The sequence below is a fragment of the Coturnix japonica genome, chromosome 4, assembly GCF_001577835.2.
Source record: "Coturnix japonica isolate 7356 chromosome 4, Coturnix japonica 2.1, whole genome shotgun sequence".
Lineage (NCBI taxonomy): Eukaryota > Metazoa > Chordata > Aves > Galliformes > Phasianidae > Coturnix > Coturnix japonica.
This window is the reverse complement of record NC_029519.1, coordinates 78,960,812-79,104,990: the sequence shown is the minus strand read 5'-3', so window position 1 is coordinate 79,104,990 and position 144,179 is coordinate 78,960,812. Positions and strand designations below refer to the sequence as shown.

The window sequence follows — 144,179 nt, the reverse complement described above, 5'->3', positions numbered from 1 at the left end:
AAGGGGCAAGATTTATTTATTGTGTAAACAAGGCTGATAAGATCAAAATCTTCATATAGTTGTTGCTTTATTTACTCTTTATATGAAGTTTCAAAACTATTAACCATCGCTGTTCCATCTTTGAGAAGTGAATTCATCTCCATGTAAACATAATTGCTCTGTTTTGTAAAAGTATAGTGTGTACCCAAACTACTGCTTCCAATCAAAGAGAAACTATCTAAGGTCAGTCTGTCTTGTTTGGCCAGCCAGTGTATCAATCAGCACACGCTTCGTGCTTTCTGACTGACATGTAGATGGACTGAAACCAGTTATAGAGTTAGCAGCTCCCTGAGGAGCAGCCTCAATCCATTACAAGGTAGATGAAGCATTGTCTTGCTTAAGCTGTTGTCTTGCTTAAGCTGAGTATTGCAATATGGAAAAGGTTATGGGAAGAGATGATAAGGGAGAGCAGTAGGAGATAGGACACAAATCCACAGGAAAGCAGGCTGCCTTGGTTGAGATGCTCATGAGTTATTATAATTCTTGTCTAAAAGATGTCTCTACAGTGCTTTATCTCCATAACAATATTGTTCAAGACAGTATCTGCTGTGCTCAGAGGGAAACTCTCATTTGCGTACAGGAAACAAATGGCGTCAATCAAATAACGGTTATGACTCTTTCTGTATAATACTACAATAATATGGTTCTGATTTACGATTACTCTGACTACATTGGTAATTAGGAACTCAAATGAATTTGAAGCCTTATTATTGTAAACAATATAGGAATACATTCATAGTTGATTTACAAAATAATATTATGCTGTTTCGTAGTCTAAAATGGAGCTCTGTAATAAAGCTGAGATTAAATGCTTACTGACACTAGCACGTATTAGTTCTTGTTTGATACTAGGTGAAATTCTATCAGTATCAAAAATCAAGCAATATTAAGGTGCTTGCATTTACTAAAAATGACTTTGGCAAAATCATTTGCAGTTCCAGGACAGAAAAGCAGGGTTGATGCTCCAGCCTGCATTTTCAAGAACGTTGGCTGTTGACATTGAAAGGCCGAGTAGCCTGGGACTGTTCTTCTTGCTGAAAAGAGGACTGGGAGGGGAACTGATAAATGTTTATAAATATTTTAAGGGAGTTGGGAGGCAAATGGATGAGGCCAGGCCCTTCTTGGTGTCGAGTAGCTACAGGACAAGGAACAATGACCTAAAACTTGGACACTTCTGTACTTCTGTACTAATGTGCAGAACTCCTTTACGGTCAGGGTGACAGCTCTGGAAGAGGTTGCCCGGAGATGTTGTGGAGTCTCCTTTGGAGATATTCAAGACCCAGCTGGATGCTGACCTGTGTGACCTGTTGTAGTATACCTGCTTTGGCAGGGGCTCTGGCTCAATGATCTTGAAATCTCTTACAACTCTGTGACCCAAGAGCTTAGCCATTCACTTGGGGCCCAGTTAGTCACGGGCTAATGCTTCCTCTGTTTGTGGTGGTAATGTTGCTTTTCCAGATATTTTTACATTAAAAATACCAGTGTTTCCAATTTACATTTTCAATCAATTGAACACTTAGATTTCCAACATTAACGTACATTTAATAAACAACAAAGTGAACTTTCAGCTGACATTTGTGACTGTGTACCAAAGCAGAAACACTTAAAACGTGCTTACACAGAACTCTTCATGCATACAACTGCCTCACATACTTCTACTTACCATTTTCCTTCTCAGCTGCCACTTAGAGAGCTTCTGCTGAAAAGATACAAAATATTTTGCCTTCTAGCATCAGTAAATATATATACACTATTTTTATTGAGTGCTAGGTAACAAAGAAATGAGGAGTTCCAATAGGCACAGACATCAGACTGTGACAGAGATGCCTTATTTTACATTGTTTGATAGCTTTATGTTTATTTTGTTCTAGGACATGTTTGCTCTACAAAATCACAGCCCAACACTAAGCACGATGTTGCATCACTGGGTTACATACAAGGAATTAAGTCTTTTGTTAAGCCATAATGATGAGTTGAAGTCTCTTCTTCACACTGTTGTTGAGTTAAAAATTGAAGGACAAGCCTTTATGGAAGTCTATGTGAAGAAACTTGCATTTTCTATAATTCCTTTATATTTATCACCCTGTCTAGAGATGAATCAGGTGACAGCACATCTGATCTTGAAATTGGATGGAAAAATGGAAGGAGACAAGTGGCATGGAAGCTGTCAGTACAAAGGACTAATTTCCCCTCATTTTCAGAGTGGGTATTTTACTGCTTTGAGCTTTAATAAGGTGTCTTGAAGCTAAGCCCATAGCTGGGCTGAGTCTATGAAGTCACAAATGTAGACCAATGGCTGTGTTTGATGGATGGAGTTGAAGACCAGTGAATGAATGAGAGTGAGATTCAAAGTACACACAGAAGATTTTCCAGAGAACTGCAGTGAAAATATAGCTTTACTCTAACATGGATGGAAAAGCCAACAGGTGAAATAACAAGGGATGAATGTCTCCTTTCTTACAGAGTGAATCACAGAATCACAGAATTGTAGGGGTTGGAAGGGACCTCTAGAGATCATCGAGTCCAACCCCCCTGCCAAAGCAGGCTCCCTACACCATGTCACACAGGTAGGCGTCCAGGCGGGTCTTAAATATCTCCAGAGAAGGAGACTCCACCACCTCCCTGGGCAGCCTGTTCCAGTGCTCTGTCACCCTCACTGTAAAGAATTTCTTCCGCACATTCGTGCAGAAGTAGCTGGGAGAAACAATGGACTGGGAAGTCAGCACAGAGTTAATAAAAGTGTAGCAGTAAATTTCATAGTAACTAATGTAGTTTCGTAGCTACACACATCTCTTATATCAAGTCTCATTTCAGTGATACTCTGAAGCTATGCAGAATTAATTACTATACTGTTTGGGCTAGAAAGATAGTAAAAATGTTGATTAAGCAGCTGAAAGCGAAAGGGACATATAGAATTTGTACTGGTACTAAGGTGTTGGTTTCTTTTTTTGGTTAGTTGTGGTTGCTTTTGTTGTTGTTTGGTTTTTGGAACATTATTAACAAATGGTGGAAACTTTGAGTTTTTAACAACAGCACCTCTAAAATTGCTTCCTTATGAGGGATGCTAGAAGCAAGATTGAGATGCAATGCACTTACTGGTACTTGTTTAAATATGACCAAAAAAGACAACTAAGGTGTTTATATCACAGTCTTTTCAAACTCTTTTTTGTTTTTGTTTTGCTATTTTTCTATTTTTATTTTATTTTATTTTTAAGTTCATGATTTACCTCTAATTCATAGAAATGCAGCCATTAATATTGGAAGGGATAATTGATGGAAACCTTAAAACTCACTGGGCGACACATCCCAGTGTTCAATTACCTACACAACAAAAAAGGGCTTTTTTTTTTTTTTTTTTTTTTTTTCTAATGGCTTAATGGACTCTCCTGTTTTTCAAATAGGACCCACTGTCTCATCTCCATTCACTGATGACCACTGAAAAGCATATGCATCTCTTCACTTCATCACCCCCATGAAGTGATTACAGGTTTTGGTAAGTTCCCTCTAACCTTTCTCCTGGCTGAAAAACTGCAACTCTGTCTCTTCTTGTATGATAGGTGCACTAATTCCAGAGTCATCCTTGTGATCCTTTGTTGAACTCACTCCTGTATGTTAATGTGTCTCACTAGTGCTAAGTAAAGGGGAAGCATCATATATCTGACCACTGGTTTCTCCTGTCTTTGCTTCCTTCAGGGAAGGAAGATGTCAGAATAATGTTTTAAAATCAGAAATAATTTTAGAGGACAAGAAAAAAAATATATTTTAATGAAATCTTCTATAAAGATTGTTTCCTTTTCACATCGGTAAATATATATAGCTGCATTGAGAATCTGATTTACTTTGGACTATGTTAATTTGGGGTTGTCACTTACTCCTTGCCAAATAAAGATGGATGTATGTTGGGAACATTGTAGAGTACTCAATAACAAATGTCCTTTAATGAAGAGGAACCTTGGATTCTTTGAGTTGTGTGTATTCTTACCTTAATACTAGTAATTAGAAGATTAAGGAACTGAACTCGAGGTTTCACACCTTGAAAACAAAAATATGAATTTAATATATTTATTTTTTATAATAAAAATGTGAAGTTGTTAATATAGATGAAAGGACGGAGAAAGAAAAGCAAAATTATGCCTTGACAATGTAAGAGCCTGAAATTAAATTTAATGAAAGGGCAATCAGACAATAGCCTTCCTCTGCATGTCATTTTGTGTCAGTAATTATATAGTTCCTTTCTCAGAATGAGTTTATGATAGTTATGGGGAGCTAGCCATTTGATACACTCTAGTACTTTTACCATTGGACAGATGAGAAAGGAGTCATGCAGGAAATACAGTGGCCTACATTCTGTGAAAAATTTGCTATTTTATTTATTTTATTTCACCTTTGCTGAATGTTTATCCAGTTTCTGAGCTGCAAGTCACCTTTTGTTTCAAGAAAAAAGGAAATTGTCTATTTCCAGGAAGACAAAAACATATCATTGTCAAGAATAAGAGGGAAAAGAAACTCCTTTATCTCTATTAAAATAGATATACTTCCTATGATTAACTGATCTTTGAACTTTTCTGTTTGTTTATTTTTTAACACAGTCTATTTTCAAATTGAAATGTGGGCTTATTTAAAATTTATTGAAATATGAGTGCTTATTTTTTTCAGTGAATGGGAAGAGTAAACAGGGTCTAGTCCTTAGAAAAAGCTCTCTCCCAAGAGAGAAAATGACCTTATGCTTTCCTGATGAATTGTAATACTTAAGGTATATGTCTGTTCTGCCAAGTTCTTTAGTTTGGTCTCTTAATCTGTTTTTGTTTGTTTCTTTTTGTTTTGTTTTTTTACTGAATATTGATTTCAGTTCACTGCTTTACTTGGAAGTACTGTACCAAAAAATTATCGCTCAACAGTCTCCAAGCATGAGATGCTTAGTAGAAGTCCCTTGTCTTATTAGAGGCTTATATTCTTAGAGCAGGTTTTCTTTTTCTCCTAATACATAGGCTAGTGCTATGGACAGTTGTATCTGCAAATACTTTCTTAACTCTTTAGATAAACATCAGCATTGACAGTTTAAACTCAGATGATAATTTCTTTATCCTCGCATTTTGCTTCATGTGTTTTATTCAAGTTTTCATTAAGATGATTTTTATTAGGATAGTTTTGGAAAAGATTTCAATGCAGTTCTTGTTTGAAATTCACTGGGAATTTATTTATTTATTTGTCAGAATAAAGGGAGGGCAGAGGACACTGAAAAATTAATTAGGTAGATTCAGTTAAGTAATCAGGCAAACTGATGAGTGATTAAACAAGAAATGTCTAAGGAAGGTTTTTAATCATAACAAGTTATTTCTTTAGTCCTAGGTAAATGAAATTAATTTTAACTTATTTTGTGTCATATTTCTCTCTGATGTCATGTTTCAGATTTGTGTTAGAGTGACTCTATGATGACAAGTCCTAGACTGGGGCTCTACTCAACATCTCTAAATCAAATGATGAGAGATGAGAACTTCAAGTGTCTGTGAGGAAAAAAATCCATTCACTGGAGAATGAAGGTGTTTGATGTGGATTTTGCTGCATAAATCTAATTGTGATCTTCAAAACCTGTGACTAATAGGCTATGTCTACATGGCAGAATGCGGTACTACAGAGATGTCTGAACTATCTGTGAATGAATTAATTCCAGGACTGCTGTTCAGCTCTTTTCTTTGTCTATTGTAGAGTAGTCTTAAATATTTTTCATCAGTCTACACAACTTTGCTTTGTGCCATGTCTGTGAGTACCTAGCACCGTTTTTATGTATACCCACTGCCAATCTTTCTGAGTATGGCAAATGATCTTTATGCTTTAGCACCCATGAGCCTGCTTTAGGGTCTGACCTTGCCCCTCTGAGTGGGGGAAATTCAAATCTAACACTCTTCTAGGAATGTTTTCACTGGGTTTTCTATATGACAATTTGATGCAAAGATACTTCTCTCTAGCTCTCAAGTGATTTTGGCAATTCTGTATTTTGGCTGTGCAAGCATGAAGGCTGGGATCTGTGAGCTGCAACCTTTCCATTGCTGAACTGTCAAGATTGAACAAAACAGAACTGAAGGGACATCATTTGGAGACAGAATTTCTGAGAACATTGCCCCCATTGTAGGTTTCTCTGTCTACCACATGGGCATCTGAATCACAGAGACAGACAAGATTAGACATATTAATTGTCATATCAGGCTCTCTGCTCAACCTGGAACCTAATAAAAATGCTGTAGAGAAGTAGTTTATTATTAGATGACAGTGGGAGTGTGACAACACATACTATTATTACTCTGAGTATGTAGTCTGTCTGCATTTATGGATGTGCATGCAGCCTTTACATTACCCTTATTTCCACTTAGAAAATTTTGTCAAAGCAGATTTGAGGATTTCCAGCATTGCTTGAAGTATTTGGAAGTCTGCACAGAGCACGTGTTGCAAAGACCAGACAGAGCTGAAATGAGGAACTTAAGTGCACTTGTTTGTCATGCTAAATTAGTCCAATAAGGAAAAGAATCTGTGCACACATGAAAGAAGGATGGACATACATACTAAACAGATCTGCACACCTGCTGTGTATGATGTCTTTGGCAGGAATTTCTTGTCTAGAAATCCTAGGAGTTTTGTGTAAACAAACAAGCAAAAAAGTCAAATGCAACTGATACCTGTGAAGGACCTTAGAAGACGCTAAGTCAGAGTAAATGTAGTCAGGCTGGCCTATAAGCTTCTTCTTGTGTCAGAGACTGAACTCTGTTAACAATTGCAACTGCTCAGTACCAAGTCTCCATGACAGTGGTACCGCCTTAAAAACCTTTTGGAATAGCTTATTAAGAAGCAAAAATACTAATTTATGGGGAACAAATAAAATGCACTTAAAAGTTCTTGAAAATTGATGTAGTATAAATAAATAAATGTTAAAAAAAACCTAAAAAATGGAACACCTAAGGGTTGATTCAGAATTCATGCAGAATTCTGAATTGATTTGATCAAAGAAATAACAGTTACTCTTCCTTCTCACAAACCTCCTCCTCCATAGAATGAATGCAAAGAATGAAGAGGAAAATCCTCTTCTCTAATTTGAACTTGATAAAGCCTTGACAGAGCCATCTGTTTCATTCTTTGTGGGAGATAATATACATGCTAGTAATTCTGAGTTCATTTATCATTAAAAAGCAAATGATCTGAACTCTACATCATATACTACAATATGCAAAAGAATTCTACATGTATTGTCCTTCCTGCCATTTGTAACTGTTTCTGTCTTTTTGGAATTACACTAATCAGCATTTTTTTCCTTCTTTTGCCACTTATTTTATAATTTCTTTGTCATGTTAAAGTTCATTTTCTTTTGCTTATTTGATTTTGTGTTGTTTTGGTATTTTTTACATTTGTTTATTTGTTTATATATATATGTTCTTCCGTTTTCATAATAAACTTCAAATGCTTCTAAACTGTTGCTTTTAGCGTGGCTGTCTCTATTAAAACCAGACAAATGTCACCAGGTTGAAATATATCTATTGTATGATTTGGGATTTTATATGATTACATGAATTCTCATTTGATAGGAAATAATTCTAGTTTCAATATTTCATATTTATTAGTACTACAGGCAAAACTGAATGTCTGTGTTGTAAAACAGGGTAAACATCAGGATGTAATCTTTCCCAGCATCAGGTAAATATTTGTCATTTTAGATTATATATATATATATAGATTATATATAAAGGTCTTTTGTAATTAATTCTCAAATCACTTAGTCTTTACTCTTTGAGTAAAGTAGTTGGATTTGTTTTGTGGTTGAGTAGTTGTGGGTTTTGTTTTGTTTCTTTTTCACCAGCTTTTTGACTTTGCATGGACATTACAGGAAGGAACTGAAGCAAATGATTTCTTTCAGCACAGTCCCTATGTTTATTGCACTAGAAAACAAACAAACAAAACGCTGACAAAGTGCAATAGAACATACTTGCACATTTCATGGCTTTTGTTCTCCATTCAGGTAACAGCATTTGTGTTAGATCTTTTTGAAATCCGCAAGCAGTATAAACAAAGTTCATTATCTGAAATCTTTATTACTTCAGCTTCCTCTTTTACATGCCCTTGGCAGCTGCCATTTTGCCCTTTCTATTTACTTGAGAGGCTCTTGGAAGATATTCTTCCTAGCTCAATGCTCTAAACATATCAACCATTTTTCCCAGATGTCAGTGAGTTTTACATAACTAATACAATTCCAGTCTAACTCAGTTTCTTATTTCTCCTGTTTTAGTTCTTACACACTGGCACTTTGCAAACAGAAATCCAAATGAGCTGAGAAAGTATGCTCTGGACTTTTCACTCAGCTCCAAATCACCTCCAGGCTATTCCATGTATATTGGATTCGTGTTCATACCAGTTCATTTTTCATCAACTAATTCTTACTAAGTGAATATAATGTTCTAAAAGTTTTTTTATTTTATTTTATTTTATTTTATTTTTATTTTTATTTTATTTTTTTAAAGAAGTTCAGATAGTTTGTGTTTGATCGTGTTCCATATTCTCTGTATTTTGGATTGCTCATAAATCTAGGCTGGTTGGTTGTCAGCATTTCACTCCAGTACTTCTTGTAGGCTTTATGGGATGCAACTGGGTTCATCACATTTCCAATCCAGCTGAATGTAGCCTCTCTCATAGACCTTAACTGTTTACTGTCCTCAGCTAAATGACACTCATAATGTAGGGGGGAAATAGATTTCTTGAAACTGAAAAGATTTTGTTGGTTTTTAGTTAATCAAATTAATCATAGGCTTGATTTTGATTTCTTGGTGGACTGAGGCTGCCTTTGCTGTAATAGTAGCAGATGCTTTCCCTTTACTTCTGCTCTTTGGAGGGAGAAGGTGAGAGGGGAATAACAGCATTATGTTGTGCCTATCTCTAACAATACTCAGAGAATGGGAAAATGTTGAATGAAAATGCCTTACTGCCTCCAGTTATGAGAACAGGGTGTTCATTGACGCACAAACCTAACTCTTCTTCATGCTGCCCAGTTGTATATAGGGTTGCATATGCTGCATCCAAGAAAAGATAGTTGATTATTTTCAACACCTGCTGCTTTTGAGGATCTGTTCATGAAGAGATTTTGTAAATTTGATATCTGTATTATATAGATCAAGTAGAGATTTCCTGGGCCTTTGTTCCAAGCTCCCTTCTTTCACAGGTAAGGATAAAGTCAACAAGCTCTGGTCTGACAGAAGTGAAGTAGCAGAATTAATAGAGGGGTGTTATGACTACCCAGGTAATCATAACTGCTGTTTAACTATTTTCATGCTGTTTTATATATTTTCATTTCTAAACTACTTAGTACGTAAAATGATGTCAAGATTGTGTTTGAAGAAACCTAAAACACACATAACAGATAAATTGCATCTGTGTAAGAGTAGCAGGAGGAAATATTCTCAGTACCTGTGCACAAACCTTTGTCCTGCACCCACTGTGCATAAGGTGTACAGAGGCAGTCTGGCTTTCATACCCAACAAATAGCCCAAACAAATTGAGTTCTTCCCAAATAGTTTTTCTATCATTAGTATTGAAGTTGCAGAGTGATCACCATCACTTTGAAGAGTTAAGACTGTAGTCTATTAGACATTTGATATACAGACCATAATTGTCTTTACTGAATTTTCAGGTTATTGTTAATTAATGTTATTCTGTTTTTAAAAATGGTCTGTTTCCTTCCCCCCATTGGTTGCCTTAAAATTTAAAACTACTTTTGTTTCTTGGTGTTTAGTTTTCAAAAACAGAGTGATAGTTATCTCATCTCCACTAGCCCTCATTCAACCATGCTGTACTTAATTAGTTCTTTTAATCTTTGCTAATAATACTTCTCTTGAGTAAATGCTAGTAAGGCATTTATAAAATGCACTTGCAGTTCAATTCATCAGAGCTATGCCCTAGAAAAGCCCAAGTCAGAGTTGCCTTAGTGTTCTCCTTGCCAATTTTCAAATGGGCAGGACTGCCTTCAGGTAATAGAAGAGTATAATTTAAGCTGGAATCATCGTTTTCCTTCAGTTTAGATGCCTTCCCTGCCTTGTTCCATATCTGGAACCATAGGCAAAGGGTCTGAATAACAGTAAGGTCACCTTTATTGTTCAGATAAATTGGTATATGCGAGCAGATTTTCTGTCATACTATGACACAAAGAACATCAAATTATTTTGAAATTTGAATTTTCTTCTAAATCTCACAATATACGCAGATATTGCTAATTTAGTTCTTTTTTTTTGTTTGAGATCAAGATATAAACAGCCTCAGTGACTCAGTGTAAGACCACTAAAGACAAACAATACAATGACAAGAGGCAATAGGCGTGCACAGCTTGTATTCCTGAAATATTCACTTTTCCTTCTTTCTGAAGTATTGTTTTAGCAGATAGCCTTCCAGTGGTGCACACATCTTAAAGTCAAAAGGGACTATCATATGGTGGATCTTCTCACTCTCCTGCAAATATACTTTTGCAAAGAGATTCAATTGTGCCTTAACAATACCTCTGATCTACTTTTCACATCTGCTCACAAAGCTGCTCAGTGATACTTGCTGCTTGGGAAACTTCCAATTCTACTATATGTTAAATTTTCCAGATTCTGTATCCCATGTTCCTCACTATGTTTTCTTCATTTTTTTTTTTTTTATGCTTGTTTGTTTGTTCTATCTTTGCTGTAGGCACACACTAACCAGTTCTCTTCTTTGCATTAATCAAAGCTCTTACAGAATCTGTGTCATTTTTGTTTCCTTCCTTAATTCTAGCTTGCCTTTATTTCATTTTCTTTCTCAAAATTCACCAGTGGAATTAAAGTTGCCATTCAAGTCTTGTGGAAAAAAAAAATATAAATCAGTTCTACTAATGCTTCCTCTGCTGAACTTCCTTGAATTTCATTAATCTTTTTTTGTCACAGTCCTGTACAGAGTATTGTATCGTGGAGTGCACATTGAGATGATTATTACTTATGATAACCCTTAATTTCTATGCTGATTCACTATTTTCTAAGCCAATGTTTTCATGCTTTCAAGAATTAACTGAATATTTGATTCCCAAGTGTCTTATTTTGTATCATCTTTTACTAATACTCATTCTGCTGAATTACAAGTGACTAATCAAGTTATATTCCTCGTTACCTCTTTTCTTATAAATCTGAATTTCAGTTGAAGCTCCATCAGCAGAGATTTTTCTAACATTTACATTTCACATAGAAAATACGCAAGCAGTGTAAAAGCAGATAATGGGAAGACACTCTTCAAACTGGTCACTGGGACCTCAGCAACACTCCCGTAGTGATGTTAATGCTAATTGATTTTAAGTAGGTTAAAATCTTTTAAACTTAGTGTCCCGTGGTTGGAAGAAATCTGTGTTGGCATGCCTATCTTTGTTAATAGAATTGCAATTGTGTCAAAAACCAGCAGTCCTAGCAGTTGTTCTGACACATTCTACCACTTTCCAGAGACAGTGGTGGCTTTCGTGGACTCTGTTGCCTTTCATTCTGACAGTATGCAATCAACTGTTTCTCAGACCAGTCACACTAAAAGCTGGTTTCTGTTTCTGTATGTGAAAATAATAAAAAGGAAAATAGTATTGCAGAGCTACTGAGATCTGTTTGCTAAAAAGATTTTTAAGGTGCTTTTTTCCTTCAGCATAGTAATCCATGTTTTTCTTTGTTATTGTGTTTTAATATTTAAATATAAAACTTGTGTGTTGGATTCCTTGAACTTGCTTGCCCTCAGGGAGCTACCCAATCTGTGTTTCTTCTAGCCTGCTGCCGAGTGGAATATAAGACTGTAAAGTCTCTGTGCAAATTTTGCCTTGTTCATTATTCATTATTCTTGCCACAGCTGACAGTGACAAATGTCATTACCTTAATGACCATCGTTATCCATTGTCATAATTACAGGAGATCATTTAATGAAGCTGTATATAATGTTGCTTAATATATCAAATTAAGAAAAGATGTCATGAGTGGGTATACAACATCACCCAGATTCATTTTGCAAATGAATCAATAAATTAAACAATTCCTCCTTATTAGTATGACAATGTGGTCTTGCCAAAGACTCACAAGGGCAATGACAAAGGGGACCAGATGGTATTTTTCCCTTATTCCTTCCCAATTCAATGATGATGTGGGAAGCTGGATTCCTTTGCCATTTTCTGGGGCTTAACCAAGAATATTTTGTGATTGCTGTAATTATGCCTAGCTTGTGTATGGCTGCACCTCTTTGAATAGCCCATTAGGCATGTCAGCATCAAGTAGCTGCAGCTAAATGTTGCTATCACTAACAAATATATCCTTAATCTAAGTGATAAGCATCTGCATTGCTCCAACAGATGGCCATGAGTTCTGTACCATGGATTACTGTGGGTGGTCTGGCATATGTTACAGAGGGCTGAAGCAATTTCACTACCAAATTTTTGCAGTAGCCATGCTGTATGACATGCCAATGCTCTGTAATAGGAATGGCAACAGTTCTGTACAACCAGGGAAAACAATTGAGGCATGGTGTCAGTTCCTTCCACTTCAACCAGTGGATCCACTGCTGAGGAAGCTATTCCATCTTTGATGGGTAGATGTATTTTTTAAGAAGGATCAGCATGAGTGATGCTCAGTTACCTATTATGAAGTGAATGTTGCAAAGCAAATCTGACAGGTTGGAATGTGGACACTGGAACAAGGTTCTGAGAGCTTCTTTGGCTCTAAGTGACTTCAAAATGATACAATACTTATAGTTACATTTGATGCTCTGAAGGTTTTGATATGGGTCAGAAACTTATGTTCATCTTCTACTGAAGTAGATGTGCCTCTCCCTACTGTAGTGGTCTCTTCAGAGACCTGTGTTCATAGAGGTATTTTATAATGTAGCAGGAGTTGATCTATATTTATGTAGTTGTAAGCTAACAGAGAAGCAAATGGCAACTTGATGTTTATTTATGTGGCTAACTAGTCCATTTAATCTACTTGTCTCTGGTATGTAGTAATGAGAAAACAGGTGCCAGTGAATACAGAGTTAAATCCTTCATTTCCTAGTGGTAGAACAGTAGTTGTAATTTTGTAATATGCCCATAAGCTATTAAAAAAAATAGTAGGAATTCCTTACACGTTCAACTAGTGATATTTAATCCATTAACTCTGCTGCGTTTTACAGTCTTGTGAGGATATCTCCTTGTGTAAAAATGTTTGATTTGGCACGACAGATAAATTTTACTTATTGTTGTGGTGGCTTTGGCAAATTGATGCTGTCCATATGCATAGGAAACTCTTACTGCTGTGGACTGATTACATAAAATCTCTGCCTTTTTCTGTAGGACAATAATTTGTGTGGGTGTTATTGGTCTAGCTGGTGTTTGAGATCCTGTAGTCTGTCTGTGCTGGCTCAGCAAAGAATATGTGCTAATGGATGGAGTCTGGATTTTGGTTTGATAGTAATATCAGGAAGAACAGAGCATATGGTAAGTGGGTGCAGAGGAAGAGAGAATTTTACAGAAAAGAAACAGGGGAAAAAGCAGGAAGAAATCAAGAGGGAAGAAATAAAAAAGGTCCATGCAGGCTGGGTTAACAAGTGAGGAAAAGTATCTGGCGGCTCTGTGGGAAGGAGGCTTAGTCGCAGATGGTTCTGGCTTTGGAGCACACTTAAGGAGCTTTAGAGTCACATCTAAGGTCTACACTTTGAGTGGTTAAAGGCAAGTCACATTCCTTTCTTGAAGGGCTTGAGGTTCAGCCAACAATGAATATGATATTCAGATATCATTCGCATAGAAACATCAGGAGAGGAATGTATCGTAGGGGAGCAATTTGGAATGCGATACATTCTACTGTACTCTTGTTGGAGGAATCCCTTACCTCAAAACTCAAATAACGATTACAACGAAGTATTGTAAGAAACCCATGCAGATGTGCTTATGTTAACTGCTTGGAAGTGTTTTGTCTAAATATTGTCAAGTACTGACACTGTTTAGCATGACATTTTGTGAATCCAATGAAATCAGGCTACCAGCTAGCTGGCTACCTTGTAATTATATTTCCTGATAGAAGAAAGTATACCTGCAGCTCTACAGGTCTGATTTAAGACTGAGCCTTAGTTCTGACAATGAGAAGTACATGAGAGTCTAAAGTACTCAAAATCATGCCCTTCAGGACACTTTTTCCCTTTCTCCCTCCTCCTTTCCTTTTTTTATTTCCTGAAGACACAAAGTCTATAAAAAATACTAGGGGCTAGTTAACCCCACTGATTGGGTTTGATAAACTGTAACAAGGTACATGGTCCTCAAGGTATTTATTTATTATTTTGCCTTAATAATAGGAACAGCTACCTGAGAACACTTTCAACCTCGAGGACAGAATACATTATTGTACTCATGAGATCCATCCATCACAACAGAGAACAAATTCCCTCATAAGTATTAAAGGTGAGATACAGGGAAAAAATACTAGAAACAAACAAACAAACAAAAAAAAAAGAAACAGAAAGATTAAAGGCCATTCTGCCTTCCCCTTGTTACTTTTAGAGCTCTATTAAGGAACAATTGCATGTTGTGTTGAAGGACATGGTTTATTGGGAACTATTGGTAAAGGTGAATGGTTGGACTGGATGATCTTTTAGGTCTTTTCCAACCTTGGTGATTCCATGATGAGCTCACTATAACTTAACTATAACAGAAAGCTGCATACTGGGTAAGCTGTGTCCAGCCACTTTGCACATCTCATTGATTCCTGGCCTGTACTAAAGTCTGATATAGTATTTGCATTTCTGGCAGCAAATAAGAAGGTATGAATTTCATTTGGAAATATATATATATATCTGCATATATGAAATAAAAGCAACACCCCCAAAATATTTACTTTTCAAGATACCTATCCTCTCTTCCTTCTATTACTTGAAGAGCAGCCATATAATTTATTTAGCCTTAGCTTTATTTTTGTTTATGCATTGTTTGTACCTCAGATATCAAAAGAAAGCCGTAAGCATTAGATCAATTCTATTTAAGGAAGAATTCCACTGCTACTCTCCATAATTCTTCCTTACTGGGTTTCAGTTTTCAGTGCCTCATAGCTAATGCAAACTTTTCAGTTAAATTCTGCTCCATTACACTGAGACAGTACAAGCTAACTTAACTCAAATCAGTAGAGATATTGAGAATTATCTCACTTAAATTCCATTTCAGTAAACTTAATCATTTCATTTACTTATTTTGTTCTAGAGATTCTTTGATATTAAAGAAAATACCATCCCATGACTTCGAACATTAAGTCAGTCTCTGCTCTAAAATGAGACTTAAAATCAATTCGATCTACAAGTGCAGATCAGCAGCAAATCTGGGCTGTAAAGTGGTTCTGAATAATTGGTTTTCAGTAAAAATCTCATGGTTACCTGAATATACATTCACTAATTATTTCTATGAATGTACAATGACTAATCTGAATGTAATACCTCCTATTTTATTATGTTGGGCCACAAAATCAGAGGTGGATATTGGTGGTATGACTGTAGAGGTAGAACCTTTTTCACCAATATTCTATTATATTCTGTTGCTCTGTGACGGAAGGCAGCAGAGGAGCAGCCTGACTGAATGGTGCCTGACATGGAAGTGTATATGAAGCAAAGGTGTGTCACCTCTATGTAAAAAAACATGGCACCCACTGACATTCATCAACACTTGCTGAACACTGATAGAGACCAAACAGTGGATATGAAAACAGTGAAGTTGTGGGTGGTGCATTTCAGTAGTTACATGAAAGACAATTCACGTTCTGAATGGCAATGTAGTTTTTTTATTAGTGTGGCATGCAGGCTCTTGTTCATCGCTGGTGAAAATGCATAGCTAATAGTGGTAACTGTGTTGAAAAAGTGTTTTGGAGCTGAGAGTTTGCTCAAATACTGTTATTGTACTCTTTATATCTTCTGTAGTTTCCATGGAAATAAATAGGAGACGCTATTTTAAGGACCATTACATATATTGAAAAATGTTAAGTTAGATGATATTTGTGAGGATGGGAAATGCAGCTACCTAGTTCTGAGAACTACATCACTAAATTAATTGTTTAGAACAGAGAAAGGCACAACAACACAGTTACCACCATTAGCTACGCATTTTTGCTGGCAACAAACAAAAGTCTGCATGCCACGCTTGTAAAAATCTACATAGGCATTCAGAACATGGCTTGTCTTTCATGTCATTGTCCCTACTGTTGAAGAAGAAAAATCAATTAATGCGAAACATATATTTTTGTCATTTAATGGGCAACCAAAACATGTTTCCTTATAAATTTCAATGTGACTGTGAGTAGTTACTATTACATGCAATTTAAGATGTTTTTTTTTTCAGAACCGAAGGGAAGGTTTTGCATGTGTGAATTTCTTTTCCTCACTCTATTGCTGAACTGGCTTTTAATTTCAGTGTATCACTGTTAAAAGTGGGAACTCATGATAATTTACCTCTCAGTAGCACTGTAAGACTTCATAAATATTCTTTAAGAGTTTTGAGATCCTTGGATGAAGTGTGTGATATAGTGAAAATAAGCAAACAAAAATTTATGGGGTTCTTTGGTGATTTTTTTTTTCTATTATTATTATTATTATTATTATTATTATTGTTTATTTATTTTTTACTAATGGTTATCTTTGCTAATCTGGTATTATTGCCGATCTGCGCTGTTGAACCCACGGACACTCTGTTCTAACCTTTCCAAGACAATGCAGACCAGATATAGGAATAATATTTTTATGTTTTATGCAGAATTCCTCAACAGCTAAGGAAAAGAGTGAACAATATGAGCAAATGGGATCTAAGTGAAAATACTTTTATGTCCTATGAATAACTCTGGACTAGAGGAATAGTTCAACTGGCAGGTTTTGTAAGTTGGATGTTCTGCATATTGAAGTAGTTCAGAACTTAGATGAGTATAATAGTAGTACACAATGCCTCTGGGACACAGAAAAAATGGAAATTCAATTGCTTGCTGGGTAAGGAAAAAGAATATCTGTACCATACCCCATAGCACAAGCTGTAAATTGCATTTCATTGTCTCTGCTCTCATCTCCATCACTTCATATAGCATGCTTAGGGGTCACTCAATACCAGTGCACTTCTGCCTGAAGTGAGGTAGGACAAAGGAAAGTCGGCTCCCTTATTTGTGCTCACTACACAAACACTACTTTTACCATTGTCTAATCTGTGTAGGCTTCATGGTTTTGGTTTTTGTTTGTTTCTTTTTTTGTTTTGTTTCGGTTTTTTTTTTCATTACTTGTGTATTTAGATGTCTAAGCATTAAGTTTATAGAATCATAGAATCATAGAATCACAGACTATCCTAATTTGGGAGGGACCCATAAGGAACACTGAATCTAATACGTGGCTTAGAGAAGACCATTCAAAAATCAGACCACTTTCCCAAACAATGTTTTTCATGCTGAATCAGTGGTCTTCTGGACATGGTATTGCTGCTTCAAGAAAGACAGGTTCTCCACATCTTTCCTGGTACCATCATTAAAGATGTGGGAAAGACTTAATTAATTAACACAGATTATAGGAAAAAATTGCCTACTGAACTGTAATATTTCCTTTGGTTCTAAGGTATGTTCCAAATATGATATATACATCTGCTCATGTTATTGTAATTATATGTAATTTTTAACACAAGACTCATTATCTCCATTTGTCTGTTCAGGTATTTTCAGCTTGTGAGTGTCAAGAAGCTACCTATGAATTTACTGCTGATGTTTGCATCTTGGTATCTTGGTAGAGCACCCTGCAATTGTGTGGATGCTGCTATGAAGATTTTGCCTGTCATTTTTTATTCTTTTTTTTTTTTTTTTTTCTTCACCTACTTGAATAATTTATCTTGATGCCAAATTGGTGAGATAATTTATCTTGAACCCCAGAGAAATTTATTCTTGAGTGCTGAGTGTGATCTTTGAACACTCTGAATGACAGACCTGAGAAATACAGCTAGATTGCAACTGTCACTAAAAATGAAATTGTGAATAAGAGGTTGCTCTTGCCACTTAAAAGCAAGATACAAGTCCAGTGATATTTGTGTTTGAAGAGTGACAGTGAACTGATAATTAGAAAGCTGGTTTCCTCTCAAAGGAGACACTTTATAATGATACTTATAACCTGATATTCTCTTTCTGTGAGTTCTGATTTTTAAGAGTGATAAGCTGCATTAGATGAAATATATTTTGGAGGATACAATGTTCATTATGACCCTAGTCCTATAAAATACTCTTCAGTTTCCTTCCATATGGTTATTTAGTTCTTTCTCAAAGGATAGAACATTAATAATAATAATAATAGTAAGTTGGTGATACTTCAGACAATTCAATTGTGTGGTATAGAAAGTCTTAAAATTTGTCTTAACACTGAATCCCAAAAATTAAGATTAAAGGAAGTGATGTATTACCGTATACTTGTATTTTACCGGGGGCCTTGTGATTACTTTCTTTTAATGACTAGCAATAAAACTAGTTTTATACATGGCTTTGCTGATAAGGTAATCTGATATTTTTAAGTTTTGTGGTATCTGTACATGATATAGGAATTGGCTTGGAGATCTCCTTGAACAGTTATGTAAAGAATAGCATAATCAGTCCTATAAGACATAACACAGATGAACATGCATGATGCTGGAGGGATCTTAGAACTAGCAACTGAAACATCTTAATATCCAGTAGCTCAAAGGGAGAAGCTGGAAAAGTCAGTGTCCTTCCCAACATAGATGAAAATCAGGTTTGCATCCACCTGAGGAGCCTGAATATCCACGTGTCTATGCGTCCCAGAGTCTGAGGGAATTGGCTGATGTAGTCATCAAGTTACTCCCAGTGATATTAGAAAAGTCGTGGCAGTCATGAAATTGCTGAATTCAAAAGATTCAGAAAAAGAAAGACTACAGTTGTTCTAGGAAATCTTTGTAACTAAAATAATAAATAAATACTCAAATGTTTTATCTAACTTGACAAATAACAGTTATATGTTGTACTATTGTTCCATATAAAGTTGTCCACATGGAGAGCAGATTTCTGAAAGTGCACTTTAGTCTTAATAAATAAATAAATGTGTATTTAACAACTTTGTATGTTAACAAATAGGACAACTAGTCAGTACAAAAACTCAATCATTTATCATTTTTGAACTGGAAATTAATGACTTCCTAAAAGGCATTCTACATCAGGTACAATTTTACACTTTTATGTAGCGATAGCTTGGAGAAATTTTCTAGAAAAATATTCAAATCATTGAGTTAATGAAGTAGCTAAATTGTGATAATTTAAAGCGTGAGAAATGGTGTTTTTTATTATCAAATTGTTAGATAATCCATTATGCCGGGTTTGATAAATGGCAGACATAAGCAAAGATACTGTATTTTGCAGACTATGTAAGACTCAATTCTTGCAGAGGTGTATACTTTCCTTGTTCTTCTGAGAATGTGTTTGTTTGTTTGTTTTTTATTATTTGTGTAAAGAAAATGTCTGCCTTCTAGAAATAATTTGAATTTGCTTAGGAAGGTAATTTAAATGAAAGCATAATGATGTAGTGCTTCAGATTAAAATTGAGGAACAATGGTAAGCAATTTCTTATCCACTTATCAGTCCTGGAACTGAAGGTATAGTCTATAATTATGCATATTTATGTTTTTGAAATAATTTTGTGCTAAAAGCAATAGAGGAGGAGATACAGTATAGCATGATGATTTTGCTATTTGCATATGCATAAACGTTGACTATCAATTAGCAGTTATATTTTTGTTAATTTACTCGTTCAAATTATTGTTTCCTATAGTCATTTTGTACCTTCTTTTATTTATTTTTTTTTTTTAAGACTGGCACTGAGTTTACATGTATTAGAGTATTATTCTTACCATCGTATTATGTACTTTAGTATAGGAAAGAATGCAAGGAGAAAAGAAGTAATGAACTTTGATCGTCCATTTTATTTCACTTCCCCATAGAATAAATCATATGTAGTGAAGCCTCATACTTGATAGATAATTAAAACTGGAATTAAGAAGTATGAGGTGCCACCTTGGAGGAAAAAAGGGATAGCTGGAAAAATAAAAATTCATTATTGTACTCCACAAGGAAAAGAGTGGGGGAGGGGGAGGAAGTCTGTCAGCATCCTTTTCTGTCGGGAGACTTATAAGAAAGCTACCTACTGATAGTGGGACAGATAGAATCCACTTTCCCTGTTGTAGTTTTTAAATGCAACATGCACATATAAATACTATATGTTTAATTTTTTTTCTCCTAAATTTACTTCAGTCTTAAGCTCTAACCCACCACCCATTCTGGATGTTTGAAATTGGAATTGAAATCTTTGAAACTATTCATCTGTTATGCTTCACCCTATTTACTGTTAAGCTTCAGTTTTCAACATTATTTTCCCAAGCATCTGGAGTTGGCATGACCAGCCTCTCAAATCCCTCATGTCATATATACTATTTTCCATTTTGTGTCTTAAAGAGAAATATTGAGTGAATGGCCATGAAGTTCTTTCCAATACTGGCAGCTGAGAATAAAACTGTTTGTTTGTTTGTTGTTTGTTTGTTTTTTTCATTTTTTTTTTTTTTGTTGTTGTTGTTGAAACCTGTAGTCATATACTGTTTGTTTTTAAGTCTCTCACTGAACAGGATACATCTAAGCTTTATCAGGAGCTACAGATTAGATGTTCATTCTTGTGTCCACAGGCGGGAGAGTCTGTGGTTGACAGAGGAAACACACATGGTAGCTTTTGCTTCTCTGTAGCCAAGCCTGGAGATTAAGTTTCTCTTCCACATGGATGAATATCTGAAACCTACACAGGTGTATACCTTAAGAGTAGCATGAAGAGAGAAACTGCTGCTCACTCAGACTTTTCTCTGTGGGGTGGGATAACTTCAACAAAGAGGAATGGGAAAGTCCTCCAACCCCTGTACAAGCTGCTCACTGAACTTTTAAATAAAATATTTCCCTTTCCTCCTGTCCCCTCCTCCTCTTTTTATTTTATATATTTTTTACTTCTATTTTTAAATATGTTTTACATTTTACTTAAAGAAAAGGCACTTCTGCTGCTGTCGTATTGAAAGAAAGTCTACCTTTACCTATAGTAAAAAGTTTGTGTTGTTGATGCTCAGTTATTAAAGTAATAATAATAATTTAAAAAAACAAACAAACAAACAAAAAAAAAAACCCACCAACTTCTGTTTGAAAGTTCGACTTCTGTAGAGGGTATAAATTTAGAAGACAGACCATATCCAGTAGTGGACCTAAAGTATCACAGTCCTAGTTACCTGCCTGCTAGTTTGAAACAGAAAAGCTTACATCATAATGAAGTGTACTTTGTATTCAGTTGGACTGTTTAAATAGACCAGAGTACAGCTTTTTGGAAACTGGGGAAAATGAAAAACAAATCAAGAAATATGAGCAGTTGATAGGATAGTCAAAAACACAAATGTAAACGTTGATAAAGGTGAAGCTGAAAGTGCCTCTATTTCAACAGAGAACTTCATTCCACAGACGCAAGTAAGAGTGTATTACAAATTGATAATTAAAGAGGAAAAAGCAGGAAGGAAGAGGAAGCAGATTCTGATCTAATAACATCAAGAAATAACACAAGGACCCACAGTCTCCTGTGGTGATGCCTAACACTTCAAGTGTCTCTGTTATAGTTCTGCTAATTTGCAGTGGTGGCTAAATAAATGTGATGTATCCTGTAGTCTTTGATAATCAAGTCTTTGTATCCTGTAGTCTTTGATAATCAAGGTGATGTGCCACATTATCCTGTGCATCAGATTCTCACAGTAAACTGGAACAGGTATTTACTGACGCTGAGAATGCCTTGCTTGCTTTTCACTGTGAGCTCCATGGTAAATATATTTAAAGTGTTCTCTCAATTTACAGCCTAAATGCATTCCTTACATGGGCAATGGAGATGATTCCCCTTAAAATTAGGTGTTTTAATAATGAGTATGATAGTACATATATCTTTGTCTGCATTTGAGTTATATCAAGACACAAAAACATCCAGCATTTTATGTTAACTTGGGACTTATTTTGGGTAGTCCCTGAAGTTGTTTTTAGTATCAGAATTTGATTGCAAGTAGCGCAGGTTTAATTGTAGAAGTTGCAAACGTGAAAGTGGTGTTGGTTCATGGAACACAATTGTTCCCACTGGTCTCTCCTCACTTTAAACCATTTTATTTTAAGCTGAAAATATGTCTCCTCGGTCTTCAGATGGTCTCAAGGGGGGTCTGGCAGCTGGAGTAAGTAGAAATTAATCCTGGTGATAACATAGTGATCAAGACATTCTGAAATGGTTGCATATTTACTTATTTCTCTAAAGCATTCTCTATGTACTTTATAACCAGAATAAATGTGCTGGTGTTTGAAATCTGGGAGCCTGATACTGGAAATTATTTTTGCAAATTGTACTTATCCAATGGCAATAACCCATTTCAGCATCTGCTGCTACCTTGCTGAACCTTATGGATTTAGCCATTAGTAGGAACTTAATAAGCCTAGTGCGTTCATTGGTTTCTTTCCAAATCATTGTATCCTATGAAGAATTCTTTTGAGAATCAAAGCTGCAGTGTGTCATAATGCATTTAGAAAAATGACAAATGCAAACACATTGAAATATGTATGAAGGAAAGGAAAAATATACCTCCTGGGTTGAAAACTTACTAAACTGTGAAAAAAATCTAAAATCAAATGAAGACCTACACAGAATATGATATAAAATATCTCTATAAGAACAGATGGACTAGATGATGGTTATAAAATATCTACAGAAATGGGCTAGATTCTTCAATACACTCCAGCTGTTTTACTATGATGGTAAAAAGCAGCAATAACAGTTAAATTGTGTTTATGGCAGATTTGCATTGTTTGACTGACTCAAAGCATCTGAAGCAGAGTAATCTTCGTAGTAGTTTGTGTCCTTGCAAATAGTAGCTCGCTTCTTGCATTGTATTGTCCATCATAAAAGTTGCATAGTTTTGCTCTTTCATAAATTATGTTCAAGAACAGAGAACAAAGGCAAAATCTCACTTATTTCTTATTTTGCACTTGAACAGATTGCCCAAGAAGGTTGTGGATGCCCCATCCCTGGATGCATTCAAGGCCAGGCTGGATGGGGTTCTGGGTAACCTGGTCTGGTGGTTGGCAACTCTACCTATGGCAGGGGTTGAAACTAGATGATGTTAGAGGTCTTTTTCAACCCAGGCAATTAGAATCATAGAATTGCACAGATCAATCTATGATTCTATAATTTCTCAGGCTAATAGTTGCACCCCTCATATAAACTGAGAGTACTTAACAGTGCTTTCAGGTCTGTCTGTGGTAACAATTTATAAGAAGAGAATGGTGTTGTCCTCATAAACAAAGCATGTCATTAATTACATTTTTTCTGATTTTCAGTGTCCCAAAAATTCATAGTTGCTCTTCATTTAAGAAGCTGGATTTGTCTTCTTTTGTATAAATAAACATTTTCTAGATTACTGAACTTATGCTTCTGGCAGTTTATATATATATATATATATTTACTTGAAGGATACTGATGTGTTGTAACTGTCTAAGATTTATGGCATTTAACAGAAATAAGTTGAATGTTCCAGGAAACAGGTACAATGCAAAGCACTCTGTACAATGTGTTAAACTCCAATGAACCTGAATTCATTCTTTCTAGCTTTTAAGCTGAAATAGTCAAATGAATATGAAATCACCTGAAATTAAAGCCTTTCTGAATATCCCTTTTCAACACTGTAATTTTTGGAGGTCATAGGCTCTAGCAAAGGAAATTGAATTCTATAAATCGTTATAAAAGAGAAAGAAAGAAAGGAATTTTAATGAAACTGTACTTCTAACAAGTGGTGATTAGTATCAGATCACAGTTGGTTTTACCAATCAGACCTTGGAGACATCAGGGAAGTAAGATTTTGACAAAGAAAGGCACAGTTGCCTTGATAACGTGATAGATTTAATTTAATTAAAATTAGACATTCTCATCTTAACAATGAGAATTAATTTCAGGTTGCAATGAGTCATGATGAGATATGGTACTTTACATAACTAAGTAACCGAAGGCTGACCTGCAACTCTGTGTGTTGTGCAAAAAGGAGTTTGGTGCTGACCTTTATTTTGTGAAGGAATTTATAGGAAATTGAAACTTTGAAAACATGCATAAAGTATTTCCTTGCTCTATCAGATTGTTTGGTGAGGGTCAATTTTAACATTGCTCAGACAGCTGCCCGTTCTTAGTGCGCAGATGGAAATCTGCTCCTCCCTTCCCTTTTCCTTTTGCTAAATGTATAAGGTTACCACATTTTGCAGAAATGCCTGTGAGATTATAAAATGATTGCTTACTTCCCACTCTCTTCTGTCCCTTGACATATATTAAGGAATATCCATGTTCATGAAATTTAAGCCTGTAGACTCATGAAACTGATTGCCTGGACTATGCTTAAAATTTTATGCTTTAGTATCAGCTCAGTCATTGATTGAATATGTGTTGTTTCTTGGTAGATCTTTGTGTGATTCCAGGGTATCACATGAGCTTGTGTGCCCACAAGTCCCTAAAATATTGAAATTTACCATAGGATAATTTAAGCTATATTTTTATGAAGCGGAGATTAATTTTATTAAATGCTTTAATAAAATAGAAAAGAAGAGCCCAAATGTCTCACACTTCCATGCTTTCTCAGTAATGCTTACTCCACATCTCAGCATCACTTACATCTGTATTCATACCCCAGTGCAAATTGTGCTCCCTGATCTCAGTGCAATGGAACTTTGACCTGAATGCACATTTCTGTGCTTAGTCCTCTTGTAGTATTAGTCCCAAAGATGCTGATTTCAGTATTAACATGTCAGGGAAAGGAATAATTAATGAATTCTGTGTGAATCATTATTACAGGTTTTCCCAACTGATGTAAAATATATTGTGATTCTTTGTCACAAATCACTAGAAATTTGATATGTGTTCAGGTATTTTTAATTCATAGTGACAAGTGGCCATTGTGAAGAGAACAATACATTACTTTCCTGAACACCTTTTTATCTAGATAATAGTACTTAGGTTAGAAATATAAATACTTTAATTTGTGATATAGATTGTTCATTGTCTGAAAGCATTGACTTTTGAAGAGAAGGTTCAAATCAAATTGGAAAGTAAAATGCCTGTTAGCTCAATGCTAATAGTGTGAAGTGGTTACTGTAACAATTGGTACAGGTGTGAATAAAGATATATGAGAAAGCAAACAGTGCTTTCACAGTTTTAAAAAGCGTTTTTGTGATTTAGGGGACAAAATATGTTGCTCTGGAGTTACCAAATATTTTAAGTAGCTTTGATTATTCGAACATACAAGTTTGGATTTTGGGTCTCTTGGGCCACAATGTGGGCAAGCAAATAAAAGAGAACTCATCAATTTAAAAGGCAGAATAAGTGCCATGGAAGAGCTTTTGACTAGATCATCAATAGGCATCTAATTACTGCCACTTTGCAACACCAGAGGCCCTGGGTTCGAATCCCCTGTGGTGCAAGTGGTAGAAGTGCCGCTCTGCTACACAGAGGCTCGAATCCCGGGGGGTTGGACTCGATGATCTCTAAGGTCCCTTCCAACCCGCACAAAACTATGAAACTATGAAACTATGAATCAAAGTACCAGAGACAAACATTTGTTGTTGTTTGTTTTTTTACCTACTATCAGACTTTTTTTTCTTGCCTGGCCAGAGTCAAAAAAAAGAGAAATACTAAATAGAATTACATCATAATGTCATAATGAATATTACAGACAAGATTGATGAATATCCTTTTGCAGGTATGTCAGAAATACATTTTATAGAAGCTTTTAATTAACCAAATGATAAATTTATAATTTACAGACAGAATCACACATCCTCTCATCTTGAATTGCTATGACTAAGATTGCAAATATTATGATGCTGTTTGTTGCAATTATACAATCAAAGACCACATCTAAGATCTGGAAGATTTTTACCAATGGCTTAATTTAATGCATGGACAAATGTATACAAAATGTTGAATGTTGTCCCAGATATTTAATTATTTTTTTCATATAACCTGGTGCTTTCTGATTTTGATGTGTATAAGTTCTTAAAACACAAAACCAATGCAGGGAAAAAAAAATAAAAAAATAAAAAAATTCACCCAGTTCATCTACATAATAAAAGCGTATTTGAAAAAAAAAGAAAAAATGGTGAAAAAATGGGCACGAAAATAAGTAGACTGAGGTATCAGTTATTGACTTTGGATATGTTGTGTTCCAGTCAACAATAAAGTAAAAACAAACTGCAAGGGAAACTTCCATTGACTTGTACATGTTAAAAATTTTTGAGAGCTAGCAGCTGAAGAACCTTGTTACAGTGCTGCTTTTCTCAAGGACATCATAGGTACTGCCTCAGTACATTTTGTCATTAAACTCCAATTCAGAACCAGTGTAGATGGCTTCTTCCCTAACTAATCATCCTGGGCAACATTCTTGACAATGCTTCTGATAAAAAGCATGTTTTTGTAAAACTGTTTCACCGCATTCAATGTAATGCAAATAATAAGATGAATATAACTCTGTCTCTTACTATTTATTGCTTCTGCCGTAATTCCCCTCCTTCAAAAGTGAAACTGATTATCAGTATTTTGTCTATGCCTCTTGGAACTTTATGATGAGAATGGCTGTGTGCGTACACATTTTACATACATACAGATAATTATCCACTGTGCTTATATAGTTGAACAAGCTGGACAATTAGGCTAACAGCCAGAACATACTGCCTCCACTTTTTGAGACTTTTCCTCTTGTGATTTTAATTTAACTCTTGGCTGGTCTGTTCTGATTGCTTATGCTACGTTTCATACTCTAAAACAGGAACTGTATAGCTGGCATTCCTTTACTCTTTCTACGTCTTGCCTATATGAAATGTGATGTGTTATTTATGTTGTAGTGGAGCTCCAGTCTCTCTTTCTAGTACAGCAAGGTAAAAGACAAATGTTGTTTGTTTGGCTTTGTAAATATAATATAAAACAATGAATTAGGTATACTTTCAAACCACTGCATTGTAGTTACAACTATTCTCTCACCTTTATTTCTGCTTTCAAATGCGTAAGAAGATTTACCTCAGGAACTAGAGGGATGAATAATATTGAGAATGGACTAATAGATAGAGCTTCAAATTAGGAATAGCACTAAGCATATTAATTTTTTTCTTTCATATGAACACATTAGTAAAGAGTCAATTATTAACTCTATTTGATTTATTCCAGCATTTTGAAATGTATTAGAGGTCAGTGTATTTAAGGATGTTTTTTTAAATTATTATTTCTTGTGGTAATTAGGTTCTCAGAGGGTAAGTAGATTATAACAGATCCCAGCTCCTGGGCCCATGCAATCATATGTCAGTAGGATTTATTATAACATGTACACTCAGAGAATAAGAATTACATGTAATTTCACCCTTTTAATTAATGAGATTATGTATGGTTCAGTAAGTATTTTCAGTGTGATTTGATAGTGAATTCTTACTGGGAAATCCAGTCCTTTGTTTTATCAGTGTGGTTTCTTAATTTCTGATCTCTCTCTCTCTCTCTCTCTATATATATTATTATTTTTTAATGCCATCCTAATTTACAGTCATATTCAGGTAAAAATATGCAAATTTATCTCTGGGTTCACCCACATTGTGTCATTTATGAGAATATTAAGCTTTGCAGGTCCAGAGAAAGCTCATAGAGCAGTTAAATGAATAAAGAGTTTGTAATATCTGAGTCTTAATTAAAGTTAAGGAGGTGAATGAAAAGCCATAAAAGGGAGAAGGATGAGAGGCTTCCTAGAACAGGAGCTCAAAATGTAAGTAATCTGGATGTACATCATCCTTAAAGGATTTTTAATCTGATTTCATCAAGGTTCTATTACGAAGAAAGATAATTTATTAACTGACTTGCTATTTATTTCAGAACTGAACCAATTATGCTTACTTACTGGAGTATTTGGAGGTGGATTGGTCTTCCTTAAATTAACCAAGGGCAAACCAATAGAGTTGCAGGATTTATTTCATTTGCTGTCAGAAAGTTATATGACTGTTGTAGGCACAAGAAGGGATCAGACTGCTTCTCAGTCTCATTTGAGCATCAAGCGAGGAACATGCAAGAACAGAGAAAAATTAGGGTTTAACTTACTTTTCTGTAAGTTGGGAAGAAATGTAATTTTTCCTTTTCAACATGACTGAAATGAATGTTGTTCTTACTGATGTCAAAAGTGCCCAAAGAGCTGTTTTCTACCATAGGCGCAAATTATTTTTTGAGAATGCCTCTCTGACTGCAAGTAGTAAATCTTATCCTTTTTATTTTGAGAAACAAAGGACTTGTAAAAGATTTCTGGGTTCCCACATAAGCAGCTTATTGGAGCTTAGGATACAGAGACAAGTTAAAAGCTTCTGATATTTATATTTAGTTACAGTGAGAGGTTTTCCTGATAATTTTTCCAGCTAAAAGTACTCTTTCAAAAATGTACTCTGTGTATTCTTGTGGAGGCATGTAGATTTTCACTATAAGAGTAAGAACTAGATATGTTTTCTCTTCGTTTTTTGTTCTAACACTTACATGGTCAGTGTCTAAAAATCTTAGTGTTCCAAGGAACAGCAGTATTAGAAGTTTTCAAAATTTTCTACCTAATAACTGATGACTCTAAATGTATAAAAGAGAAGTGGATTTTCCTCTTTTATTTTGTCTATGATTGGGAAAATAAATATCATGACATTAAATGAGATCTTCCTTTGGAATTTCAGGTTATACATTTGAAGTTTAAGTTTAGCCAAACTGGACTTAAATTTAACTCTAACTTAAATTTCAGTAACAGAATTACATGAAATTTAGGAATCTCAGAAGTCCACCTTCCTTATGAGATTAAACTGGAAAGACCTTACAGCTGCTTGAGGTAACGTACTTTTTTTGTGGCAATAATTCACTGGAGGAAAAAAAGTATGTATTGACACTGACAAAATAGGCAGATTTATTATATTGTTTGAGCTGTGCTACAAGTTCAGTGCTAGATTTTCATCTAGTGCCTGTCTAGTATCAACTTCAGAGAAGAAAAAAAAAAAAATCTTAAATTGCAGCAGGTAAGGATTTCAGGATAAAAATAGTATCTTGTAAGAATACGAAATATCCCTTTGAGTTTTATAATGTGTTGCAAAGGGAAATTTGGTCATGTAAGTAGGATCAAATAAGGGTGAATTTGGTTGACAGTGTTGCAAATAATTTAGATAATTATTTATTGCTGGAGAAGCTAATGTCAAGATTGTTGGTGAATTAAGTGGTTTCTTGTGTTGTTAGCAGCTTATGTCACAGAGTTTTCATCTCAAGTGCTAATATGATGTTGGTGTCCTTATTATTGATACTTATTATTTATTGAGACTGTCAGTGTAAATGGTGCATAACAAGTATAAGTCAAGGCAGAATTTCCCTGGTAAGCCTTGGATGAACTCATTAAGCAAAAACTACCTGAGTGAGAAACTGGAAAGAAAAAATGAAAAGACTGGGGAGGCATAGTCTGCTTGTTCAGATTTCAACTACCATATATGTGGACAGGTGAAGTTATACCTGTGTGTGAACTGAGGCTCAAATCACAGGTAAGGAATCATAAAATCATAGAATGGCCTGGTTTGAAAAGGATCGTAATGATCATCTAGTTTCAATCCTACTGCTTTGTGCAGGGTCACCAACCACAGTCACAAATGAGAAAGAAAAATGAAGGAGTAGAGAACTCATGGAAGTCATGCTTCTTCACTAAGTTCTGAATTGACTGATGTGTTCCAACATGATTTCCTTGTTAGTTATAAATAAAATGAAGTACTGCTTCAATTTATAGGAATGGTCTGAAAGAAGAAAGAGAGATAGCCATAATTCATCAAAATATCAATGGTGATATAGCTTTTACTGCATTGTTTTCTAGAGATGATGCTACGAGTGAACTCTTGGAATCATCTGCTTAGAGTATTTGAGTAATCATCAGAGACTATCAGAATCCATAAAGACATAGTATCCCCTATATAATTTTGAATTGATTTGTATGCAGATATTGTTTTGAAGTCTATGAAATGAACTATGAAATAATATCAGAATGATGGTGACTGTCTGAAATAGACTTAGTAGAAATTAAATAAAAAGGAGTTTCTGAATTTACATGACCACATGATGTACATACAATTCCCAAATAATTTAGCTTACTGTATTATTTTATATCCTATGTACAGCAGTAAGAAGACCATCAGAACCACTATAAAGATGTGTTTTTATTCATTATTTGGGGGGAAAAGAAAGCTACCATTGAGAATAGTACTACTAAATGCATACTGATTTGAACAACTAGAGAATTAGTCTGTACTTCGTCCATAAAACTGGGTAGATGCTGCCAGAATTCATAGTATTTAAGAAAAAAAGCAGATTTTATTTATTTATTTATTTTTTAAGGAAGGCCCATCCACAGCATATTTGAGGGTGAATTTGAGGGTTTTTTCTAAAGGAGGCCCCAGGGAAGCCAGCAAAGGATTTTAAATAATTCACATGGCAAAATGCAACTAGAGAGCTTAAAGTCAATAAAGCCTCTAGCTCTTCATAGTATTTTTTTGACTGAAGTCTCAGTATATTAATTCAAAGCCTTCAGAGGCATTGACTCCATATTCTCAGTCTGCTTGGGTTCAAATATGAGATACCATATGGGACTTAGCCCCAGGAGGGAGAACACAATAAGCCCACAGTCAGAAAGCTTAAATAAGGAGTGGGATTGGTTTCTTTAGCCTAAATAACACTTTTTCTATCTAGTATTTCATGAGTCTACATTTCTGATGTGAATAACTTTGAGTAGAAAAAGTGTGATAGAGTAGAAGTCTGCGTGGGTTGGAAGATAAATTTAGGTCTGTAATGGGGGACAGTTTGAGTTATATGCCTGTTGTATCAGTTAGTCAATACATATTTTTTAGCTACTAAAAATGCAGGAGTTTCAAAATGTTTTCCTATGGCTGTTGTGGTTTTTTAAAAGAAAAAATTCCGCAAGCAATGCAAAAAGCTTTAAGCAGAGCTCATGACTCTCTTTCTGCAGACTATACTCAAAGGAAATGAATTCCAGTGCTGATCAGATACTCATTTTGTATAAAATAATTCAGGAGATGTGAAAAAATGCATAGGTCAGATTTTTTTTAATTTTTATTTTATTTTATTTTATTTTATTTTGTTAAAATTGAATATTAATTTTATTCATTTAAGCATTTTTTTCAAATTCACTAAGAAAAATGCAGCATTCTGATTTATTTGAAAGATAATCAGGTTCCAGATCTTCTGATTATCCTCATCTTTAAAATCTGGATAAATTCTAAGCACTGGATCTTTGAACCAAGCTACAGGTATTTTATTTTACCCCTTCTAATGGCAATGCTTTGGTTCCCACCAAATTTCAGGAGGAAAAAGGAAACTTTAAGATAGTGAGAAGAGTTTGGGTGAGAAAATGTGTGATTGCAGTGTGCTGATTTAAACCCAAGACACTTGCGATCACAGAAAGTGCCCCAGATAGTCTTTCAGGTGTCTAACTACCCACCATCCACTTCATAATCACTTCCAGTATATTTCCCTTTCAATAAGAGGAGAATGTCATACACTTTCAATGCGGTTTCAGTGTTCTAGTGTCTGCTATGCTCATTTCTGCCGATATGGGAGAGTAGGGGAGATCAAGTTTGAGAATGAGTTATGTAACTCCTTTTTATTTTATTTTATTTTTTTTAGTTTTGGGAGGTTGTTAGAAGCAAAAGAATTATGAATACCAGAAGGCTCCCAATGCTGTTCTTTGTCCTTAAACTTCAAGGCCAGGTTGGATGTGGCTCTGGGCAGCCTGGCCTGGTTGTTGGCGACCCTGCACATAGCAGGGGGGTTGAAATCAGGTGGTCATTGTGGTCCTTTTCAACCCAGGCCATTCCATGATTCTGTGTTTCAGTGTAAACGTAATATATTGGTGGATAAGATCCTCCACTAAAATACCAACAGAGGGTATGAAAGCTGAGAGGTAGCACCTTCAGAAGTTTTCACTGGAACCAAAAGACTCCTTTGTTTGTTGCATTTGGAAAGCTATGTCCATCCATCCACCCACTTATCCATCACTTCAGACCTCCTGGTGTCAGCAGATGCTGAAGTGAGTCACATTCTGTTTCCAACTCCAAAGGTATAGTTATGTTAATGAAGTAATTCAGGGAGGTCTTTAATGGTTGAAGCAGACAAATCAACATAGCTCAAACCAGAATGGACAGCATTTCTGTAACTTGCAACTGTGATAGAAGAAAGAAAGCTAAGAGGAGCATAGAAGGCTCGGGTGTAAAGCTGGGAGGATATTAAATCAGTTTATTCCCTTTTGGGATCAGTGAGACTGTAGGAGTGGTAGAAAACTGAGTCTGACTTTGGTTCCATCTATGCTGGACTCAGTAACAGAGCATCTGGCATTTTGCCTTAGAGTATGTAAAGCTTGAATGTTCTGACTAGAAAGTTGAAAGATAATATCCAGGGTGTTCATGAATTTCCCAGAAAACCTTCTATCCTGTAGTGCAGGGAGAAAAGGAAGCACATGATAATGAAATGAAGGTGTTTTTTTTTTGTTGTTGTTGTTTTGTTTTTTGTTTTTTGTTTTGTTTAATGGCAGATAGTTTTGACTGAATAATATTGGGTCAAGTATAGAGCAAGTAGTTTTCAAGAATGTGCTGGTGTTCATCTAAAACTTTTTGTAATCGAGAACTTTAAACAAGAAAGAGATGGTTAAAAATGAACCAGTGAACTCGGCATGAAATCTGAGCTAGAAATCCTATACCCTAAACATAAGCAAACCTCAACTTGCCTGCTGAAAACAATACATATGAGCCGTTTCAAACATTTTACTAAGATCGGTGGTTCTGAAGAATCAGAATAAAAATGGACTGGACTCAATACTAGATGTCTATAAACAAGGACTTTTGAGAATTACAGTAAAAAGTCAAAAATTAAAGTTAAATATTAACTTGTTTCATATAGTGAAATTGCATGAAGTTCTTATGTTATAATGAAATAATAATGAAATTCAGGTTTTTGTTTATTTGTTTTTGTGAAGAATAAGGGACTTTCTTGAAGAGCAAGAGCCTAAAGAGAGTCTAAGAATCACTTTGGCAGCCATTTCAATTTTCATTCACTGAATTTTAGATGCCAGACCGCAAGAAATCTATTGCTGTTTATTTATTTCTTTGTTGTTTCTTTGCTTATGATACCTTGTGAATCATAAGATTATTATGTTTGGAAAAGACCTCTATGATTATCAAGGCCAGTCATCCACCTACCACCAATAATGCCCATAAAACACTTCTCTAAGCATGACATCCACCATTTCCTTAAACACCTCCAGTGGCTCAAGCACTTCCCTGGGCAACCTGTTCCAGGGTGTGCAATTAATTACTCGGCCAATATTTAAAACAAAAGTTGTGCACTGAATCTCTCAATTTTTCTCAGAATTGAAAAGTTTTCAAGAGGAAAGTCATTTTGAAATGAGTCCAACTGTATGTCCCCCACCATGCTGCTCTGTTGTGCTCTGTAGTATTATATTATTTGTGAGAGTAGGGTAGGACTGGATTGCAACATTTTATAGCTGAAGCTAAGCCACTCTGAATTACCTTCCTGTGCTATTCTTTATGCAAAATGGGGCTAATGGAGGAACAGCAATTTGGCTGCCTGCTTTAACAGCCTATATGATACTTGTTGAAATAATGACTAGTCAAATTGCATGAATTGTGCTTTTCTTTCTACAGACAGGTGACTGTATTATTCCTAAAATAACAGCCTACATACTCATTTGAATGAAGAAGAATGAAAAAAAAGAAGAAAGAAAAGGAAGGCTCGTGTGTCATGAAAGGAGAAATAATTCTAACTGTCAGAAAAATCAAAGAGAAGATACCAACCATAGATAAATCCTGGGCATGTCTAAGAGCATTCTGGCTGGCAGGTGAGTTTGACTCATATCTACTGACTAATGAAAATGGTATTTATACTCCATCAGTCTCTTCAGGTGTTCTGGTAGTCTTATTCCAATTATTCTACGGTTATAATAAATTTGGTGGAATCCTATTATATTCCATCTTTTTAGCTGAGAGATGTAGAATGGAATAGATGTTGCTGACTGTTGAGCTACCAACTGCATCTCTGTTATCATTATAAATGTTTTTATTCTCTCTTTCTATGCCTTTCTATCAAGACTGATACCTTCAAAAGAATATGACAGGTATTCAGCTTGCAAAGCTGTGGGTGTGAAATGAGATCATTTATGCTTTTAAATATTTGTCTTTTTAGGATAGCTAAATGGGTATCCCACTGGGAATGTTATTAATAAGATTTCCTAAAAAGCCTAGTACTTCCAAAGGTGTTTTATAGCTATAATCTGCCAGCACTATTTTTAATTGCTTCTAGTGTATGATATGTTAGATCCTCTTATGCTGAAGTTCTTCCAGTAAAACCACATCAAACACACAGATGTGGCTATTCTTCCAGCCTATGCATATGCTATAGCATCTAATAACGCCATGTGGTTCTCTCTCGTGCAGACACACATTTGAATTGCCTTTACTGATTGTGAGTGCTCCAAATTTAAATATGGGTAAGTAATTCTCATTCAACTATACCCAGAATAATATGCCCCAGATTCTTGTCTCATTTAAAAATCTCTGCTTTCCTTGTGTATTTCAGTAATGGTGATCTGCCCTGCAGAGTAAGCAAGAAGTATCAATACAAAAGCAGAACCAGTAAAAACCACTGGAACTTTGGTTTCAAGTCAGCATCGGGCACTGGTGCTGTCAGGTCTGTGAACACAGAAACTATAACACATTAGAAATTATTAAAGAAGCAAACTTAAAAAGTCATAGACATTTGCTGAAGTCTCTGAAGGAAATTGTAGAGTGGAAAGCTTTGATATGGTGTACAATTTCATGAGATTTTTCCGAAATCCTGAGCTCAATACATTGTGTAACTCATTTATTTGACAGTACAATTCTGTAGGAAATAATGGGGTTGATACAAGCAGACCTGGAGGTACAGAGCAATCACTTTCTTCTTCTTCCTGTCTGTCGAAATGACCACTGTCAACTTGTGAGAAATGTCTTGTTTAGCATTTGGGCATTGTGTAGACAAGGGTACTGACTTATCTATCTCCTTTTTCAAGCATTCAGAACAGTGCTAATTAGCCTGGCTATATAAAGGCAACAGTCTCCAAATGGTAAACAGTTACAGCTCGATTTATTCCCTGTGCTAAGATAGATCTCTTCATTCTCTTTGTAGTGTGTTCATGTGCATATGTATGCAGTTTTTGCTTCCAGATAATTGTCCTAGTGGTAGAAGTGTTTGGTTTGATAATTACCACAGTTTATTTCTACCCCCTAGTATACTAGCATACACAGCTCTGTTTGGACTGCCCAAACATGGCAGTGTGGGTGTATGTCCACCTTACAACATATATTACCATCTTTGTATTATTCCACTTACAGGGCTGAAACATACCCCTGCAAGAACAGGCTGAGGGAGCAGGGTCTGTTGAGTCTGGAGAAGAGAAGGCTCCAGAGAGACCTTTCAGTATCTATAGGGAAGTTATAAGGTAAAAGAGAATAAACTCTTTAGCAGGGTCTGTTGTGATAGGACAAGAGGAAATGGTTACAAACTAACAGGAGTAATGCAGTTTGGATATAAAGAAGATGTTTTTTTTCTAAATTAAGGGTAGTAGTGTTTTTTACAATAGAGGTGGTGCGACACTAGCACAGGTTGCCCGTAGATGTGTTGGGTGCCCCCTTCCTGGAGACATTCGAGGACAAATTGGTCAGAGCTCTCAGCATCTGATCAAGCTGTGGGTGTTCTTTTTACTTCAGAGGTGCTGGAAGTGACTCTTAAAGGCCGTCTAGTCCAACTCAAACAATTCTATGGTTCTGTGAAGAACAGAGCAAACTAATAGTGTCAAATGCATAAAAATAGGACACAAACGTTAAGAACAAGAAGAATCTGTTTTCCTATAACCTTTGTCTCCTTCTGGAGTTATTTTCTCTTTCCTCTGGTAATAAGGGCTCCAGGTCAGATAACTGAGTTGTTAGTTCAGAGAGCTGACCATGGCTTCTGTTTTGACTTTTCTTTTTACTTGAAAGCAAGATGAAAAACTCAGTCCTAACCTCTCCACTGAATTCCACATTGCCAAGCAGTAGAGAGTGCAATGCTTCTCTCTAGGAATGCAGAAAAATGAAGGTAGTGGTAGTACAACACCAGTGTGGCAGCCCTGGTGAGACTAGCTGAAAGCCATCCCAGATTGTACCTCGTTTCCATACTGTATCATGGAATAAGAAAGTCATAAAAGGGCCAAGGTTAGAAAAGACCTCTAAGATCATCTGGTACAACTATTAACCCTACACCAGCATGCCCACTAAACTACATGGATGCCCAAAAGCCAAAATTTCTTCTGAGTATCAGTATCCTTTGGGGATGCTCAGAGTTGGCAGTCATGTAGTGAGTAGTCAAAGTAGTTAGACATGTACTATAACAGGTGTGAGACTTTATTGTAAGGACTTCAGTTTATAAGATTATTTTGATAGAGATTTGGTAGTCAGTATTTGGTAACCTGCAATCCTTTAATAATTAATAACTAACATGTTTAATACAGTTGCATGTGTATATGAGTGTCGGATGTAACGTTCCTTCATCTTTTCCTCCTGCCTTGTAGTTTTATTGACCAAACTCAACATTTTGGTTTAAACCTTATTTATTCTATTTCTCAGTACAAATTAAACAATACAGGTTTTTTTGTTTTTTTAATATTTTCATTCAGTGTATGCAAGCTGAATGAAATACTAATTCCAGCTTCTGGCACCATCCTGTGCTTGTAGAGGCCTTTTCTTCACTTATCTAACACTGCAGCTTAATTAGTTTCCAGCTCACTGCACATCTCTGCCTCACATGCACATGTACAGGCTCCAACACAGAAGCAGTACTTCTCTTTCTGCTCAGGATGCAGGCTGAACACAAGAAATCAAAACCAGCAACAAGGCTGAGCCTGTTGGAACCAGTGGGTGCAGGACTGATGGGTATATTGATTTTTCTAAAGCTTCCAGGGAAATAGCAACAAACGTTTCATCATTGACTGTATTACGTGCTCTTCTTAAGACACTTCTGAATGCTGTAGCCAAGATATGCTCTTTGCTCAGCATGGTGCTCTATACTGTGTATTTGTTATTAATATTCAGTATCTTACCTGGATTCTGAAGAATAATGCCTGATTCTGCTGGAAATACAATGAAAAGGTGGTAAAACTTATTTTCTTCACCATTTTTACTTGAAATGAATTGCTATATTACATTATTTTATTTATAGTCTTTATGTAGTTAGCCTCAGAATTTATGTGACATACATTCTATTCTCCATTTTAGTATTAAAAAAACAAAAACCTAAGTCTTCAAAGTTACACAATGCTTTAACTCCACTGAGAATTAACAGGACTAAATGGGCTGTAAGATACAGGATTAAACAATATGTTCAAGGTCAAAATTGTAGCCTTTAGCTATAAACTACAGCTAACAAGTCCCATTCTGAATGTTGTGCCTTGTTAGTGTTTTAAAGCTGCATTTCTATGGAACTGATAATTTCTGAAAAGTTATACATTAAAATTATTCATAACATTAAAATGTGAAATTTCTCACCGATGTTGGGTCCCCACAAACACAAGTGAAATTACTGTTGAAATGCTTTTAATGTTAGAAGTAAGGAATCGTGGTAATCAGTGCTATGGGAAGAGCGCTTTGTTCCTTTGCAGTACTATCATTTTTGCCTAGATCCCTGTAGTGGCTACCTCTCTCATTTTTTCTCCTGTGTGTAATTGCTTTTCGAGTACACACAGCTTGGCACTTCCCCTTCTTTTGCTCGTTTTATCTTATAGTTATTTCTCCTGTGGCTCTAACTGTGACTAATTCCATAGTGAGATTTCTGTATTATTCTGCAGGCCCTGGGTGCTAGTCTATCATACCTTCAGACATGCAGTGCCAAGGCTGAGATTCACAGGCTGCTATGCAGTCCTTCTTTGAGCATTCTAGACGCTACAGGTGTCCCTTTCCACTTGAACTTTGTCCTTTGTTTGAAGACTGTGAGCTTTTTGTGTTTTTTTTTCTTTGCTATTCCAGTAAATCATATTTTGAGCATTTTGGTTCTGTTCAGTATTATTCCATTATGATGCTGTCTTCCAGACTGGCTTTCATCTTGGGAGTTATATTAGTCATAGCTTTGCTGGCACCATGTCTCCCAGCCCAGACAGCTTGATGGCTGGGGTTGGTGTAGGGAGCAAAGCAGTTCTTCCTGAGGCTGAGCGTGAGCCAAGCACCTCTATTCTCTTAGGAAAGGTACAACCCACATCATTTATAAATCTACAGTGAAAGCAACAGTATTGTTCGAAAGTCAGGGCTGAAAAGCTTTTGTCAATACCCTTCCTTGTCTGTTTTGCATGGTTTTGATTCCTTTTCCTGCTCTACCTCAAAATAGTGCTGAAGTTGCTTGTATTATGCTGAAGCTGCTTGTATTATGTTCTTCTCCTTACATGCTGACAAAATATCAGTCTTGCTTTATTTGTTTTGTTATCTGTGGTTGTAACCCTGATTGTTAATTGACAGATGAGCTGGATTGATCAGATGCTGCTGGACAAGAAGGTTTTTCTTATCTATGTGTGTAATTTCAGTTTTCTGCTTTTAAGTTTGTCTTCATGAATATATAGCCATAAACCTCCAACTTTCTGTTATTGAGGTGGGTGGGTCTGCATTTGTAACCATTTTTAATGAGATCATTTGAATTGAACATGGATGATCTGAAAACAATAAGAAGCTTTGGGTACTGGCCTATATCTGCAATAAATACATGCAAAGGCAGAAACAAAGAAAAGGGAACCAAGTTTTCTTGTTTATGTTCAGTTTTCTTCGTGCTGGAGGGTACTCATTTTCTGCTGATGTATGCAGAGGTGAAGGTGGCCCAAAAAATGTAACAAATGAATCAGCTTTTCCCTCTAAATGAGTAGTTTGGGGCAGTGTATAGGGGGAAGAAAACTGGAAGTTGGTAACACAGAAATTTGGAGACTCTGACCTTCCAGTTTTGTATTGCTTGGTCATTCAGGGATGGTCACAAGATGCCTTATTTAGAAAAAAGATTGTCAAAGGATGTGCGGATTAAAGGATAATAGTTGTTTCTGCCAAGTACTTGGTCAGGAAATGTTAACAATTAGAAATGAATGCTTTACTTTTACATTTATTACTTTCCAAAATTATTATGAAAAGGCTGCAATAATTGTTATTAATCAATCCATTAAAAGTAATGGGGTATGATACCTATTACCTGAATAATGAATGTTAGTATCAGAGAGTCCATTTTTATGACTTTTATGTATTGAAATCCACATCCTCACTCAGCTGGTCTAGGCTGGAAGTGAAATCCTCTGCCAGGTGATGCATATGTATATTTTTGTAGCAATTGTAAATCCCCAGCAAAGTTTGTCACAGAGAGTAGGTGCCTTTATTTATGGCAAAGTGAAAACAAGGAAACTTTCGTGATATGCTTCCTTAAAGGTTAAGGTGTCTGTGTGTAAACACAGAGAAACAGGAAGAGAGGTGGCCAAGGTATTGCATTAGAGCTCAAGGGCACCCAAATCCTTTCTCTGTGCTGTGAGTCGTTCTGAAGAGTTGTTATATTTTTGAGTGTAAGTTTTCATCTGTTGGCATGTGTTTCCATTCCCTTTAAATGTTTTCAGAGCAATAATGCTAGGAAGTCAGTCGTGGTTGATGCAACTTGTGATGCAAGCTTACTGAGCATTCTTAATTATTTTTTTTATTTAAGGAGTATTTCTACTTTCAAAAGTGCTATTAAACAGGTGTCTAGACTTCTACCAAGTGATATTCAAGTGACAGGTTTCATAATTGTGAGATTATGATCTCTTATGTGCCAAATGAAGTCTGTAAGAATTGCATGTGGCTCATAAACTCTTTTAGGGTAACAGTATAATGTGCCTTGTAGCTTCAGTAGGTATAATTTCACAGAAAGATACCTTAGATTGCTAAGTGTATGTTGTACATACATAGGTATTGGTCCTGTAAAGAACTAAGAGACCTTGTTTGTTTTCTTTGAGCAAATTGTTTAGAAAACTTTACAGAAACCTATTTTATCTTCACTTCATTCTCAACCAGAACTCACTAATGAGCTACAAGCATCAATTTCATTGATGTGCAATTAGAAGTTACTATGAAATATAGGGTTCTGTGTGTAGAAAAAGAGATTTGCTCATTGTCCAAGTGGAAGAGAGCTGTTAATGTTTCTAAAAGATCTGCTTGAGTGTAATTGCTAGCACCTATATACTTCTAAAGGGCTATTATAATTTCCATGGCAGAAAGCACAGTCAATACCTTGAAGATGGAGTACTGAAACTGCCTCCTAAATAAATTAAGTATCAATAACGTTTGGTGGGAGGAAGGAGAGTTTTAATCTAAATGGAGCCCCGGGGAGATTTAGGAAAAGGATCAAACAGAAAAACTGACACACTTTTGAAAAGAAACCTCTTTCCTGTTATAGCAACCTGAGCACAGAATGGGCAAGACAACAATTCACTGCCCATAGGAAGATAGCAAACATCAACAGTATGTCAGGTCACCACAAGGAAGTAAAGAGAGAACCTCAGGATTTGACCTCTGTATTTAGATGATGTTTTCTTGGTTGTCCTGATCTCCTCCTGCCTCTTCCACACCATATCTCCCCTGTAACCCTTTGTTTCTGTGTTATTGGTTTGATTCTGGAAATAAATGTTAATTGCCTTTATCAAAAATGGCTTCAGATGTGTTGTTCAAAAGGAGATGTGCACGATCGGAAAAGGAATGGGTCTGCTTTCTTACAAAGGGATACCAGCCCCTCTCTAGCTGCTACTTGGTGTTAAAACACCTAATGCATGCCAGCTACAAAGACACCATTTGTATTAGAGTTGAAGGTGTCCATTGTCCATGACAAGCATTTTATATATATATATATATATATTTCTTGCCTTGGCAATGCAGTAGAGGGCATAGATTGTAACACTGCATGGGAAAACTGAGAATGTAAATATATGTGCCAGCACCTCTCTGCAGAATGAAAAGCCTTGAAATGAAAGACCCTTTTTTTCACCTTTCTCATGAGTAGGAATAGTGCTGAGGTGAATGTAAACACAACAGGGAGAAAGAAGTAACTAAAGCAAAACCTTCATGTATTTTGCTGTCTATACTTTGAACTGTGAATACTGAAACCTACCTGCTGTTCCATGAGTTGGACTGACCAAAATCCTCAAGTAAATACGATGTAATTTTAATTTTTTGAATAAATTTTACCAGCAGTTGAACTGCACTTGATAAGATACGAATTTTAATGAATTGGTATCATGCTTTCCTACTTCCTTAAATTTGATGTATTAAATCGAGTTTTAATTACTTGATTTTGTTTTAATAAATGAGTTTTATTATTTTAATATTTATTATTTTAGTACATGAAAATCAGAGGCTGAAAGTGGTCAGAACCACTTTCTTTACAAGGTTGGTGTCAAATAACTTAATCTTTGCCTATTTCTGTGTATCTAATCTGAGAAAGTAGTATCTTGATCTTTTAGGTTTTTTTTCTATCTGGGGGAAAATAAAATAATAAAAAAAACACACACACACAAAATCCAAAACATTTGGAAACAGTTTTGTTCATAATTAACATGATTTAAAATGAACTGGCTACCAATGGGAACTGTGCTGTGAGCAGATTTATTTTTAACGTTAATTTCATTGATAAACCAATAATTTTTAAAAAAAAATTAATACATTTAAATACAAATTTTAGTAGACCATTTGAAAATTTTTCTTAATTTAACTAAAAAAGAGTAATTTGTAATCAGACATATGATAACATGTGATATGAGACAAACATACAAAGAGAGAAATGTTTTCTTTTATTGTTCAGAATTAGAATCATAGAATCACCAAGTTTGGAAAAGACCTAAAAGATTATCCAGTCCAACTATTAATTAAACTTCTGAGAGTCAACAAGAAGTTGATTTTTTTTGACTAAAACACCTCAGATTTCATGCTAGTTCAAACTTACATTTTCTCATGTCCAGAAAGTTCTACCTAACTTTATCAGATATTTCTCCCACTTTTTAATCTCATCCTCTCTTCTTCATAGCAGATTAAGCATCTGATGCAAAACAGATTTTATTACAAAGAACACACCAGAATCCAAACTATTGTTCTGTACCATATACTGAGCCTGAGAGTATATTGTCGGTGCTCATGTAAATAACCCAGTGATGAAATAAATTACTACAGATATTGTAGACTGATATTTGTTTCTAAGATTTTTACATCTCCTTGTGGAAGAATAAGTCACAAAGATGCATTCCAATCCATGTTATAATGACAAGTCATAGACCCTCTTGTTTTCTCACCACTTGCAATGTTATGTCTTTTTATACGTTTGAGTTTAGGATGCTCCTAAAATAAGAACTTCCTAGTGTAAGGTAGGGGAATGTCCTATTTGAAATGTGAGTTAGGAAGCATTATCTTGTGAATCTTCGAAGTTACATGAAAAATGATAGCAGTAAAAACTGATTAATTTTGAATTGAGGTCAGATACAATTAAACTTCTAATGACACATCTGTGTTTACCCTTAGAAGTGCCCTATGAGAAATAAGGTAAGCTAGGAGTTATCACTTCATTAAAATTAAGCCATTGTAATGATTATAACCAATGTAGCTTTGAAATCAAAGGCAGTTAATAAAAAGAAGTACTACAAATGAATGGGGTCAATTATGAATGGTAATAAAAAATAAATGTTTTTCTTTCTGTGCTCATAAGGAAAGAGGCGAGGATATGTACTGACTGTAATGTTTGAGAAGCAGGAAGGAAAGATACTTAAGATATTTTTTTATTATTATTGTTAGATATTGACTAATAAAAGTAAACATCTTTCTAATTCTTTATTCTGCTTCTGATTCAGAGATATTACATTAAAAAAAAATGGAGAGAGAGAGGAAAATAAGAGATCTTGCAAAACACCAATCTAAAATTTACAACCCTCAAGGTGAATCCTAATGTCAGATCCCACCAACCCTGAGATCTGGCGGAAATAATTCATTGCAGATAGAATTTACTTATAGTAGTTTTAACATATGGAAATCAATTATATATGAGACTCTTCAAGCATCACTGTGAAGAGTTTTGGTTTGGTTTTGGTTTTGGTTTTGTTTTTTGAAATGTTTGTGCATTCTCATCTTTAATAATTTTAGAGTTCTCTGTCTTTAGTAACTTCAAAAATGCCAGCATAGAAAGGGAACTCCATAAGAACTTATTGCTCCACTTTTTCAACTGCCCAGGCAAAATCATAGCAATTGCTTGACTGATTTTGTTCCTTAATTCTGCTAGTCATAGCCACATCTCTTTCTTTACAATTAACAATGGAAAATGAGTTCTCCTGATGTGAAAACCTGTCCAGTTTGCTTTAATGACTAGTTTAGACTTTCAGTAGTCTGCGTCCTAGCCAAAACCAGAAATAAAATTTCATTGTAGATCTCGCCCTGCAAATCCATACTGTATCATTAGTCTCATTTGCTTGACTAAGGACTAATTTTGTAAGAAGTCTCAGTTGCCGTGAATAAAGATTTGCAGTTTCAGGTTCATTGTCATTAAACTGATGCTGAAGTGGTATTGATTTCCTTCACAAATCTACTTCTGTTTGCAACTAATGAGAGCTCTGATTAGTTGGTTTATTTCTTACATCCCTGTTCAGTTGCTAGCCTCCTACTGATATAGGGGTATGAATACATCATGTAAGTACTATTTTGAACCTTATGATGTTAATTTGAGATAGTCCATTTCATTTTACACACTCTCATATTGTGGTGCTGCTGAGCTTGTAGTAACTTAATGAAATGGGAGTTTTAATCTTTGTACTTGTGAAACTTCTATGGAAATATCAGCTCTGTTAATGCACTGCACTACAGTATTCAAATATTAATATGATATTGAAAAAAAAAATAATCCAAGTTATGCTTCTGTCCCACTCAGCAATTTACAAAACAAGCTGGTTTGATTATACTTTGACAAATCACATTTCTTTCACTGTAATCATTAGCATGGAAAAAAGCAGGAACAGCGCTATTGGAATCCAGGAACAATTAATTATTTTGTGTTATATTGCTTCCTTTGCTCAAGTATTTGCAGAATTTTAAGAAATCTGAAGTTCTTTCTTTCTCTTTAATTAAAGTGACATATTTTTTTTTTATTCCAAGTAGAACTATTAGGCGATTAGGCGTGTTTTTGTGGTATTTTTTTTTTTCTCTGTCAAGTTGATAAACAGTTTTTCTGCACCGACCCAACAAAATTACAGCAGTAAGAATTGTTTTGATTCATCCCCACCCACTGAACAAAAGCAATCCAAATTATTTTCTCTTACTAATAAGAATGTCTAAACAAAGTCATCTTTTTAAAATTCAAAACAAGGAAAAAAAAATAAACTGCATCTTCAATTCAGAAATCTTCAGTAGTTGCCTAAGCATATTAGAGAAAACTGAAGGATGAAGAGAATTTGGTCTGTTACTCAGAGCCAGTCTGAACTGGCAATCACAGTTTATGTTCATGTTTCTATCACAACCTGTCCCATGACCTTGGACAACTTATTCCTTTCTATATTTCATCTTCCTGATCAGCTTTATAAGCTGAAATCTGCTGCATAGCAAGAACTCAAAGGAACCTACTAGGACTTAAGGTGGCATTGCATTGACTTGAAATTGGTTTCTCCAGGGTTATTGTCAGTAGAAACAAGGCTCAGCAATCCATCCAGCCCAAAATCAGGTTTAGTTTCACCATCTTTATTAGTAGATTGTCTTAAAAGTTATAACATGTTCCCTAAGAAATGAATTAGCCTATATTCTATACCTCCTGAAGAAGTAGATGCTATTTATGAGTATCGGGCTTTATTATTATAATTATTGTAGAAAGTGTGATATTTAGCAACATGCTCAGAGTCTACAACTAGGATTTCCAGGCATTTTTGATTGCCCCAAATATTAACAGTGATAACAGCAGAACATTATAAAGAACACAGGTTTTTATGTCCAGAGTCCATCCACATTATCGTTTGTTTCTTTATCCTGTCCTTACACCTTGGCACTCAGTCAGATGCAGAATCAACACTACTAGAAAGCAACTAGAATTAAGTGCTGAATTGACTCAAGTCCAGGTGAAATGGAGCCAAACTTCTTCAGTTTTAAGCACAATGGAGGGCAGTCTGGAAGGCTGCTTTTAGGTAATTCTCTGTGGCCTTAGACTGAATCTTCTTGGATTCAATAATCCAAAAAAAAAAAAAAAAATCATTGTAAATTATTGTTTTCCCACAATCTCTCCTGAGCTTGGATACTATTTGGGGATTGGAAGAATCCATAGCAGAAGAAGAGATCTTACTCCTTACCAATGTGCCATATCTCCATCTGCTGTAAGCAGAGGGAAGGAAACTTTGCTGTCCAAGTTACAGTATCCAAAGAGAATCAGGACACCAAATTGCAAAATATACTGGGTCCAGATGGGAAATTAATTTCTACCAGGCATGAGATTACCAGAAAGGTGTATATGGTTTTGGCATCTACGTTCAAATAAAGGCAGTCTTCACTTCTGCAATACTGGTAAATAATTTCATAAGCGAACTGAGTTATCTGCCCTGTCTGCAGTAATCAGAAATAATTTCTGCAGTGTTTTCACTCTGTTTCTCAGACTGTAGTTTCATTCCCATTACTAAGTGAAAGGGGAATTTTAATATTCAGACTTGATTGTCTGCACTACAGTGTTAACAGCTCACGGTTCTCTGTGTTGGACCACTGCGGCTAGGTGTTTCTGGGAGTGCTCTGTTACAGGTTGGGATTGCTCTAAGAGTAAAACAGTTTTGCAGCATGTGTTACCAAGGTGTGGCTCTATCACTTCCCTTCATTTCTCTGTCATTGCAAATTTCATGTTCTCCCACAAATAACACAGATGGTTGGCTTGCTCCGATCCTTCAGAGTACAATGATAGCTTCTCCTTGCTCTTGTCCAGATCAGCTATACAGGCACTACAGGATAAGGAAGTACAACTTAAGTATTCTGTATACAGAACAATAGTGGACCTATGAGAAGAAAAAGACCTCTGCGGCATATCAAGAACATTGTTCTGTTGCTCACAAAGAAAGATGTCCTACTGTTAAAGTACGAAGACAATGCAAATCTATGGGGAAAACAGCATTTTGCAGCAACATTTGACAAATCTAACTTGATGCTCTAAATATTCAAGGCAAATCTGTGACTTCAGAAAAGCATTTAGATATTTGCAGTACTCCAGTGACCTGATTACTTCTTTAACGATCATGCATACCTAGCCCAATATCTTGGTGAATTGTGTTGTTTCTCATCCAGTATTTTAGATTGTACACCTATGTGGTCAAGTTTACTATTCCGCATCTCTGCATTAAAATGTATTAATGAAACAAATGCAGAAAAGAATATTTGCAAAAAAAAAAAAAAAGAAAAAGAAATTCAATTTTAAAGTAAGTGAAGCTTCTCACAAATTCCTACTGAATTAATCTAATATTTCCATCTTGGGAGCAGGATGGAGATGAAGAAATCAAAGTGTTATGCTATCATTTTTGATATTAGAAGTTTTGAAACATAACACTTGTGTCAGGAATTTTACCCAGATTTACTGAAGAGTCTATATAGACATGGAAGATTCCACTGATGGGAACAAAATTCTGGATTCAATATGATGATTTGTTCTTACCAACCAACCAACAAACAAACCCTGTAAATATAGTGTTGTGGAGTATTTTTATTTTTTTTTTCTCTTCTTCATGTTTCTTCCAGTTTCTGCTGGAATATCAGCATGTGTACATGCTTCCAGAGGTCAGTTCAATGAAAGCCGCATTCTTGCCTAACCCAAGGTTATTCAGCTTTAGTTTTGTACTCCAATCTATTTGTGTGATCGAGCTTTGCTTTTGAGATCTCATATCTGCTTGACTTGTGATTTTTTTTTTGTTTTGTTTTGTTTTGTAGTGATTTACTGTTGTTGTTGGGTTTGTTTGGATTATTTTTTTTTAATTGTTTTGATTGGATTTATTTTTGAGAAAAGACCTTGGATAAGAATTTTACTGCGCATTTTCCAATCTGTTCCTCCTTTAAGTAACTATTCCATTGTGTACAACACTTCTCCATTTATCTGCTTTTAAAAAAAATGTTTCATGAGAAAAAAAAAAAAAAAGTCTTCCCTTTAATTTCATAGGTAGCTGTATAACAGTTAAAAATGTAAGGTACAAGGAACAAGTAGAAAAAGGAATTGAATTTCTGATTTCTATTCCCAGTCTTAAAAATATGGTAATGAATGTTGATAAAGTAAGGGATTTTTGTGGATTAGATATTTGTTTGGTTTTGGTTCGTTGTTTTGCATTGTGGTTTTTTTTTTGTTGTTGTTGTTGTTTTTTGTTTGTTTGTTTGTTTTTGTTTCTTTGTTTGTTTTTTTTTTAAAAAGGGAATAATTCCTTATAGGCCATAAATAACTTTTTCTTCCATTTAAAATTATCTAAACAAAGGTTTGTTCTGAACTTTCCTCTTTTTATATACATAATTAATAAACTAGATATATGCATGCACAGAAGTAAAACATTACTTCAGTAAATGTTTATTATAGCCGTTGCTAATCTGAACTAAAAATGAATTCTAGAAACTCATGGGTATGGGACCAATAATTATGCATGAGGTAGAGCACACTGTATTGTATGCAAGCTTTCAGAAGCTGTTTTTCTCTGGAAGTTACACTCCTATCACTGAGCAGTCACATAAATGGCAATCTGTATTTGGCAGATATTAAAAAAGTAATGGAAGTAGAAAGGAAAGAGAATTAAGTGAACGATGACACTTTAATTGAGTAATTGTCAATCCAGGAACCTCTTTAACAGGACTTGCTATTAACAAATGGTACTGCTGGCCTTGTCCAATGAAAATACATTTTATCTGCTGGAAGTAAGCATCTAGGCAGAAGTTCAATAACAAGCTATTTTCTTGGCACTGCAGTATGGTTAATTAACACCATTACAGGATGTGCCTTTCCAAAGATGTTTGGATCTGGTGTAATACACATAGTGGTAGTCTGTTACCTCTGGAAGCCCACAGGGGTGCATTTAAATAAACAACAACAACCAAACCAGAGGACTGGATAACTAAAATAATTTGAGAGACAGTTCTTTTGTAACTTTCCAACTAAACTTTTGTGGGTCACTATGAAAGTAATGCCTTCTATTTACTTCCATGGAACAACAAGACACAAAAAGCAAAATAACACTATATGATAGAGCAAATTCTCAGCTACAGAACGTTGTTTTTCAACATATTCACAACCTTTGCACAGAGAAGCTGATTGAGATGCTCTTTTGTGGTGTGACAGCAGTGCATGGCTGTCCAGAATGTGACTTTTCTTTCACGTTGTTGTTGCTAATTCTGAAATTTGCTGTACTAGTATCCTGTGTTTGGTCTCCAGAAATGTTCACCAAGTGCTGATGAATGTCAGTAGGTGCATTTATTTATCTATTTATTTATTTATTTTCTGTTTGGAGGATTTCAGTGGCACGCATTTGCTTCAAATGTACCTCTGTGCCAGATGCAATTTTGTCATACTGCCCACATCATTTCCATCACATTTTCCTACATTCCCCCTTGATAGGGGCAGACGATACGCAAGGGAAGAAACAAAAAACAACCATAGAATTAAAGGGTAGAACATATACAGAGATTCCCTTTCAAAGATAATGTTTTAAAATGAACGTTTTTCTTTCCTACAGATTTACTTGTAGCAAAGATAAGTACATAAAATAAAACATGCACAGTTTCCTTAAACCTGTACCACTTTTCCAGTCAGAAGAAAATGGATTTAACTATCATAAAGCATAATGGTGAACAAAGGAAAGAAAATCTACTTTGTTTAAATGGTATTTCTCAGTTTATTCTCATAAACTTACTATTTAACATTAGGAGAAAGTTGCCTTTCCTCTTATCATGACACATGGCACCTGATTCACATGGGAAAAGCATGACAGGTTATTCAGTTCGTTGTCAGTGGGCTTATGCTGATTTGGTATTCAAATTTCTTTTGAACCAAGTGATACCTTTCCATTAGTATTTAAGGGATTTCTCTCAAAGCACCAACAATGAAACTGAGAAATAACTTCAGCAAAGTAAATTTAGATTACAAAACTCCCAAAGTTATCTCCTACAGCATGTTTTCTTTCCTTCAGTTCCTACCCTGTCACCTGCATTTATCTCTACATTTGCAGTTGGAGGAAAAAACTGTTTGTTTTTTTTTTTGTTTTTTTTTACTACAAAGTCTTATGTAATAGTCTTATGTAATAGTAAACAGCCATACAAATGGTAAGTAACATTATTCAAACAAACAAACAAAGCAAAACTCATAGAAATCTAAGCAGGTAGTGGCATTTTAAAATTTTTTTATTTTCCTCTTATTTTCCTTCTTTTATTCTACTTTTGGATCATGGTCAAAATTGTGTAAGCAAGAGCAGAGAGCCCATTCTTTCCTTGTCTCAGCATGTATTTCACTATTTAGTGGAACATATGATGTGTTGTGGTTTGTCATTCAAGAGCCTGTTTCAGGAGTAGACTGTAAGGCTAGAGCTGTAATTTGTACTCACACACAGGGTTGTGTTTGCAATTCAAATGGCAGCAAATAGAAAATCCAGCTTTACTAAGTTTATTTAACTATGTGTATAAGAAAAGGAAAAAAAGAAAACAAATAAGAGAGAGAAAAACTGAGCGAGTGCTGACTCTTTAAATTGTACATGGATGTAGAGCAGTGGAAGTCAATCTTGCTGAGACTGCTTGCACAGTGATGAAGCAGTAAAGATTCAAGATCTGCTGAGAGGAACTTGTCAGCTGCATGTTGTCTAAAGTACTCCATCATCTCAGAGAAAATGGAAGAGATCCAATTAAGAGTGGTGGAGGCTGTGTTGAGTTTTCTTTAATAACTTTATAGTAGAAGGAAGCAACATATGGAGTTGGAGTATACTGCCAAAGAAGAAATATTCCAATGTCTGCAAGATCTTAGAAAATCTACTGAAATATACCCTTCAGGAACTCATTTTGTGGGTTAAAGCACACGAGCCAGCACAGAATTTAGCCTGGGGATAGATAAGATTAACTGATCACCTGGGGTTCAGTCCAGCCTTATTTTTTTTCTGGTGACAAGTCTTCAAGTCGTTGGTGATTAGCTGTTGAGATGCCATTCAAGGAAATAAATGCACCATTGCCTCCACCATTGGGTGGCTTTGTCAAGTTTTTTCATGCTTCTAGGTGAAAGGGAAATAACATGCCTTGTTTTACTCCATTATAGTGATGAGGCAGTGACTCAGAAGCTTAGAAAGATGCTTTCCTGGGCAGATGGCCTCCAGCTTTAGGGGAGAGTTCAGAGATTTGCTTAAAAAGCATTATCGGGATGCAGGCTTTACTGCCAGAATATAGGACTCACTTGAAACTGAAACAATAATGTCGATCATCTTCTTTCCCTGAGGCTGGAGTGCCTGAGATCAGGTGGAGATATATTACAAGGAGGCAAGGAAGGAGAGGCATATAGTAAGGTTTAATTGTATTATCATCAAATATTTGTATTAAGCATTGGCGTTGTGCCCTTCGACTCCCACATAATAGAACCTGGGCTCCAATGATGCCTATTCCAGGTGTACAGGGAGGGACAAGCCATGCAGTCTCTGACTCAGATTTTCTTTCTCTAAGGTAGGGATGAAATTATTTTTCTTAAGCATCATTTTGCGAGAACATTAGCCTTTTAATGTGTTATTAAAAAAATAATAAATAGCCTACCAGTAAGCTAAAGCTGCACACATTTATTATGTCTAAAAAGACTTGATGGATGAAACTAAAGAAAAACCTAAAAAAAGAAAAGAATGTTATTAATGGGGCTTCTCAAAGTATATTTATCTGGCAATATAGGTATGCCAATAAAGTTTAATTAAAATAGGAGGCACTCATGATCAGATTCAATGGTGTGTATACTAATCTCATGCACTTGCATGAGAACCTAAAAAGCATATGACTTAAGAATGACAACTGAAAGCAGAGTATTTTTAGCTAGAATCAATAGAACTTTCTTCCACTCAATTAATTTCTGCATAATATGATGAAGTAGTTGCTTTTCTTCCCATCATCTCAGTAGCAGGAATGAAACTTGATAACATTTTTTGGCATAAAAATGTATGTATGTATTTGAGAATATTTCAGGGAAGAAAATGTACCTATGAAAGATATGGGAAAGTGTTAGTCATTCTTTTAAGTTTTCTTTCCAGTTTTCCTTTTACGAGATATACTACTTATATGTGTGTGTGTATATATATATATATATATATATATATATATATATATATATATATATACCTTTCTTTATACATGTGTATGTACGTGATACTGAAGGACATGGTTAGTGGTCATGATGGTAATGAGCTGATGGTTGGCCTTGGTGGTCTTAGTGGTCTTTTCCAACCTTCATTATCCTATGATTTAAATGTATGTGTAGACAGACACACTCATACTTCTTTTCTGTAAAGGAGAAGAAAAGCACATGACAAAGAATAATGGCAGACTTTTATAACAGTCAGTATCATGACATATTCTGGACCTTTGCACAACAATAAGACCACAATTGCTGTTTAAATGTTACTGAATGTTAATTATATGATGATATATAGGTTAAATAATTTTGTGTTATGCAGACCACTTAAAATTTGCATGTTATTAGGTGGAATGAAATATACCTTACCAAGCACAGATCTGCCTGTAGAGCAGAAGCTGTTTGTAACCATATGCATTCCATTTTTAGATACTCTATTAGATAACTTAACAAAAGTTCTAGAAACATAAAGAGGAGGATGATATCCTTCTTTCTTTGAAGACAATGATAGCTTAAACTAACAACTTAGTTTATAGCATTACTCATAGACACTTGGATGTCCTCACACAGTTTTAAGGATGAAGGAATATCTCTACTATCTTTTAATGTACAAGGTCTTGGTCAGCTGCAGGTATCTATTTTAGCAAGGAAATGCTCAGACTCTAAGGAAAGCAAAGGAAGATGCAGAATAAAGATGTAGATTTAATAGACTATGAAGTGACAGTCCTAGTCTACAGGTACCGTGGGCAAAAGTAACTTTACTTATGCCTAACTTGTTTTAGAATATGGCTTGTAGAGTTACAAGCACATGTATGTTTAGGTGAAGTCTATCTGTACATTGTGTTGTTGGTGATAATGAGTTTCTATGAGTCACTATGAGTTTCACCAGTGGTCTATGTCAGCAGGTTTAAAATAAAGACACCCCACCTCCACATGTATCTGAATGGTGTAAGATGAAAAAAAAAATACTTTCCATGATCTAGGTATTGATACAACAAAGCACTTAGGAACCTGATATGTAGTAAATGCAAATAATCTATTATGTAAACTGGTTTGTTTGCATTAAATTAATGGTTTTAATTAACATAAAGATGTGGTTTTAATTAACATAAAACATGGTTTTGTTTTACTTTATAGACATCTTCATGTCCATCATCCTAAATCCCCAAGGACCATAAAGCAAAACATAAGCAGAAAAACAAAATGAATAAAATACATCTTGGCTTCATTTGTGTCAAAATCTCAGTAAAATGAGGAATATAATCAGTTTAGGTACCGTTTTCCTTTTATTTATAAAAGTTAGAGTTTCAATATGTTGTAATTATCATTGTAGTGGATGGTAAGTGTGGAAAAGCAGAGAAGGCTCTGTCCCACCTTGACAGACAGATTAACATCTAGTTCTAAATTAGACACACTTTAGAACATTTCTAGAAGTAATTCCCCAAGTCAATGTTTTTATAGCTTCACTCCATCAATATTTTTTAACAAGTGCATTTTCATTTAATTTCATGCTTCTTAGTGGATAATTCTTTGCAGCTGGATGAAAGGAACTGAAAATTTCATGTATAATGAAGTGTAAGGCCAGCCAGTTTATCTTCTGTATTAATGGTATATGGAACTGTGTCTTCCTTGGAACTGAGCAGAATTCTTGAACCAGATTAAACTGTGGAAAAACAGCAACATTCTAGGTGGGAAAATAGAGAGGTAATATCAGAAAGCTTCCAAAACAATGCCGATATTTTTATCACTGCAATCCATCTGAGACTTTCACAATTTATTTGTTAAATCAGAAAAACAAACAAACTAAAATCCTTCCATATTGGAATTGCTCTTTTTCTAAGTCTCTTAAGGACCTTACAAATCTTGTTACAAAGTTGATGGAATGGCCTTAGTTTGCTGCATTGTAATCTGCTCAGAGGTTTACATTATGTGGTTTATTGCTTCTTGCTGCATTCCTGTGAATCAATGTCCAGCAAACAAAAATACATTGCATCTTAATAAATTCTCTCTGAAGAAAGTTAATAGCACATTGAGGTTTCTACTGATACACAATACAAAGCGTTTTGTGATAGGGTCACAATTGCAGCCTCTCTGAGAAAGGTGGTTTTGTTTTTGTTGTTCAAAAGAAAGAAATTTACAAAAATCACTTTTGCGGTTTTATTAACAAACCCACTCTTGTGGTAGGTAGGGATGGTGGCAGACCATATTTTATAGTAGGTTGAATGGATAAATTATAGATGCATAAATAATGGATATTGCCATCATACATATTGATTTTAATCTCGCATAGCTTAACCCAAAGTAGTCTATTAAATCTGTGGATCTCTTTGTTTATATGTTGATTGTTTTGTGTGTTTTATTAATTATTGCAAGTAAAGTGATTGCTTTGTTTTGGTACCCAACTTAAAAATATTTTCTTCCTTTTAATATGTTAACTGGTTCATTACATAAAATGTTATTTCATAAGCATAGAAAAATTCAATCAGTTTTTCAGAGAATAATATAATGACATGATCACAAAAGCCTGTTGTGTTACAAGTGCAGTAAACACAATGATATCCAAATGCTGTTTACAAGAAGTTTATGAAGTATTACAGCATGGCCCTTGTTTTACAGGTCATTACACATACGAAAAAGAAGGGAAATGATCCCAGATAACAAGAAAGAATGATAGCCTACAGAATTCTGGGAATGTCTTTATTGTTATAGTTCCTCTACTTCTCTTGGAACCCTTTGTCCCATGTGCAGTGGAGAGAGCATGCTATGCAATACACCAAACAGTAAGATAAGTTCAGTTATGTCAAGACGTGTAACTTGCCCAGATTGGGTTTAAAGGGAGAGCAATATGGGTGAATTTAATTAAAACAGTTTTCCAGTTTTTAAGACAAGTATTGCTGTGTTGTATTATTTTGGAAAACATCTTTTTTTTTTAGTCTACTATCATACTATCAGATGTAGTGTTGATCTGGGAATAATAAAACATTCCTCTGAGTGTCAGCTCCTGTGATAGACAACACAAAACTCCTAATGAATTATCTTCATGTATCATCAAACAGAAAGGAGGATAAGTCTTTCATTCATTCGCATGCACATCGGGAAGTCTGCTTAACAGAATGCTTTCACTTCCTTGTGTTATGTTTATGTTCAGTGAATGACAGAATATAACCATTTGCGCTCCTGATTTAGGGGATTTCAGCTCTACCACGAAAGGCTATAATAATCTTTTTCACCACAAGGAATCAACTCCACCACAACAAAAGTCCTTACTGGCTTATTATGGTCAGGCAAATACTGAAACTTCTACACCTTTTATCAGAAGTTTATTAGATACATAAATTTATATATACATATGTAGTAAGAAATGTTCAGTGTTCAAACTGTTCAGTGACCTAAATTGACCTATGGGATTTGCAGAAATGTATGACAGCTTGAAGGGTCGCTTCCATCTTCATTACTTTGTTTTGTTTAATAAGTAGTATCAGAATTATCTGACTGAGAAGTGCAGACCTAATACTGACATTTATCAGTCTGTCTTTAATCAAAGCATGACTTAGTACTTAGGAAAGGCCTAGTGAGCCACCTCAGATCTCAGCTGGGATGCACATAGGGGATTTCAAGACATTTTTAGAGGATCTCAAATATGCCTTGAAAAGACAAATGCATCTGATCCTCTGTCAACATCTGTTCATAGCTGTTAAATCTTTTTAAATTTGTTTCACATATCATTCACTGATCTTTTCTGGACAAAAAATGAATAATAATTCTTTGTGCTGTAAAACTCATTTTACATCTCTATCAGCTATGTTTTTGCCATGGATTCACCTGGGGTCCTATGCTTGCTTACCAGAGCAGTATATCAAATCCTGATATGTGAAGCAGAATGATAGAACTGAAGGCTTTCAGAACCAGGAATTTGCTATGGTTTTTCTTTATTCATGGCCCAAGGAGTGGGAGCATGAAAACAGAGAAAAGGATGACAAATGAGTTGTTGAAGTTTATACTTCTGTATCACAAAATTTCAGCAGATCTACACAGTGAATTGTAGGTGAATTTTTCAAAGGGGAAAGATGTTTTTTTCTTCTTCTTCTTCTACTTCTTCTTCTTTAATGTTTATAATGAAGGTTTTTAAGCAATAATATAAAGAATTTGACTATAGAACAATTGTCTTATTTTTTTCCTAGCACTGTTTATACTCCCTACCTATATGATGTGACATTTAAAACAAGTTAAATCTCCTGTTTTGAAAAAAAAAATACACACATTTCTTTATTAACCACTAAGGACACAAAATAGCTTTGTGATGCTACCAATTTATGCTATTTTATATCTCTTGGCCCAAAATTTAAATATGCAGAACATACTTCCTACGCTTGGAAGTCAGTAGACACCTGTGTTTCCTAAATTAAATGTGCCTGTATGCCTATAGATGTGAATGTCAGTCTCTCTGTAAGAGCATTGGTCTTCATAGGAAATTCTTTCCAGAGCTAGCAAAGAATGATTGTTTCTGTCTCATCTATAGGACTTAATTTAATAGATATTCTCAAAATCATTTACCAGATAGAACACTTATAAAATCAAAGCTTTCAAGAAAACTGTCCTAAAGTATCTGAAAATTAAATTATTTAACTGGAAAATGCAATATAAGTCTGGCAAGAACCATTATCTATTTGGTTGCCAAGTGCTCTCAACACTAAGACATAGATTGCTTTTCCAGAGATGTTCTCTGTTGTCCTTCCTGAGGTGATTTCAGTCATATTGGTTACAGGGTGGGTAAGAGAATGGTTATTATGATCTATCATAGAACCATACAATCATTAAGGTTGGAAAAATCCTCTAAGATCATCTAATTCAACCATCAACCCACCCCCACCATGCTCATTAACCACATCCCTCAGTGCCATGTCTCCACAGTTCTTGAATACCTCCAATGCATTACCACTCTTTTGACAAGTGTTTGTTGTTGGTTTATTTTCCCCTAATATCCGACCTGAATCTTCCCTGGCATTGAGGACACTCCCTCTCATTACCTGAGAGAAAGACTGGTTCTCACCTCACTCCAATGTCCTTTCAGGGAGCTGCAGAGAGCAATAAGGTCTCCCCTGAGCCTCCTCCAGACTGAACAATCCCAGCTCCCTCAGCTGCTCCCTGTAAGACTTCTGCTCCAGACTCTTCACAGCTCTGTCGCATCTCTGAACATGCTTCAATGCCTCAATGTCTTTCTTACTGTGAGGAGCTTCAAACTGAAACACAGTACTTGAGATGCAGCCTCTCCAGTGCTGAATTCAGAGGGACCATTGCCTCCCTGGTCCTGTTGTCTGCACTGTTGCTGATAGAAGCCAGGATGCCATTGGCCTTCTTGGCTACTTGAGCACACTGCTGCCTCATGATCAAGATTGTAAGCTAACAGCCCCCAATCTATAGTAGTACACCTTGTAGTTGTATATGGGGTTGTTGCCAAAGTACAGGACACAACACTTGGCCTTGCCAAATCTCATACAATTGGACCCAGACTATCAGTTCAGCCCAGTCTAGATTGCTCTGTTGATCCCTTCTATACTCAAGATCAACACTTTCTCCTATCTTGGTATTGTATGTACACTTTCTGAGGGTGTATTCAATCTTCTACTTATTGATCCATTTAATCTATGATCATCTGTTTCTCATATCTAATTGTTACTTTTAACTAAAATAATTACATTCATCTCCAATTCATAAATGTTTCCCAGTGTTAATGATAGAATCCTTTCAAAGTGCTAAAAGAAGTATATTTTCTTATCTTTATTTCACAGAATGGGAAAAGAAAGTTTTGCAGTGAGACAAGTATTCTCATCTTTCACTGCTTTCAAGGGGAATGGCTGCAGTCTTGAGTTTGAAGAGTCAAAGTTGAAAAAGATCCCTGGGCTGGATTTTTTTTCAAGAATTTATAGCCTTCCATTTATGAAGCACTTTTGAACATTTACTACCAATTGTTGGTAATACAGCACTTTTAGAATGGCTTATTTAAGGAATTTGCTTGTAGGAATGTGGCCAGCTATTAATAAGGAGAAAAGTGAAGATAGGTCTCTCAGTTCCTTCCTGTACTCTTATTTGAATAGCATTTTTTTAAAATTTTATTTATCTATCTATCTATCTATCTATCTATCTATCTATCTATCTATCTATTTATTTTCCCACCAGATTAAAACATTTGCTTGACCCTAGAAACATACCCACGGAGAGGTGATCAAAGAAGAAGTGTAAGAATAACACACTGTTTGCTCATTTGCTTTAATTCCTCACCTGCATGCTGATTTCTAAACAACGTAAAAGCATTTCTTGACAATAAATCTATAATATAAATAAACAACATAAAAGATACAGAGAAAAGATCTGTTCATCACGATGCTGAAGAGTTTCCACTGGGGACTCTTCCATTTCTAAAATTGAAAAGTAAGGAGAGAAACCACTATTGATGTATGTTGCATTAATTGATATAATGTTCTTAGTCATTTTGCAGATATGAATTTTACTAGTCCAAGGAGACACTGGAAGCTCAAATTATTTCTGTAATACTTAAACATAACACTTATTGTATATATATATATATATATATATATATATATATATATATATATAATGCTATTCAAATGAAGATTTCATATTGTCAGAGCTTTAAGTCTCACTATTCTTCTTTATTATCAACAGGTGAAGCAAATACTTCTGAACCCTTCCTTAAATTGCTTGTGTGTGTGAGCTGATTAAATAGTTTTCCATTATGTTTGCATTTCTGACCCTCTTCATGATTTTTCCCATCTGGAATTGCATTGTCCCAGATGATGGTTTATTTTTCAATGTTTATAATATATGATAATAATGCCAAGAAGCCCTGCTGGGGTAAGGTCCCTCTGAGAACATGATTTGTATGCAATGCCATGTTCCCTGCTTTGCTGAGTATTTTCACAAGATGCCAAGATCACTCATTTGGAGACCTCTCTCAATGTGTACCTTAATTGACATTTAATGGATCCTAATAAAAAATCAAAGTCTAGGAAGATTTAGTTTGCAGGGATTTGTTTAGTTTACTCCCTTTGAAGTACCTTGAGATTTTTGCATGCTACCATGCTTCCTTTAAAACTGAGCTTGCACCTTGGTAGCAACAGTCTGTTCTCCGACAATGCAGGAATTCTTCATGTGGAAAAAGTACTGGAGTGTTACTGCATATTTTCCAGTTGTATCTGAATCTCTGTTTCACTGAATATTAGATTGTCTCAAAAATATAGATTTATTGTTTTCTTCACCTCTTTCTGTTTAGAAAATTATTGATTTTTACTACTAGTTAAATGCTCCTTGTTATCCTTATGTTGCTTTTGTGTGATTTTTGTGGGTTTTTTTTTGTTTGTTTTTTTGTTTGTTTTTCCCATAGCCTATTTCCCTTTTGTTTCCCAGAGGAAAATGCTGAAGTAAATGTAAAGCTGAAAAAAATACATATATCAAGCAACACTCCTCACCATTGTCTGAAACTGAAACATAATAATGCAAAGTAGAATGGTGAGAAGAATACATGTAGGAGGAAAGGATGAATGTTTTCAGTGTTGTTCAGTAACACAGAATATTACTCAATAGTAGGGTTGGGAAAGATCTTTTCCTTTCCCATGAGAAAATAAAAAATAAAAAATAAAAATAATAAAAATGTAAAAAAAAAAATAAAAAAGGTTGGAGATAATAATAATAATAATGGTCTAAGTAACTAAGGAAATAAGAAAAAAAATGCATAGTATCTCTCCTGGAATCAGAATAATTTGAATTGTAAGGAACCAGTAAAGGCAGTGTGATCCCACTCCCCTGCAACCAACAGGAACACCTGCAGCTTCATCAGTGCTCAGAGCCCCATCCAACCTGACCTTGAATGTCTCCAGGGATGAGGCATTCACCACCTCTCTGGGCAATCTCCCTTACCATAAAAAGCTTCTTCCTTATATCCAACCTAAATCTCCCATCTTTTAGTTTGATACAATTTCCCCCTTCAATTTCCTATCACAACAGACTGCTATAGTCTATGTCACCCTCTTTCTTATAGCTCCCCTTTAGATACTAAAAGTCAACTATATAAAGGGTGTAGGGGAGTTAAAATAACTGAAATACATTATGTCTTGGAATTTAAGTTTAGAAGTTCATGTCTGCAGAGAGGTCAGATGGAGCCATGATTCATTCCAAATATTTCTTCCGAGGTTACTGCAAGTGGTTTGCTTTTTCAGCCTGAATTCATTATGTCCTTAAACTTGTTCTTATCCATGGCTTTTTTTTTTTTTTTTTTTTTTTTTTTTTTTTTGCTATGCTATTTTGCTATTCAAGAATGATAATTGTCTTGATCTGCATTTGGATCAGTTGATTGAACACTCATTGTTGTTTCCAGTCATAATGGTAGCATTATTCACTACTTTTTTTTCATTGTAGCTCATTATTTGTTTTTCATTCAGAGCCTCTTGTGCTTTATTTAAAACCATTTCACATATTTCTCGTAGCTTCTTTTCTGTTGTCCTGTTAATTGTGATAAAAATGATAATTTATTTAAAATCTCAGCTTTTAAATTTCTTCACATGCGTATCCTGACAGAGACCAAATTAAATGCTGTCCACATTTAGAAAATTATTCCATGCAGTATCTATGTTAAACTGGCATTCTGTATGTGTGTGTATGGGGGGGAAGGAGGGGGGCGGAGTTGGAAGGGGAGAGGGGGAAGAAGGGGAACTGCAAAGAAACCTACATTTATATCAAATGATCTTCTAAGCAAAATTTGCAGTGAGATACTGTTACACTAATCTGTGTGGGAGAGTTCAGAAAATAACCCCCACAAAACCTGTTCCTATTTTTAGTAAAAAGCATTTCTGCCCTCCCTTATGCTGACCTCTGTGGAGAGCAGTGAAATTATTTTGATAGACACTATTTAGAAATATCTCACGTTTTGATAAAAATATTTATAATCTCTGTTGTTCTTTACATATTATACATTTCACTGTATTGTTTAAATAAGAGTTACTAAGTGTTTTAGTGTTTCTTCACCCACATTCATACACACTTTATAGACATATATGTTTTATACCAAAAGAATGAAATTTCATCCCAAGCTAAGATGTCTGATGTAAGACATCTCTAGGCAACTTGCCATTGTGATCTGGTGTATTTTTACTCTTGGAGATGTTAACCACTGCCTGCTCATTCCAATAATTCCTCTCTGAAAAGTAAGCCATGTATGTAAGTGCTTAACCTAAATAGAATTATAGATTTTTTGTGCCCCCCTCACTATAACTACTGGGGATTTATAAACAGGTTTCTATCCAGCCTACCATACCTGAACATAAGTGATAAACAAGGAGCCTCAATATTCTAACCTATCTCTACAGTCATCAAACACACTGTCAGCAAACCAGTCACTTCATAAGTGATCTGAATTATGCTAGATGGCATTTCTCCAACACCCAATATCTACAAATAGCCTGGGATGACTAATGTTTTAACACAGTCCATACACTTAGGGATGGAGGAGAGTTCAGGATCATGTGGTCCTAGAATCATAGAACTGAGTCTAACTCCACTGCAATGAGCAGGGGCACCTACAGCTCCATCAGGTTCTCAGTGCCCCATCCAGCCTGACCAGGAGTGTCTCCAGGGATTGGGCACCCAGCACCTCCCTGGGCAAATCTGCTTCACCACCCTTACTTTAAAAAGAAAGGTATTTTCTTATATCAAATTAAAACTCATGCTGATTTCATATGACACAGTCCTGGAGCATGGAATCAATTTGCAGAGCTGATCAAAGTAATTTATTCTGATTTAGACCAAATCTCAAAGCAAAATAATCACAGTCAGGTGATGCTGTGCTGGATAAACTTGACAATCTTTTGGTCTAGCTGTTATTAACATCAGTAATTTGTCATTAAACAAATTCTAAATGTAAAAATCACTGCTGAGACTACAAGTTACTCTACCTGTTCTTTCATTTAGCGAGACTGCAAAGCAAGAGGGAAGATAAATGATCATCAGCAGCTTATATATCTGAGATACAGGGCCTTGTATAAAAATCATGGTGAATGTACATTTGATTGATTAGAGCATGCTGTTTGTATTGTATTTGGAAATGAAAATGTAGGAAGGAGGGAATTTCAATAGCAATCTGGAAGTGGCTGTCATCAGGATTAATGCTTAATGATCATTCATGTCTGCATTATCTCACACTAAGTTTTCTTTAGTGGAATTTTAATAATGTAGATGTTATTGTGCATTACAGTGATAAGATCCTGCTTATGTTTAGCTGAGCTGGTTAATTTACAGCACCTAATTTAAAAGGCACCTATTGTATAAGGAATCTGTCCTGTTGGATTGATAGCCCAGCTTTTAGGATTTTATTTCCACAGGAATCTGATCTTCATCTTTTCTCCTCATCTATGCCCTTGCTCTCCAGATTCCAATTAATCAAGTGTGAATGAAATTTCCTTCATTTGTAGGCACAAACTTCTTCACCACACAATTTATGAGGTCACCTGTAAAGCAAATGCATTATTTTGGCTAAAAGCTATCTCCACAATACTTTGTAATATATTACATATTCACGCAGGAACAGATATAATCTCTATCAGATGTAATCACGACTTAGAAAAAAGGTTTTTCTGCTGCAAATATTTGAAGTATTGCTGACAAGTTTTACCATCTGCTGTGGTCTTTATGTATAGAACTCATATATTCTTTTAATACTTCACACACATCTCACCAATGAAAATGAACCACTGGGGCTGATTGTTGCAGCTATTTAACAATTCTTATCTGATCAGTGTGAGAATTTAATCTGCAAACAGGCTTACTACTTTCCAGACTTTAATGCATCTTCAAACAATTTCAATCAGCTTTTATATAATTTCATAATTACATTTAATTTTTCTGAGGTGCTGACCACTATCTCTTTTGTCAAGCTCTGGTAACTTCTTTAAAGGTTTTGTGCTACTCTGACCTTCCTGTAGTTTTTAGCACTCCTGTATGTAGGGAAATTTCAAATAATCTATTAGAAAATGTGACTGACAACTTAAAACCAACTTTTCAAGCTTCTGTTCCTTCAGCCAACTATCACCTCTTCATCAGCCAAAGCAAGAGGTGTAAAAAACATCTAGCAGTAAGGGAGTTCATATGCTCAAAGCTTTTTTCATACTCACTTTCTACAGATATTCAGACAATAAAGTTTTATTGGCACAAATGTTTGCTGCAAATGAAACTTAAAGTCTCATTCAAGCATCTGCAGAAGGTGAGATTTAAATCAGCACAGGAAGGCATCTGGTGGGATGACTTTCTGTGTTCATCCATTCAAAGTACAGGAAGAGAGGAAACATGGCATATTTTCTAATTTATAGTGATAAGCAACACATGTCGAATCTCAAATACTCACTTTTGGTCCCCAGGGTAAAATACTGGGAGAAGACAATGGTGAAATAAATTCATACAGCATCCAATCTAATACTCATTAAAGTAAATGAAAAGACAGTCTGAAATTAGACAGGGTCCGTAGTCCCAGTGTAGTCCCTACTCAAGCATATGAGAAATCTCATTGTCTTTAAGGAGGCTAAGCATGTGTTCAAAGTTATGCACATCTTTAAATGCCAAGTTGCTTTGGAGCCATAATAAATTCAGTTAAGGAGATTGTAACTTGTCCTCTGGGCTGAAGGGAAGCTAAATTTGCTTAATACATTTTAGATGTTTTACAAAACATACACTTCAGCTTAACAGCTTTTCAAATAAAGTTTTCTGTAAAGTTTGCACTGGCAGAATGTTAAGCGGCTCATCCTTTGAAGTGGAAGAGTACTGGATGTCATCAGATAGTTTATCAAAGTTCTTTGGTGTTGCTTCTGGTTTCTTTCTTTGTTGTTTTTCAGCATTTTTATTGTTGTTTTCTTTTTGTTTGCTTCTTTGTTAGTTTTGAAAATGACTGTTCTTTATTATTCAAACATGCTTTTGTGAAAAGATGAAAATGATATACCTTTTTCTCCTTCTCCTTACAGACTAAAGCACTTCTTGTACAAAAAATCTATCTGAACAAATAGACCAGCCTTGTATTATGCAACTCCAAGCACTTCTTTGAAGATAAAGACCTTTAAGGTCCTGTCCAACCCAAACCATTCTAAGATTCCTTGATTCTCTATATGTGAAAAACAATAGATTCAAAACCAATGGGAAATGGATCTTTCTAGGCATGATCAGATAGTGACTATAACATAAGGAATGCAGAGGAACAATGAACTATCTTAATATTGCAGTTTTAAGATTTAGTCTGACTAATATTTATTACACTAATATTTATTTACATGAAAGATACCAATTACTAGGTAATTCATCAAATAATCACTTTTATTCTAGAGAATGTGGAATGTGCATTGTTTTAATATTTCATTTCATGTTGTTATTGAATTTGTCACGGAATGAAAGAAATTCACTTCCAAATTACATATTAAAACAGAATTTATTGATACTTCTTTACGTTCAATATTATTTCCCCTTTTGCATGTTAAAAAAATAAAAATAATAATCTTTAAAAAAAAAATTAAAATGAAATTTTGAATCTCAGCTCTGCTTTAACATATTTTCCACATAACTTTACTATCTGGGTGTGCACATCCAAGGATTATATAACAAATTTCATACCTGCATAGAGTGCTGGAATCAATGGCTTTACACTGTTGTAAATATCCAGAGATGAGCCTCTGGGCTCTGATCCTGCTTGTTTTCTTCTCTTGGGAAATAAGAAAGGAAGACACAGACAAGTAAAACATCAAGAAGAAGATCAAATGTGAGACAACATAAATGGCCTGAAATTGATTCTTTTTACTTTGGTGACATTTCATTAACTTCAGTGAAGTTTTGGAGGTTTTCTTTTTTATAGAAAGGCAAGTGGGAAGAGAATAGAGAGTAAGGAAAGAAAGACTTTTATTGCAGACTACAATATCTTGATTTGCTGAACTGTGATTTTATATAGGCAAGAGCAGTACTCTTCTTGCAGCTCTCCAAAATAACCTTGTCCCTGTTTTCTGTTCACGTGTGACACTGCCGGTCATTTGTACCAAGAATTCCTGAGGAAGATCTTAGCTGTGCAGTAGTCCAGAAAAAAAGACTTGTGAACCAAACTGTTAATCACAACTCCGGCTATTTCTAAATTAAATCTCTCTTCTGTTTTCTTTCTAGTCACAGTAACACGCTGTCGCTACTCAGAAATTCTCCAGGAAGTTTGTTCACCCAAAGAACTCAAATATATTGTGTTTTCAATCTACAAACATCCATTTAAGTTACTTCAGCCAGAACAAAATGAAGAGGTGCACAGCCACAGAGAGATGGAGCTTCTTTATTAAGAAACATACATCAGTCTCAATTTGGTCCCTGTTTCAAATAATCTTTAGTATAGGAAAAACATGAAAATTGGGGTAGGAATCAGCTTGCAGATTCAGATAGTTCTAAATGAGAGAGCTGGCTTAAGTCACTCGCTGAAAGCCATCCTTCTGAAGTCAATTGAGAATACGTAGTAGATCTGAGGTATATCCAGAAGTTTGGAAGTTGTGGCACATGGTCTGTGAAGTACTGATCCACTGAACTGGCGGTTACAATCTGCCTGGGATGTCCTAGGCTGTCTCAAATGAACTTAGATGCTTTTTGGAAAATGAATAGTAACCTAAGATCCCACGGTAGCTGTTGGAGATCATACTGATAAAAAACTGTTCAGCAGACACCCTCACCAAATAGCTCTTATGGCTGTGTTAAGTTCACAGCTAGGGCAGATCTAATCAGAACAGTAATCACTTGCATGTGCAGAGGTAAATTAATGTCTCCCCGTGTGAGTATAGGTCATCCTTTTACTGGACAAACTAGTGTCTTGGCAGCCCAGAGAACAAAATCCACTGTAGCACATTTAGAATTGTTCTGTGATTGTAAAACGGCTGATAACAAACATGAATAAATCACCCTGTCTTGAAAACAAACCAATAAAATACCCAGTAACCCAGGCTTTGTAATGTGTACTGCATTTAAAAGTCTGATATCAATACTTATGTGCAGCTAGTGCTGCTGTTCTTTAAACTCTGTCAATTTAATTTTCTCTTGAAAATAAATTAAAAGAACTCCTTCATGGCACCTATTCACTTGGAATTGGTCTGAAAACAAATTTTATGGCGAACCTAAATCCATGAAAATATGTAGTCCTTTTAGAAACATTGATGTAGCTGCTGGTGCAAACAGCAGTGCCCCTAAGGTAAGCCTGTATTATTTTGTGATTGATGCATGCAGTGAAGTGGTTGAGCACAAAGCTGACTGATGCTCTCTGTGACTTGCATATTTGTAGGACATTTGTGCATTCTGATGTCTGGAGGTGTAAACAACAAAACTCTGGAACAAAAATCCATCTGTATCAGGCCTGAAATTTGGATTGCAATAATGCAATGGTAGAAAAATATTCCATGCAACTAAATTTAATTCAGAAGAAGCTGGTGTCATGATTCCACCTGCTGTCTCTTGCTGATGATGCAGTTTTCTGTCCTGAGTTTCTAAGGTTGCAATTGTAAAGCAAATGGACTTATCTGTAACTATGAATCTCAAGGGTAACTTCAAGCTTTATGCATCCAAGGATCTTGATTTGCTTTGTTAGAAGAATGGTGTGTGGAAAGGACCAAATTCTTCTGCCTTTATAAACAAGAAAATTTTAAGTTAACAATGGTTGTGGTATCATCTAGAGACCTACATAAATGCTTAGCTCCCTGTGCTACTCTTCTGTCAGCATAAAGAGGAACTCCTGAAGCTCTTCCTGTTTAAATTAACTCCCAAAGACTAAGATGAAAGTGAGACAGAGATGTTCACATCAAAACATCTAATTTACATGTAGGTTGCTCTGAAAGTAATGCCTCCTGCTTATTTTATTTTTTAATGGAAAATACAGAAGATACGACGAGTACAATAGCATTATTTGATGGAGCAAATTCGCAGCCACAACACACTGTTTTTCAGCATAGTCACCACTATTAACTATGCATTTATGCCAGGTATGAAGAAGTGCATACATGCCGTGCTCATCAAAATCTGCAATAACAGAGGTGAACGCTGTTGCTGTTGCTGAAAAGCACCACCCACTATCTCACTGTGCCAACATCCATTGTTTGGTCTCCAGAGACGTTTGTCAACTGTTGATGAATGACATCAGGTACCATTTTTTAACTCATGGAGGATTTTAGTAACACACTTTTACTTCATATGCACTTCCATGTCAGACATCGTTCTGTCAGTCTGCCCCTCTGCTGCCATCTGTCACACAACAACAACATGTAATAGAACATTGTAATGGCAGGTTCAACATCTACTGCCTCTGATTTCATGGGCCAACAGAATAAAATAGGAGGCATTACTTTTAGAGCAGCCCTTGTAAAGTGCTGGGGATAGAACTGAAAGTCCTCCTGAAAGAATTTAGAGATTACCTGAGAAAATGTGTTACACCAATTGCAGGTAGAATTTCATTTTACTTCTTTGTATGTGACAGCACAGCACAATAAAGCACTAGAGATCATGGATCAGTGAAAAATAGTCATGCAGAATGTAAGACTACATACTGGAAATATATGATTTCCAGTATGGAAATATATATAAATATATATTTATATATATATATAGAAAATATATATATAAATATAAGGATTTATAAGTTACAGCAGTCAAGAAAATGAAGCTTTTTGTGCAATGGCGTGACTGTAATGTAAATGTAAAGAAGGAAGTAGTTAGTTGAAGATGGAAGTTAATAACAGCTTTGCATGTGGCATCTGTGAGCCCAGTAATGGAATACTGTGTGTTCAGTGATTTCAGTAGGATATTAAAAATCAGAAAAATGCATAGACAAGAGCCACAAATAAAGACATTCAAAGACTAGATAAATGCCATAGAATGATAAATGTATTAAGCTTAATCTGTTTCTTTTTTTGCAAGGAGACTGAGACATGACTTCATTGAAGCACATATATAGTCTTGCTGAAGGAAATGCCCTGTATTAAAGGACCTTTAATCAGGGATAATGGCTGGAATTTAGAAATAGATGAAAATGAGTAACTAATCTTTTACTTGGAAAATAATGGCCACATACAACGAAAGCAGTGATAGCTTCTCCTAATATCCTCAGAATTAGAAAAGTTTTTGGATTAAAAGTGACTGCTGTCAGTCAAAGGATAATTCAGTGACATTAAGTGGTCTGTGGAATATAGGAATCTGATAGGGTGATCTAATACCTCAAAAGTTGTAAAGTTACAGAAAATGTTTAGTTAGACTCTTTTGGATATTACAAAGTAGAAAAAAAACATGAAGTCTGATAAATGTAGCATTTTTTACTGAGAAATATGTAAGATGCCAGGTTGAACAGCAGAAAATACTGGTAGTAAAATCTTGTAGTAAGTAGTCAACGGATATGTTGGGTGATGCAACCTGATCTGGTAGGAGGACTCCCAGCCCAGGGCAGGGCAATGGGGTCTTTGGTCTTTAAGATCCCAAAGTCAAAATAAAGATATATAGAAAGTACTGTTGACTACTCATAAACATCTTCTGGCTAAGATGACTGACCTTATCTATTTATTTCTTCTCTTGCTTTTCACGTATCAATTCTATCAGCTTTAATTTTTCTTTCAAGAACTAAGGCGTGCACAAGAAACCAGAATAGATCATCCAGTGAGACAGAGATGATATTTATATAGCTTTGCATCATGCGTCTGTAATAAAACCAGAAAGTTTTTATATACAAGTTTATCAGTCTGTTAGTACATGCCATGATTTAACCTGGAAGGACCGCACAGTCATTTATTCACTCTTTCCTGTCCACAGTGAGATGGTGGAGAGAATCATGGAAAAGAAAGGTTGAGATAAGGACAATTTAATAGTTCTCTAATTCTAAATCAGCCAAAAACAAGATGGTATATATCAGAAAAAAAGAATAATTTCTAAAGTCACTAAGATAAAAAATAAAATACATGAAAAATATTTTGAATATTACTCATGAAACATTTAATAGGGAATTGCAAAATACATTAGGAAACTGAAACCTTGAGTTCCATTAGATCACTTGTTTACAATGCTCCCAACTCAACTTATGGATAAAATAGATACTGGATAAGTTCAATTAGGCTCCAATGTTTTTATAAGTTTATATCTGTAAACACTGAAATCTTCTCAGACTCATTTATAACATTAATCATAATTAGGGATAGGCAAGCATGAAATTTTACAGCCTACTCATTCTGTCTCAGTGTATTCAGATTTGCATCCAGATAAATTTTTGGTTAATTTATCTTGATTTCTATAGCTTCTAATTACTTGTTTGTGAATTCCAAAAGATAACATAGTGAGAGATATTAAGGCAGTCAAAGACAAATACTATCTACGCAAATATTTGGGAAGAGCTCCATAATATTTTATGCTTTCAATTAGCTTTTGAGGTCATTTTCTGTATCAGTAGGAGTCTTGGTTGAGAAATCATCCACTACAGTTATGCCTTCTTGCTTTCACTTGTACACCCTAAATGAGAGTGTTCTCTTTATAAGAATTTATCCAGTGATTCTTGTATTATTTCCTGTAAAAGCTATTATTCAACTAATTAATATCACTTAAAAATTCTTCTGATCTGAAGGGACTGGTTATGATTTTTTATAAACTCCTGAAATGGTTAATTAACCTTCTTAAAACGTGCAACTAATTTTTTAAGGAAACATATCTGTCTTTGGGCCACAGAACTATTTGTCTTTTTTTGTTTTTTCGATTGCTTGTTCAGTGGTTTCTATTGTTAATGTAGACATTTAACTTTCATCCTGTTGGTTTATGTCCATAAAACATACTGAGGTCATTCAGTGTAACCCTGTAAGGTATTTCTGTGTATATCATAACCCCGAATATGACGGGTATGGGTTGGTTATATTTAGGCCAACTTTCTTTGCATAGAGGCTTCTACAGTACTGATGTTCATTATGGTAACTGGCATAATAATGAACTCTTATAAAGAAAAATTTCCTGTAAAATCTCTGACTTCATAAACTTTCCTACAAAGTTGATGGAATTTCTCATGAATCATAAAGAGAAAAATAGAAAAGAGCTCAACTACTCAGATTTAGCCATTCCTTTCTTTTACATTTGAGAGTACAGTTGTACAAAGTAGATATTGCCTTAACTACAGCACTATATTTCTATATTTCAGTGCTCCCAATTTTTATATATATATATATATATATATATATATATATATATATATATATATTCCCAATTTTTATATATATCCCTCACCTTTAAATCTCAAAACCACCTCTGAGCTCAAAATCTACCTTTGGTCAATAAACTATCTGTGTTATTACATTTTGAGTACATTTTGGGTACAGACAGCTAACGTTTTACTTTCTCAACATAACAACATAACATAATATTTGGAAAACAAGTTCTTAGTTATTAATCAAGCTGTTCAAAGTTAGAGGAACCTGAAGATTTATCTGAATTACACATTCTAGTTTCAATGAAATATTTGGTTTCATGTGTGATGGGAGAAGAACATTTCCTTCTGTCCTTCCTGAAGTCAATGTGATAGGTTTGGCATTTATTCCAGGGTAGGTGAATGAACATGAATAATTATGATTTTGAACCTGCAAATGTTACATATGTCTGTCAGTATCTAAAAATGCATTCTTAATTTCCAATTTTCTCTTCTTATTGGGAAATGTACTCTGCAGTCTAAGATGCCTTAGTTCTAGCTTTTAATAATGCTTCTACTTGCAGAATGGAATGCAGTTATCATGAGTCACTGCATGTATTTCAGGCTGACAAAGGTACAAGAGACCATAATTCTCCTCTGTAGACCTTTTCTGTCAATTTCTTCTTTCTGATTATTTTGACTCAAACAATATTTAATAATGAATGTAATATCTGTTTACAACAGATATGTATTTTCTTCAGTTCCTTACTGCAAGATATTTTTAATTCTAGGATTAAAAATAATGTTGGTGATTGTGTAAATATAGAATTAATTTGCATTTTAAATGGTTTCTTTTTCCTGCAAAAACAGAAAGGAATAAAACAGACAAATAAATTTGAGCAGTACCTAATAATTACATTAACAAATATTTACAAACTAAAGCATTATGTCATACCTCACTGAAAGATTATTGTTCTTTTCATAATTCAAATAAAACTAAAGAAGCCATTTGCTTTAAACTTTGTAAAATAAGTAATGCTTATATGAATTTTGGTTCTGGGCTTTTGTTGCACAATTTAATGCATGTATTTACTGTAACATTATGGAATCACTTTTATTTAGAGTAGACAAGACTATTAAGGAATTTGGGCTTTGTTAATTTTCTGTTTATAATAATTAGAAATTATCTGAAGGAAGAAATGAGGACAAGGAGAAAAACATACTTTAATCTCAGTTTAAACTGTTAGTCAGTTCCTTTGCTCACAGCAAATATGTTGGAGCTAGGGAGAAGATTTTGGTGTTATATGTATTTCTTCAGCTGTTTTATGATTTGGTCAATAGAGTAATCAGTTGCACAGAGCTGTAGTCCAGGTCTAAGGAAAGGAATGCTTTTTAGGTCTTGTGTACAAAATTGTGTTCTCAATCAATGACTGAAATGTATGCTCAGATTAACAAAGTTAACCCTAAATTAGTTTAAATTACATTTAAAGAGACAACTGTGCCCGAAAGATAGAGGAAGCTATCTCACCCTGTAGATGATAGCAGCTTAATTTGAAATGCAAAATCAAAATCAATCCCAAGATACTTGTGAAAATCTATTTACTATTAGAAACAATTTCGTATTATTCTATAAATTTCAAAATTATGTTTATTAAGGGATGAATTTGTTGGTTTTTAATGCCTGAAGTCAAGTGTGGGACAACCAGGGGAGGTTCAGCTTTGGTATAAGGAAAAACAGTGGCAATGCATTGGCACAGGCTGCCCATGAAAATAGTGGAGTTACTGTCCATGGAGGTGTTCCAAAACCATAGGGATGTGACACTGAGGGACATTGTCAGTGGGCGTGGTGGGGGTGGGTACGCATTGAGCTTTTTCAACCTTCATGATTCTATTATTCTATTTATTTCCCAATACAGTATTTCAGTCAGTGAAATTTGAAAATAGAAACATATTCTAAAAAGATTAGGTGTTCTTTTTCAGGAAATTTTGTAGAATGTATTTATTTGTAGATTTTAGCAATAAATTTTCATGTTGTCATGTAATACAATAACAGGAACAATTTTGTAAATTTAGTAAAAAAATTACCTAGAGTTTCAAACTGTAAAAATACAGGTATCTTCATTACTTTACTTCACTTTTGTTTTTTACAGACAGGGGGTTATTTTAGTGGTAGGATTTTGTTGCTGTTTTCTTGATTAAGGCATTTTTGTGTTACTGTGGTGAAATAAAAGCTGAGGCACATCATTATCATCCTTTGAAATATTTTACACAAACCAAAATAATGTCAGGGTTGTGTTTTTCTGACATTTATCATAAGCACACTGAGAAGTTCTTCAGAGATCCTTCTAAGGTTATATGTTGTTGTTATTATTGATACCATTAGAATTATTTATTATCATTGCCTTTTCTTATTTCTGTGTCCCCGCACAAAGGATTAGCATTCCCAAGGATTTAAAAATCTTTACAGTAAGAAGAAAATAACCATCACCACTTACCTAAAACCTGAAAGTGATGTTAGAAAAAATATGTAGATCCTTTCAGATTGATGTTTGATAGATCAAAATCAACAAGAGAAACACTGAATGCAAGTACAAAACTGGCTGCATACTTTGCTCTTACTAGGACCTCACTAGTTCAGATCTAATGCCCAGTGGTGGAGTAAAGCTTACATTTCTGTAGTCTTTGCATCCTCTTCACAGCCACCTAACTTCTTCAGAACTGTCGATCTAGTAGTTTTGACCAAAATTTATCTCACTTAGAAGAAACACATATACTCACATTTAATTCATTATCCTACATTTCAGCTTTGAGCTTTTAGATGGCTTCATTGTAGTTAGATTACTTATTTTCCTTTCTAATATCTTGCTTTCCTAGCTATTCACCCACTGCCAGTTTCATCTCTTTATAGTGCCATAGGTGAGCTGTTTTCCTCCACAGCGTTCTTAAGAAAATTATTTTGCAAAAAGCTCCTTGCAAGGCAGAATTATACAGACAACAAAGAAGTCAGAAGCACTTACAGGAAGAAGATATTACACTAGATATCTTTATTCTGACACTTAAATGGAGTGTGACATTCTTAAAATGTTAGTAGAGCATGGGACGTCAAGAAAATAGTAAAATATTTGTGCTCTATTAACACAAGAAAGAGGTGTAGATGCATAAAGGAAGATTCAAAGACAAACAGGGTGGCTTAGGAAAAAAATCTAGTAAGGCAGTGATCCTATCATGTCAAAAAATAGCATTGTACTTTATGAAAGATGAAAGCTTCTGTCTATTGTATGAAAGAGATAAAATAGAAAAGCAGTAAGTACTGCGTAATCTGAACTCTTTGTTCAAGCCACACTCTGTTTATTCTTATGGCAACAGTCCAAGGACAAAAACCAGTATATATTTAAAGACTTCTTTCATAATTACTGAAAAAAAAAAATAAATAAATCTATACTGAGTGGGTGTAGTAAATAAAACATTTTTATTCAAATAAATAGAATATGTTAAATAAGGTCACATCCTATTGCAAAGAATAAAGACATCAGTCTAATCCTGCTCAACCCTGAGATCAGCAGACTCAGTTTTATCCCACTCCAAGAAAACTTAACTGAAATATTTAAAGAGAAAACAGTTCAAGATTGTGATACTCTGAACTGCTTCTTCTGGTTCAATAACATTTCAGCATGACAGCTAAGAAACAAAGCAAAGTATAACAAAACATCCTTCCCAAATCAAGTGGTTCTACATCTGATTCAAATATGTGTTTGGTTTTTTTTTTCATATTTAGAGAATACTGAAAATTTCTCTGTAATGCATGAAAATCTTACCAGATACATAACAAAAGGCAATAACAGAATGTATTGTCTGTTGTGATACTCAAACAGGACACAGCAGTTTTTAATGTTATCTTACCCTGCAAATGACCTTGTCCACAGAAAAGTCTATTACAGGTAGGTTTAAATGTTCCTTTTCTTTTGTGTTTTCTAGCATCTCAGTGCATAAGTACAGAAAACATGAGAAATAATAAATCTTGAAATAAATATTTTATTTGTTTCATATTAATTTCCTTCTGTGCATAACTCACAGACTGCAAATGAGAATGCTGCATACTGAGATTATTCAGATGTGTCACAGGAAGATGAACAGAGGGTCTTCTGAGCAAGACATTTTCACCAATCAACTCTTCTTTGAGAAAAAAAAAAATCCAATTTTGCAAAGTGCTTCTACTGCAATATTTACACCCCTTAACAGTAATTACTGCAGATGACATTTATTGTATTTACTAATGTCTGTACTTCCTAAACTTGTCCTAAAAGCTGGTTACTCTTCTGGATACAAAAAAAAAAAATAGCTGTTCTTAACTTGTGTATCATTATCATCAACATGAATTCTGAGTTGCTATTTACATTGTCACTTCTTGGTATACCTACACAGAACTGCCTCCTTTAGCCCTGCTTCCATTGCTCTATGAACTATGGAGAATAATGGTGACACAAAATGCAGATAAGCAGAAAAATAATAAGCAGAATATACAGGGAAAAAAATGAATGCAGGTGATAAGTTACAGGATATTGTATTGACAGACTTGTAGCAGGCACTCCACACCTGTCTATTTTCTTTTTCCTTCCCAGCAGGTTTGATTCCTGCAACATGCTCCTATCAATTTGTAAGTGTACTAATGTGTTTCCATTAGAAAAAAGACTGAATCCAAAGTGTCAAGTGAGAAAAAAATTCACAGTGTGCATAAATCTAATGTTCCAGTGGTTAATTATGTTTGCCATTAAACGTGTTTCCCTTATTTCTCTTCTGAACATGTCTACCTTCAGCTTCCAGCCATAACACCTCATTACGGTTTTGTCTGCTAGATCAAAGTGGTCTCTTCTCTCAGGAATCTTCTTTTCGTGTTAATAATACCAATCATCCATAATTCTATAAGTTGAATTCGGGTGTTATTGAAGTTGACTTGACTTTTGCAAAACTTTTTTGACTCTCAAACTAAATTAACATAAAATTGAAATACCTGATGTATTTCGTATTACTTTATTTTATTCTTTTCTTTGGTAATCTGAAGGACTACTGAAAAGTTTATGGGGGTGTGAGTGCCCTCATCAGGACAGTTACTATTCTAATATGTTTTTCAAAATCTGGGAGACCCTGGAGGTTGTTTTTGTTGTTGTTGCTTCCATTGCCAATGATCTTGTCATGGAATAATGTATAAATTATCCTTTTTCAGCCTGAAGTGGTATTACACTCTGAGTAAGGGACACACTTTGGAAAATAAATAAACAAATATATAAATAAAAGGCAAAAAAAGCTGATTCCCAAGACTCTGTATTTAACAGGATATGGAATATATCTTAAACTTAAATCACATTATATCTAAGTAGTGACATTTAGACAGTCGGGATAATTTTAATTTTAAGGTACTGCTTTAAAGCAGCCTCACACTGACCTACTTTTTTATGATTCCATTTCTTTAACACAAACTTGATAACACATTCTTGCCCTTGCAGAATTGCTGTACTGACAGAGGAAATTTAACTCCATGCGTGATTAATGACTAAGGTAGGGCTCTATCAAACATGCAACATGCACGGGGGTGCTTGATGCATATCACAGCCCCAGACTGATTGTTCTTTGGAGGAATGGAAAGCAGACGGTGACAAAATTATGATTGGGTGCATCCTGCAGCATCAATAAAATGGCACATGACAACAAATGGGACTCTTGACCTCATCTCTTACAGTGGTCCATATCATTTGTATAAACAAGTTATTTAGGTGTTTGGACAGTTTTCTTTCCTGCACTTTGTAGTTGATTAATACGGCCTTTTACACAACAGCCATCAGAGAACAATTGAAAAGGGAGAGAAACAAAGCATAGCCTTGGAGATGAAGCAATTCACTTTGATTCTACACAGAGGGTTTTTTTAACAGATCTTCAGTTCCAAATTGGGCAAATGACATATTTATTAATGGTTCGTATGAACAATGTCTTGCACGTGAGTTTGCCTTTATGTACTGTGTACTATTTAGAAATACCCACAAATGCTATCTCCATTTTTTTAATGCAGACTTGTTATGGTATCAACATGCTAATATTCAAGAAGACATGTTAATTGTCTAAATACAGATAAGTGTTCACTTAGTAGGCATACAATACATAGCTTATATTATTCAGTTCTTTTTCTATTTCCTGCATCTCATTTTGGGATTTGAAAACAAAGGAGAGAACAATTTAGTTTACGTAGCTTCTTTGAAACATAAAGCTATGAATATTCACTGAAAAACAAATAAATAAAAAAAAAAGATAATTAGGATTTGCTATAAATGCAGTATTTTACTGAAGTGTTGATTTAAATAAATGTGGGGTGTTTTTTTTGTTTGTTTGTTTGTTTTTGTTTTGTTTTTGTTTTTTAGTAGGATTTTTTCTCTATTTCGTTAAATTACTACAAATGAGTTTTCCAAGGTCATTCCAGGTATCCCAGTATTTCAATTTATCACTGGTTTCTGAACTTAGAAGGGGGCATCATATGGCTGCCTGATTTCTAAACCATTTTTGTTATGCAAGGAGCTAATATTTTAAAATCAATTTAATATTTCTGGAATTTTGGGTCTTGTACTGTAAATCGAGCCCGACTGTGTGATGTAATAAGACCATTAGAATCTCTCCTTTTTTTTTTTTTTTTCCATTTTCTCTTATGTTTCTTTAATTTCCACACGATAAGTCTAGTTAACTTTCTTTGTCTTTCTCATTGCTTCTTGTCACCTTTGACAGTTGCTGAACAAAACAATAAAGTGTAAACTTCAGTTCTAGCTACAGAGAGATATATCTGAGAAATGTCAGGAATGTCAGGCCACAGTGATGAGGTGCCTGGAACATTTCCCATATGAGGAGAGGCTGAGAGCCCTGAGGCTCTTACATCTGGAGGAGAGACAGCTGAGAGGGATAAATATCAAAAGGGAAGGATCAAGTGGACACAGTCAGGCTCATTTTGGTGGTACCCAGAATCAGGACAAGGGCTAACGGGCACAAATTGCAGCACAGGAGGTTCCATACAAACATGGGGAATAACCTCTTTACTGTGAGGGTGACGGAGCACTGGAACAGACTGCTCAGTGAGGTGGTGGAGTCTCCTCCTCCAGAGACATTCAAAGCTTTCCTGTGCAACCTGCTGTAGGAAACCTTCTTTGGGAGCCAGTTGGACTAAAAGATCTTCGGAGATCCGTTCCAACTCCGAGGGTTCTGATTCTGTTATCATTTGTTCGGTACAGTTCTTTGCTTTTTCTGACAGTAAGAATTCCTCACTTCTTTCAGCTAAATCATTATAGAATCAAAACAGTAGGATTGTTTATCTGACAAATATTAATTTGCACAGTCAACATTATTTGCACTGTTGGAGTCCCAGGTCAGTTCTGTGGTTCCTGTCTTATGCAGCCATAAAAACAGGAGGGTCAGTGTTTTCTTTGAATTGACATTGTTCTTCTCTGTAATTTTCTTCTGACCATGGAACTGCTTCATATCTGATACTGGTGATGCAGATAGAGAGGAGCTCAGAACAAAATCTAGATGAAAGCACAGCTTGACTTTACTAGGACCGGAACTGAAACCAGAAATCTGTATTTACTTTATGCCATAATCTCAGTTGTATTTAGTAGGTATTACAGTCTGAGTGAATGTGTGAATGCACTTGCTATAGGCAGCAGCACAGATGAGTATAACAGTACCCAGACATTTCAACTAATATATCAAATAATATTTCTGATACAATATTTCTCTAATTTTTGTTGACAAATACTGTCTTCTTTGTGGTGAGTATCATAATGTCTACCTCACAAAATCAGTAGTTTTCTAAGCAGGTATCTAGGAAATATAATTTCACCATATGGATTTAGTTGAATGGCTAACTCCTTGACACTACAGATAAATGAGAGACAGCTATCAATCCTACCCTTCAAGAAACTGAATGTTAATTATAGTGTTCCTGTTTTTACCACAGACAGAGAGCAGTAAGTTTATAGTACAGTCATAAAGATTTGTTGGTGACATTGTGTGTTTTGGTACAGCAAAACTTTCTGCTGTACTGGTACCATTTGGACAGCCAAAGATGTAAAGGACTTTTTAGTTTTACTATTATTTTTCCTGATGGAGAAAAACTAGAAATTGTTCAAAATCCTATGGTGGAATCTCAGCTGCCAAGTGCCCTCACAGCTTGCGACTCATTGGCATAGAGTTCCTTCTTAGTGAAATCATTCCTAAAGATGGGGTGAAATGTCGTTTCTATGCTGAGATACTTGACTGCATGTTTCCTGCCCTGGGGAACCCACAGCTCTTTCTGTGCTGTGGAGGAATGATTGATGCATGTTTAAGTGTGAAGTGTCATAACCATATCATCTTAAACCTCAAAAGTCAAGTGATAAAACTTGTTTCTTCATTATGATCATGTATTAGTGGTAATTTTCTCTTTCTGAACCTTCATGTCTCCCAGAGATGACAACATGTAAGGTCATGACTACCAATGCAGTGATAGCATTTTCTTTCTGGTCTATTTCTGCATTTGATTTCATTAACCATATAATGACAGGAAGAAGTAAAGCAATTTTTATTGTGCACCAGCAAGATTCAGGGTAAGGCAAGCAATTCTATTTCTAAACCATCCCTACTCCCTACATTACAGAGTTCATTTGACTTGAGTCACATGGAGGACAACATATCATGTACTGTAGATGAAGTACTAGAAAGGAAAATAATGCAATAAATAAATAAATTGGAACAAAACTGGATAATTCATTCTATGAACCCTTGCTGTTCCACTTGCTTTTACAGAGACTGTGAGCAAACAAACCTTTATCTTATTGAATAATTAAATAAATAAAAATTAATCATGAGGAATGAATGTACAAGTTGGCACTTCTGCTCTGTATTCCCATAGAACGTATTCAGAGACATTTTGAATACTCAGAACCCTTTGGAAATTAGCAGCACCATCAGTAGCAGGGAAGAAGAACAAATGATGAGGAGAAAGAAAAATTAAAGTAAACTTAGATGGAGAAATGAAGTGAGAATTGTGGTAATTTAAAACCCAAGTGAGAAACACACACAATGTATTTTTCATGTTGACTAGGAGGCTTATGTTATGGTGGCAATTTTATCATCTCTGTGCCAAAGAAGTCATGAAGTGGTGTTCCTCAAGTATGCAGAAAATAAAAAGCATTTCCCTGATCTTTGGTCTGTCTGAATCTACACAGCGGGGATTTAAAGTACTTATTCATAGTCCAGTGTTGCTCATAGGCTATGGGGAAACATTAAGATCCCTGAGGCTAATTCACTAAAGAGAAAAGATGATAATTTTATGTCTTCTTAAATGATAGGACAAGAGTAGTGTGTAGTAATTATAGGAAGGAAGATACAGGTGAAATATTGAGAGCCAAAAGATTGTCAATGCTGAAACACACAGGGATATAATGACTAGGTAGTCTCTGAAGTTGCCAGAATGGGAGATCATTAGGAGCAGCTTATACAAACATCTTTTGGAAAAGTCATGAATAACTGATCCTGCTTAAAAGCAGGCAGGGAAACCCTGATTTTTGGTCATCCACCCATACAGTAGTGTTTTCCTGGATGATCTGGGAGAAAATAAGGAAACATCTGCAAAAGAAAAAGAAGAAGAAAGAAAAAAGAAGGGAAAAAAAAAAGAAAAAAGAAAAAAAAAAAAGGATATTATTTATTATATAATGTAAAGGGGTAATCCCCTTCCTTCCCTGTGTCTTGTATTTATGCTCTGCAGTAAGCCTCTCTCATGGTCCAGGACTTCATTACCAGTCCATCTCCTTGAAGAGCGTTCCTGCCTTGTTGCCAATTGAGAAGGACATTGAAAGAGATTTTCATAACTTTTAAGGACTTCTTAGAAGGGAAACACAAAATCCATACAAATAAGAGGCTTCTAGCAACCTCCCACCACCACAATTTTGAGAGAATTATTCTTTGCTTAAATTAATGGCATGTCTTTTCTTCTTTCTATTCAGTTTTAAAGATATAGTCCCTCTACCATGCATTTATTTAATAATCTTTTTTTCTCTTAGCACTGTATCTTCATTTTTGTGAGAATATCTCTTTTTAAGGTAGTTTTTGCATCTTGGTTATTACACTTATTCATATAAGCAATTCTTATTTATTCTGTTTTACAGTACTCATGCAGTGACTTCTTTCTCATGATTAATTTCATTGTATGTAGGAGATCAATTTAGGTACTTTGCAGGGTATTAAAATCTGTGATATATAGTATATGGCGTTATCACTAATTTGAATATGTTTATGTCAGAGAACTAGCTGAAATAAGTATAGCTGTACATACAAACATATATATGAATATATATATACATGTTTTAGCTCTTGGTTAAAGCACCACTATGAAAGCAAGTACTTAAAAATGACTGCTGTTAATGTAGTTCTACATTTGCCAACTCAGTATGCATATGTCCCTAAAATCTCTCCTCTTATGAGCAAGTTCTGTGCCTGAGATGATATTCAGCCATCTTGTCAGCCTCCACAGCTTTCAAATTGCTCTCTTGGCAGAACTGCTGGACTAACTTATTTCTGCATTGCATGTTTTCAAAGGGAAAAAGACCGGAGCTATGAATTACTAGTTCTAGATTCTCAAATCATCTCTACCTCACTCTTTTACATGCAGAATTATAGAATGCCTTGGGTTGGAATGCACCTTAAATATCGCTCAGTTCCAGCTCCCTGTGGTGAGCTGGTTGCCCCTCACCAGATCAGGCTGTCTAGGTCCCCATCCAGCCTGGCCTTGAGCAAACTCCAGGGATAGGGCATCAACAGTTCATCTGGGCAGCAGTGCCAGGGCACTCGCTGAGTAAATAATTTCTTCCTAGCATCTAAAATAAATCTCCTTATTTTAGTCTGAAGCCATTTCCTCATGTCCTGTCCTTATCTGCCCATGTAATGCTAATTTTCAGTGACTTCATGAAGGATGTGCTCTTTGGTTTCTGCATTTATCCAACAGTGACAATAGTGCTGTTGATGCCCGGAACTCTAACTTGCTGTTTAAAGGTAAGCATGAAGGTGGAAACTAATTTCAAGTGCTTTTTAATGAAATTTACTCTGTTCATTGGGTGTTTGAGTGGAGGAGAAATGTAAGCCTCCATCCAGAAATGTTAAAAAATTTTTATTTTCTCCAAAGACATCAAGGGTTTCTACCTTTATTCTTCCAGATTTACTGAAGTGGTTAGAAGTATTGCAGAAACTTTAAAAACATTGTGTTCACAAATTGGCTGAGTATAGGTACGTTTGAGTGTACGGTATATCATACCAATACTTCCACTTCTTTACTGCATCTCATTAAGGGCAGGACCTATCTGTATGTCAGAGACGTAAAAAAGGTGTGTGCTTTCATCACTTTTCTAAGTAACATGGTAGTACTGCAATACTCATAGTGGGAATATTGTCTTGGTACTTACCGGTATTCAGCCCTTCATTCACTACCTGTATGACTGATAAGGGAACAATACCTGTGGGCTGTATTGCAAAGAAATGGAATGCTTGACTGCACATCACTGTATGTATGAACTCAATGGTTTGAGTCTGGAGATTTTATCACTAATTCAGAAAGACAACAATCTACAGAAAGAGTTCAGGCTTGAATGTTCAGGGCAGGTACCTGATCTGTTTGTAAAATCACATAGGATTATTTGAGGATATTTGTTGGTTTGTTTTCTGCCTACTTGTATTAATCACCAGCAAATCTGATCTGATCACATTCTGTATGTGAAGACATTCTTCCCTACAAATGCTTTCTGTCTGACTACTTGCAGATTTATTTATTTTTTATTTTTTATTTTTTTTTTTTTCTGTGAACAATTCATCAAGGAAAGAAATGTCAAATGAATCTGACTTTACAGCTGAAGTTGTGTAAAAGTCAGCAAGTATTGTTCAGTGGGATATCTGCATGAACTGTGGTTTGGGTTTGGGTTTGGCTTGCATACATTGAAGCCTCCTGAGCTTCAACAAATCACAAACCCACTCCAGACCTCTCTATTTATTCTGGCTTCATACTGAAACCATAGAAAACACTCATCTTTTATATGTGAGAATAAAAAAGCATGACTCACCCCTAACTTTTTTACAGCTTTATGCCATTTCTAACTCTACTGATTTTAGCATTGGCCTGATTTCAGAGAAGTTAAACTGACATAAACTTACAATGATACAACATTGAATTAAGTCCCTCAGGCTTCAAAGACATGTATTACACTGATATCTGTTCACTGACCTTTGTGAAATGAATATGGAGATTTCAGTTCAGTTCATATTTGCAGAGCAGTCAGCACTGAAACCACCACCATTAATACCTCTCTTCTCTGCAGTGCAAGAGCTCTGTGGAAATAAAGACATCTACTCCATTAGGACAAGGATAAGGGACAATCTCATATATCTTAGGATAAAAGGTCATTTTTGGGGTCATCAAACTCTGCGTACTGCATCCATACCACACACACAAAAATATCTCTTTCATGCACTGAAAACCTCTCTCTTAAGGAGGTGTTTTGGCATGACAATAATCCTCTTCAGCTATCAGTCTGATTAGGGAAATAGCTTCTGCCAAAGCTTAGTGAATGACTTTGTTTTGGGCTTTTCATCTCTTTCACATGCAATGTTAAAATATTCCATGTTTATGTAAGGAAACAGTACTTCACAATTTGCAAGAAAACCTTGCCTCTAGGACTGTTCATCAGGGCATGCCAAATCATCCACTGTATTAATCACTGTGATCAGCAGTCTCATACTTCTAGATAAAAAGCCCCTACCTCAAATCATATAATGAGTTACACTAATTTAAATGGATTAATTTGTTAGAATTGATTACTGATGACTTTAAAACCAAACTGTTTTCATAAAAAGGTTTGGAGGAAGAGTAATTCTAAAGAAGTAGTAAGAGAACTGCAGATTCCTTCATAAATGATATTTCCAGCAGTTGCAATGTCTGAGCCAACGCAAAGCACTGAAACATAAAACACTCAGATGTAGTTTTCTCAACTTATGAAAAATCTATCTGATCTCTGGGCAACTTGATGGAAATCAAATTGCTTCATTTCTCCTTCCTATGCAAAACCAGATGAAAACATGTTTTAGCTCGATTTTTTCCAAACCTTTTTAAAGATTACCTGCTTTGATAAATACTTGGAAATTTCCCGATGAAAAGCACATGAGGGAGTAGTTGAATATTAATATAAACACACCAGAGGGGACATCTGAAAATCTTTTGTTATTGCTTCCTGACTTATGGTGAAAAACTTGATAGATTTCTATTTTCATTAATCTGAAAATTAATTAATTTTCAAATCTTGAAAATGTCAAATCTCTGTTAATAGTGACAGTGTGCATTTTAATCGTTTCACTGCCTATGTATTTATCTTGGCAAACCATGGAGAAGTTTGATTACATTCACTATCTCTAGACCATGAAAACTGTCTCCTTTTTTCCTTGATTTACATATAAAAATCTATTCAAAGACAATCTAAAAACAAAAATTTGTGAGACAGACTGACCGAGCTTTCGGAAAGTGATTGACATAGTTCAGCAGATGTTCCAGAAGTCATTTCCAAAAACTTAATTTTGTTGACCTTAAAGTTGTTTGCACTCTAAAACTCAAATATTAGCTATAAATCCATGCTAGCGAGTTTTTAGTCTTCAGTAGTATAGATAGATTAATTGCTACCTTAATGCTGTAAATAAATATTGAGACAAATAAGCCTGCATTTTAGGAAATGCTAGATTTATGCCATTTGGTAATTGAGAATCTAAATCTAAATGTTCTCTTCCAGCATAAAGCTTAGTTAACAGTAGGAGTAATTAATTGACTTCAAGTATAAGATGGGAAGAGTATGTGTAGTTACAAAACTTGAATTATTGAAGTAATTTATTTATTTATTTATTTTTAAGGAAATGTTCATTGAAATTTCTTTCCATACAGAGAATGAGACAGTGTAAACAAGTGGGATAAAATCTACCTAAATTTCTAAAATGAAAAAGATGGACAGCACTTTTTAATGTAAAATTAATAGATAGCCTGTATAATAAGGCTTGAGACTTGACTCTTAGACTCACAAAATAATGTCTTTTGGAAGATATCCTTCATTGGCCTAGATATGGCTTCCAAGAGTTTTTCTTTCAGAATGATTTTTTCCTTTACAAATGTCTGTCTTTCTTGGCTGACATATAGTGATTCAATAAAACATTTTTTCAAATTTAAAATTGAAATTTCTTAAGACTGAGATTTGCAACTGCAAACTTTTAGAGCCTTTCTTCGATGGATGGTGAAGGCCTGAGTGAATACATCTAATTAATCTTAATGGATTATGCAAAGACTCTGAAGTGCATGTAACTTTGATCTACTCAAACCAGCACACAATTTAATATTGTTCAACCATCATATCAGCGTATGTATATGTATATATATACAGAGAGCTTACCAAAGTAGCACAGTTTCATTGTGGGTGATGCATTTTCAGTGTCCATATTCAGTTTTTCAGACATTAGGTAGGACTTAAAAATATCTAGAAAGAAGATGATTGACAGTTTCATTGGAATTTTTTCCTATACCCATGTGTGCCTATCTATAATAGACACAGAGCATGGGTGCGTGTTCTGCGATATCTTCTCTCCAGTAATCTTCCATAGGGATCTCTAAATATTACCTCAGACAAAGCTATTGGGAAAATGAGGCTAGGCTTCAGTGTGCTTATTTTTACAGATTTAAATGGTAATTCTGTATTTTTGAACAGTGTTTCAGAGTTCCAAAGAAAATTAGTTGTTCATGGTTTTTTGGATGGGCTGTTAGCTGAGGTTTACAAAGCCAAAATTCCCATTTTGCCAGAGATTTATTATGTGACAACTGAAAATACAATTCACTTCTGACATTGAGAGGAATAAAACCTGTATATCACTCTTGGTTGAGTTATATCTTTTTAAAATAGACGAATGAAATTTTGTTTGTAGAATTTAACATTGTGGATTTCAAATCCTCACATCCTTAAAGCATCATCATAGTGCTACCAATGAACTGCACGTTCAAGTTCACTCTAGTGTTGTGTCACAAGGTGTCACAGCTGTATCTCTTTTGAGACCTACTTGGAGATATCCAAAGTATTTTTACCTTGTCACTTTTCTTGGAATTAAATCCCACATGTTCAATCCCAGAATATTAAGGAGCCAGTTTCTAAAAATCACCATAAATTTCCTCTTTCAATCTGTCTGGAGTTCACTCTGCTGATTTTGCACTTAGAGGGAACATGTGAGAAGATCTAGGGAGCAACCAGCTCTAATAATAGGCTTCAATAACGACATTTTGAAAACAAAGATATTTCAAAGTGATTATATATCAGAAGGAAATGCATGTAGAAGAAGCACATCTGACTGCTGGCAACATGAAACTTATGTCACCCACCCGGTACACCAAAATATTGTCACAGTGCTTATCCTGTCTTGTATCAACTTTTCTCAGCCTCAGGTCAGGACTGGCATTTGAAATAGTTGCAAAACCTTTGTCCTTTTATTCTCCTCATCAGTTGAATCTGATGTAGAGCCACTAATCAGATTAGAGAAACAAATATCCTATTTCGAACATCAATAGTCTCTGAAGACAGCAGTATTTCATAGACTTGAAATGTGAATCCTAAATCTTTGCAGATTTCTTACACTTTCAGTTGCTGTTGTTCTAGTTAATAATCCTTTCTTCCCCTCTACCCCCAATAAATAAATAAATAAATAAATCCATTCACTATAAGTGGGCTAAGTGCTATTTATCTAAAAGCTTCTGGCAGCTAAAGGCTAGATTAATCTTCCAGCCCAAATCAAATCATGTCAAGTCAAATCAGTTTCCTTGTATAATCTGGTTTCTGAGGGAAAGTCAGCTTCTCTCCCTTTATATGACCTATGATAACAATATGTGAAGAAGGAAACTTGTCATCTCTATGTGATGCAGACCCTGAAATGGTTGAAATCATGACTGATTCTTCTTTTTCCTAAAAAAATTTCAGTCAGTTGAAGATAAAGCTGAATTCTTGAATGCATTTCATAAAACATAGATTTGGAATGGAAGAAGCCAAAAAATTATCCTCCTATTTTATTGCTTTTTTTATAGTAAGGCTTGTAGCTGCCCTGCATGATTTTAAGAATGGTAAAATCATATATCTTTAAATATATAATTTTATATTTAGTTTCTATACTGTTTTATAGCTTTTATTTCATAAACTTTATGCATAAGAAAACCCAAATCTCTTTCAGTTTATAAATGGAAAGTCAGTAAGAGGCCTATGGAAATTACAGTAAACAACAAATTTTCCTGTAGATATATATTGACTTTATGGCATGATTAAATTTTATAAATCACCTTTCTATCTTTTATGCTTTTGAATTAGTCTTCAATCACTTTGGTTTAAATTTCCATCACCAGAATAATGCTTTTTAGCAATGACAATTGGCAATGATATTTTTGTGCTTAAGCAGTTTAATGCAATTTTCCTGAGCAAGTCACCAAGTAAAAGCCTTCCAGTGATAATTTACATTCTGACTCTAGTGTGGTTTCTGTGGTATAAAACTGTGTTAATAATAATTCTGTTATTCTGAACACAGAGTTGCTGATCCAATCTACGCTCTGTTCTTCAGTATTACTGACCTTGAGCAAGTGATGTTGGAATGTCATTAGAGTAATTACAGCCACAGAAAAGAGTGTGTGTCAGTTTAATAAAAATATGAGAATCACAGAACATTTTGCTTAGGTAGTTATTCATACAGTATTTTTCTTTTCCTTTTCCTTTCCCTTTCCTCATTTCTCTCCTCTCCTCTCCTCTCCTCTCCTCTCCTCTCCTTTTCCTAATTTTGCTTTTTTGTTTTCAATTCTTATGGACAGTGTATTCTAAATCAGTAACAAACTAGCCCTAAGTTGCTTAATTCTTAGCATTAATTACATGTTCTATGATTCATTTTCTGGAAGAAAGCTAAATTGGTTATTTCATTCTAAGTGATTTTTTTCAAATTATTTTTTTCTTTTTTTAATATATTCACCATCATTGACAAGGAGTGATGGCCCAGTCAGTAGATTACTGTCGGTATGTTTTGTCAAATTCAGTGTTTTGCAACATGATTTCTGTGAGCAGAACAGCTTAATCATAAAAGGGAGTTATTTGGGGATGAATCTATAAAGGAAATTAAAGTGTCAAGTCTGACTCCAGCATTCAAGGCATAAAACCAAAAATGAAATATCCAGTCCTCCTCATGACATTCCCCTCCTGTGTTTCCTAAACTGATTTTCTGTAGGCAATATAACCAGTGATGTGGAGGTTCTACAGGAGACTAGGATGCACTTTGGAGTACTTATAAGTTATTAATCTTTATAAAACTAACATTTTGCATCTGACATATGCCCAGTCCCTGTCAGAATTATAAACTGTGATTTTTTTTATCTCTCTGTTATTAGTGCCAGGAGTGATGGGAATGAAATTTCACTCATGATGTGAATTTACTGAGTTTTTACTGCCAAAGGGTTCCAATGTCCTAACACCCACCACCTTCAGGTTTATTTTTATCATCAGTAAGCTATTCCTGTGTGTTGAGAAGTAGACAAGTTTGAATTTCTCTTTATGAAATCCTTTAACTTTGTACATAACACCTGAAGTTTCTTTAAGTTATCAAGCAAATAGTACTGGGGTATCTATCTGGAATGGAAGATGAAGGGATGCACCACATTTCAGTGAATGCTGAATTACTTTATCTAAAGTATGTTGTAATAGTTGCTCTCTGCATGATTTAGACAACACTTAACAACTAATATTTTTACTGGAAAAATATCTCTTAACTGAATTATTATCTATGTATTCTTTAGTGCCAGTCAATGACCATGAAGAAAATCTCCATGATTTTAAAAAATAACAGATAAGTAAAAAGGACTTCAAATGTCAAGAACAGGGTGATTTCTGTTCAGTTTTGCTGATAGATGGGCCTTTGGACAGCAGCATTAGGAGATATGTGACAATAGTTCTACCATTCAGCATTTTCATCTGCACTCCAAAGTGTAAGCAAAAAAACTTAAATTATGAAATCCTGTACACTGAAGCATCAAATTCTTTAGCTTATTCTGCCACAAGGCAGGTGAGCTGGCAGAGCTGGAAATTACACTAACATGAGGCAATGAAATGCCACTGTAAGCATCTAAACTTTTCTGTTCCAGCTGTCTCGTCCTCTGGGATATTTTAGCTGGAGCCACGAATCTATGAAAATAATGTCTACAGCTCACAGAACAGTCTGTACATACTCCGTTTAGCCATTAGTTTCCCTGGAAACTTAGCAGAGACACCAGAGCAAAGTGCTTCCACTATGAAGTACTGCACAGGAGCTTAAAGCCTGCTGTCTGCACAGCACTTGCCATCTGTAGGTTACTACTGGGTTTCATTTGAAAGTTCCATATGCTTTCCTGTTTTTGATGACTCATATCTACGCATTGGTCTATATTTTTAACAGTAAGGTTTCCAGCTAGAGATCACTAACAGTAAATATATATATATATATATATTTGTACATTCTGATTTATATGAGCAACCACTGCAAAGGGGCTGATGAGCTACCTGGAGAGCAAAAGCAGTCACTACATTGCTCAGACATTGTTCTGCCACCATTCCCACCTTCTCTACCTTCTAACAGTATTGCTGAATCATAGAATCATAGAATTGTTTAAGTTGGAATCTCCATCTCTTTCTGAAGCAACTACTAACTACTTTCCCCTTCCTGTAGGGCTTTTGGCTTTGTATTTTATGTATCTTATATGTGTTACTTTTTCTGATGGACTTACAGCATGATTCTTAGCGTCACCTCATAGAAAACACTTTTATAACGATTGCTGTTGTTTCTTTTCTCACCTTTCAATTGTTGATCTAGCTTTAATTTTGAACTTATTTCAGTACAATCAGTTATCAACAACAGGAAAATACTAAGATAATGATGAGAAGAGTAAGAAAGCTGGTTCAAAATGAATGTATCAAGAGTACACCTGTTTCTTTTAAAGGTACACTATGGACTTACATGAGAATGGACTCCAAATCATGTAACACACAGGGCATCTATTCTCTACAGGGAAAATACCTGCATTTAATAATAATGATAATAATATTTTTTAAGAAATCAAGAAAGCTGGATAACAGTAATTGCTTAAGCTTTTCCAGGTTTCTGTTGTTCCTTTTTATTTCATGTACAGGTGGCAACAAGTGGATTCCCTTTCTATTAGTTATAATAATTATTCACCTCTTCAGACCTGGTAGAGTATCTGTTGAAGCAGCACATACTCTGTACAGATGTGAAGTGACTAGCACGAATAAGTCTGGCTGGAACCTAATGAGAAATGTGATCCCAGAAAAGCCCCCCAGTCTAGATAAATTAACACAATTAAGGCTCATCAAACACTCCTCAGGACCCAGTGTCAAAGTAGATATGCAGCATTCCAGCAGAGTGTGAATGTGTAATCAAATAGAGAGATGTAGTTATGCTCTGGACGCAATGTCAGAATCATTATTTTGCCTTAGATGCTTACATTTCTTATACCTCTGCCTCCAGCTCTATAATTTATCCATCACACATTTAGAAAAACACAAAATAAACAGTGAAAAGTAGTGCATAGAAACTAGCACAGCTCTACACAATGGGAATTTAAACACCAAAATAAAACAAACTGTACTTAAAAGCCGCTAAGAAATATAACTGTAATTCACTTAGACAGACATTATTAACTTAATGAAATATTAATAGGATACTCCATTTGTATCTCCTGTTCTGTCCTAATGGCTCCTGAAATGTTTTTCAGAGAGTTTTTAATGATATAATAAAATGCAGCTACTTCCCAGATAAATATCCATCAGAAATTAATAACGAATTCATCACATAGAAGCTCGATAAGAAGTATCTGCCACCTAACAACATAAAATAGAACACAGCAAGAACACCCTGGATGTTTCTAAACCTTCCACATGTAATCATTAAGATCCATTGAAAATGCAGATATTATGGTAAATGTCTAAGATTATGTAATTATTACATCTTGTCTTCTCATTATTAAGCCTTGTATGATGCCAGTCTTACCTCATAGCAAAGTATTATAGTCTCAACTAGACTGTTAGAGTCTATCAAGTTGAGCTTTTCGATGTAGCTCTACAGGACATAAATTTAAACCTGTTCTTGCTTGTTTAAGGGATGCATAGCTGAGCCTATTGGTTGTAATATATAATGTTATTGCATTTGCTTGGTAAACCTCATTTCAGACCTTTCAGTAAAATATATTTCTTTGTCATTTTTATCTAAATCAAGGAGGAGTGAAACAATTTCTTTTAACTGAAACACCAGGCCTTAGGTTTCCTTTCCTTACATCCTTCCCACTCGAAAAGTTTCGAACTATATAAAGCAAGCCCAAGAAGCAAGGAGAGAAGGGTCCAATGTTCTTCTGGTTGGCTGGTTGGTTGGTTGAATTTTGTGGGTTTTTTGTTAGTTTTATTGTGGTGGTAGTTTGGTTTTGTTTTTCTAGTTGCAACAAATACTGCTTTTTAGCAGCTTCAGTCTGGGGTATTAGTGGTGCCAAAGACTTTTCCTAACTTGGACTTACTAGAACAGCACAGAGAATCTTATTCAGGCATGTCAGTTGATACAATGATAAGCACTGAAGTAAGTGCCCAGAAAAATCAATAAATATTAGAGTCTGCTTGTGAAAGGTAGCTTGTTTTATACTCAGAGCATATGAAAATGCTCCATTTACAATGAGGGAGAGGTGCAAGCATTTAAAATTCATTGCAGGAGGAGCAGGATGGCAAAAAGAACAAATTTTTGTTATTAACAAGAAGAATGATGTCAAAGAAATATGAGCAAAGAAACTGCTCAAATTCTTTTAGATAACTCTCAGTAGTGAGTACCACAGTGCTCTGGAAAAAAGAGAATAAAAACTATGTGCAATAGGAAAATATGCAAATAATAATAATAATAATAATAATAATAATAATAATAATAATAATAATAATAAAACTTCCATTAATCATCCTGCCTTTGCATTTATCTTTACAAGATCAAAGTATGCTTGAGTCCTGACAGATTTCATAGAGAAATTCTCACTACTTTATTCTCAGATAAATCATTTTATGCCATATCAATTCCCACCATTGCCTGCACTTTATATAAATTAACAATTTGGATTTACAGGTGTCAAAGTTCGTAGTTATTGTTTTTTCTAATCTATATCTGCTTAAAAAAAAAACAAAACCGAATCAGAGAGAGGCTTGATGTTTCCATACAGATTCCCTGATATTAGTTTCAGAAAGCTTGTGCAAAAGAGCAAAGCTTTACAACGAATAATTTAAATTTCTATTAACGTCCTTGAAGATGGATCATTATCATGTGTTGCTCTGTTTTGTTGTTTCATGTTTTATTTTAACAAATCTGTGGGGATTTTCTTTCCCATTCTAAAGGGCATTCTGTTATCTGTATGGTCAGAAGCAAGTAGTATTTCTTTTATCGCTCTTCATTTTAAAAATTTAAATTCTATTTATAAAGCATTTGCAGAATACTGAACAGCAATAGATATTTAACTGAGGGTGCTTCAGTAGTCCCAGAACTGAATACAGAGAACTGTAAAAATTAGGAATTACAATTAAATCAGATCCCGATGTTGAATTGTCTGATGTTATTCTTTAATTAAATCATTAAGAACAAAAATGGCAATGGCTGCGATGAAGTATCATCTTAAAGCACGGCTCTTTAGTGACTTCCTGGTTATGTGCCATGTGATTTTAAAGGGGGTACACACAAGTAATGCATACTGTAAAACAGAGTTCTCTTTATAACAGAAACCATTTACCAGAGTTATCACTTCACCACTGAGATTTAGTGCCATAATAACAATAATCCTTCAGTCCAGGCAGAAAAATTAATTTTCACACTTTTATTTCATACTTTTAAGTTAAATTACCATATTTAAAATGAAACTGCCTTGTTTTTAGAGGATCAGATAACTCCAGAAGGGAAAAAGAAATTCATGATACAAAGAAAGCGGATATGTGATGTTTGCCCAGGTTTCTTGTGCCTTGCTGTATATGATTACTCCATCTTTCTCTACTGGAAAACAACAACAACAACAAAACCAACAACAATGGGAAAGGAAAAAGAAAAATCTAAGAAGTAAGAATTTGCATACAACATAAAAAATGTTACCGCAGAAAAAAAATGTGTTTCTCTGAATCATAAAATCATACAATCATTAAGGTTGGAAAAAACCTCTAAGGTTATCTGGTTCAGCCATCATCCCTTCACTGTCATGCCCATTAAATCATGTCCCTCAGTGCCAAATTGCTATAGATTAGGAAAAAATAAAAATAATAATAAAAAAAAAGTCATGAAAGAAAAAGATTATTTTTTCTTTTCCTTCTTCCTAAGTGCATTTCTGACCACTTTCAAAAATACCTTTTTTAACTTACACATATTCCATGCCTCACCATGATTTCCCCTGGCAGACTGCAGTATCCTTGTCACTGTGTTCCTTGCTTAATGCAGCTCTCAGGTTGGTTGGAGCATCACGCAATTTCACTTAGACTCTTAGCAGGTCTGTTTGGCACAAATAATACAGTTTGTAATGGATCTGTGCAACAGACCCACTAAAAGCTTCAATTCTGATTTTAGTGAGATTCCTACAGAAATCTGTAAAGAGGACAGGAGTGAGCACTAAGTAGTAACTCAGTTGTCAAAAGCAACTAATGTTTACTGGTCACTTAAATTTTGCAGTGAATGTCTTCAGAGAGCTTTAACGTAGAAACTTATTTTTTTCAGAATGTTTTGGGTTTTTTTTTCCCTAATTTAGAAATCTATAAGATTTTGAACTTATGTACCCAAAACACAAGGTGTTTGACAGCTTGTCTAAGATTTATGAGATTTGCATGTCCCTCAACAACAAAGTGTTAATGTATAATACTTCTGATGTATTCTGAAGTTAGGTATAACTATAGGTACAATATATATTGGCAAATGTGTAAACAGTAAGAAGCACCCCAATAAAGCCTTGCATTCTGAATCTGATCAAAGTGATCTCTTCTTGGAATATATATATATGTATATATATATATATATATATATATATATATATATAATCAAAATTTTAACAAGCAACACCAGAAAACGAAAGTTCCAGGAGGAAAAGATGTGGTCTCTAGTACTTAATAATATCTGTGATTCTGTGATTGTGATAAGCTGAGAATCCCCACTGATTCCTGTTGAAAGACATTTAGTGAACTGCTAGTGAATATCTAGTGAACTTGATGTCTTCTAGAACATAAGCACTGATTTGATTAAACTCATTTTGGAATCTAGGCTTGGTGAGATCAAGTCATCTGACATATACTGAAAGGACCTGAAGGGTCAAGAAAAGAGCCCTGAAGTTGCACAGAGTTGTTTATTCCTTTTGACAGGACAAGAAAAAAATGGCCCCAAGTTGTGCCAGGGTAAGTTTAGGTTTGATATCAGGAAAAACTTCTTTACAGAAAGGGTTATGGAGCACTGGAATAGGCTCCCCAGAGAGGCAATTGAGTCACCATCCATGGATGTGTTTAAAAACCATTTGGATGTGGTGCTCAGGGACATTATTTAGCAGAGGGTTGTTAGAATTATGGTAGTATGGTAGGTTGTGGTTGGATTTGATGATCTTTATGGCCTTTTCCGATCTGAGCAATTCTATGATTCCAGAGGTTTGCAATTCAATGTACTAAGTCTAGAAGATTCCTAAAATTCAATAGAGATGATGGGATTAACTTTTTAAGTGGTCACACATTGTTATATCCCCTTGGAATGTCATGGCAAATTCTTCTGAGTACAGAGTGCTGTATTCAGTAAACAATGAAATAAACAAACCCAGAAAGATCTCCCCTTCAATTCAGAAAATATAAAAATATCAGAACCTAGTATTTCCAGTGTTAAGCTATTTTAATGGTGTCAAGGGAAGTGAGTGTGTTCAGCTTTGCTGAGAAGAAGAATTGAGGGAAAATGCTGAGAAGGAATGAGACGTAAAATAGTTACTCATCATTGCTTGCAGGGAGGATTGTTAGTGAATGGGAAAGCTAGAATTCACGGCACGGAATTTACGGTAATGTAAGTTAAACACATAAAACATGGGTTACTAATTTAAATCTATTAAACTGAGTCATAAAACAATGTTATGCTTTGAGAAATTGAGTCTGAAGCTTTCACAGATTTGCAGGAGGTTAAGGATGCTTGGATCTCAAAATTCAAAAGTTAAAAGTCTTGAATCTCAAGGTATCCGTGAAAACTCAGCCTGCATGTATCAAAAAAGTGACAATTCACTTAACATTTAAGCAATGATGGTGCTTTTTGTACTGAGGATTAGTCCTTTGCATTCCTACCTAGTTCTCCCATGACTCTACTCCCTGAGACGTTATAGGCATGTCTGAGAGTGATGGGTTCGCTTCCCACTGTCTCGCTCTCAGATCATGTCTGCCAGTATCTCTCTCTTTCTTTTCATGCTTGCCACTAGCCACAGGCAAATTGATTCTTTCACTTTAATGAGAAAAATACCTCTATTCTTAAGATATGAAAGTGAATTGGAGAGTGATTGTCTGCAGTGCTGATTTATTTGAAGTTTTTGCCTTCACAGAAGTTTTGTACTGAGTGTGGAATGCACCTGATTACAGTTTTGTTTATAAAGTTGGAAACATTTACATAAGAAGCACATATAAACAAATATTGTGTGTATATTGATATAAAGGGTGCTGAAAGCTGTGATTTTAGATTTTTTTTTCTTCTTTTTCTTCTTTTTTTTTCCCCCCCCACACATTCTAGCTGTAAGTTAAAGCTCTTACTCAGCAGGGCTTTTCTATCAAGTGAAAAAGCACACTGTTTTTAATCTCTGAGTTTCCATCTCTGAGTTTTGTTTCATATTTGTACTTTTATCTTGGCTGCTGCTGAATGCAAATTAAATTTCAGAGCATGTCTCTCATTTCAACTTTAATACCACAAACCTTTCTTACTGTGATCTTGCTGTTGTTGTTTTGTAATGCCTAATGGAATAATAAGCAAAAACTCTAGAACTTATTTGCAAATTAATCTCTTACAGAAGTTTAGAGAGACTTCAAAGCATTTACTTTTGTACACTTCAGTTCACTCTTTGAAAACAAGAAACTGTCTTGTACTGTTGCTGCTTTTATTGCCTATTTGTGTAAACAAGTCAGTTTTGTGTGTTATACTTAGTAAAAAAACATTATGTTGAGTAACAGTTTGTATTTACTATAGCAGAAAATCAAATAGGATTTTTCCAGGTAACTAGCAACAGGACAAGAAGTAACAGCTTTATGTTGCACTAAGGGAGGTTCAGGTTAGATATTAGGAAGCATTTCTTCTCCGAGAGTGGGCAGGCATTAGAACAGACAGTGCAGGGAAGTGGTGGAGTCACAGACCCTGGAGGTGTTCAAGAAAAGGGTAGATGTGGTATTGAGGGGCACAGTTAGTGGGCATGGTGAGGATGGGTTGACGGACTAGTTGATCTTAGAGGTCTTTTCCAACCTTAGCTATTCTATGATTATATTTTCCACATGCTATACATTTTCAACATTTCACTTATTCATAGAGAAGAACTAAGGCCAGCTCTTCCTAAAATATACAAATACCTGCAATCAGTTATTTTTTACATACATATGTCAGCACATCTTTTGTAACACACTCATGTATACACCTGAACTTAGCACACTACAGGGAAACTTTCAGGTTGTTGCAATTGATGCTTATCAGTGGATAGGTATTTGGATGTCACCAAAATGAAATTAGTGACTGTAGGTGGCAATAGAACTAATTATACTCAGTGATGTTAGTGAGGAAATCTAGAAAGTACTGATTGCATTACAAACAAAAGTCCATGTTTCAAGCAATGTATTGTTTAGTTAACTCCCAGATTACTGAATATAATAATTAAATGCTGAATAAGAAATATTTCATCATCAGATTTTCTTGAACACATTATTTTGTTCTTTTAACTGTAGATATCTATTCAGCCAACAGAAACTTGTAATCCTTACAATAATCCCAGACTGTACTTTTCTAGTATTCCTTTGCCATCACTGCAATGAGTGACCGTAAAATGAGGAACATCAGAGAGTGATGCTGGTGCATAAGCCAGCAACAAAGTAGTCTGATGCCAATCTAGATTTCCCTGTGCACATGAAAGCAACATGTCATGGACATACATTATAGGATCTATGGAAGAACCAGGATACCTGGATTTATTATTCTATATTCATATACAGTAGTGTTTCCATGGAGGTTGTAGCAAGGTATGCCTCAGAAGGGAATCTGGAGAAAAGGAGGGAACTGGCAGTGGGAGATGAAGTTGATGAAAAAAATGGAAAGAAATTAATTGGGACTACCATTGTGACTACCTGTTGGGATTTATTGCTCTGAGGGGAGCAAACAGCAATATTTTTCTGAGGAACTACGCTTATGAACTTGCTGAGGATAAGTCGTCAAAACATAATTCACATTATTTTTTTATTTTTTTTTCAGCGAATCTCTTTTGTGTGATAAGGCGAGGGCAAATTTGCATATTTTATTAGTTCATTTTCATGTCGTATCATGCACTTAGGAATGACCTTCAAGTACAATATTCTGTATCCAAGTAATTTCACTAAGACATAAAAAACTGCAGGCCGAAACATGAGCGGTATAAATTGTGGATATGGTGTCTTTTTTATCTTAAGAATAATTCCACTGCACCTGTTTTAGAACTGACAGTACATGTAAGACTGGTCTCATGATATTGGGAACTCTGATGAACTTATTTTCCTCTACATGAGTCCTCCGTATTCAAGTTTTAGAAACATTTCTTTCAGATCTATTATTTAGATCTGTTTCTTTCAGTACAGTTAGTAGAACATGGCTGCAAGAAAACTAGAAACAGGGGCTTCTGTTTCTGTGACCACCAAGACTGTGAAGATAAGGTGTTGGATACTTGGCTAAAAACTTCAAGGATTTTAGTATAAGCTTGTCTTACTCCAAGCTTAGGAGTGCTGCTTTAGTTGTTTCACTTCAACTGAAATGTAGTCTGAATAGAAAGATCTTTTATTGGCATATAATGATTCCAGTGTGAAGGACACAACATTAAAGATATTCTTTCACATAGGAAGAGTGCTAATATATCAGTTAGTCTCAGGATCATTAATTTGGCTAAGGGATCATTTTAAGCTCCACAGTGTAAAGCATTCCAATTATGCAAGACACACTTAAGCAGAGCAATGTAAAACTATGGAAAAAAAAGTGCAGAAATATATTACAAACAGAATACCAGGGCAACTGTTCTTCTTTACTCACACACTAGTTATTACATTTAAAAAAACATATCTACATAGCATTTTAGACAGGAAGTAAAATGTGTAGCCAACAATACCTCATATTATTACTTATAAACTCTTCCCAATAATCAGCATTTCTGTTGCCATATAACAGTATAAAAATATTTTCACATGGAATACTTTCTATATCAAAACACTTTTACCAACTAAATATGAAATTTAATTTCATCTCATACTATTTTAAATACACTGCTTCTATATGTTTGTCCTATGTTTTATTTTTTTTACTTGAAAGGCTTTATAATACTTTAAATGCAACTTTCCTTCAAAATATTTATAGTGAGACAATCTACAAATTAGGCTGATGTGGATACTATTTACTACAGTGGAGGAAAACCACTATTTTCAGAGAAAATTAGTGTTTCTAGTGCGGTTTTTAAGCTGACTACAACTGACCTCAATAGGATAGGTCAAGCCCTAAAAGAAACCCAGTGCACTTAGACTTTAGTAAGTTATTATAATTCTACTAAAACAAGACCATTATCTTGCTTATGTCTCTTCCCTTCCCCTTGGCTTCTAGCTTTTTTCATACTGTGTATGACTTAGAGGAAAAATATAATGGAAACATTAATTCTAAAACTCGCTATTTCTCAGAAGGCTTAAATCAGTAGGCTATAAAGCAAGAGCAGAAAATTGCCCTTCATACCATCAAAGGAGGAGCATAGGACTGCAAAAGATCCCCCTGGGTTATTAGTTTAAATCCCTTCCTATCATATTCAATTAACTATGTCTCTAAGACCTTGCATTCAAAGCACAGGACAAGAGAAACAAACAGCAAATGCAAATCAGAAATTATTTATTTATCATAAATAAACAATGGATTTTCATCAGAGTATTCAGATGTTATGTCAGGGCACTGTCAGTGTACTCACAATCTTTATTTTGTAGTTACAACAGCAAACTTTTTCTCATTCTCCATTCAAAAGAGGAATTAACTATTTACCTGTGGTGCTCCATTCATAGGTAGAATGAGCTATTTATCTATTAAATCAATGTTAACATTTTAATTTTTTTTTTCATATAATTTCAGTATTTGCAACTGATACATTTTTATTGTAATAGGTCCAGAACTGGGACAGCATGTTATGTATTCCAAAGGTTCAAACCAAATGAGGCCAACAAGTTCCCAAGTATATTAGAAACAAACCTACCACCAAAAATCCCATGTGCATCATTATAAAATCATCCTTCAGGCTGCCTCATTCAACTTTTAATAGGCAGAACAGAGCCTAGCAATTAATGTCACTATCTGTTATTTTCTTTGTAAATTATGTGAGTTGCTTTGTTTTGTTGTTTTATTTTTTTATTTCTAAATAGTTTCTGCTTTGTAATAATCTGTTTCATTAATATCTAGACCCCTTTTCATGGGAGAAAGTTGAACTAAATTCCTCCTAATGTTAAGAATGTTGTGACTGTATATTACGTCTTTTAAGAAGAATACACCAAGAAGTTCCCAGTACTACTTTGCCTAAAACTAAGGCATGAGATGCTCTGATGGGTCATATTCATCTGCCTTTTTTTTGTTGTTGTTTTTTTTTTTCCCTGAATGTTGGTCTAATCACAGAATCACAGAATCACAGAATGACCCAGGTTGGAAGGGACCTCAAGGATCATGAAGTTCCAACACCCTGCCTGGCAGAGCCACCAACCTTTCATGTTTACTAGATCAGGTTGCCCAGGGCCCTATCCAACCTGGCCTTGAACACCTCCAGGGATGGGGCACCCACAACCTCCCTGGGCAGCCTGGTCCAGGACCTCACCACTCTCCTAGTAAAGAACTTCCCCCTGACATCCAACCTAAATCTTCCCTCTTTCAACTTAAAACCTGTCATGGTTTTGTAATTTTGCTATCAGTATTCCACATCATAACATCATGTAAAACATGGATACACTATTGAAGTGCAAGTCCACAGAAGAAGACTACATGTCCCAAGAGACAACAGGGGTAATGATAAGTCAACGGGACAGGAGCTATATTAATTCTGTTCCCAGGCTGGAGTGCTCTCCTTCTTCTCTCGATACTTCTCGGAGAGTGGGAGAAGCATTCCAGCTCGTGTCGGCTGGAGCTCACAATAGGACCTCTCGGTTTTCGGACTCTCTCTCTCTGTTCGTTCGATTTGGTTAGCTCAATTATATTATATTGGTGTTATCTTGATATTTTTGATACATATTTAGTAAAGATAAGTTTTTCCTCTCTAGTTTGCTGCCTGTTTTTATCCCATTCCCCTTTTCTCCTTCCTTCTCGGGCCCAGGGGGGCCACGGTGGTGGCTCTCCCTGTCATAGGCATAGGTAAATTCTAAAGTCAACGCCACATGACAAAACCTTTTCCCCTTGTCCTAATTTCTTTCTCTATGCTGCACCCACTATCTGTGGGCACCTCCATACCTCTACACAACAAATGTTTTTCTCCCTTGCCTGGCAAAATAAAAGAAGCATTGTCAATCTATGCCACGATTTGAATGTTATTTTGAGTTGTTTATGACCTGAATTGCTTACATAAGTTGTCATATATTAATATGCAGGGTATATTGTATTCAATGAAAGTTAGCATGTGTGCCCCGGTGGCGCAGTGGTTAAAGACGCTGCCTTGCAACACTGGGGCCCGGGGTTCGAATCCCCCCTGTGGCGCAAGTGGTAGAAGTGCCGCTCTGCTACACAGAGGCTCGAATCCCGGGGGCTGGACTCGATGATCTCTAAGGTCCCTTCCAACCCGCACCAAACTATGAAACTATGAAACATATCTACACATTATTTCTTTCCTTCTTGCTTCTTCTTCATCCTTCAAAAAGGAAATGTGTGATTCTCTGGTAATGTCATTATAATAAAAACTTGATTTTCAGCTTTTAGTATGAGCAGTAAGATATTAAGTAAGTATCATTTCCTCGCTTTATGAGGTTTCTGCCTCAGTGATTTATCTGAGCATTATTCTCATTTTAACAGTTGCCTCTTTAAAAAATTCATTAGTCTCTGAGCTATATCACCGCAATATAGTTTTTGTATTACTGAAGTACTTATAGACCCTGTTGTGTTTATTTGAGTACATTCACACACACAAAAATACACTTCCATAGAAAATTCACAAGGTTTGCTATTCAGCAGTAGTGAGGGCAGTCTCTCCTCTGTTGGCTCTCAGCAACTACAGACTTAACACTGCATGCTCTCTGGTTGCATTTGAATAAACACCAGGAGATCAGCACAAATTACTAAGTGCAACATTTACCCAAATGAAAGGGATGATTTATTTAGGATGAAAGTTATTTCTAATACTGTGAGAATAAGCTTGCATATAAGAAAAAAAAAATATATATATATATATATAAATTAATTATATATACACATATATAGCTTGTAATTATTATGATTACTACTAATTGCATTATTTTATTAATTTATCATCTTAATAAGATGGGGGAAAAAAAAATAAATCTGCCAGATATCTTGCAATAGTAAAAGTAATCATATATAACTCCATGCATGTTCTCTTAAGAATAAATGCAATATTCTTGTATTTTCTCTTTCACTAAGGGAAGAAGAAACATAGTAGAAGTACCAGCTTTTCACAGCTAATTTTTTATGCACAGCCTAATGGCAATTAGACACTCTAGATATGGAAAGTTATGTAAGAAAACCTACTTAAGTTCTGAGAGACACTAATGTTATGTCCTTTCCCCTTGCACGGCTGCGCATCAAAGCTTGGGCTAATCCGTTCTTCTCCATGGAAGCACAAGTGTACTGCAGAAGATGTCTCTATTACAAAAGTGGCTGTGTTGGAACAGAGGAGGACTGTCACACAGAACCTTCACTGAGTGTTCAGGATGGTTGACAAGAGAGGATCCACCAAGTACAGCAGGGCAAGGTGATGTTTGCCAACAGGCTGCCCAGCCTAGAGAGGTGAGGTTTAGACTCCAAAGTGAGATACTCTGGCTGTAGTGAGGAGCAGAGGATGAAGAGAGGTTGGGTCAACAAAAACCTCAAGAATAACAAAACTAGGTTTAAAGAGACCAAAGAGTTTGCCATAAATGTTTATACAGTAAAAAATAAGGAAGATCCAGAGTTACACAAGTTTCTGAGAGCAAGGAAGAAAAGAATTATGTCTATGTGGCATCTTTGGGACAGATGGAAATTTGGTTAAGAATTGGTGGGAAAAAAAAAACACAAAAGCCTTCTTTAAATAACATGAGGAAGGCTTTACATCACAGATTCTTGCCCCTGGCAAATTTTAATATCCCTAACTTGTGCTGAAAGGAACACAGAAGGACACAGGCAGTTATGAAGATTTCTGGGAGAAATTAGGGATAACTTCAAGTACAGACTGTGCCAGACAGGGATGAGTCATGGCTGGGTAACAAATAATTGTCTGACGATGTGGTAGCTTTGGTGGATATCAGTCTTGTAGCTTTGGTAAAAATAAGTCTGATGAAAACGAGACAATTTGGCCCATTGAACCTGGAGATGACAAGGTTCTAGAGATTGTTATCTAATGTATTACCAGCCCTCCAGTTCCAGTCAGTAGTATGTCATAAACATATGGTGGGATGATGGGATACTATGTACATAAGGTGAAACAATAAAGGCTAAAGCTAGAGCAGAATATCAGACTACAGACCAGAGATTCTTTCTAAATCAAATGATTCTGTAGTGAGGGACAGGGAATAGGAGATTACGTCATATACCAGGATTAAGACACAGATTTTGCTTTCTGTGGAATGACATCAGTGTTCCAACATGTGTTATTCTATTTATTATTTCATTACTGAACTTATTCTGCAGCTGAACCCAAACATTCTCAAGGCTGTCCAAAGAAGATTTTAACACTGCCATACAGTCTTTACAAGTGTTAGAATTTTACTTTGATAAGTGAGTTTTCAGGATCATCCATAATTTTAGAAGCAGACACCTACCTGTATTGGCTTGCTAAGGATTTGTCTGCTGAGTGCCCTGAGTTCCTCATTTAGATGATCTGTAAGTCCATGAATGGATGAATGTGATTAAGATCTAGGATTTAATCCAGACCAGAGCTATGACTATTTGATCTCATTATGTGGTGAAGACAGACATTGTGTGGCAGGTAAAACTGTAGACAAAGTGAAAATAATACAAGCAAATCAGAAGGAAAATAAAAGATATGTGAGGATTTAATCTGTTTCTGTACAAAAGTAGGAATAAGTAAGTGCTGTCTTTTGCCTGCACTGAAATTCTAATTATGTTATGTGTTCATCTAGTGGTTGGAAGGGCCATTTTACTTTTCATTTTTTAAACTTAATTGTGACAATATTCTTGTACTTGAAAGACAATCTGCTCTAGGTAGGATGTTCTACATACAATGGATCAGAACTCAAATCATTTTAGAAACTGAAACTATAGCAGACTATTTGTCAGCTTTCTTCCTAAAGAAAGATTTCACAGGGCATGCCCATTTCAGAAACACCTCTTCTCTGTCACTGTACAGTTAGCAAAGCATTATGAAATATTTCATTGTTATAAGGAGTAAAAGGTGTTTTGTATATCTTTGCTGGAATTCCAATATCTCTTATTTCATCCTATCATTACTCAGATCTCTGGCCAAGAAACATGATGGTTAGGGTTCTGAAGGCTATGATGTATGGTTCATATCCTCTCATCATTCTCTCAGGACATTCCTTTATTACTGTCTTTCTGTATCAATTATCTTGATATATTTTTTTATAGAACTAATGCACTGAAGGCCACTGGCTGACATTTTGTTAGTTTTCTATTGATTTTTAACACTAAAAAGACCCAGGATGGTTATGTAATCTGACATCCTGTGTAGCACTGGTTCTTTCACACCATTTTTCTAGCGTTAAGAGCACATGTAAAAGTATTCTCAAATTTAAGTGAACTATGAGTAAGTATAGAAGATATCTGCTTCAGAACTACATTAGTAAATCCTCCTGGTTTTGGACTGCGTGTCTGCATGGACATCATCTGTTACACATCTAGAGAGTTGTGCATACAGAAACATTTTTTCACGTATGGGGAAATCACAAAGCCGGGTAAAGAGTTTGAAGATAAGACAGCAAGTCTGATTCACAGCTTTTGCAGGATTGCACTCAACACTGGGCTACAGGTAAGGACAGTCCCAGACAGATAGTGAAGTTATGTTCATTCCTTGTTTCATGCTAGTTCCAGGACCTGAACTATGGGTCTGCTTTCCTGTTCCAAAGCAGAAACTGAAAGATGTTACTCTATACCTTAATTACTATTATTGCAGGTTACAATTCTCAGTCTGGGAAAAGTAGTTCATTTCCTGTTCCTGCTCTACTAGAGCCACCTGTAAAGGCCTTTTACCCAACCTGCTTTAAATTTCAAGCTACAAATGAGTCTCTTTGTCACAGCAAGATCCTTATTTTACAAACATTGGGGAATGCATGTGCAAGTTAAGTTACTTGTTACTTGTACTCTGCTGCACAGGCTCTAATCTGCTACTATGAAAGTGGAAAGTAGGAAGAGAGGGCATGGCTCAGAACAATCAAAGCATCATACCATAAATACATGGCAAATCAATTGTTAAAAACCTCCTCACACATGTTTCTCCCAACCTCTAAGCACAGTCAGCACCAGCTGTAGCCCAATTAAACTCAACAGTTCACAGGTGTTCACTGTAATGATTATAATACAAAAACAGTGTTCTCTTTAGGCTTCCTCAACATTTTTACTGCTATTTAAATGTCATGCCTGGGGAAAAAAAGAAAAAAGAAAATCCTAGTGATGAAAACCTGAAGTTCTACAAAAGGACAAAGTACTTCCAGACACAGTTTGAGGATATTTAAAAAACAAAAAATCTGTAGGATGTTGCCTTACCCCATGACTCTTCAATTAAAAAGATTGACTGCATAGTGTCTGTGAAAGCAGAGCAAACATTTTACAAGAGAATCATAGCATTTGGCTGAACAAGTACTTCAAGAGATCCCTATGTCAAACGCTGTTTTTTTTTAATTTCTAATAGCCACTCTGTGCCAGACTTCTCCACTCTTAGAGCTGTTCGAGCAAATTCAGACTGGTATTATTTGGGGTTCTTAGAGCTGGGATCTGGGAGGAGAGTGAGTTTTAATCGTGCTCATGCTGTAGCTCCAGATCCTGGTCTGCACATAGAAAGGAAGTAAGAAGATGTTGCCTGCTTGCTAGTAGTCATTAGGCTGGCAAATGCTTGCCTCACTGTGAAGCAGTAGCTTGACTTTTCTGCCTGTGTTTCTGGCCACACATTGAGACAGCTGCATGCTTCTATGCCACCTTTCAAAATTTCAAGTTGTATATGAGAATGAAGGAATGAAAATCTAGGTTTCCTTTCCAGCTCTGATGAAGCTTCTACATGTGATCTTCAAAAAGTATTTAAATGAATAAAGATGGAAGAAGCTTTCTAGCCTGTCTTAGGAACCAAGGTATCCTTGGGAATTCACCAGTCAGTGGAAAGATGATCAGTTACCTTACTATTCATTCAGAGGATAAGGACCTAAAAATCCACATTTCGAGATAGCATTTAACCTAATTTACATAAAAAGGTCAGTCTACATTGTCAAGGTAACACCTTCAGCTCTAAATTTTCTGAGAAGATTTGGATGTATCTGCCCTTTGTCTAGTAACAGCAGCTAAATTACTGACCATCATAATTCTAAAAAACATCTCAGTAAAGACAATTACTACAAGAACTCTCCTCAAAAAACAAACAAAAAAAACAAAACAAAAAAAAACAACAAACCTTTGAAAATATCTAAACTTTCAAATAAACTGCAAATCTATGTTATTAGCAAGCAAAGAGCACCCTTCTGTCTTACATTTGTGCTGCACCTTGTATAATGAGAGACCTGAATGATATCAGCACTCATGGTAAGTACAGATAATAAGATATGGACAGAATCAATTTTTCAACCCTTGACATCCTAGTACGACAGCACTCCAAATCAGGTATATAAATCAAATATATTATCATATTGATTCTGATTCAGTAACCTTGTTTCATATGTTTCTGCCATGTGGCATAGTATTGTGCTATTTATCTTTCTTCATTATTACTAAAGAAGGAAAATTGCACTTTTGAGTTTATGGAAAGAAACAGTTTTCAAAAATATCATAGAATCACACAAACTTTTGAGTTGGAAGGGTCATTTAAAGGCCACCCAGCCCAACTTCCCTGCAATGAACAGAGAGTTCTTTCTCCAGAGAGCTGGAAGTTAGCTTTCCTAAAATTCAGCATCCTGATTTTACTCTGTCACTCATAAGAATATTAAGGAAGAAGAAGTAACACGTTAAGGAAAAAAAAAAAAATCATGATAAATTGATGGGAGAGCTAAGTACTAACTTTTCAGTTTCAATTAAAAGATTTATTTCAGTGGCAATTTTCCTTCTAGATAACGATTCGGAATAATTTCTAAATTCAATACTAAACCTCATCAAAAAGTGATAAAATCACCCTAAGGAGAGATCTGCCAGCAGGAGAGTTGATCCTTCCTTTTCTCTGAATACCAGTGAGATATACATCAGGAGAACTGTGTCCAGTGCTCAGCTCTCCATTATGAGAAATACATAAATATATGTCCAGTGAAGGGTCCCAAAGACAATGAAGGTAAGTCTCACCACTCAGGAAAATCTACCTAAAATGTTCATATAAGAGTATAGTGAATGGTTGTCTGAAGATTTTTTGACCATTACACTATTATTGTCAGGTTTCAGTATTTTTTTTTCATTGTTAAAACTTTTTCACTGTTTTCAGATGTTCTTAGTGGTCTTTTCCAATCTTAATGATACAGTGATTGTATGATTCTATGGTGTATGCATTGCTTCCACACACAGTCTTTCTCCAGTGAAGTAACTACAGCTTTTATTTGGAATGAACAAGCCACAAAAATCAAACAAACCCTCACACTTTAATATCTAACATATTCAGTTCTTTGCAAGATTACTTGATACAAGGAATGAAAGGAGCTGAATGAAAGAAATGTTTAGTAGCTGAAGGCATGGCTAGCAGGCATCACTGTTTAAATAACTATATTGTTATTATGGTTTTGTATTAGCTAAGGAATTACCCTTTCTATTGCTTTCTCTGGGTTCAAAGAATTCTAAATGGTGGTGTGCAGAGTTTTTTTTGCAAGGTGCTCTATTTATTATAATGGGGAATGCTGTGCAGGAGAGACAGTGCAGATCTACAAACACTCCAGAAACACCAGGTGTTGGATTTATAGCTTTTGTTGCAATACTTAAAATCTGATTTTCTCCAGGTGAAAATAAAGCAACAGCAAATCGTGTAGAGTATAAAATACCACTGATGATAGCAGTTTAACAAGTACAAAAAGAGCATTATCATCAGAATCAGTGATGAAGGTCACTGTTGTAGAGAAGTGAGGGAAAATCCTAAGTATCTGGTTGCAAGGGAGTTTCTCCTCATTTTCAACTAAGTTTAAACCTCATTTAGTTAATGGCTGAGACACTATAATCCTGCCTTTGCAAGATCCTTCTACACAGCACTTACCATCGCTTCATTTTGCATTCTAAACTCCTAGTCCAAGTATCTCTTTTCATGTAGAAACTGCTGTATGCATGCACTTGATTCTTTCTTTTCTACATTGTTCCCACTTTTACTTTGTGTTTGTTGTTGTTGTTGTTTTATTAAGGACAAGCAGTATACAAGGCGGGAACACCCCGAAGAAACTACACAGCAGTTACACAGTGACGTATCCATATTTTCTTTTGTTTCTATTTCTTTCTGGTGAGCTACAGAATGTAAAATATTTATTCTCAGTAATCTCAAGTAACTGTATAATGTCTGAGTGTCAATAAAATGCATCAATTGTTTAACTTACCTTTTTTTATTTTTTATCCTACATTTCAATTATCAACTTCTAATTTCACTTTCTATTTTATTATCCAGTCATTAAGTGTCATAACCTCCGTCTCTCACTCTTACATCTTTCCTGTTGTAGAATTTTGGTGAAGGTTAATTCAGAATCATTAGTAACTTCTTTCAGCTCACTATATCACCATGAACACACATATATGCACAGGTTTTAGCAAAGACTGTTAAATATTCTGTTAGTAACTTCCATTTATCGTGAAAAGGATTATTATTTCCTACCTTTTATTCCTTCTCATTAACCATTTGTTAATCCATGGGAGGACTTTTTATCCCATGACAACTTCATTTCCTTCGAAGAGAAGCATTTTCAGAAGCTCTTTGAAATTCCAGGTACACTATTTCTACAGGAGTTTGAGAAGTGTATTCTTAAAGGATATTTTTAATGAGAGAAATATGTGTCTTTCACATCTGATTTTTTGTGGCTGTGATTACTCCTTTATGCTCTGTTTGACAATTTGCTAATATACTATGCTGGCTTTAGCTGAGATCATTTTGATCACAGTGCTGTTATGATGCCATGTTTTGGACTTTCTTAGGAAAAAAAAAAAAAATAGAGAGAGAGAGAGAGAGAGAAAATAAACAATGTTGATAATATACCGACATTAAAGTCATAATTGAGCAGCACTTACACTTTCATGTTCTTTTCAGCTTCTCATACTGCCCTGCCAGCAAGAAGCTGGGGGTGCACAAGGAGCTGGGAGGGTACAGAATCAGGGCAGCTGACCCAAAAGGATTATTCCATACCATATGACGTCATAGTGATAAAACTGTGGAGTGTTGGCTAGGGTTGCAGTTGCTGGTAAGGGAACTGGCTGGTCATCAGTCAGCGGGTATTAAGCAACTAGATTATCCATCACTTGTTTTGTACATATATAAAATATCACAGACTTGAAAATAGAGCTATCACAAAAGCAGGAGAAGGAAGAAGCTGAATTCATAAATGAGTCAGTAACCACACAACCTCTATCCCTGAGAGAGATGTGAGACATGTGAAGGGATTTCAGCCATCCTCCAGTTGTCACCTGGATGCTCTAATGGTGGCACAATGAGGCCACTAGCCTGGAAATAGAGAGCATGGGAGCCAGGCAGTTGGAATCCTTCTCTACAAAGGGAGCACAAGACTTCAGCCTCTTGAGGCGACTCTTAGCTGTGAAGGAAAGGTATCCCTTCAAGGACGATGTTATCTATCACTCTGGCAAGTAAATAGAGCCAGTCTGAAAAAGTTAAGGCCATTCACCTAGCTTTACATGAGCCCGAATGAGAAAAGTGGTCAGTGCTCTATCTCTACACTGACTCCTGGATGGTGGCAAATGCCCTGTGGGGGTGGTTACAGCAATGGAAGCAAAACAACTGGCAGCACAGAGGCAAACCCATCTGGGCTGCTCACTGTGGAAAGATACTGCTGGCCAGGTAGAGACAAAGGTTGTAAAGGTACAACACATAGATGCCCACATGCCTGAATCATGCCGCTGAAGAACATCAAAGCAACCAGCAGGTAGATCATGCTGCTAGGGTCAGTGTGGCTCAAGTAGATCTGGGCTGACATCAGAGTGAATTATTTCTGGCTCAGTGGATGCTTGACACTTCAGGCCACCAATGAAAAGGTGCAATATACAGATGGGTGAGGGATCAAGGGATGGACTTGACCAATTGCACAAGTTATCCACAAATGTGAAATGCACTGGATTAAGCAAGCCAGATAAAGCCTCTCTAGTATGGTGGGTGATGGCTGAAATATGAATAAGGAGAGGGCTGGCAGTTTGATTAAAAAAGGGAAGCTACTGGCCCATATGGGAATGATTCCTATGAAACTTCATGAATATTACAATGTTTGAGGAATAGAATTTCATTAATATTCTATGCAATATAATGAAATAGTTCATGTCATATTTTAAGCTATTTTCATAGGGACCATTTTTGTGATCTTAATCTTATATTTTATTAAACTTAGAGTTGGAATATTTTCTTTAATCTTTATGTAATATTTCATCAAAGCTTAAGAAGATATTTCCTGAGTATTTCATCAGTAATTTCATAGTTATTTTTATGTTGTGGTTTTTTTTTTCTTTTCTTTCCTTTTTTTTTTTTTTCTTTTTTTTCCCCCTCTAAGGAACTCCACTATTATGCTTGTTAACATGTCTATATAGAACAACAAAACATTTCATTTGAAGCATACATAAAAATACAACTGATCACATTTCAACATAATCACTATTTATTTTTAAGAGAAAATGTGCAAATATGTATTGCTAATTACTCTCTATTTATAGTTCTATTTTTAGCTCTAATTTATATTTCCATTAAAAATGTACTTTTTAAACTATACAGCAGCTAATCAAACAAGTCTTCAGAATTTCCAAAACATCTATTTTCATTTGTGCAGTTCTAACTTTTCAGCAGTTAATCTTCTAGCAGATTCTTGAAATACTGTGGTAAATGGTCACTACCTAAATTTGAGGAGTTTTTAGTATGAGTTTTAAAATTGTTTATCTGCTAATGTTGCAGGTTTGGGCTGTGTACAGAAATGAATCTTATAGAACCAAGGACAGACTTCTGGAAAACTAACTGGGTATTCCTATTGTCTGAGTTCTTGGCAGTTCTGCTGCTAGACATTGCCTAAAAAAACTATATTTCAGAAGTAAAGATGGCACTGATTGTCAATAAAATCAGCAAATGAAAACATAAATTTTTCTCCATCAGTTTTCAGATATTACTGTAATTATTATTTTTGGCATGGAAAATTGATGATCTGGAAATATGAAGCTGCTTTAGGTAAATTGAGTGTAAATTGGTAAATTGTCCTTCTATGGCAGCTGAAACTTGCAGGAGAAAATAAAGCTTTGGTGGCAGAACAAATCTCTGATCAGTGGGACCAAACAACACTTATTTATTATTATTTTTTTAAAGGGAGCTGGGGAGATGACTGAAAGTTACTTAGCTAGCCAGCAACTAAAGTGGTCCCTTAGGGATACTCTTGAATGGCTTGTCTGTGCGGGAAAAGTAGTCAAGGCACTTGTTCTTTGTAGTTCTTGTAATGGAATACATACTTTAAAGAACTGCTCTGGCTTTTATTGTACTTCGTATTTCCCACAGACTAATGTCTGTAATACATTTAGTCAGAAGCAGAGGGCTTAGCAGTATCTCAAAAAGAAGGTATACATGTTTCCAGTTAGGATTTTTTCACTGAAATTTAGAGTGTTTCAGGGAAAGCAGGGGGCAAAGCATAGTAGACTGAAATTTGGATCTATGTATAATAAGGTGGTTCAACATGCCAAAGGACTCATCGTAAACTAATATTTGCTATGCCTAATACTAGACTAACAAAATTAATGTTATTTGTGTCCCTAAATTTAAAAAGTACTCTATTAAATGAGAAATACTTTCTTTTCTGTAGTGACTTCCACAGTACTTCCACCATGGGTATCAAATGGATACCTTCAACTCGGTATCCTTAAATATTTGCTCTTCTGTTGTCTTTCAAAGAATCCAGGATCACAGAATCATTAAGATTGGAAAAGACCTGTAAGATCACCCAATCCAATCATCCACCTACCACCAATGTTCCCTAAAAAGCGTGTCCCTAAGTCTCACAGTTGCATGTTTCATGAATGCCTCCAGGGACAGGAGACTGTTCCAGTGCATAAGCACTCGTTGGGAGAATACGTTTTTTCCTAACATCCAACCCAAACTTCTCCTGATGCAACTAGCGACCATTTCCTCTCATTCTATCTTGTCCTAATGAGAGATGTTCTCAGAATGAGAATCATAGAAGTCTCATATCTTCATTGCTTTTGGCATTATCTTCAGTGAAACACAGCTTGAATGTAGCATCTCAAACAGAATCTCGTCTAATTCTTTAATACAAGGATAGCTGATAGAGGCACTGCCAGAAACTTTTTTTTTTTTTTCTTTCCTTTAGTCACATATTTTCTCATAATCCACTTTCAGCTCCTTGACCTAGAAGGTCTCTGTTTTCCAAGTCTGTATTTTCAGTTGCTATGTTAGAAATAGACTTATATATTGCTATATTCCAATGGTTCTTTCCAAGATTTTCTTATGCTTTCACCTCTCCTCCAGGAGCAGTGACCTCTTCACATTCTTGGTCCAGTTCACCAGGCATGAAATAACACCACTGGATTGCAGGCAAGCCTTTAAATACTGATTTAAGAGCAATATAATGCAGTGTAGTGAATAGATCTGTGATTTACACACAGGAATGCCAATTTATAGAATCAGGTAGAGGAAAATCAAATTAATGCAAGTTGAATAGCAACTACACAAACCCTGCTTAACTCAATGGAAAGTCTGCTTAATGAAGTTAGAGTGATGGCTAGCTATAGATGAAGCAATTAATCTAATCACATAATAACAAAGAATGGCCTGGGTTGAAAAGGACCACAATGATCATCTACTTTTAACACCCTGATACATGCACGTTTCAGGGCTTTGATGTCTTTCTTGTAGTGAGGAGCTCAAAACTGAACACAATACTCAAGATGCAGCCTCACCAGAGCTGAGTACAGGGGGATGATTACTTCTCTGCTCCTGATGGTCACACTATTTCTAATACAAGCCAGGATGCTGTTGGCCTTCTTGGCACACAGTTGGCTCATGTTCAGCTGAGCATTGACCAACACCCCCATGTCCCTTTCCTCTTCACAGTCATCCAGCCACTCAACCCCAAGCCTATAGGCATGGGGTTACTGTGGCCAAAGTGCAGGACCTGGCATTTGGCCTTGTTGAACCTTATCCAGTTAACCTAAGCCCAGCGATCCAGCCTATCCAGATCCCTCTGGAAGGCCACCCTACCCTCAGGCAGATCGATGCTACCTCCCAACTTGGTGTCATCTCCAAACTTACTGAGGATACACTCAATCCCCTCACATAGGTCACCAGTGAAGATATTAAACAAAATAGGTCCCAGCATCAACTCCTGGGGGACACCACTTGCAATGGGTTGCCAACTGGACTTAACTCCATTAACCACTACCCATTGGGCAAGACCCTCTAGCCAGTTCCTTACCCAAAAGAGGGTATACCTGTCCAGGCCACGGGCAGCCAGTTTCTCCAGGAAAATAAATGTGAGAGACTCCGCCAAAGGCTGAAATCTAGGCAGACTACATCAACAATCTTTCCCTCATCTACCAGTCTGGTCGCCCAGTATTAGTATGAATGAATGAGAGATGTTCATGTGGTACCACAGAAATGAGAACTTTGAAGTCTACACCATTTACAGAATGACAGAACAGTTGAATTTAAATATTTTTCAAAAATTTACACCTAAATCAGAGTCCTTTATCTAATAGTAGCTAGTACCTACAAACTCAGTAGGAGCTGAAAGTACTGTCTGGAAGCTACAGAATAATCACTCCTTGGAATGTCCCTTCTGCTTCTCTGAAGGAAGCTGCAGGAAGCCTGTACTATGGAAGTACCATTCATGAACAGCTGCATTTTTTGGTGTCCATACCCCTTCACATGTCGCCGTTTGCAATATATAGAGATGTTACCATCATCATAGTATCATAGTCTCGTGCAGGTTGGAAGGGACCTTAGGGATCATCGAGTCCAACCCCCCTGGATTCAAGCCTCCTGTGTAGCAGGAGAGTGGCACTTCTACCACTTGCACCACAGGGGGGATTCAAACCCAGGGCCTCCGGTGTTGCAATACGGCATTCCTACCACTTGCACCACCGGGTCACACACAAAGGATATATACAAAGCATAATTCTAAAAATTCTTAGTATTAATTTGTACTTGACTCTACATAAGTTCTACTGAACTGAATTTCACATCTCTTTTCCTGATACAGAAGAGAATATCTTATATTGTAGGTTTACCTGGGATAAAACAGATTATTAACTGAAGTCAGCAAAGCAACATTCTGATCCCATCACCTTTGATAATCATTATTTTCACTCATACATTCTGTTATGGATGAAGACACAGTGAACGCATCCAAATTTTGATTTTCTTTTTAGCCTGGATTCTCACGAGCAGAATTTGTATTTGTTAAAAAGTTCTGGAATCACAACCACCAGCCTGAGAAACCACCTCATAAATACTGATATTTTAGCAATTTTATAGAGCCCCATAGTCAACTTACTCACTGATATGCAGAGAGAAACTCACCTGACTGAATGAATGCAGAAATCTACTTCAAGTCTCTAGCAGTCTCTGAATGTACAACCAAGGTCCAACAAACTTAGTAATCACTCTACCCACATGTTAATTCATACATTCTGAATTTAAAACAGCAAGCTGAATTCTGTTGCTAACTTCTGTAAACTTCTCATAAAACACAGCTGCCTAAAAATACAGTTAATTCCAATTAACTTACCTTATATCCATCTGTGTAGAGTTGACCGATAACACTGGCATTTAAAAGGAATTTAACAACTGCTAGAAGCTCCTACAGTTAAGAGAAATCTTACATTTAAATTCAGTTACTGGCTGGTAGGATAAGTCTATTTTAATTAACAAGTCTAATTTTAATTAATTAATCTGAAATTTTCGTATGGGGTTGATTGGTTTGAGTTGACATGATCTCTCTGTCTTTCTTATGCAGCAGCTGGAGATCATACATGGTCCAATTATAAATATATTTAAAAAAAACAAAAACTACAAAAAAAAAAAAAAAAAAAAAAAAAAAGGAAGAAAAACCAAACAAAACAAAAAACTCCCAGAAAATGTTTCTGAATGAGTATGGCAAGCATCCTAGAAGGTCAAAGGCATCAGATGGTGAGGTTTCCATAAATATCTATAGTAATCAGTTCCCAAATTATATTGATTTCTGAAAATGTCTACTTCATCCTGGGATAGCATGCGTAGAGCAAAAGGAAAAAAATACTATTATGCAGTAGTATTTGCATTCCCTCCAGATAATATTGATAAGACAGCAGGTGACTCTGTCAGCTGTGTTACTGAACACCTGCCCTCAAGGCTGTTCCCATTCTGCTCTTCAGGTGAAATCAGAGATGCTCAATGAGGTGCCAAGGTCACCCAGGTTATTTGCGTCAGAGCAGGAAACTGTTAGAATAGTTGTAAAAATACAACTGTGGATTCATAGAAAACACAAGCCACTCAGAATTAATATATATGGAGAAAAAAGATATTTAAATTTTTGAAACAGTTACAATTAAAATCTGCCTATAGCTGTTATTTGAATAAATCAATCATTTTCTGAAGCAAAACAGGAAAATTTTTTGTCTTCCCCTTAACATGCTCAAGACACACACAGGTGAAAATAAAATCCACATCTCCTCAGATCTAGGCATTTATAAAACAGTATGAGGATGAGAGAGATGTGTTTAATCCTAATACTCTTATTACCCCAGTATCTGCCTTTTTCTCTTGCAAGACTGAACCAAAATCAACATTCTAGCACCCCATTCATGCAGTGACAACTAATATCTCCAGCTGTCAGTTTGTTAGCGTGATTTTTGGCATACAAAAATCCTATATTATATTTGTGGTAAAACATCATTGTTTTAAACTTCTAGGTCAGAATATCATCATAGTATTGATTGCTCAAGTATATTTTTGAATAAAGAGGTGAGCTTTCATTATCCAAGCACCTTCGACTTTTCTTTAATGTGTGTTCTTTAATAGGAGCAGTATGCTTTAATTTTGAAATGAGCTGGCAAGACAGACACATTCCAGCATACATATTTGTAGTCTTCCACCCATCTATTTTCTGTGAATCACTTCTGCAAAATAGAAAACTGTTTTGTAATAACAGTTGCTTCACACATAAATAAAAACGCTGGCTTTGTAGCAAACTCAGGTGTAAAAATCTCACGACCTTTAGGCCAATGATGTTCATAATCACAAGAGTCAAATAAATGTTTGCGAAGGACGCAGAGAGACATTCTGTCTTGTTGCTTACTGGACAGTTGCCATTGGCCCATGGATGCTGGGCACCATTGACAGAGGAGAGGGGTTTCCCGGAGGTTCAGGAAACTTCATGACCATGTCTGCATTTGAAAATGTTTCAATGAGTTTCAAAGGCAATTCATCCTAACTGTATTCAAAATTCATCAAAAAGGTCCTCTTCCACCTTGCAGTTGCCTCAAGGACTCTTTACTCTGGGATGCACTCAGTATCTTCTTTTTTTTTTTTTTTTTTTTTTTTTTTTTTTTTTTTTTTTCCCCCCCCCCCCCTTTTTTTTTTTTTTTTTTTTTTTCCTTTAGTCACATATTTTCTCATAATCCACTTTCAGCTCCTTGACCTAGAAGGTCTCTGTTTTCCAAGTCTGTATTTNTGGGAATTAAATTAGAATAGAAGCAGGTTTGAAGTCAGAAAAGGCAGCACTCCCTATATATACATATGAAGGTATTGCCACAGAGACCATGACTTGGGAATTTTAAAGAAGCACCAGCAGAGGTGAACTAAGTAAGCGTTGTACTTTGGTGAAAGTTTTCAGTGACTCCCTGACATACAATTGATTCCATGTCCTGCAGACTTTCTCAGTTTAATGTTGAGTTTTGTTCTGAATACTTTCAAAGCAAGCAATTTCACAAACTCTCCTGGCAGCTAATTTCAGTGTCATAGCAGAAATCATAGAATGGTTTGGGTTGGAAGAGACCTCAAGTATCACCCAGTTCTAGACCCTTTGCAATGGGCAGAGTTGCCATCTAGACCAGACTGCGCAGGGCCACATCCAGCATACAGATGACAAACTTAGAGAAAGTTTTCCTCAACTTTCAGGTAAAAATCAGTCTTCTGAACTGAAATCAGATCACCTAAAGGAGCCAAAACATCCAGGACTACAGAGTGAAATGTATACAAAACAAGAACATGACAAAATATATTCCTCAAGTAAGATCTGTCATGTATTATATATATATTTTTTTTTTGCACGAAGAAAATGTACATACATGAGAAAAACAAAATATTCAAAGACTATTTAGTACAAAGAATATTTCCTTTGTACTAATGTGAATATGTATACATAGATAAATACTATAAATAGTGGGTGGAAAGAAATAAAGCTGTTAGAAGAGTATATTATATATTTGCCACTTGCCATGCAATAGTTAATGAACAGAGAGCAAAAGCAATACTACTCTTTTTTTTTTTCATAGCTATGGACAAGAAAAAAATGCAAATGCAAATTGAATTGAATAAGCTCTTGCTTAATTTATTGGATCAATTTTAAAATACTCCTCATAATGACTTTATCCTCTGAGAAGTTTCAGGAGCTTTTAATGCTTAAAAGGCCAGATGCTGTACCATGGCACGTGTATTTTCAGAGATAGCAGGTCTTACCAGATGAAGAAATAACATCCCTAAAAGGTTTTTGTGCTTCAGAAATGCACACATGGGTAATTTGCCTGACATTTAAAAAATTTAATTTAGGTTTCTTAGGCAAAAGGCGTAATCATCAAATAACAGCTCACTTTCGGTCCATATAAATTCCTTAATGCTTTTAAATATGATGCACACTCTGAAAAAATTACTTGACTCACAAGCATGAACTTTTAACACAATTAATTTAATTTGTAAAGTGAACAATATGCATCATTAATGACTCACAATTTCCAATTTACAGAATGGTTTCTGCCTCATGTCTTAGTCATTCCTATTAAGCCATTTTCTGCAACTTTATACTACCTTTTGATTTTGTGCAGCTATTCTACCTTAAATGCATAATGTCCAGCTTTTATTTCACAGCTAACTATTGTGAGTGGAGACATTAGTCTTGTTCAAGATAACAGCCACATCCAGTATTCTCTCTCCATCCAGATGGGCTATGGTCTTAACTGGAAAGTTCACAAAATCACACAGAATCATTAAGGTTGAAAAGACCATTAAGATCATCTAATCCAGCTGTCAACCTGGATTATCACCACCATACCACTAAATGATGTTACTCAATGCCACCTCTCCTCATTTCCTGAACACCTCCAGGTATGTTGGCTACACCACTTCCACTGGGCAGCCAGTGCCAGTAACTTACCTCTCCTGAGAACACTTTTATCCTAATGTCCAACCAGAACCTCCCCGATGCAACTTACAGTCACTACTAAGTTGATCTTGCGCTTTAGAAACTGGCTATAAAAATACATTTTCAAACAAAATGATAGCAGTAGAATGTACACTGATGTTAACCAAAACTTTCATGGTCAAGCAATGCATGCAGAATGTTGGTTTTCTCCACTCCTGAATGATCATTACTTTTGGGATTAGTGTTAGAAGGTTACCTCAGAACAGGAAGTAAAGCAGACTTGAAGAGATTCCGAATAGACTTCTGTGAATCCAAGAAGCCTATGAAATAAAGATGTGAAACAGCATCTGATTTCCTTATTTATTTATTAGGGGGTGTTAAATCAAAATTGTCTTAAACAGCCATGATTTTTTTATCAGATCAGAAAAGACATGGAGTTTGTGGAACAATCATGGTGTAATAACTGCTGAACAAGCACAGTGAATATAGTTTCTCAGTTACTGTTACCTCAGTCCCAAAAGGTAATCACTGATGCCCAAGCTGTTAAATGTGGGACATGATTACAAAATTAGGGCCCAGCTGCTCTTGAAAAGAGGAGAGCAGATGCTTCACAAAGCTTGAAGGGGAACAGAAGGCTGTTTTTGAAGGTCTCCAGGAGTTTTTCTCTTAAATGGTTGTGCCAAACCATGAAAAGGATAAAAAAAAGGGCAACAATTTCTATCCACATTTAAGAACGACATAGAACAAAGCTGTGCAAAATTTTGAGGTTTTGAGTGTGTACTGAAGTTCTTTAGACATCCCATGGTATGAGTTGCTTTCAGTAAGGTTAGGCAGATGGTGTAACATGCCTGAGTATTTCTCTTATCTCAGATTCCTTATTTATGAGGCACCAGCTGTCCATTCTTAAGCCCAGAAGAAGAACAGAAAAGGTTTCCATTCAACATTGATGTGAGTGATACTGAATGATCCAATAGTTCAGCTCCTCAGCACTTCAGGATGATGTGGATAGCAGCAGGATAAATTATTCCTGGAGTTTTAAAAGTTTTATTTATTTATTTTTTTCCCCAGAGATCTTTAAACTAAATAGAAATAGTATTAGTAGGGTAGGATTTACTTATATATTTATAAAGCTGTAATATGACTAAATACAGTCCCAAAATAGAGTTATTTCTGTCTCAAATCAATAAATATAAAATGTGAATTATTGAGTACTTTATAGAGTGTAGGTATCTGAAGGTATGCGATGACATCTGAGCTATGTACTTTGCCACTGCAATATAGCCATTGTGATATATATATATATATATATTATATTGCATAATCAGAGAAAGTATGAGAAGAACAAATTCAGTGGAATCAGGACAATGAAGAGTAGCACTGCTGAAGATAAATATGTGTCACTGTGAGTTAAATCAACATCTTCTCATAAAGAGCCCCCACTTTAAAGTTCACTGCAGTTGATGACCATCAAAAGTTCTTTGCTAATGACAGACTAGTGTTGCTGTGTGCTGATTTTTTTTTTTTGATTTTTTTTTTTTTAGTGATTCATTAACACAGTAAAACACAATGAGGGATGTTGTAGAGAAATTAATAGGGCAATAAATAATATTAATAGGTAATTAATGATATCAGTTGATCAGCTAGTTATTTTGACTTACAGCTAGGTTTAACTTACTGATCAGATAAGAATGCTTTTATTCTTAAATATAAAATAGATTTTGTATATTATTTTTATAGGAAAGTACTTTATGAAAAAAATTAATTGAAGACACACTGATATTGACATAAAGTACACTTGTTAGCATTTGCACAGAAATAATTACAATGACATTTATTAAACACAATCAGATGTAGGCTCAACTAAGGAACATGGAGTATTTTGTATTGCCAGGGTGCAATTTGTGAAGAGTAGTAAGGAAGTCAATTGATACAAAATCTCTATCTGCAAACAGCTCCCAGTCATATAGGATACTTCCTTGTCACAGTCACAGCAGTTTTAACCACAGCTCTCTGGCTTTAGAAGTGGTGAAAATGAAGGCAACCAGCAGAAGTTAGAGCTGACTTTAAATTCATTTACATATTGTCCTTGTTTGTATAAAACCAACTCATTTTGTAATTATCCTGTCCTGATGAGTCAAAATGATAATGTCACTAAATACTAGTGAAAAGGTCAGAGGAAATAAATAATTACAACCAGTATTACATTTGGCATCAGAAGAGAAAAAAACAAAATAATAAGAAACAAGCAATATAATATTTTCTTTGATTTTCTAGTATGAGAATTCTACATTTTTGTTTTCTAATTGGACAACAATCTGTGGTCCATTACCTCTCTTTTATTTCTTATTATTTTGTCTGAACATATTAAGATGTTGCTGTGGAAAAAAAATAAATGACCCCATTCAAATGAAAACTGGCTCTGAAAAAGATACATTAAAAATTACAAGTGTAATTTCTTTAAACAAACAAACAAACCAAAACAAAACAATAAGCATAAAAACAGTTTAGATATTTATGGCAGAAATTGAAGTGCCATTAGCATATTCTGTGGAGTGGTTAGTGTAAGAAAGGTAATCAGTTTAGCTAAGTTCATTTGTATATACATATGGTATACATATGTACATACATTACGGAAATATATAGAGAATTGTGTGTGTATGTGTGTCTGTATGTTAGACCACATGTAGAATAACTGCAGTATCTAATGCTGCTGCACGAATCACAGATATTTTACATTCGTTTTTAAAGATCTGAAATTCTTCTTGCTTATGAATTCTATGCACATTGCACTTCTGAAACCTCATTCAGTCCAGAGTACTTCTTTTAAGATTTGAATATCTTATAGAGCAGTAAGGCAAAGCAGATTGCATTATTTATTTTTTACTAATTAACTGCCATTTCTCCTCAATAAACATTTACTTCAGCATATGAGTTTTGTTAAAAACTGCATTTTATGTTCAAATATAATATATTGAAAATTTAAAGTACATTCATGTTAAGTAGAAAATCAGATTTTGGTAAATATAGATAGTCCATCTTTGCCTTCTCTTTTACATTTTTAAGAAGTGTTGAAAATAGACAAATTTCAGAGAGATTTTTAAGTTCATCTCCTTTGGTCATATACATAAATAAGAATGATATACTCAATTTATATGACCATTCTATTAAATAATTAGCACAATTTGCATTCGAGTTCAAAGATCTACATTAATTAAGAACCCATTAATACATCTGCATTTTCCATACCTTGTGCAAAGGAAGGACTTTCCTCATACCTCATGGAGAATGGATGAATGGACTGTGTAAAAATTACATCAGGGAGAGGAAAAAACCCCGAAACCTATGATCTTGAACTTGACTAGTAATAGAGAAAATAATCATTTTCAGTCTATATTATCATCAAAGTTTTATCTGCTTTGCATGACTTTTTAACACTCCTTCTCAAGCTTGGTCTAAATTTCAGCTGAATAGCTATTTTCTGCAATTTCTGCTTCATGATGAAAGCTTCCACATATCAGCATAGAAAGAAAAAATTGGTCTTACTTTCCCTACCTGCAAAAAAAGAAAACAATTAGTTTTGAGATAAATTGCTGTCTAGGCCTAGTTTAAATTCTGAGGACACCAATTTGCTATATCTAAGGAAGGGACATTTCTTACATTTTAGCCTATAATCCAGTGTTTCAGGTAACCAAGAGTTAGGGCAGGTATTCAATTTTCTTCTCTACCTGTAGTGATTCAATCCCATACTCTCATTACTCACAAGTGTATCCCAGTTAACTTTCAATATGCAATTATGCCAGGCCTTTCTTTGAATCTATCCCAAGTAGATTCCCACTTGCTTTCATTCATGTTGCTTACATATTCATTGAAATTAGGATTTAAATCCTGGCATTCTATATTAGTTTTTAATCCCTAATGGAGTTATTTTCACTTTTTCTCTCACATTGTCCTAATAAACATCACTGCCTGGAAAGGCTGCAAGTTCTCTTCTGTAAAATATACAGAACACTCTCAGAAAGATAAGAATATTAAGCCTTGAGCTTCCATTTCCAGGTGAGCGCTTGAATGATGTGACTATGCGGTAAAGAGTAGTTAGACAGTATTAACTGATATTCCATTTTGGGTCAAATGCCTACATCTACCCCTTCGGTGCTTTGACAGAGAGCAACAGATATTCAAGCATGAAAAAAGTCCTTTACCTTCTTACTGTGAAAATAGCTTACCACTAGAAAAATTCAACTAACGATATGGCTGGTTTTCTATCATGTGTACTATTTTCTACAAGTTCTTAAATAATGCCTGGATAGACTTTGAAGATGTATGTCTTATCTGAAGCACTGGTTGTAAGCTGATGATGGATGCAAGAGTCAGGAGGCAAAATCTGGTGACATCTTGAGTTGCAGAGCACCTGAGATGTTGACATAGGTGTCATTGATACCTAAAATCCATGAATCTATGAAAAATGCTGCCTTGTAGTTAATCTATGTCGTTGTTCACTGCACAGTATTTTTTTCCTCCTTGCTTCATAATTCTTGGGGGAGAAATCCTACATTTTTATTTAGAGAAATATATATTTAAGACCTGTGTCATATAATATATTCCTCTAATTAACATTTCAATATTTGTTAACACAGTAGCACTTACGGTATTGGAAAATGCACACTATTGATCTTAAGAGTTATACAAGCTTCTGTATTTGATTAAAACATCCTGTAAGATGCTTTGGCACAACATTAAACAAGAAAATGAAAAGGTAAAAAAAAAAAAAAGATTTTACTGATTTGCTCATTTGTAAGCTGTTTCAGTAATGTTAAAACTGGTAGTCTTTCAATAAAATGCATTGCAGAGAAATTAAAATCCTATAAAGTTGTTTTGCTGCAGTAGATTAGTCCATATTAACTAAATCCTACATGGTAATGAGCAGTGCAAGCATTATGTTTTACATGCAGATTTCTAGCTAACACCCAGTCAGAAGTAGGTATATACCAGTTTATGGCATACTGTAATCTAGCTAGGCATGAACTGGGACTTATGACTACCTCATGTAGCTAAAGAAAACAGAAGTGCCTTATACTGAAAATAATAATAATAATAATAATAATAATAATAATAATAATAATAATAATAATAAATGAATTCAGGAAAACATTATCACAGAATAATTTAGACTGGAAGGATTGCATGAAGGTGTGTGGTTCAATCTTAGGATCATAGAATACTTAGAGTTGGGAGGAACTTTAAAAATCATCCAGTCCAACTCCCCTGAGATGAATAGGGATACGTACTGTTAGATCAGATTACCCAAGGCCTGATTCAACCTCTCATTCAAAGTCTCCAGGAATGGGGAATCAATCATATCTCTGGGTAACCTGTTCCAGTGCCTCCCCATCCTCACTATGTATTTCCTTTTGTTCTATCACCACATACCCTGCTAAAGAGTATGTCCCCTTCTTTCCTATAGCCCCTCTTTAGTAGATCCAACTGCTGTACATGACCTCTTACAATCAAGCTTTAAATATCTCTTAAGGATGGAGATTTGACAAGCTGTTATGGAGGGAACAAAAAAAAAAAAATAAAATCCTCATGTTTATTTTGTTTGGTTGTTTAGTTTTTTGGTTTTTTGTTTGTTTTGTTTTGTTTTAATTTTAGTGTGATTACTGGCCTATTTCCTGCACTCAAACAAGAAGTATTTGGCCTCATCACCTTTGCATTCTCCCATCAGGCATTTGCAGATAGCAAAATGAACCCTTGTTAGTCATTCATTTTTAAGAAAAAATAAACATAGTTCTGCCTATTTCAGTTTGTTCTTGAAAGCAAAGTACAGGGTGTGTATTTTTAATTATTATTTTTATTTCCAATGGAGATGTAGAACTTGAATTACAAGTTACAGCAGATTAAAAGCTGAGACAAGATTTGCAAGGGAATTGGAATAGCTGTTGTTCTGGTAAAATCTTGGATGTTTTCACATAACTATGTCATACAACAAGGAGAAAGTTCCTATTTCTGCTCACTCCAATGATGAACTGAGTGTTCTAATCACCTGTTAATGAATTCTGGTCAGTCTTCTGATGCTCTTAATATAAGCCTGTTATGATCTTGGATAATCTATGTGAGTATATGCCAAATACTGCTAGTAATGACTGTGTCATGTTAATGTCAAAGTAGTGGCAAGAGCTGGTCACTAAATCTTAACTGGTCATTTATTCCAGAAGGAATATGCCAGGAATGCTAAATATTTCTTACCTTCCTGAAAATAAAGGACTGAAGATCCTGAAATGCTGCTAGTAGGGCAGAGGGACTGAGGTGAGAAGTGAAGGTTTTGAGGGTTCAAAGAAGATATAAAAAGGAAAAAGATTTAAAAGGCTCTGCGGGGAGCTCTAGACAGGAGGTGAGAAGATAGATAGTCTTTTGTAGTGGGAAAGTCTGCTGCAGTGGCAGGACCATCTGAGGTTTGAAAATACACAAGAAGGATTCCTCAGTGAAAAAGGAAACAATGACCTTGGAGCATCTCTGCCTTTAAGTATGGAGTATGGGCTAAAAGAAGTTTATATCACAAGCTGTAGATTAAAACTCCACAGAACCTTAGAGGAATTCACTGTCAGAAGAAGCTTAACTAGATCTGTTACAATATAACCTGCCACTACCAATGGGCAGTAATCAATATCTGTAACATACAGGGAAGGAAACTAATGTACTGTTTTACCTGTCTGTTCCTACACTGCTCTTTAATCCTTTAGATAAAGGAATCTCAGGATTAAGTGGGTGCAAGATGAAGTTAGGTGAACTAAACCAAAAGTACACATTATTAATAATGAAGGTTAACTAATAACTAGAATAGTTTATCAAAGGATAAGATAGATAGATGCTCTGTCACTTAAAAGTCTTCATATCAAGATTGGGCAAATAAATTAGTTCCATATACAACTGATGTGGAAATCATGGGTAAAATTACATGGTATATTTGAGGTCAAAGTAGAACCTGGCAATGGGTATATGTAGTTTAAATACATGAATTTCTTGTCTGATTTAAATTAGAATGACTTTTCTCTTAGGTCAGAATTTCACCAAATTTCAGGTTTTTTTGTTTTGGTTTGGTTTGGTTTTTTGTTTGTTTGTTTTTGTTTTGTTTTTGTTTTTGCTTATTTATTTCTGAAAATGCTGGGCTAATCTTTCTTACAAACAAAAACTTGTGAAATGAAAATGTGTCCTCACCAAAGAAAATGACTTTACTTTTGAATTTCTATTCAGAAGTTCTTTGTAGAAAACAGAACTTTCCTGAAAAATTGAAAGAATACAGTAAATCCAAGTTTGATTGCCTGCATGATCAACTGGAAAGTAGCTTTATTTTTTTTTAACTATTTATTTAATCATGGCTTCAGTGATACCCAACAGATAAAAAAGAAGGGTTATTATCCCTTATTAGGCTGCATATCACCCTCTGTAGTATCATTCCCACTACTGTACTGTTCATAAATTATTAAGCAATTTCTTAGTGTCAGAAGCACAAGAGTCTTTAGAAGACAATGTTGATCATCAGTGAATTACTTCTGCATATTCCCATCTCTATGACAATTAGCATAGATAAACAAGCAGTGGCTTATTTGAGTCCCTTTTCATTCTGTATCCAAGCATCTACCAGAATGTGGATGATTGACAGATTTCTACAAAAAATAAACTGGTCTGTTGACCATTTTGATCTGTGAGCAGGAAATCTCAAAGTACCAAAAAACTTTTGAGATATAGTTGAAAAAATGTGCCCTTTAGTGTATTCATTATCTCTCTAGCCTTCTGCTTTCTTTCAGCCTTTAGCATATATATGCATTTCCCTAGGGTTAAGCTAATGTGTTTCTCAGTTCCTAGATTGCTTTAACAAGAATCGAAGATGATAACAGAATGAATTCCCAGGCCTCTTCTGAAGCACATGGACTTTGAATTTTAAGTAATTTGTTGCTTTAAGGTAGGAGCTATAGAGATTATCTCCTGGATCAAATAGAAAAGCTGTGCATTTTGAGATGCCCACAAATTGTCTTCTCAACTGCCAGTCAAATTAAATGATTTTATACATATGCCACAAAAGAGAAAGTTCATGATGATACCTTTCATAAAATTAATTAAAGCAAAGAACTCTGAAAGATCATTACTTTAGATAGGGCAAAACATTAGGGAGATTTAAATTTTAAAATATGAAAAAGTCTTTGAAGAACACCAGTGAGAAAATGTATTTATGTCTCCTGCTGTCAGATATCAAGTCATCTTGTGATATTTCAAAAACCTGAACTTGGAAAGCAAATAGTAAATAGCTGACTCATTTGTCATGTTAATGTCATTAAGGCCTGATGTCTTGGTAATATAGATGGTATTATTGTTTTTCATATTTTGAAATCTCATTTACCAAAGAAGATCTAGTGCCTTATATGAATGTACAGACATGAGGCTTGATTTTCTTCATAACCTGCCACAGACCCTGTAAAAGCTTGAGTGTTTCATGGACAACAAAGTGAAAAACAGTAATTTGCTCCAGAAACCATATGAGTTGAAAGGAATGGCTTGTCTCGGGTGACCTCTGGAATTCCCCTGACTTAGAGACAAAGGACAAAATTTGGAATCTAGATAAGTCATCTATGATTCTTCAAGCATAAGAAACATATAATAACATATATGGAATTAAATTGTCTTTTTCATGCTCCTTTCCAAAACCTGAGATCAGGCTGTGCTAAGATACCAACAAGTTTGGATGGCTAAAGCAGATGGAGAAAATTTTAGGACAAAACAGTTCAAGAGCTACAAAGTAAGTTTGAACTCACAATATCAATCAAAGCTTTGTGTACAAATAAAGGCTTTTAACTGCTTCAAATCTGATGTCTTTAGAAAACAGAAACTGCTACATGTGGTTGTGGAGTATATTTTGTTTTGGAAAAACCACTCAAAGCACACAGCTTCTGGTAGCTGAGAGAGGTACTTAAATTTTTGATAGCTCATCAAATGACTAGAAGAGACCCCAGTTTGTACTTTGAACAAAGAAAGCCATATGCATTTTTGGTGAAGTAAATGTAAACACACACAACTATTGTTGCATGAAAAAGATTTCTGTATTCTTTAAAGACTTTCCATTCAGGAAAAACAAGGTTTTTCTGTATTATATCAAATAGTACAAATCAGTTCTCAGTTCTTAGAGCTAGAGTGTCTTTGTACTTACTGGATACAGACTGTCTTACAGAAAGAAAAGGCAAGGTTGGATTCATACCCATCTACCCTACCAGCAACACTGAGCCACTCTTGACTCTTAAAAAAGATTGTTTGTTCAGTTAACATTGCTTAGGTGAGTTAGAGTAACTAATTAAGTCACAAGAATGCAACCACTTGCAATTTTTTCTCCCTATACATACTGATAGGGAGAGACTTGGAGAAAGGGTAGGTGAAAATGGAAAGAAAGATGTCAAACAAAGTAAATCAATCTTCGTCAGAATGAATGACAATGATGATTGTTGGGAAGCTTATTATTTCTGTAGACATTTTGAAAGTAAGAACTTGCATATCACACAGTAAAGGATGAGTTAAATAATACAAATTAATAATCTGGGTAGCAACTTCCTTCCAGGTTTTGATCTAATAGAAGCAAATATCTGGTGCGAAAAATGTGATGGAATTTTGTTGGGAGGCTACAATAATGCAGACATTCCAACAGAGTAGATGCAAAGCCAGCTGCCAGTTTTGGCATTCAGTAAGTTTTGATTGCTTGGATTTGCAGACCTAGAGAGTATCTTGTAGAACAGATTTCATCATAAAATATCTGAAGAATACTCTTTTGTATGTTATTGGATCACATGGTTTCAGTCTGGGTCACTGGACAGATTGGACAACTCAATTCCAAAGTACAAACATCTGTCATTTCAACTGCTGCAGTGACAGGCAGCTGTAGGAGGTCGTTTTCTATCACATGGCCAATGAATAGGAAAAGAAGAAAAATATAGCCTGGTGGTGGAATTTACTGATGCTGTCAGACAAAGTAATAATAATAATAATAATAAAATAATTGTAAGAATAATAAAAATAAATGTGAGATTTCTCACAAAAAAAAATAGTAATAAATAAAATAAATAAAAAAATAATAAAAAAATAATAAAAAAAAAATGTTACTTTCCAGATACAGTTCAAGTTCTCCCAGTCAATCTACCATTACACTGTACACTTTGTATCCCTTTGCCAAGACAAGATGTAAGGGCTTTAAGCTGGACAAGAAGTAATGTTTTTAAATTGTATCAGGGGAGATTTAAGTTGGATATCAGGAAAAAAAATTATTCTCAAAAAGGGTGGATTAGAACAGGCTGCCCAGAGAAGTCACTGTCCCTAGAGGTGTTAAAAAAAAAGGGCAGATGTTGCATTGAGTAACATGATTTAGTGGCACAGTGGTGATGAGTTGGTTGTTGGACTAGATGATCTTAGTGTTTTTTCTAACCTTAATGACTCCATGATTCTATGGTTCTAACAGAAACTGCTGAGAAATAAATGCTGTTGAAAGATTTGATGCTGAAAATGTCAGCAGCAATCACATTTTGATGGCAATCTGAAGTGAAAAAGAGGTGGGTTTGAGGAAAAAAATCCACAGAACGCCATTATGTCTCCTTAAGCAAGAATTTGATAGAGATTATATATAGTACAAGTATGCAAAATATTTCCTCTTGAAAATAAATTAGAAGCTCCTCCATCATTCTGCTTTGCTTTGCTAACAGTGCTTGACAAAGGCTCCTCAATTAACAATGTGCTATCAAAGGGTGTGATAAGAAAAAACTGTGAAAAATAAGCAGCCTCTGCTCAGATTGGCTCAGGGTGTATACCTCAATAAAAGCTTTTAAAAACTAAAACCTACTAAGATTTAATCAGAATTGCGACCTTTTCAAGGGACAGGATTGATTGGCCATTGCAAAGTGTTGAAACCCAGCTGATTATGCATGTATGCAATCAATTGCACAATGATCAGCAGCAAATCAAGCAAACCAATGATCCAATAAACCAAGGAACCAATAACTCCCATATGCTTAGGAACAAATAAAGACTTGTAAAGACTCTAACTCATACATTTCAGGTAGTTTAATCATAAGGAGTGAGAAGTGTGACATCTGAATGGGATGTGGCAATCAGGAAGTCAAGAAGGTAGCATAGTATGATGCATATATCTTTAAGATTTCAGCAAACATCTCTTCTGTCTACTTATCATCCCAAGAAATCTGTAGAATCCATAAAAGTAGATATCATACTGTATCATAATATCCCCACAAAACCCAGCAATTTTTCTCTTATTCACTCTTTATTTTCCTGTCACTTCTTTAAAAAAAAAAAAATGTTCCTGAACCTTTCCCAGCAATTAAGCACCATTACAATTCTCAGAATGGAATCTGAATGAAGTTAAAAAGCCTGGAAGGCTGGTGGAATATCAAGACTGGGAAGGACTTCCCCTTTTACATGCCAAGCTAAAAATAATGTTCTTTCCAATGATAATTAAAAGCAATGGAAAATAGATATTTTTGTTTCAGTTTCTGGATGTTCACTGTTTTTCTTCTCATAAAGCTTTCCAGAAAAAATAAAAGAAAATAAAAGAAAATTAAAAAATAAAAAATCAGAGACATTTCTGAAACAAAAAGAAATGCCTAACACTTTATTTTCAGCACAGTAGAGGAGCAATCAAATCCTTTCTTCACCATAAAAACTCTGCAGACATTGGACACTGCTGTTTAGAAGCCTAACCAACATGACAGGCTGAGGCTAAACCTGAGGTGTTGGCATTCACATTATTTCCTATATGCATCCAATAGAAGCACATCAATAACCATAGTCTGAAGCTAATATAGGCAAAAAAAAAAACCAAAAAACTTTTGTCTTTTACTAAGGCCTGCCAGACTTTGGCTTTCTGCATGTTCTGTGAAGAGAAGCAGCCAAAATAACTGAGCTGGTGACTTCTGTAGGTAATATACCAACTTACTTCAGTGTTTGTTTTTTTGTTTGTTTTTGTTTTTGTTTTTGTTTTTGTTTCCATATAGACAGACAGCATGCAGTACTGGCAGCCTGATCTGGTATTTGGCAACTCTGCATGTAGCAAAGGGGTTGAAACTAGATGATCATTGTGGTCCTTTAACCCAGACCGTTCTATGATTCTGAGATTCTACTTAAGGACCATATATGGTTTGAAATGTTATTTTTTCTCTTGCTATTAGAACTTACAGTGGATCTGATGATTGTGTTGCAGGTGAATGTTGCACAACAGTTCTGTTTTGTGACAGACATAGGAGACAGGTTTTGGGTGAAGGCTGTGACTGTTGGACTCAACATTTAAGAAATCCTGGCATGACTTTGGAAGGAATAAAAGGAGGCTTCTTTTTGGCACTGACTTTGCTGAAGTAACAGATTTGGAGATTTCTAAGTGAGAAAACTTGGTGATGCTTTCATATACATATATGTGTGTATATCTATATAAAATAGATGGAGATTATAGTCTACATGTACCAACAAGAAAAGATTTATATTGGCTACTCATTTTGCTCATTTCTGGTCAGTAGCTTTTAGACCTTAATAATAAAACTAACCAATACAACTGCAGCAAATGAAGATAAGATTAATGACACCCATTGACCTTTACATTTTTGGCCATCAAAGTTTTATGAGAGTATTTCTTAGTCATAAAATTTAACACTGTTTTCCATTACAGATTTCTTCTGCATGACTTGTCTGCTACAATAAATAAGACTTTGGTGGATTAATATTGGTATTTTTGTCTGCAGCAACCATATCAAGTCATGTTTGAACCCAAATTCTCTCTACTTTCTCTAGAAGAGTAAAATCCAAGAGCTACCAAGAAACTTAATGAGAAAAGCAATCAAATAAAATGTATGACTAATATTGCCTGTTCCTTATTCCAAGCATCTTTGCTCTAATTGTTTAGAAATTGGAAGTTGTTCAGATTTCTCTAAAATTGAAACATTTTCTTCCTCTGATATATGTGAGCTCTGGATTAGTTATTGGTAATACCCCATATTCATTTTCTCCTGGAGTACCCTCAACTAAAATTTGAATAATGTATTTTCTTTTGCACCAAAAGACACCAAACCAAAAGTTTAACTGGGCAATTTATTGCTACTTAAATAAGAAGGTGATAACTGAGTGGAGCTTAAATTGGTCAAAATGTGTCAGATGTTTTGTTAGAAGAACCAGAAGGTGATTGTTATGCTGGAAATATAAGGCTTGATCAAAACTGTAAAGGACAATGGATGTCATCAATCTCATCTATTTTTTCCAGACTGCAAATATTAAAAGTAATTGTATTTACTTTTTGTATGGGACATCTCGTGTACTGGTCTTGAAGTACTGTAAGTGAAGATTCATATGGCCATGTCATACTGAGAGAGCAGTCATGGTTTTTCTAAGGCTTAGTTCAGGGCAAAGAGATTAAAGCACAGCTATCAACTATGCTTAGGATGTTAAGTCCTAAAAAAAATGACCCATATTAATAGCATTTTGCGTATGGGAGATGAGGCAAAGTAAATGAATGGATTTGCCTTGGAACAATTAGAGATCAGAAATGCAACAAAACTGTCTTACTGTTAGGCAACATGGCTACCTGCCATCATAAGACGTTATTTGATTTATAGCAATTGAACCAATATCTGTGGTTCATGTCTCTGTGTTGAGGTTTCTATTTTTTTTGTTTTGTTGATTTTTTATTTGGTTGGTTGACTGGCTGGAAGAACTCCGACTATTTGCACTTTCAGTGAATTAATCATTTGTCTTGGTTACTGATTTCTTCATCTGCAAACTGTCTTTTTGCAGAGCAACCAGAATATATTGAATGTGTTCCTAAGTGCTTCCACCTTTTTTTTTTATTTATTTATTTTTTTTTACCAGCATGTAATATCAATTATCACAGAAAAAGTTTATTCAAAACATAATGCTCATGCTGATTATCCTGAAATTTGGAGATTTGTATATAACTTCAAAAGCACATATCCGCATTAAAAAGTTCTACCACATGACACTGGAAAACTAAGTATTCATAGTTAAATTTGAAAGGCATAATTTTTACTTTATCTACTCTAAGCTATGTAGGTGCCTTTCAGAAGACCCAAGTTCTTTGAATAGTTAATAGAATAAGATAAGCTTAAAGCTACCTAAAACAGCTTTCATGAATAATTCTCCCTGACCTCAACCCATAGGGGATATAAACATGAGCATATACTGAATAATATTTGCATGCAGGACTGTTTTTTCCATGGAAATGGACAGCAGTGTTTGTACGCATTAATACTGTGAGAAAAATCACACCCTTTGTTGAGTTGTAAAGGACAATGTCTGTAAATTTAAAGGAGATGTTTTGAAAAACTGATCATCTTAACTATTAGAGGTTGTGAAGTTTAAAGCTAGCTACTAATTTACAGAAGTTGTGAGCTTGTGGAATGCAACCTAAAATTTCCTTCCCTTAGCTCAGGTTGCCCTGTTAACTCCATATATCCTTACAAGCTATGTTAAGTTTCAGATCACATTATAAAGATAAATACTGGACCTTTCAGCATGTGGCATTATCAGTAAGTGGATAAATCCTGGAGATCCTTTATGAAACCCTTTTTTTATAAGACATGCAATGAAGTCCTTCCTGTCTCCATCATCTCCATTTTGACAAGTTATAAACAGTTGACAAAACAGAGTCATTTTAAACATATCCATGAAATCTGGCTGAAGGAGTTACAGAATTCTGTTTCAGACCTGGATGCCTTTCAAATGAAATCAGTGTTAACATAATAAGCTAGTTATTGCTGGTATTAATAAATAAATAAATAAATAAATAAAAAGTGCATAATAGGCAAAGTATAGTAGGAGCTCAACAACTGCAGACTAGCACTGACAGAAAGAGCAATAGTGGCCTGCAGCAAGAGTCAAAGTAATTACATCTCTCATAGGAAGTGGTGAACAACAGTTAGATTAATTATATGAAATGAACTGTAACCAGTTCACTTTGCCTAGCAAGGTAGATGCTTTCCTCTTAAGTGCTTTGGTTTGATTTGGTCATTGGCAATCATGACCCTTCCCCTCCATCCCAAACACCACTTCTAGGTTGGAAGGGTTCATACAGAGGTTTTATGGCAATACAGCAAGTAAAATGCAAATGTATGCTAGGCATTAAATGCTGCATAACCATGTTCAAGCATTAACTAAATCCCGTAGAGCTTCACAAATGTTAGCATGCAGTGCGCGTGTGAATGTGTGTTGGGGGGGGACTTCAGTACTTCTGTACAGACAAGGCTTCACTGCTTATGAATAAGGGCATCAGTATAAAACTAATTAGTAAATCAGAAATTCCATTCAGCTCTTCACAGCCCAGATGCAATCTGTTCAATACACTTACTAATATTTTGTGCCATCTCAGCTAAAGCATCTTTGCTGAACTGAGTGCTATGTGTGATATGAGTGCAGGAACTGAAAAGATAACTGCAGGAATGGGGAAGGGAGTAGGATGTATCTGCAGAAAACATCAGTTAGCCATTACTGGAACACCATACCCAGTTCTGCTGTCTAATCTTTCAAAAAAATAGGAGACATTTCAAGAATATTGTGTATTCTTGAACATATGCCTCACAGACAGAAATCACGCGAGCTATGTTTACTTAATCGACTTCAGAAAAAAAGCAGGAAGACAATTTACACTTATCTGTCAGAATACATGCAGGGAAAGACCTCTTTTACTCACTGTTTTCATGGTATAAAAATCATAGTTGCATCAAAAATACAGTGGCTGAAAATTAAAATTGGGCTTAATCTAATACAATAGGAGCTGGGAGACATAGTTGTGGGGGGCTGTCTTAGGAGCAGCTGTTGCCTCTGCACCTGGAAAAACTCAGCTTCTTCAGCATAAATATAGTTCACAACACAAATACACTGAACAGGCTCATGCAGGTATTTCACCACAGCCAGACGGATCTGTTCCATCATCTTACTGGGGATGGAGGTGAGGATGACTGCCCTGTTGCTTTCTGGCATTCCTTCTTGCCCATTTGTAGTCTGGAGTGGCATTATCTTCCTTCCAGTCCTCAGGCACCTCTCCTGTTCTCCATGACCTTTCAAAGATGATGGAGAGTGGCCTAGCAATAACATCCACCAGCTCCCTCAACACTCATGGACACATGTCACTGGGGCCCATTGACTGCATGGTGTCAAATTTGCCTAAATGGTCTCTAACCTAATCCTCCTCAACTAAATACAAGTTTTCTGTCCTCCAGATTTTCTCTCTTGTCTCAAGCGTCAGGCTTTCCTGAGGGCTTAACTTAGCAGTAAAGGCCAGCATTTGTCTTTTCAGCATGTATCAGACTGATTGATATCCCTCAGGAGAACCAGGGCTTGAGACCATGAGGCTACTTCCACCTCTTTGAGGAAGTCCTCATTGAATTTCTACTCCTGATCAGGTGTCCTGTAGTAAACAACCATAGCAATGTCACCGAGTTACCCTGAAATTTAATCAGCACACATAAGCTCTTAAATTGCTTTTCCTCCAGCCCCAGGCAGATCTTGATACATTCCAGATTCTCTCACACATAAAGCGCAACTCCACCATTTTGTCTTCTCTTAACAAGCACATGCCATTCCATGACAGCATTACAGTCATGTGAGCTACCCCAGCATGTCTCTGTGACTGCAGTGAGATAATGGTCCTGCAACTGCACACAAATCTCTAATTCTTCCCTTATCCCATGTGTTCCTATCTCACCCTCAGAGGTACCTCAATGGCTCAAACAGTGCTTATCTCTTCTGCGTGGATGTGATAAGATTCAGCTCACTACATTTTTAAAGCTCCTTGTGAAGTCTAATTTTCACTGCTTCAGGCTTTGATTCTGGCTTTCCATAGTCCCAGTTCTCCAAAGGTCAATAACAGCACAAGTCACTGCTTTGCTTTGGGCATCCCTGCATGACTGCCTTTGTTTAAGGCAATCCTGTCCCTGAGGGAACTTGTGCCAAGAGAACAAGAAGCAGGAATTTCTCTTTGACAAGTTCTTCCAGCTGCGCTAGAAAAAAAAATCTGCTGAATGGGATCAGAAAAAAATAGAGAAACACTTTATTGTATAAGAGTTAGAAATGTCTTAGAGATTTCCATGATTTTGTTAACAGGACAGGAGGAAACAGTTTCTATAAAACTGATGTCTAACATCAGTTTTAACATCTTATCTCCTGTGGTTTGTGCCTTCCAGCAGTGGAGAGAGGGATACTGGTAAAAATGGGATTATCAGTGTAATAATGATAATAATAATAATAATAAATGGCAGGAATGTGCAGTTTTCAGGTGCTGTACAGACACTGAGAGAACCATAGCCTCGAGCATAATTTATATCATAAAATCATAGAATGATCTGGGTTGGAAGTGACCTATATGATCATAGAGTTCCAGCCTCTCTGTGAGATGCAAGGATACTTCCCTCTAGGCAAGGTTGTTCAAAGCCCCATCCAGCCTGGCCTTGAATGCTTCCAGTGAAGGAGCATTCACAGCCTCACCAGGCAACCTGTTCCGGTGCTTCACAACCCTCACAGTTAAGAACATCTTAATATTTAGTCTACATCTATCCTCTTCCAGTTTAAACCATTTCCCCTCATCATTTTGCTGCCCGACCTTATCAAAATCTCCTCCCCAGATCTTATTGAATGGCTGCAGTAATGATTTCCACAGCTCCAGCAATTGATCAAAACATCATTTTTAAAGTAAGTGATTTACTGCTGCCCCCTTGTCTGCCTTCTCTCTCTACCTATGCGTAAGAATAGATAAAGAGTGCGTCCAAAATGCCATAACCTGGTTAGGTAGTACCTCCACATGTTGGCTGTTTCAGGGAAATGATGAACTTAAAATTTTTTAGGGAATATAGTATTAGGAAGTAAAGGAGTTATGACAGCAAAATATATCTCTATATTTTTTCCAGTGAATGCATACTATAATGGGGTTAAATTAATAACAAAAGGTGGTTAAAAAAATTAAACATACTGTTTATATGTTTTCCAAAGAAGGTGACAGAAGTTAAGACAGATTACAATTGGTATGTATGTTATTAATTTTATCTTGTGGCAAATGTGTTTATTATTTTGTCTTGAACAGTATTCTCCCCATATTTCATGAAAGCATGGTGAAAATAAGATCCCTTTATAAATTAAGACATTTCCCACAGTGAACTCACACTCATCTGCATGAGAAGCAGAAAATTGTCTCCCATCCTTTGGACAATGGAAAGTCGATCCCTCATTCACTCTCTTCTTTCTCAATGAAAATTCATATGGAATTCAAGATTTCAGTATTTTTTAGATCTATTGAGGTTTATTTATTTAATGTTATTCAGTTTTCTTTGAAATTGATGTGTTGTTTTTTATTTATTTATTTTATCTCTACAGCACGAGAACACCACTCATCTTTTAAAAATAACACCATTTCTTTGTATTTAATCTTTCAATATGCCTTATTTTATTTTATTTTCTTTGCTTTTTTGCTTTTTTCTTTGTTTGTTTTGTTTTTCAGGAATGTTCCTCCCTAAAATGACTTATTAACATAATATATGCATATGCATACAAATATGATGTGTATGTATTTCCTATAGAGATCGATGGAAATTCTAGAATGTGACAAAAAGTGCAGGAAAAGAATTCAAGAACACTTAGCATTTCACTGCACAGAAATAAATGAACAAAAAAGCCATTAAGTCACAACTTTTGCAACCACCTGCACAATGGAATTTTAAAATCCTAACTGCCATCAGTATTGTAATTTTAGTTACACATTGAAATAATTCATTTCTGGTCTGCCTTTAGAAATATTGTTTGCAGGTTAATATGAGTTTGAAATGAGCCATTTACATTGCAGCTACCTATAGGTAAAATCTATTTGCACATGAAACACAAAACTGTTTTGCATCTAACATTAGGCCAAGGACTAGGAAACAGGAAGGTTATCGTCTAGCTGCTGCTGGGTACATGCTATCACTATGAAAAGAGAACCAAATTCAGCTGATTCACAGATGGCATGTGGGCGTTTACAAGGATGAGAGCTTTAATAACCAAGCAAGAATATATAATAAGAATGTGATCACAGAATGTAAGTAGATGGCGGATACATGAGAAATACATGATAAATAAATAAATTGTAGGATAATGAGATGCATTTTATAGGAAATGGACAAATACACAGATATAGAAAGATTCACAATTTACTCTGGAGCCATCTACCAAAAATCTGGACTTAATTTTGCTTGTTTATTAACCATATATAATTTTACACTTGTTACTGGAGGAGTAAAGGTTTCTGAGTAATGAAGCTAACAGAAAGTGAGGCTCTGTCTCAGCAAGATTGAGTAAATAAACCCCTAGAAGAGATGAAGTCAGAAACAGTGCATGAAGGAAATAATTATTATTAGTGGAGAAAGAACATAAGTAAATTCCTGAAATGGTATCTGTGACCATTCAAGGAAAAAGATGCTGGAGAAAAGAAGACAATCCTTGACTTTTGTTTGATAACTCCTTCTATGAGATTGCAGTTGGCTGCCAAAAAGAGAAATGTGAAGTGATGAAATACAATACGTACATAACTTAAACTGAACTACACAACTGTAACATTTCATGAGAGAAGAGTATCACCTTAATGAGAGCACGGGGACAGAACAGTTAAATGATTCTATATGACCAGAACACTTTCCACTGTCAGGCTTTTCTTACAGAGCTTATCACTTTATTATTTTTTAATTGGGCTGTTTTAACTTATTCATGATTGTTATTAAATTTACAATACTTTTCAGTTCTTAAATTATTCCTGTATCTTATCCTGAGGTAAAATCTCTTTAGCCTCTGGCACTTAAGCTCAAAGACTTCTCATTCATTTCCAATAACTATCTGACTTGGAATAAAAGGATAAATATATGGAACCACACAGGGCGGGAATTCAACAGTGTCATAATTTACGTGCTAACCACACACCTCAGGAAAATTAGATAGCAGTTTGTGTCATTCATCTGTGATGAAGTTTTCCTTCATGCTGAACATGTCACTGGGTCATCTCCATATGATCCAGTGACCCATCTGAAGTAGATACCCATAGCTGGGGACCAATTTTTTGTCTTGATGTCAACTGAGGCAGGCTCTTTTACAGGGCAGTTCAAAACAAAAATCTGCTGTAAGTGCTTGTAATCATGAACCTAAAGAGCTTTTCTTTGTTCTTTGATTTGACAGGAGTTTTTAAAGAGTGTAGAAGGGCATTCGGTAGGAGTTAGCCTACTTAAATGGGTTACTAACTTCCTCAAAATTCCTCAAAAAATAACGTGCACGTGTTTTGGAATGTTTTCTTTCCTAGTATTTGTAGATATTTCTTTCAATTTATTATTCTTCTTGAAAGTATTTAGTCTCTTTTGCTGTTGAAAGCAGTCAAAGCTGTTAGCTTGATATAAAGCACAATGTGATAATGACTTTGATGACCCTTTGCTTGTAGAGAATTCCAGTCTCCTACCTAAAAAAGGTTATTGGTGCGAGAGAAAGCTTGTTTTCATTATAAAAGCAGTTATAGATCACAGCTTTCCTTCTATGGCTTTAGGTGTTAATTTTGTTATTGTAGATCCAACACACTAACACCACAATAATTTTTTCTTTCTAAGCTAGCAAAGAACAGAAAAGGAAGCAAATTTTCTCATTATGAGAACTTCAGTGTTTCAGGGGAAAACAAGGACAATTACAGCCTGGAGAAGTTCAAATGTTTATGACAAAACTTCTCCATGAGCAGTGGCCATGGAGCAGAAGTAAAGGCTTATATATGCCCAGGGACTATGCAGGGTCACCTGTTAAGAGGTGCAGAGAGGTTTGCCATCATATCACTGAAAATGAATGCTCTACAGAAGAGAGCACCTGAGAGGAATTCAGTCCCAAATTAATGGTGGAATTTAAATACCTGCATACAAATGTCTGTGGGCATTCTAGCTGTCTAAGCTCTCGTTTATAGTCCATGGAGATCTAATCAATATAGTCAGTAGCTTATTGAATGCTATTCAGCTTACCCTGAGCAAGTTACCTTAATTCAATCAATCGAATTACCCTCCTGATTTCAGTCACTATATTGCCTAGATCTTATTTGACTTTGGTCCTAAACTACTTCTGCTAAAAACAGAATGTATTTCTATTTTTCCAATTAATACACATAAAACAATGTGAAAGCTGTGCCACAATTTGCCAAATCGTTGATGCCCAACCTGTAGTTATATATAAAATAAAAGTAAAATAATGAGTATTCTACCTAAAAACTGCAGCCAGCTTTCAACACATACAGGAACTGGCTGGCTCATAGCAAAACAAATTCCACTGAGAAAATAAAACATTTTGTGTGGACAGTCAGGGGACCTGACATTCATGTTCTTTGACTCTGATCAGATAGAGGCAAACAATGGCTTTTCAGGAAAACAAACAAAAGAAAGATTGTTAGCCATACTTCCATGAATATTAAATTATTTTATCTTCTATCTTCTGTTTTTCTTCTTTTATACTTGCAGTTTATTTATTCCCACACTTTGTCCACTGATACATAACTTGTACAGCAATCAAAACAGGATTTTAGAAAATGAAGAATTATGAATACAGCCCTTCTGCAAAATATCATGCTTTTGTAAACAATGAGAATAGAAGAAACAGTCCCTTCTTTTTTCATCTTTTTTTCAGCAGTTACTGTTCCTACCCATGCTCTCCACTGAAAGCAGAAGCATCTTTCAATACCTTATTATTTTATTTTATTTTATTTTATTTTATTTTATTTTATTTTATTTTATTTTATTTTATTTTATTTTATTTTATTTTTGACAATTTTTTTTCCCATGGAAAACAATTAGATAAATGCAGCCTTAAGATAAAAACTTATTTTCTCTGCAGCACATACAAGCAGTATATACACATACAGTTCAGCTACTATCAGAAGCTTGGGTTAGAGTAAGGTTTCAGTGAGCCAGTTTACTTAGGTTTCTTGGATGTGATTGTACTACCTATTTCAGACCAGATCTTCAAAATGGCTTAAAATGACTATAATTTTCTGGGGTGGGCTTCAAATACTTGAGTTATTAATTTAAGGTCCTTGCCCTGCATCTGGGAACAAATGGGTTCATTTGGGGAATAATGAATTAATCAATATCCATTACATTCAAACTATAAAGTTGTCTAATCTAGGGTATAGGACTCCCTGGAAGATCAGATGATACTTTTACATTGTTCTTTCCCAAAATTCACACTTACCTACAATCCTGAATTTCATTATCAAGTAATCAGAGCTCATATCTGTAAAAATTTCCTGTAGAAAGCAAGCTTCTAAGACGCCCTTTTAAACAAAAGTATCTAATTCACTATTTTTTTAACAGACAGACAGCATGAAGCTGTGACAGGGAATGTTCAGGTCAGACATTAGGAGAAGGTTCTTCATCAGATGGTGGTCAGACTTGAAACAGGCTCTCCAGGAAAGTGGTCATGGCACCGGGCTTGCCTGAATTCAAGATGCATCTGGACTGTACTCTCAGCCTTGTGATCTGGTAGTCTTGTGTGAAACCAGGAGTTGTACCCAATCATTTTAATGGATCTCTTCCAACTCAGGGTATTCTATGCTTCTATGATTATTTGGTGTGTCTTACAGGCTGAATTACTAAGCCAGAAACAGAGGACATTTACTCAGTCTCTTCTTCAGTTGCAGAGTTTTTAAACTTCCAACTTCTACTCTGCACATAAGCATTCTCATGAGAAGTCTTGAGCCACTTTCACTATTTACTTTGAATTAACTGGAAAGAATTTTTCCCTCTTGGGAAATTTCATCCCAAAAACATAATTTAAAAATATTAATAAATTATAATTCCATTTTGTAATATAAAACTATTTCCGAGCTATTATTAGCTGAATGCTTATGACCTTTAATGAATTTTATCCTCACACGATCTTTGTGACGTGAAATATTCACAACTACTTTTTCTGTTGAACCGTTACATGAGACAGGCAAAATATTTTACTTAATGTCACACAGAATGTGTACTAGAAATGAGCCAGTTCTTGTGAATACCTGAAAGTCACTGTCCACATGAAGATTCTTCCCCATATTCTTGAAACAATATTCACAACATTCAGACAGGACCAAGAGATCAGAGAAGAGAAGAACTGGTTTCAAGAAGGTCAAGCTAGGTTAAATGCTTTGTCTGAACACTTTGATTGAGTTCCTTTAAATGTGCTATTGGAAACAGTGTGTTAACATCAATGTAACTTTTCATTTGCTTTCCAAGGATTCTCCATTAGTAATTTGTCAATCAGATTTTTACCTCTTTCAACCCTTCTTTCTTTTCCATTTTCTTTCCTTTTCCTTTTCATCTTCCTCTTCATTTTCCTTATTTTTTTTTTCTCAGTCTTTTTGTATGTCTTGTTTTTCTTTCATTTTTTCCCCCCGCTCTTGCAGAAGCACTTATTAGGATTCAGAAAGAGAATTTTCCACCAGTAGAAAATAAGCAAACTCCTGTGGGCAATGTCACTGCTAATTTGAGATGTCCAAAAGCATATGTTGGTTCATTTAGGCTGCCTAATGATATTCCTTTAATCCTTAACAGTGCATGATGGACACTGGGTAAACTATTCATGCAGATATATTTTGTGAAGATTTGAAATTGGTAACAATATCGTTGCAAAATTCATGCTCTCCTGAATAAACTTCACAGTAATAGTCTTATCCTATGCACAAAGCTTTCAACAGGGCTTCAGCTGAATGAGCCATCTAATTCAGAACAGACGAAGCATAAAGAAGCATAAATATTATTTATGCTTTCAGAAAAGGCCATGCATGACTGCATGTTTCCTGATTGTCATTTGTTTCTATGTAGATTTATCAGTGCAACCACCAGTGCTGTACCATTAGCACTAGCAGTATGCATTTATAAGCTAACCTCAGGAAACAGAGTAGGGAAAAAGACACTTGATCATTAATGCATGATTTAGACACAGAAAGAACTGTTGGAAAGCTAACCAAGTGTTTGTCTGACAACCCAGCAGTCTCATTATGTATATTGAAGTAATTATTTATGTTTAAAAAAGAAAATAATAAAATGATGTTAAAAAAGCAACCAGCCAGCCAAAAAAAGTAAGGTGTTTAAAGGGAGGAGGTAAAGAAAACACGTGCAGTGCATATTCAGTGAAGAAGAGGCTGCTCTACAGTGAGAGTTGCCATGGAGACTGCTGGATATTAGTAAAGGCAGTAGGATCTGCAGGCGAGGAGCTGAGAGCATTCCCTACAAACCTTCAGCACCCAATGAAGTTGAGGCAAGTCTCGATCTTCCCTGTTTATTGCCAAAGCAGTCTAGCACCTGGAAAGAGGAGAGTTAGATGGACAGCAGTAGTTAGTAGCATAGGAGCTAGCAGGAGGGGATACTGCATAGGAAAAATTCCCCAATAAACTACCATCCCTGGAAGAAAAGAGAGATTTAATTAATGCTTAGCATGAACGCTGTCTATGCAATAGTTCTGCTTTTTCAGAGTGAGAAATAAATTACTTAGCCTTTAAGAAAAATACCTTAGCTCAGCTGTTCTGGCTGGTGAATCATGGAAACTATCTCCTCCTACTCCCCACTCTCATAAAACCTTCCCTTTCCACAATGGGGAGTATTAAATATCTAGCTGCTTCCTTTCTTATAACTACAGTTACAACTGGATAAGGAGAAGCAAAAAGATGAGGCTTAGGCTGTGAGTTCCTGCCCCTCTCTGAGTTCCATGCAACCATCCTAAAAAACACACTTGTACTCTTGTGTTAAGAACTGCTCACACAAAAAAATATTGTCACACTGGGTTTAAGCATCCATCTCAAAATACAGAACTGAAATCCTGGCTTTTCTGAAATGCCTTGAAAGCTCTTCACAGCATAGCAGGCCCAGGTTGCTTTCAGAAAATATTAACTATAATAGGAAGAGATGCTTTCTGCATGGTCATCATTCCTCACCGAGGCTCTTAGAACTGATGCTATCCCATGCTTTTTTTCCCAAAGCACATTACTGACCATAACCCAATATCACCCACTTGCCCTGCAACTACACAAAAACTCACTGATGAAACAGTAGTCTCCAAGGAAGCTGGATTGAAAGGAGAATTATTCCTTTCAAAGTAAAATCTCACTTCTCTTATTATGTCAGTGGGAAGGAGTCTTTTTTTACCATCTGCTTTTTTTATAATTTCCATTTATTTTTTTTTAAGGGAATCAAATATAATGGATCTTTTTGCATAAGACAGTTATCCTTGGTGATACAGTGCTCTGTTCTTCATGGAATAGGCACTCTTCCTTTTAATTTCAGATAACCACTGCAAAAAATTCTTGCCATTCACAGATGTTGTGAGAATCAACAGTTTTGAACCTTAAATCCTGCAAACTAGCCAGACTCAGAATCATGATTGTACCCTGTGAAGAAACGTATTTTTAAACAAGTGAATAATTTAGGGTTTAGAAAATTCACACATTTACTGTTCATCAGGTTGTCATTCCTATGTCAGTCTTTGACAAATCTTGCTTGCATCTGACTACTATATCATCACTAAGACTTAACCTTGATACTAATCAACTGCTTTACCCACTGGGATCTCAATCCATGCAGACATCACCATTCAAATTGTTGGATTTGGCACCTTACATTGATTGTACCACTCCCTCCATGATGTGTGCCTTGACCCTTAGCATATCTAAAGAAAGCTTTCTGTGCTAGCCTTTAAGAAGACATTTATTTTACCTTACTTCTATAAGGTTTGTTATTTCAACAAACTAGAAGCCAGCAGCTTTGCAATATTATTGATCATCTTCTTTCCCTATCAACACTTCTGTACCTTCTGCATATCTTCACATCCTGTGCTGAAAAGGTCAATCAGAACATTTGTGAAGGAATTTTATCAGTTTTGAATATTATCAGTTTTAAATCTTTCCTTAAAAACTGCCTCGTTTCAAACTAATCAGCGAACTACAGTTTTGTACTGTCTACAAAGAATGTATTTTTACTCTCCTTCCTCAAATTCTTTTTAAATTCAGCATCTCACCTCCTGTGTCTTTTTGTTAGATAGCTCACCAGATATTCCATGCTGATCTAAGTACTACAAATGCTAAAGACAGAAAATATGCTTTTTCTCCCTTCTAAAAATCTTTTCTGTGCACTGATCTTTGACTACATCTCTTAAGGCTACAGAACCAATCAAGGATTGCACAATGCAATTGTCATGATTTTGTAATTTTTGCTATTGGTATTCCACATCACAACATCATGTGGAGCACAAAGAAGAACTACATGTCCCAGAGGACCTCACTGTCAAAGAGGAAAATACATCATGGAAGTGACACTCATTCTCTCTCTCTCACTGCCTGGCAGTGGGTGTAGGTATGCTTCCAAGCTGTGCAACATCAATTTCAAAGTAGGCTTCTCGGTCTTCAGAAAACTCAATTTCAATTAGACTGTATTATATTGTGTTATCTTGCATTTCGATATCATAGTTAGTAAAATAAGTTTTCCTCCTTAGATCATTGCCGCTGCTCTGTTTGTTTCCTTGAGCCCTGCTCCTATCTCCCTACCCCTTCCCCTTTTTCCTTCTCATTTCTTTGGGGGGCCAGGTGGCCCACAGGCATACTGCCCCCCTGTCACGGACATAGATTGGTCTAGATACCTCTATGACAGCAATTAAAACTAATATTAATAACACTGATGTAGTGATTTCAGACTGTTTTTGTAAAGGATCTATTATCTTAGATATTTAAATCTAAGCTTCTTCAAGTAGTGGAACATCTACACTGGCAAATAATGCAAATGATGATGGATAAGCTAAATATCTTGCTAGATATGCTTCTTTTCATTTCTCTGATCTACAAAACTATAGCATCATTTCTTATAGCTCCATAATAATTTTAATGTAAAGCCTGAATAGCAGTATGCATATCAGCACATGTCTTTTGGAGGGTTCGGCACTACTTGCCTCACTACAAAAGAGACTGTATTCTTGAGTTTCAGTCTAGCAACCTCTACTTGAGTAGCTGCATTGCTAGGAATTGTCATGGGAATCTGCGATGTGATCAGCATGGTATGACAGAAAACTGCAACTAGACGAAGAAAAGAAGAAATGGACAAAAGCAGGAT

At 35.4% G+C, this 144,179-nt stretch overlaps 2 long non-coding RNA genes across 3 annotated transcripts; one reads left to right on the top strand and one right to left on the bottom strand.

Moving 5' to 3' along the window:
* Positions 1-61,950: 61,950 nt before the first annotated feature.
* Positions 61,951-107,753, bottom strand: LOC107313858. Of its 2 annotated transcripts, XR_001555228.2 has the most exons (5): positions 107,714-107,752; positions 84,262-84,345; positions 82,062-82,165; positions 64,246-64,333; positions 61,951-62,102 (listed from the first exon to the last, which is right to left on the bottom strand). It is a non-coding gene; the product is annotated as an uncharacterized LOC107313858 (long non-coding RNA). The 2 variants fall into 2 exon arrangements; XR_001555229.2 differs by lacking the exon at positions 84,262-84,345 and having other exon boundaries at positions 107,714-107,753.
* Positions 107,754-107,846: 93 nt separating this feature from the next.
* Positions 107,847-111,228, top strand: LOC116653397. Its single transcript, XR_004307131.1, has 2 exons — positions 107,847-107,883; positions 111,162-111,228. It is a non-coding gene; the product is annotated as an uncharacterized LOC116653397 (long non-coding RNA).
* The last annotated feature ends 32,951 nt before the right edge of the window (positions 111,229-144,179 follow it).